General features: G+C 32.7%; 4 protein-coding genes across 4 annotated transcripts; 1 reads left to right on the top strand and 3 right to left on the bottom strand.

Moving 5' to 3' along the window:
• Positions 1-6,329: 6,329 nt before the first annotated feature.
• On the bottom strand, positions 6,330-15,036 carry LOC106714883 (phospholipase A1 member A). The gene is made up of 7 exons (XM_014508002.2): positions 14,917-15,036; positions 8,659-8,791; positions 8,233-8,458; positions 7,802-7,982; positions 7,436-7,627; positions 7,008-7,176; positions 6,330-6,644 (listed from the first exon to the last, which is right to left on the bottom strand). The coding sequence occupies exons 1-7, from the start codon at positions 14,972-14,974 to the stop codon at positions 6,542-6,544; spliced, it is 1,062 nt and encodes a 353-aa protein (XP_014363488.2). The 5' UTR covers positions 14,975-15,036; the 3' UTR covers positions 6,330-6,541.
• A 5,494-nt stretch (positions 15,037-20,530) lies between these two features.
• LOC106714917 (inactive pancreatic lipase-related protein 1) lies at positions 20,531-25,743 on the bottom strand. Its single transcript, XM_014508044.2, has 7 exons — positions 25,593-25,743; positions 23,680-23,767; positions 23,325-23,473; positions 22,167-22,418; positions 21,625-21,816; positions 21,157-21,328; positions 20,531-20,645 (listed from the first exon to the last, which is right to left on the bottom strand). The coding sequence occupies exons 1-7, from the start codon at positions 25,654-25,656 to the stop codon at positions 20,540-20,542; spliced, it is 1,023 nt and encodes a 340-aa protein (XP_014363530.2). The 5' UTR covers positions 25,657-25,743; the 3' UTR covers positions 20,531-20,539.
• Positions 25,744-27,269: 1,526 nt separating this feature from the next.
• On the bottom strand, positions 27,270-113,761 carry LOC106714965 (cadherin-related tumor suppressor). Its single transcript, XM_014508114.2, has 9 exons — positions 108,217-113,761; positions 42,839-43,147; positions 42,125-42,358; positions 37,480-37,681; positions 37,061-37,248; positions 36,264-36,686; positions 35,679-36,180; positions 30,214-35,572; positions 27,270-30,030 (listed from the first exon to the last, which is right to left on the bottom strand). The coding sequence occupies exons 1-9, from the start codon at positions 113,368-113,370 to the stop codon at positions 27,408-27,410; spliced, it is 14,994 nt and encodes a 4,997-aa protein (XP_014363600.2). The 5' UTR covers positions 113,371-113,761; the 3' UTR covers positions 27,270-27,407.
• A 7,113-nt stretch (positions 113,762-120,874) lies between these two features.
• LOC106714966 lies at positions 120,875-122,653 on the top strand. The gene is made up of 3 exons (XM_014508115.2): positions 120,875-120,942; positions 121,272-122,028; positions 122,320-122,653. The coding sequence occupies exons 1-3, from the start codon at positions 120,914-120,916 to the stop codon at positions 122,416-122,418; spliced, it is 885 nt and encodes a 294-aa protein (XP_014363601.2). The 5' UTR covers positions 120,875-120,913; the 3' UTR covers positions 122,419-122,653.
• The last annotated feature ends 1,009 nt before the right edge of the window (positions 122,654-123,662 follow it).

Here is a 123,662-nt window from a genome sequence, read left to right as displayed (position 1 = left end):
TTATCTGCATTTGAATGTACAAATATAAGTTATTTAGTTAAGTTATAATAGAGCATAAACTCATTTATTTTAAAGATTACAGATATTAGACATGCATGAAAAATGTAATAAACATTACTTTTAAGGCTTACATATAATCGACAGTAAAAATTAATTTGTAAAATAAGATAAGAGCTAGTTTTTAAATGCATTTATTCTATATGGTAAATTATAAAAAAAAAGTAAAAAAATTAAAAAATCATTATTTATATACTAGCTTTGATTGTGATTGAAACAAATGAATCATTAAAACAATTGAAAGTTCTTTTAAATTACTTTATGAACTTTTGTTATTTGGATTTATGATTATAATTTTAAATTAAATTAAAAAAAAAACTAGATATCTTTCCTGTATTAAAATAAAATATATTTTCCTTAAATTATTCAAACTTTCGTGAGACATTATCACTAACTTATATAGAAACGGCTAAAACACTCACGGATATAGTGAGCGACGGGCCGCGTCCGCGAAATAATACCAATCCCACTCACCCTGATGAAGAGCCCCCGTAGGGCTCGAAACTAGTCGGTGACGACACCGGATATATATACGTGAGTATATTTTCCTTGTTACAATTGGCTGTTGATTCGTAATCAACAACCATATTCTTAATTTAATTATGACATCTCTTAAAACATATATTTTTAATGCCGTGGGTTTTATTTCCAAAGCATAATTATTGTTATGCGACAAATTATCTACAAAAAAAAACTGAGACATCGATTATGTAATATGTTTTGGTAGAGAAACCCTACGTTAATAAATAAAAGCATTGGATATTAAAGAATATTAATATTTTTTTAGTAAATCGAATAAATTTAAATATTTTCTTTTTTATTTAAGGCAGTATAAAAATGGTATTAATTAAAGAATAAGGAGGAAAGGAAACAGACATTCTTAAATAATGATAATTTTGTTAGGGTGGATGAAATATGTGGTTAAATTTCTGACAGTAGAAATAAAAATGATAACCTTCAAGAAATACCTCTTGATAATTCACTCATTTCAAAAGTGCTCGACAAATAATAAGGCGTAATTAAATCTTTACGTTTTCCCCTTTAATTGATTTCAGACATATTTACATTTTGAAATAGCAACATTTATTATGACAATAAGTTTAGACTGAAAACATCTTAAGACCAATTTTTCTTAAAATTACTTGTCAGAAATTGCACTATGTCTAAACATTTGAAAAAAAAACATACATAAAGAAATTAAGAAACAACTTTTGACTGTCTGTAATACGAGAAAATAACTAGGGGAAATCGTTTTTTTTTTTTCATTTCGACATAAAAGATCGAAAATAAATTAAAAACGTAATACTATTCAGCCCTAGTTTTCTTCCATAACATCCACAAGATAAATTAGCTCATTTGAAAACCTAGATACATTGTTTATTACATGAAGACGATATAATTTTTTTCTTAATTACTTACCTTTCAGACGTCTCACTATTCTACAAATTAATACAGTTCTCTTTACCGACATATATGTAGATAAAAATAAATTAGTAAATTTACCAAACGCATATTACAAATTCTCCGCATATTGTAAGTAAATGAACTTATTAACTTATAATATATACATATAAAGTTGAATAGAATATAGGTAAAGAAAGTATTCGAATTAACAATCCATTTAATACCAGAGTGGATACAAATAACAGTATTAATAATTTAAAATAAAACAACGTAAAAATAAGACAATAAGTGGAATTCATTGGACATAGGTGAGAATTATCAAACTATTTTCAATCATCTTAACTTCATGCATAATTCTTTGTATACAATATTTCATTTATCTATATTTTAAATGACAAAACAAATTGTTGTTAGTTTAAAACTTAAATAATATTAAATTTAAAACATTAGTGATTTTTGTTCCGCATCCTTTAGTGGATAGGTTTAACTACTATTGTAAAACTAAAGTTTTTTTAACGATTCTCTACGCCGTCAATTCTGTTGTGTAAAAAGATTTTAAAAAATAAACTTTTTTAAAGATCGTAGCAATTTGTATTTGTCAGTTAATAATTTGATGTTGAAAAACATCATATTTAAACTATCGTTATAAATAGTTTTTGTAATATTATTGTCTTCCTTAAAGCAAGACAATATTGTCATCATACGATGATATTGTCTTATTGCCAAGTATTGTGTAAATTTGCAATCATTTTATTTTTATAATTTATGACTGTTTATTTTAATTTTTCAACATAACTAACAGATATCTCTCAAAAACAACTCTAATTCAAACTCAATATTAAAACTAACTATGGTACAATTTGAGTGTAATTTATTTCTTAAAATAAATCTATTGGAATTTAAACTAGTGGAATAAACTTTTCATTCCTTGTACAGAATCAGTTCTTTTATTCTTTTTGCTTTCAATTTTAAATTAACCTTAAAGAATAGCCGGGAGTTGTGCATATAATTTTACATTGAATAGATTAGTAATTTTCGTCTACAATATTCATGATCTGATAATTTTCACGATGTCCAAAGTTATGGTGCAAAGGGTTTAGGATCCCCCCTTCACTTGTTGAAATGCACTATTGAATTATGTATATAAATTAAAAATAATAGTGAATTTAAATTGAGATATTAGATTAAAGGTAAACTTTACATTCTATTTAAAAATATTTTGTACTATTACGTAATTTTTAGGCTCAACATTTTTATATTAGTTATGTTTACATGGTTTTAATTATTTTTTTTATTTACTGCGAAAAAATAATTTGCGTAAATTATAGGATCTTATTTTAAGGTAAATAATAATGATAATTTATTTTTAACAAAAATTTCATAAATCCATAATTTATTTATCTAACCAAATTTAAGTTACCGTTTCAGATTTAAACCTCCATGAAAATACTGAAAGTTAATTTCAGAAATAATTTAATTTATGATTAATAAATATTACTGCATATATTTTGAAATTTTGATATAAAATACCGAAAAAGAAAAAATATATGATATTGATATAAGTAATAATAAAATAAGTTAGAATAATTACAACCGAGTGAACTCACTCTGAAATGCTGTGTTGACAATAATGCTTTCGAAAGAAGCCTGTAGACTGTATTATAATATTGGTAGAAATTTAGTATTAAGAAATATATCTTAATCTTAAGTGTATATATTGTAATTAAAATTAATAAAAAAAAATGTGATATTATTAATTTACATAGTTATAAAACAATGTACGTGAAATTTATTTTAAATATAAACCTATGTTGATTTAGTTAACTTTTAAGTTATTTAAATTAATTAATTTTTAATTGTTATTTTAGTTTCGAAGATTATTTGCGAGAAATATGAAGAAATATTTAGCGATAAATAAGTCTATAAGTTAAATTACTTGGTAATTAACCTGCAACATTAAATTATTGAAAACAATAATAATGATTTTGAAAATATTTTAGTCAGATTTAAGTAAAAAATATTACTTTTACACAGCTTAAATGTAAAAAAATTAAATACAATTTCTAAACAGAATCACGAATTTTCAAAATGATAACTAAATAATTTATTATATATAATAGCGAACTTGTTGTTGTTTTTTTTCGAAAGACATAAAATAAATTTGAATTCAATATTTTTTTTACATATTAAGACATTAAATTCAGTTTGAATTCTATAGTAAAATTATTTATAAGTGGATAGTTGATACGTACGGATAGTTGTAATTACTCCGTAAGTATTCTTGCAAGGAGAACTGATTTGTCAATTACTGATTAGAGTCTTGCTTAAGGATTTTCTTTTGAAGTCCTCTTTCAATGCTGTAAATAATTTGTGTCGCTTAAAAGAGTTTCTGTTTATAAAACCTTAAAATATATTTTGAAAATAGTAAGTTATCAACATTTTAGTTCATAAAAGTTATTTTAATTGAATATTTTTACTCATAAAAACGAAAGTTGTGTTTCCTAAACTTCTTTTATGATTAATTTTATTTATTTATTACTTTTTTATTTGAAAAGTTTACTTTAAGAATAAATCTTAATAGGATGTAATTTAGTTTGCAATAAGTAGAATAGATAAACAATATTGTTTTCATTTGTTATAAAAGTTTCGACTTGGCCTATAAAATAGCTCAATTTAGAATGTCTAACATTATATGTGTATTTTCAAATATGTTGTAATGTTATTAAATGTAAAAATGACAATATATTTTATTATATGTAACAGTAAGATTATAATTTTATGTCATTTGTAAATAACCAAAATATATAGCAAATATTTTAATATTTTTTTTAATATTTTTTAAATTATTACATTTAATTTCGAACATATCGAATAAGTTGATTAATTTTGCATCTAGAGATGTACGATGTTTTGAATTTTATTAAACAATAATAAATATAATGTAGTAAAAAGAAAGATTTGAAAGATTTTTCCTGGTGATGATTTATTTATGACAATGACAATATTGAAAAATGAACAGCGACAAAAAAGTAAAAAAAAATATTTATAAAAAGATGTATCAATTGTTGCGCACTGGCCACGAAATACGGGTCCGGTATTGCCACAACAGAATGTTGATATTGAATTAATATTCTACAAAATGTTTAATTTAGTTTGCGTATATTATGATCTACTTTAAATATCTTCTAATTGTGTATATAACATGGTATTGTTGCGTCAGGTGATCAACAATTTTAAATTTCTTTCTATCAAATCTATTATTAAAAATAAAACCAACTGAAATCAATAATTATAATGATTAAATTATTCATTATTATAATTGTTATTTTTCATGTTTTATTTTTAATGATTTATGTAAATTATTATCAAATCATTAATAAATAATTCATGTAAACAAAATATAGTTACGTTATAGTGGTGTAAGTAGTTTTACAGTATTTAAGTTTGCACTCCATTAAACATATACTGGGTTATCGGTAAGCAAACATAATAATATTAAATGAAGGCTCATATTTCTTCAGATATACTTAATCAAGTACTAGTTAGTAGTTTGAAATGAAAAAAAAAAGATATTTAAATAAGAGGGTTTTGTTTTCTTCGCCATAAACTTGCCAGTGCTAAAAAAGTAAGGGGGGAATGTGCTAAATACATAGTATTTTAGGTAATTATTATTATTTTATAGATGAGGCAGTGCAAAATAACTTAGCGTTGTAATAATAGAGGAAAAATTATAGAAAATGCCATAAGTGTAATTATAATTTTTACATATATAAGTTATATCATATACTTTATGCAAAACTAGCGGTGTGTTTTAAATTAAGATTAATTTGGTTAAGTTTTTAAATGATATTACATCCTTCTGTACAGACTACATATATATTTTAATATAGACAGTGATTTAAATGAATTCTATTGGTTTTAAAGAATTATGTAAGCGTTAATAATGGTTGGTTATTTATCTTTTGGATGTGATAATATCAATGTTCGAATGAAAAAAGAAGTTTTAGTTTCATTTAGAATCTTGATTATAAAACGGGAAATTATTTAGGAAAATAAATTTTTATGTTTCCACTTTTTATATTTTTATGTATGATTTTTTGTATTTTTATGTATGATTTATTGAATTAAATGTAATGATAACCTTATATTCCCTAATATATATGTTAGAAAATTTTCAAGTGTTTTATTCTTAACCTTTACTAGCCAGAAACGTCTCATGCGTTTTATGTTACTACCAAGATACAAGTAAAATGTTTAGAACCTTTAACCTAAATCAACTTTAGCACCATTATTAAGGATTATTTGACGAGTAACACTTGGAACCATACTTAGCATTAAATAAAATCATAGAGTTTAGAAATAAATATTTTATTCTCCTTACACCAAAATTTACAAACACTTATTAAAATTGTAAACTTAAAATCCGGTTATGAAGACAAAAAGGCAAGAAGAACATTGAAATAGGCTTTTATATCTAAACCAAACAATAAAAAACAATCTTATAGAGTTTACTCGAGGTTAATTGTTATAGACGATCGTGTGGCTGAGTTAATCAAGGCATTAATATTTTGTTTGTATATAACTAGCAATGTTATCGGTACTTACGTACCTCAAAACGTGAAAGTATTTTAAATTTACGACTTTCACCGATTAATATGAAAAGGATCAGGACTCGTGACGGAATATTATTATGAGCATTATAATTCTGAGCAAAATCATTTTATATCGACTCCTATAAAATTTACCTAAGTTATAAAAAAAACATCGACATTTCATGGGAAAAATTAAAAAAAAATATCTCATCAATCAACATTGACCTCATCAGGATTTTATATTCTTCATTTATTAAAAAAAAAAATCTCTTATTAAAGTATTAACATCACCGAAAGCTTATTATTTAAAGAGTTCAAATGGATTTGCGATTTAATTTGCCACAACAGCCATACTGATTAACTAACTAAAATAATCTATATACAGTCAGACAAGAATATGACACTATCATTAATTCGTTACTATTATAGTCGTTGGCATCAATTTCTTTATCCTAATTTTTTTAAGCATTAACTTCGTTAAATTACAATCAGCTGTACGGTGTGACAGATCGCAGGCGTCTTGATTTACCAGGGAAGCCTCTTGCATATGGTGGTTTCGCGTTTGTGGTCACATAGTATACACCTCGAGCCCTGTAAAAACAAAACATTTTATAATTAATTTATTTTAATTTTTTTTTTATTTAATGTTTTATTTTTTAATATATTTTATAATACGCTTATGCATAAGCTTTAAAAGATTATCTAAATTAATGATAATATTACAAATTGGAATTTATGACTGATAAACTAAAACTTAAATCAGCGCCATCTTTAGTTCAATGTTATTACTACTAAAGCGTAGGTTTTTCTTAATCTCGGAAGAAATATCAAGATGTCGTGGATTATTTCTCTATAATTAATAGGAAAAATAATAAGGTGTATGATAATAATGTGAAAAGAATTGTTAACTAAATTATTTTGCAAAAAAAAACTTATGTTTTAAAAATGCCTTACCTGTGCGTAACGTGCTCCCCCATGAGTACATATTCGGTATCCTTCGGCTCACACCAGCCTATCAGGTATGAGAACAGATTGGGACAAGGTCCAGCCCAGAAACCCGTTGGGCTGTTAATAGATTCGATAAAATACGGAGTTACCTTCGTATGGTCGCAGGAAAGTGTTTCTAAAATGAAAAATCGAGATTATTTCTTGATCCTTGCTTTCAATCTTGTTTTAGACGATTGTTGCTTCCTCTATTGATACAGTTCATAAGAAAAAGCGCCATCTTTTTGTGGACTACCGTAACACATATCATTGTTTGATTTATTTATAGATGGCGCTAAGTCTAATTTTTTTCTTGAACGATTATAATGTAAAACTTATTCTGTTATTTTAACAATTTTATAAAATACCTATATAATGGTAACAAAAATCAAACTTACGAAAAATGGTATCATGCGCGCATCCTGGTTGACTGGAGCCGCCGTTGACATAAAAATCAGCATGCCCGTTGGGTCCCCACTGACCAAGGATTCCAGCGCCCGTGTGTAGAATGTCAACAAACAGAGCATCCGTGTGGTCCAAGTCTCGAGACCGATTGTTACCCATGTAAAAGAATATGGTGGGATCCAAGCCTGTAATTGTAATTGAAAACATTTATTACATTAATAAAATAATTTAAACATAAGTAACTGATAGAGCTTAGATTGTTTAACTCCTTACTGTGATACTATATTGTACTTCTGTGATACTATCTACAATAAAACGTATCTTATAACTTTTCCCATTACATTCTAATCGTTACTTACCAGTGATCCTCCCTAGTTTCCCGTCAGTGAGGTGATTAGCCACTAGACCTAGAATGTGAGCGCCGACGCTGTAACCGATTGTGTGTATTCTCTCTGGTGCCACAGCCTTCTTGGGATGATACTGCAGATAGTCCACCAGCTGTGCTATACACATACTAGCAAACCGAGGAGCCCACTCTATCTAGAAAAAAAACGTTAATGTAATAACATCCACCAAGTTTATTTTCATAATAGCAATCTCCTTAAAAAATTGCGCTTTTTTATTGTACTTATCAGCGAATTTCCTTACACTTCACTTCATCTTTCTTTAGACCTCCTCTATATACTGTTTAATAGATGGGCACTTAATATGAAATGAACATTTTGTTTGACCCTAAATTAAAATGTAACTTGAAATTGAAACAGAGATTGGTTTAAATTAGTATTTCAACCTGACTGAGACAAGGTTCCTTGACGAGGCTGCCGTAGTCGACTATGATGATATTATAGTGACCCCTTGCGAAATAAGCGTTTCTCATGTCAGTGCTAGGCGACAGATTTCTTCCTCCGCCAAAGCCGTGTACGACAATCTTCGTAGGGTACTTCGGATTAAACTTTGAATTCGTCAAGGAGTCGTTATCCAAGGTGTTAAGTAATTCTCCCTTTTCTTGAGTAGTCCTGAAACAAATAAACATTAGTCATTTCAACATATTGATATATAAAGAGGTCTTAACAATATTTTTGACAGAGCTTAGTTGGACTTACGACATAAAAGGTTGTTTAACAATTTGGGCCAAATGGCAAATAAATTATGGTGGCAAATTTCAAATTAGGGATAATCTCAAGAACTGGTTGCATTGTATTTTTTAAAACTATACCTGGTGTAAAGAAAAAACTGCATTTGTGGATGTGGACACCTAAACGGGCCGGGGATACATGACTTGGTATTGAAGAGATCTCGTACCGACTGCGGTTTCTTCTCACGTTCATCTTTCTCTTGCGTCTGCGAAACTGAAAACGTAAAATACAACAAGATTATCAAAAATGTAAAGAATGTTTTTTTGTTATAATGTGTCACCAAAATATTGAGCTAATAGATATAATAAAAGGACTTTTTTATTGATTCTTCCAATTACTAGTATACAATTTTCCAGATCAGTGATCCAATCCAGCGCCAAATCACTGGAAAAAAATAAAACCACACTGGAATACATTGTGTGGGTTCCAGTGTAGGTATTCATTATTCCAGTTGTGATCCAGCGTTGAATTTATCGCTAGACTGGAATAATGCAAACTACGCATAAACGGTAAGAAAGATAAGAGGACAAACCTATTCAAAACCTGTCAAGTAAAACAAAATGAATGACCAATTCCTAAAAGTTTTATTAAACATTTTGAAATCTAAATATTTAAGGCTCGTATTTCATCAGCAAATTGTAACATACCACGCTGTTATTACCTACCTATTATTATTTAGATCGTTAACTTAATGCACCACATTTTATGTCATGGTTATGTAATTAATGACCGGACTATTTCATAATATAATCCAATTAAAATTAGAGCAATAAATAAATGCTGATAAACTATATCGGGAGCGTAGATGGCTCAGGGGTTAAGCGCTTGACTTACAATCTGCAGGTCCTGGGTTCGAATCCCACCATATACTAATGGGATTTTCGGTTCTCAATTTACATATGTACATTCATCCGACATTCTTACGGTGAAGAAAAACATCGTGATGTAACTGAAACTTTATCATAAGCTTCATTAGCTAATATTTGAAGATGAAATTATTTCTTCTAAATAAAATTCTCATTGCGTTATCGTCAACAAAAACTAACTTAGTTTTTTCAACAAGAAATTTTTATTTGATCGACAAGTTGTCGCTATTCAAAAAGCTGTAAAAACAAGTATTCTCCGCCTTTCATATCTGTAATGATGATATTTATTAAGTTATAAGGCCTGTGTTAGTCCTCTTTATTTTCTTATAAGAAAAATATGGGAAGGGAAGTGGATTAGATGGAGAAGGGGACGTATAGGAAAGGGTAATATTTTCTACTCCATTAATTAAACGTAGTAAACGCATTTGCAATTGCGGATGTCTACGGGCAGCACTTCACTATTTGGACAAATTCAGCTGGACGCTGGTTTGTTTATACCTTGTAATATAAAAAATACATCGTTTCAAATTCACTATAAGCTTGATTTCTTAATAGTGAAGCTTGTTGCGGCAACATCGGCCCTGGAGTGGAGTGGCTAGTGACTTTTTTGTATATATTTTCTTTCTTTTCTGGTCATTATTCTTTTTTTCTGTTAATCAAAAAGTCTTGTTTCATCACCAAAAAACAGTTCTTTGATTTTAATATAAATCATTATATTTAACATCAAAAGCTATCAAGTACTTCAGCTTATCGATAAGCCTTGCATAAGATAAGATGTATGTAACTTTATTATATATTATTACTTTATATGTATCAATTAAATACTTGTTGTATAATTATTATGACAATGGCCTTCTTATAAACACAAAGCAAGGTGGCGGGTTCAGATGACGTTATGTATAAAGGACATTAAGGTAGGGCTCATAGGATATACGACTTAAATTCAATTGAACGATTGAACAAATCTTGACGTGACGAACCATCTATGACGTGATAGAAAAAAAATTATTTTAATTAACATGTCTAAAAACTTTTTTCATTGTAGATATTTGAATATTTAAAAAATATATTTGTGCTGTTTTGCTTACCTCAATACCTAAAGGTATTAGATTCAAGATAGACATAAAAACAATTTAAGTAAATAGTTATCTAAACAATGCAGTATGGAAGTGAAAATAGTTTATCGCGGTGGACAATGACGACAGCCCAATTTACTATAATTTATTCTACCGTCTTTGCAAAAGCTTAAGCATCGTTGCCATTGTCAAGAAATAACAATATAACACTTTGAAGATTGCAAATCGTTTTAAGTAACAACTTGAGTTGTTAATTGTAAAATTTAAAAATATTTAAAAAAGATTTTTAAAATTTTGTAGCATTATTACGAAAAATTAAAACAAAGCAATTACGATATATAAAAACAGTTTAAAAATGTAAAGTTTATCCATGATAAATCCATAGTCTGGGTGCTTGAAAGTTTAATTTAATTACTTTCATTTCTAGTTGATAAAAATTAACATACAATCGCCTCTTTTATATGGCAAAGGAACTAGATCGTCAATTAAAAACAAATAGAACATGTTTAGAACAATGTCGCAAGAAATGTAATACAGTTGTATAAGATTCTCACATAACGATTCTCGAAGGACCATTATAAAATTACCTTTTACCAATACTGAATTGGTATCACCAAAAGGATCTTAACTTGATGGTTAGCATTTAAACGACAGTGACAGGTCACACTTTCACTTATGATTCATGTTTATGGCAGGTCTAGAATCATTAATACATGATCGGAATATTATATTTATCAAATTATAATAAAGTTATAGAATACTAGCTATCGCCCGCGACTCTGTCCGCACGGAATTACAAAAAAAACTTATTAAGTAGCCTATATGTTCTTCCAGACTATGTTCTACATGTAAGCCAAATTTTATCGAGATCCGTTGAGCCGTTCTGGAGATACATTCAAACAAACATCCATCCATTTATCCATCCATCCAATCATTCGCATAGTATTTCTAGTTTCTATGTATGAAATATTCATATTTTATAATCGCCAGTAGTATTCAAGAATTGATATTACGAAAAGAGGTTACACGCGTGGGCGCATAATACTTAGACGTATCAATAAAATGCCATATTGTTGCAATCGACGATGCAGTATTTATGTCGTATTAGGTGGATGCTATTTCAACACGGAGGTCAAAAGTTTCATCATCAGTAGAGACCTTCTAATCAAACTATAATTTTGGAGGTTACGTTGAATGCTTCACTTGACTCTAAATAACTTAAAGTGACCTTTAGATGCGCATGTTAATGAATTCTATTCCAATTAAGTGCAGGTTAAAATCAAGGTTTACAAATTATGTTTCTTACCAAAATTATGCTACCGGACATACATCCCTCCGGTATATTTATAAAAATAAAAAACAAAACACAAATAGTTTTTTTTTCTATCAAAGTCATATTTTAGTAGATTGGTTAAAAGTAAAATTTAATGTTGTCCATCATCCTATCAAGAGTAGTTGAAACAAATTATTATTATTTATTTATTTATTTATTTACAATACAATGATAACCTAAAATGGAACTATGTCCCACAAAATTATATAAAATAATTTGACTGTGGGATCAAAAATTTAAATTTAAATTTAAATTAATATAAAATAAAATTGTTCAGATATATTTTTAAACTCTAGTAAAGACAATATTTATAAATTTAAACATACTTTTTTCTAATATATTACTGTATTACATAATATTTGTATTCGTAAAATAGTATCTTCAATTCATATCTGCCCTGCACATAATTATACTTTCCTCTCATATACCGGATGACTGGTAGAGAATGCCTTTAGGCATTAAGTCCTTCTTGTACTTATAAAAGTGCTAAAGAATAAATAAATAAATAAAATAAGAATATGAAAAACTATATGCAATTTGTCAAGGTCACTCCAAAGTATGTCATTACCAAATTCATCCATTAATATTCTTTATGCGCAACTACTTATCCAATAGTTATTTATATTCTTTTTTGAGTATGCAATTAATAAAGTTGCAACAATGATGAAGAAAATATAATTTACAAGTATATCTAAAAAGTATTTTTTTTTATCGTAGAATATTAAATTGTTCGTGTCCTGTTGTTGCTTGACAGAAGTGTATATATAAAATGTATAACCAGACATTTACCGTTGGTTTCTGAGACCAAGATCTCTGCATAAAACATATGGTAATCCTTACGACGATGTTTGAAAAAAAATTGTAATAAAAATATTTTTAAACGGGGGTTTTTGGTCTCAGAAACCCTCGATTAATCGTTTCTCTTATAATTTCAATAAAACATCATAAGATATGAAAAGCTGATCCTATTACTTGGTATATAACTTTAATAGATGAAAGATTAACAAAATATAAATGTAGTTTCGTATTAGTTATGGAAATTTATCGTCAATATTATTTATACAAGTAAACAAAAGTGTTAACGTATGCATACTCAGTTCAACAGCCTTCAAAATAAATTACACGATTTCTTTATTATTTCACAACAACTTTCAAGGTAAATTGTGTGATAGCAATTTTTATTGCTTTGCCAAATATTATACTTTTATAAGGGTTTTTAATATTAAAATTTAAAATTTGCATACTATTACTATTAGATATTTAATAGTTACTAACTGTTGGTTTCTGACATCAAAATCTCTGTATAAAACACTAGCTTTTACCCGCGACTCCGTCCGCGCGGAATAAAAAATAGATAACGGGGTTAAAATTATCCTATGTCCGTTTCCTGGTTCTAAGCTACCTGCCCACCAATTTTCAGTCAAATCGATTCAGCCGTTCTTGAGCTATAAATAGTGTAACTAACACGACTTTATTTTATATATATAGATATTGTCATCCCTGTCATAATTATTGACAAAACAGAGATAACAATATGTTTTAAACGGTGATTTTGGTTTCAAAAACTCGCGGTTAGGCAGTTCTGTAGTATAGAATTCTCTATTTAATATAATTTGAATAAGTCCTGAATAATCCTTCAGTGCATATATTTTTTAGAGGTATTAGAGAAAGCTATTGGGGAAGTAAATCAATTGTTGCTGTAAAAAAAGTTTTAATAAAAAACGTGGGAAAATGCTCTAACATTAATTAGTTCCGTTTACAACATGGTGAGTGTTTAAATGAACTATTTACGACTCCATGCGTTGGTTTTTTGTTTTTGATGATTGGAACCCCAAGACCAAGGTTTTCAAGATTTAAAAAAAATGGTCTACCTAAAAAATCTAAGTGTTATATGTCGTATAATGCCATACCTTAGCGAGGTATTTTTCAAAGACAAATCCGAAACTCTTTCCCTTTCAAAGACTAGAATTTCAAATCGCAATTTAATAATTGATCGCATATATAATTATATGATAAAAATTACGAATTCATGTGTTCTCTTGTTCGTTTGCAAATTTTTTATAGTAAAAAAAATATATACATCGCAACTGTTTGTTGTTAAAATAATTGTACAGAGTGAATTACTTTACTATTATTTATTTTAAGTTTAGGAAACAAGCAGAACCTTTTTGTGTTTACTAAATGAAAAAAAAAACTGCAGCTTAAAACAGACTGTTTTTTGTAATAGTAACGAATTACTCGTATTAACCTTAAAAAGGCGGAGTAACAAAAACTTTACTGTTGACCTTCAGCGCTGCACTCGGTATTTATATATGTTCTATATGTACAAATATAATAAACTTATTTATAACAGAAGTAACTGACTGACAACTCATTCGGTTAAATATGAAAACATAGATCAAACGACTTTGCCTAGAATCTTGAGGTTCGAATCGCTATGTTAAGTTCCAACCGCACCAAACGTATTGTAGTGAACTTATATCATATAATAATGTTCAAATTTTTGGAACGAATTCTAAGCAAAGGGGTCGCAACTGAACCGACAAATATCCAAATGATTTACATGGAAATTCACAAAATAGACAAAAACTATCACATTCTTTCAAATTTGTATACAATATTCGCGAGTGATAGTATTAAGTAAGTTGAAAGAGCGAGGCGCTGTTATGCAACTCGAATGTCGGCCGAACGATTAACGTAACGTTCGGAAGTAGCGCGCACGATCATTGTGCGCATGCCCGGTGTGACTCGGTACAAGTTTCGCGGTATTTTTGTATTAATTAAACGGTTATGTGTGAACAATACTTAATTGGTTTCATTGTAGTATGTTAATATGTAGATTAAAAGAGAACTCTATTTACTAAGTCAAGTTGTAAATTTATTTTAGCTAATAATCGCAGTTCTATTCTAAGTGACGGAGTAAAATTGGGTAAAAACCAATAAATTTATTTTGTCTCTTCTTCAATAAGTATAACAAATATTGTCAAAATAAAAAAAAAATATACGACAATTGAAAACATATATTTGTTAATTATATTTCATTTTAAAAATTGCAGCTCTTACCGGAAAATTGAACCGCAGTTATTCCCAATAAGAAGAGCCATTTAACATTTGCCACCATTTTTTAATTTACTATTAACACTGTCACGTTTAAAAAAAATACGATTACTAAAACTTTATTTTACCTTAAAAACGACTATATTATTAAAACATAAAAAATACATCACTCATAATATTTATTCAAAATCGCGCACTTATCGATAGTTACGATAACATCCCTTCACGACGTGTGTCTCGTGCGTTTACTTTGAAGGAACTAAAAGCGAAAGTCGCCGGCTCGTGTTGACCCTCGCCTTACGTAGGGTCCCCTCTTGCGGACGTCTCGGATTCCGACGATGTTACAAACGCATTAATGACTTCATTAATGTGACTCCACCAATGTGAATTACCGATTTTGACGTCACTTAAAGATACGCTTTATTTTAGAAGCATCATTAGCCGAATGGTTAAGAGTACGGACTCCCGATCTAGGACTCGTGAGTTCGAATCCCGCCATCTGACTATATTCGTGAATCATATAACACAAGCTTTTTCAAGCTTACCTGGAATCTTTATAAGAAATATTAGTTAACGGATCAAAAATCTACTACTTATTTAAAAAAAAAACTCAATGATTCCCAGATATTACCCTCAAGCTGTATATTACCATGATGTACTGCAGGTCGAGCGTTATATCCAATTTGAAGCTGGAAACTTAGATAAATAATTCGCCCATGAATCTATTTCTTTAGGCTAATATAATTTATTCGAAATTAATAGCCTATGTAGTCACCTGGTTTAACTGATCTGTCGTAGTCTTATAAACCAGAATCAAAATTCCTTAGTAAATATTCCAATAGCAATTAGTAATAGAGTCGCATTCCATTTTATTACTAAAAACTTAAATTTCCCACTTATAAATATACACCTTGCCAATTTAAAAAAAAAATTGACTTTCGAATTTCGAATAAAAAGTGTTTGGTTATAAAATTATATTCTATAGTTTGAAAAATAGGTTTTTTCAAAACTTCAAAAAGACATGATAGTTTATTTTATTAAACTGTTACTGTATTTTTTTACGTGTGACATGATTGACAGTAAATTCTTTTTCTTTCTTTCTAAACTGGCAATTTGATGTTCGTTATAATCAAAGTTATAGTTTACTAGCTGTCGCCCGCGACTCCGTCCGCGCGCAGTTAAAAAAAAAAAACAAAATGAAAAATAGATGTTGGCCGATTCTCAGACCTACTGAATATGCTCACAAAATTTCATGAGAATCGTTCAAGCCGTTTCGAAGGAGTACGGTGACGAACATTGTGACACGAGAATTTTATATATAAGATTTACATAAACTGGGAAATACCCAAGAGTCGGCTTAAAATAATATTTAAAATTCGAAAGTACCTAGAAGGAAAACAGGTATCATTATACTTAGCCAGATTTTACGTAACCTCAGTGCGGTCACTTTACCTAAAGCGAGACGTAAATTTAATACTTTATGTATCTTATGCCTACTTTACATTTTGCTGCTATTTGTCAAAATCTGAGGTAAACGTTCAGCACTTTGGATAACAATGACTAGCTCGGGCTAAAAAGAGTAAACATGAGAATTCAGAGTTACAAAAAATGGAACTAAAATGTAAACAAAATTGTTTGATGCAATTGAATAGATAATAAATATATGCAAGTAGGTCACTTTAGTTGTTGTGTAAATTATAGGATTGGAAATGAATAGTGAAAAACACACTATTGTGTGTAAAAAAGGAAAATAATCTTACTAATTAAAACTGTCTAAAAATAGTTGTTGCCTCATAAGAAAGTATAGCGTAATCTATTGCTTTTTTTTATTTTTTTTTATTAATAAATTTAACCAACTTAGTGATTCGACATTACAATATTTGCATACTGGAGATAACCTAAAAATACATTGAATATAATTACGTAACTGTTTTAATGAAAACAGCATATGGATACATTACAAAACATCGAAGGATAGCACAGTGTTGCAATAACGCCAACCGTCAACAACCTCTGGTTACCCAACTCACGGATGTCCGAAGATATAGCGTCTTGAAAATTAGTGGCTTGCTGTCAAATGCATGTTTCATGTACTGAAGTTTGTAATTTAGAATTATTGTATAAGGTGTTTAAAGTAAGTTTCACTATGTCTATTTTTGGTCGTACTATCAAACGAATTAAAAAGGAACTCAATTTCCATAATGATCCTTAATAATATTCTATTACTGTTTAGCGTTAAGTAACTTAACATTGTAAAAAGCTTGACTTACTTTAGACTTTAGAGCGATTACTTAAATACTGGTAATTTGTCTTAATGAATTTCATAAAAACTGTTGTACAATATTAGTTGTTAATAATAATAATACAATTGTGAATAATAATGTAGAAATGCTATCATTGACATGCAAATAACAAAATAAGGATAATCTATATCTATAGTTTGCTGATTTGATACATTCTTAAACATGACAATAAGTGTACTTCTCCCTATTCATATGTATTAAATCTTTTTAGAACTTTTTTGGTTACAAAATAATACGTAAATGGTGACTTCATTCTTACAACCAGATTTTAATATTACATAGTAATTATAGTTCATGTCAGCACATACGGAAACCACAAGGTCTACAGGTTTAATATATCCAATCGAAATGCGGAACAGGGTATCTAAATTAATTCAACTTATTTAACCAGTAGCTCTAATTTTTAGCCGACTTCAAAAAGAAGGAGGTTATCAATTCGACTGTATTTTTTTTTTATGTGTGTTACCGCGAAACTCCGCCCCTGGTGTTCCGATTTTGATGAAAAATATTTTAATCGAAAGGAAGTGCTTGCAGGTGGGTCCTATTTTTTTGTTTTTTTTTTTTTAAATAACTAGAAGACTAGTAGATTTTGAATATAGCTTCAAAATTTGTTGCGAAAATTAGGGACATTTTTAATTCGATAAAGTTTTGCGATTGTAAACAAAAAAAAATGGAAATTGTTCTTGACAAGTAAATAACAGAAAATACAATTAAATATTATATGTTAAGAGCCAGTGTCGTTTTTGAATAATCAGACCAACTGAAATAACCCGGTCATATTAAATATTGAAACTATAATATTTCTGTTGAAAGAAAAACATGTTTCTATAAAAAACATTTAACCCTTTCAGAAAAATCCTTTCTTAGTACTTGGCTACGAAGTTATAATAACATGTGTAAGATTGCACTCCTCTATTCTGGTCTATTAGTTTTTTAGTCTGTGCATTCACATATTAGATAATATTTATAATAATTAAAAGCAGCAGATAGATCTGTAAAGCTAAAACAAGATAGTCAGTTTTAGAGGTCATTCCTATAAAGTTCTGTTAATTAAAAACTGTTAAGTTACGATTTTAACAGTTTTTAATGAGAAGAGATAGGGACAGGCGAAAAAGGTTGGAGGAGGCCTATACTCAGAAAGGGGTCCAAATACTGGAAAAAAAAGGCAAAATAAAAATGAAAGTTAAAAACCAGTCAGGCAGTTAATGAAAATAACTATCTAAAAATTATTCTAGAACCTGAAGTTAATAATTTATATACACACGTTGCAATATAAAGAGCGAACTACTTTCTTTCAGGTTTTTTGAAAAATTATCTTTCACGTGGACGAAGTCGTCATTGCTGGCCAGTGAAAATTACGACTTTTACATCTGTGGCTTGTTAAATAAGTACTTAAAGGTTTTAATAGGTAACTCTACCATCTACAACTCAGTGTAAGATCCTTTTTGACACACCATTTCGACGAATATGGCGAAAAATCCATAGTTGCTAGCTTTAATTTTTTTTTTCAAATATGGAAACAATGAGGACTTTTCAGGCCTTACGTACTCGTATAATGGTGTTCCAAACATTCCTATCAATTTTCTGCACTATTCGAATTATTGTAGCTTCACCCCGTAAATTGCTAAAAATGAAATGGCAGAAAAAAAACTTCTAACATTTCAAGTGATATTTTCTACAAACATACGCTTAAAAGCTATGTCTGTTTAAAATTATTCAACGTTTATGTTTCCTGCAAAAAATATAATGTCAAGGCAAAAAGAACGTACTTGAGTAGCTTAATCCGTGAATAATAAAAAAATCGCAATAACTATTGATAGTAAACAGAAGCAAACTTATAATAATACTGTAACAGGGTAGGTTTTGTAAGTATGGTATACCTACGCGGCGCCTGTTTTTATTATCGAGCAATAAACGCGATGGTCAAAAAAGAGAAACGTTGCATAATAGGGGCATATCTTGCGAAATGAAATGAAAAATATGAAATAAATCGCTGGCAGAAGACACATTTCAACGCGATGAAAGTAGTGGATAAGGGACTTCCGGGAATAGACAACTGTTGCCAGCGTTGAACAACTTTTTCGCTTGGCACAGGTCAAAGAATAGTTCACTGAGGTGACGGCCAACCGTCAGTTATGGCAGAATGGCGAATGCCTCTGCATTAGAAGAAGAAAAATAATGAATTAATCTTGGACATTATCGAAATTGAGCAATAAAGTCGCTTTCGGTGAGAAACGATTGTGAAATATGGGAATTTGTAATTTCTTCTTATGTTTTATGTATGCACTATGATTACTTACAATATGGCTAATTATTTTAACATATCTACTTGGAAAAAAGTTATAAATCGAAATAAAATTTAGCATATACACGTTAATGACAATTTTTTACAAAATAAATGTCATAATTATGATGTGTTTACAAGAATAGAGGTTTTGCTCCCAACATCGATCGCTATTTTACATAAAAATAATAAATGAACAAATAATAAAAAGCAAAGATAATAAATAACAAATGTCATTTTGAGAAACGAGTAAAATTAACATAATTCATTAAAAAACTATATTCCATTCAGTACCCATTTCACTTAACGAACATTCATTTTCATTACTAACAGACTGACGAAAGCATCAAATAATTATATTATTAATATTGTTCGACCTTTACATAGTGTTGTTAAATTATATGAAGCTTGTAAAATATATTGCTTCATCATTTAACACTTGCGTAGTTTTGCAGACATGATAATAGAAGAAGACAAAAGCCAGTGATTTGACAGTTTTTTTTTTAAATGTTCGTAGCTTAATAATGCATATATTTTTCACAGATGTATCGTTATGTTGCCTCGAATAAAATTCCTATTATATGTGTATTCAATCTTCGTGTTAAGATTGACCCTCTTAAATCCTTTCAACTCACTTGAATGATTTAAAACTTGAAAGATTATTAAATGTTTTATTAGCCGACTTCAAAAAGAAGGAGGTTATCAATTCGACTGAATTTTTTTTTTATGTGTGTTATATTTAGATAATGATAATTAAATGTTTATGCAATTTTAGTAATACCCAGGAAATAAATTGTTTATTGTAATTTATTTTCATACGATATTTTCCCTTTCCCTTCAACTTATGCTGAACAATATTTAATATTTCGTTATTTCCGTAATAAAGTGCATAGAGGACTTTCCCTTACGATAGTTTCTGCAAACCATATCCGGATGCAATTTATAGATCGATCGATCACACATGTCCTTTACTTTGTAAGCTTTGGAATTTTCATATAATTTTATAAATAATAGTTTAAATGCCATTGTTAAAAAGTTTTTATTAAATCCACTTTTCATCATCGCCTTCGTAGCTCCTGTTATTCTTGATCGGACCCCGCGCAAAAGGAGGCGCGGAATTCGTGTTGAAGAAATATACACCAGTTATGCTGAAATCAACACATTGTTATAATATTTAATTACAAATATGTAAGTATCAAAAAGGTGACAAAATGCAATATATTGACTTCTTATATTCATAACTAAGATTATATATGTTTGTAGAGTAACATAATAATTTTTATTTAAGATTAACTCTTTGTATTTTACTTCAAACTATGTTAAGAATAATCTTAAAAATAAAAATATTAAGCCATAAAAATTACAATTATAACTGAAGAATTCCCTTTCATAACTGACATCGTTAAGGTCGAGTTCTAGTATTCAAATGTATTCATATCTTATCTATGACATTGAGTTATTACGCACAGAGAAATACATAGAGCAGTGTAGCGATTAATTTTTAAAATATTTTCTTTTGGTTTCATTTTGCCCATTTTCTTCAATTGATACTTTAAACCGAGATATTTAACATAAGGAAACCTTTACAAGAATGTTAGACCATTAGTTATCTTTAGTAATACAAAGTCATCGTTATTAAAAAAAATACATAAGACTAACTTTGGTGGCATGTGCTCGCCGTATAATACATCTTCGTCTGAACTGACTAGCTCGCACCATCCAATCATGTAGGCTATCCAGGAGTAGCATTTCTTTCCGTAGAACCCAACTTTACTGATAATAGACTCACCGAAGTATATTGCAGCTCTTTCATGCTCACATCCCGATACAGCTAAAGATACATGAACTCATAAATAAGTTTCTTAAGAATGTTAAGTATTTACTAGTACTATGAATGACAAAGTGATAGTTTTCTCCTTTAAGCAAATATTTATTGGTTATTATTTACTTAATTAGCTATATTTTTTCTATAATATCTTGGATAAAAATCAAATTTCGTGTAAGTAATTTTAATGACGTATATTCCTAATGTTTAAATATGAAAGTTAACCAAAAGATTAATATCTCAAAAAGGTGTTATTTTATGAATTAAATTAAATTTAAAAGAAAACCGTTTAAGTAGCTTACTGTGGTTTTCATCTGCTTTACAGCCAGGCTGCCGACTACCACCGTTAGCATAAAAATCAGAGTGCCCGCTTATTTCCAATTTCCCCTTCATCAAAGCGTTTGTATGGAGAACATCAACTGACTTCGCATCACTGGGGTCAATCTTTCTTGACACATCAGCCGTGGCAAATAACGGTAGCGCTGGGTCTAATGCTGTTTGTTAAATTTAACTTTTCATATAAAGTTAATAAACTTAGTTACATTATCTAGTTAAATACGGAAATGTAACAAACAATTTCGATTCATAAAACAACAATTAAAAAAAAAACTGAAAGGAATCGTGAAGTAGATCTAAATTAGTCCGAACCATCTTTCTTTAGCTTAGTAGTTAAAAAAAGTTGTTTTATTTTGTTCTAAATGTAAACTGTCGTAACATATATTTAAGAACGTTATTGTCATGTCTATTTTTTCAACTAGAATGAGTTAAATGGCAACATAAAGGTGTTGCTACAGTGGAGATTCGTCGAAAATGACATGCTATCATCCATTAAGATTTTACATACCACTAATCCGTTCCAATTTTCCTGATTTAATGTAACTACCAATGAATCCTGCCACGTGAGCACCTAAACTAAAACCTATAACGTGTATCTTGGACAGCTGTATATTATGGTTAAAGACCATCTCGTCAATAAGCTGTGCAGCGCATTTGCCCACTAGCTCGGTGTTAGTCGCCGCCTGCAGGTAACACGGCTCCAATACAACCGGGTGATAATCTATTGATATTAAGTTGTAGTCACAGCATTCTAAATACGCTGTAAAAACAAGAAATACACAAAACTTTAATGATTTTGACGGTGTATTTTACAAATTCGAATTAAAGAGAAATTGTTGTTTCGTTCTGAATAAATGTGGGAAAAGGAAAGAGCTTTCTACTTCTCCGGAATAATGCATAGGTTATTCCTTTATTATACCGTTTCTTTTAGACATTACGTGAATTTGGCTTAACATCTTATAGGAATATAAATGGTCCATCTCTTTCTTTCTGTCAAATTGAACCCTGTACTGGCACGAAAGAAGAGCTACGAAGTAGTCGCTTATTAAATTGTACAAACAAACAATTATAAATGTACCAAACATAATGATAAAAATAATGTCCGGAAGGAACTGTGTTTGTATCTTGAATACGTTTCAATGATATTACACAAGATCATTAAATACATCCTCTTATAATTTCCTTATCTTTTATTCAAAAAATATAACGTGCCGTATCAAAGTCGCCAATGTTAAAAAAGTTATTACAAGAACAAGTTATTACAAGTTATTAATGCAACAATAATCTATGGATTATTGTTGCATTTAGAATAACTCATTTTAAAGTTTGTTTATATAATATTCATGCTACATAGTATGTACATATCATGTACTCGTACATATGTACATACTATTTCTTTATTTTATATTTACACCTCAAATCAACGAGTGTGTGTGGCCCGCGTGCTATCCAATCAGTGTTTTTCGACTCTAAGTTAAGTAACTTAGATACACACACATTTATTTGGTATTTTATTTCAACTGCGTATAACTTATCTTGTAGGCGTCACTTTCTCCCCACCTAATGTTCAACTAATTTGAACTACGGGCCAAAATTAGTTTTTTATGTAAATAATGTCTACGGCCATGCGGGCCCCAAATAGAGCAATAGGCCACTTATTCTATACCTGGCCTAATTTGTGGGTTTGGAGCGAAATCTTTGTGACCCGTGTAGCCGTGGATAATAATCTTGATCTTCGCATTCGGGACCCACGGGGCCTTGTCAATAGATGTAGGATCAGCGAATCTTAATTGGTGTGGCTCGTCTTTATTTGCTCTGAAAAAATAAAATATTTAGTGCCTTCAAAAGTGGTCTGAAGAGGCATTTATGGAAATTATTGTGTACTCTCTTTTGACTCATACGCAAATCATGGTAAGAGTCCTTTAGTACAGGAAATTCTACTCTAATGAATACAATTGTGGGAATACTTTTCTAAGTTTTACAACCTAAGAATAGTAATTAAAAATAAAACTAACATTTACCTTGTGTACAACCAAAAAGTTACATTTTCGTTTGGACAATCTAATGGAGGAGTTATACAATTGTCTGCAGGTAAAGAATTGCAATAACCTAAAAATCCAAAACAATAATTTAATTAGTATTTTCTCTTCGTTTTTGATAAACTCAAAAACAACTAAAGTAATAAAATTGTTAAGCTAGTTGAAATGTTTTCAGCCGACGATTAATTTTTGAGATTAGATTAGAATTTGTAAGCATGTATATGTACGTATGTAAATATGTGGAGGCTCAGGAGCCTAACCAATTTAGGGGTGACTAGGCCATAGTCAACTGACCCAGAGCGGTTTGATTGACGGGTTCTTTACTTTTATTAAATAACTAGTTTTGATTTGTCGTAGCCCAACGAGCAATGTGTGGTGTATGTAGTTCAGATTGCTCTTAAAAGAAGAATACAAAGAGAAAAAAGAGACATCCAAACTGAAATAAGAACTTATAACTTTGATGAATTTTTTTAACAAATGTAATTTTTTTAAAATCGAAAAAATACTTTTATTTTTAAATTGGATTTAATCGACATTTCCAACATTTTTTTTAAACTGTGGTTAGGTTAGTATTTAAATTTTTACAAAAATATTCAAACTATCTGTCTTTTTATCTATTCACATTCAAATTAAAATATTAGCTCAGTTACATTCATTACCCTTGACTAATTTTTATAAAACTTTCTAATTTATTGTTCGTATGTACATATATTGGTGTTAATTATATTAATTACTATCTGTCGCCTGCTACTCCGTCCTCGCGGAATTAAAAAACAACGTAATAAGTATTTGCCTTATGTTCTTCCAAATTTTGTTCTACATCTGTGCCTAATTTCGTCAAGATCCCTCTAACCGTTCCGGAGATACCTTCAATCAAACATCCATCCATCTATCCAAACATTTATTTATAATATTAGTAAGATTTATATTTATAGATAGGACTCGCCGATATAATTTACTATGTAATTTGCATTGAATATAATACTTGCAATAAATAAATAATTCATTATTTTCAGGTGTCGAAGAGGCTTTTTGCTTATTATTACAATATTGTAAAGTGTTATTTTACATACTAGAGTAAATTATAAACTATTTTTACGAATTTAACAGAAGAAAATCGTTACTTTGATCAGTACAATAAATTATGGAAAAAAGGTACTGAAATAATATAAGTACTAATATATGAATTTAATTTGAAATACTTAATGTAAAAACAAAAGATGGTTATCCTCTAAATTTTGTTAATGAAAAAATGTCATTTGAAATATAAATAGCAATTTTAATACGAGTATATTGTCATAAGGTGATAGAGTTAGCGGCCACCTGAAACAGCCGAAAATAGCGAAGGGACCGCTGCCCATAGATATCCGTAATTGCAGATGCGTTGCCTACATGTAATCGACGGAAGAGGAGACGCACATAAAAAGGATATATCCCCTACCTATGCGCACCCTCCCCCGTCATATCAACTTTCCTTTCCCATCCTTCCCTTATAAGAAAAGGGTGGAAATATAAAGATTTAACCCATGAGAGAAAATTGAAAAATATTTTTACGGAAATATTATAACCATAACGTTTTACACTATAATAACTTTACAGTTTAATTTATTCAAACAATTATTTTATTTTAATTGAATTGCGAATCTAATGTATTTCAAGACTGGACTAAAAATTTATTTGAATTTTTCTTTTGTTAGCTAAAATAAATCAGTGTGAGTATAAATATATCGCAGTTATATTAGAAATAATTCGGTTTACTTTTAAAATTTGTTAGAGTTTATAAATTATATACTGTTCAAATAATTAAATATTAAATTAATATTATTTATGTTATTAAATTAATTTAATACTTACAAGATTATGCTATTTCATATGTAATAAAAGACAATACTTACTCAAAAGAAAATAAATATTCACGAATGACAATAGTAAATTGGAAAGCGATTTGAAAATTGTCATATTGTATAGGCAAAAAATTTGAAAACAAATACAAAAAAAAATGCGATGACTTTTTGTGTAATTCACAGGTTCGTTTGACTTAAGGGTACTGTTTAGACTGCGTTAGCACTTTAGTTGGTAATTATCAACAGCACTGGGCCATATTAGGTTTGTGTACAACGACCGCGACTCGTCAATACCATAAAATTACCTACGTATATGTAACATTGGCTTAATTTCATTTCCTGCATACCTTGAATAGCTTGGCTATAAAATGATGATAGATAAATAAACATGAAGAGTTATGACCTGGAGAAATAGATAGTGTCGACCTTTCTATTACGATTCTTCTGGAATTTTCGTTTCTTTTTAGTGCCAATAAATAAAAAACCTTATATAGTTAATAACTACAATGATATTTTTCACCTTTTCTTTCATTTTTTTTATTTAATATACTGCAAAAAAGATTAACAAAATTTAATGAAACTAAAATTTACTAAAGCAAACAGACTGGCACAACCGAGGCTTAAAAGAGATATTATTTTTTATACTAGGCTAATTTTTATACCAGGTATGTCTATAGGTCAAATATTTTTTTATATTTAACAAAAAACATATTCACTCTATGGTAACTTTGTGCCAAATTATGTATTATGTAAATGTGTAAAAAATAAAAATGCTTTTCTGCATTCTTATCATTGCTATTATTTTTTACGTTTTTTTTTTAAATAATTGCTGGCTCTAGATAATAAGAGATGTAACCATTACTGTGAACATCCATGTTAAGACCTTGACAAATATTACTGAGTACCAACTTAGTACAAAGGTAGACCTTTCTTACTTGCTATATGGAAGTGTTAGGAAGTTACCGGTGTAATGTCGAAAAGAAAAGTCATTTCTTCATTTAATTAATTTAATATTCACATATTGTAAAATCAGTCAGTTCTTTTGAACAGAATACACATTTGGCACTTTGTTCACTAATTAATATGGCTTATTACAATTATTATTTATAAAGAATGGACAATTTGAATAGTAATTTTACATAAAATTTCAGTCGGAGTATTTAAGAACATAAATAAACATGAAATTAAAAGAAGTTTTATCGCACATTTCCAGTGCCGAAATAAGTGTTATGCCCAGTTTACATTATTCCAATACAATTGCAAATTTAAGCCTACACTGGACTGGAATAATCTAAACTTAGTATTATTTTCTTTTTTTCAATGGGAATGTAATGTTTGTATATTTGTTTCGGCATCTGAAATCCTGAGTCAAAATATTACAGTTTTTTTTAAAGAATTGCAACCCTGTTTTGTTCGATTTATAAAATTTAGAGTGAAATTTATTTTATTATTTGTGTAAATAATAAAATCATGACTTAAGACAAATTTTGATACTGAATTGTACAAAATTCGTTAATTTTAAATTAGGCTCACATTTAAGTTTTAAATTTTACATTTAATACATTTTGCCTTTCAAATTGATTTATAGAACATATTTAAACATTTATGTACATTTTTTGTAAATGTGTAACGAAAATTGAGAGCAAATATCGTAACTTACTAAATTCTTAATCAAAGCTATCTACAAATTAACATAACATATATTTACAATTATATAATCTAGGTCGAACTATACTATATCCCAGTTACGTAAAATAGCAAAATATGGCAAGAAAATTGAATCTACCAAGACCTTGATACAAGATCTCAACAAAAAATTTACATCAGTATTATGTAAACATATTTACAATTTTATTTAACATTAATTTAGACATATTCTTCCGAAGGCTTTGGAGTACCATTCGGAAGTCTTAACGAGGAAGACATTCGACCATTGACGGCGTCTGGTAATTCGGCTATATCTTTAAAAACACCTATCATGCTTTCAAAATTTGGACCCCAATTTAGAAAGTAATCCCACCCTAAAGTTGCTGGTGCAGGAGATCCATTTGCTTGTCTATACAATGCGGCACTTACATGTGGATTCAGATCGTCGTCCGAAGCAACCAACGTACTCAGAGAACCTCGAAACGAAGAATCAAAGCTCTCATAAGGTGGAGGTAAAATGGGTTTCTTATTATTATTTCCACTATTAACATTCTGTCTTCTTACATCCTCAGGTTTATCCGCGCTTATACTATTATTATCATACTCTATTTCTGAACATGTAAAACTATCATTTCCACTTTCGTCATCTGATCCAGTGGAACTTCTGTTGTCGACCGGTGGTGAGTGATGTCTGTGCGACATGTGATGACTTACTCCACCCCCTCTTGGGGCCTCGCTGGAACTCGATACCGCATCTAATGTCGAAACTAGACTAGAGGTTCGTTGTCTGGCATTCATTCTTTCAATTTCCTCTGCGGTCAATCCCACTGCACCAGGCCCTACTGAAACTACTTGAGGAACCTGAGGCGCAGCGCTTGGGGTCTTTCTACCAGCAGAAGAACTTTGTCCACTTAATTGAGACATAACTGGACTATTGAGACTTCTTTCACTATTACTATGTAATGCATCTTTTCCTACGCCTCCCGAACTTGAAGTCGTTGCTAACAAAGCACTTTGTAAAGGTTTTCCAGAAATATCGTGTAAAGTTAGGATTCTTGGTTGTTGACTAAGCTCACTACTAGGTGATAATCGAGCTAATGGAGTGGTTTGATGTTGCCTTGGTTGTGGAGGTGGTTGAGATGCTTGAGGTAAAACTCTAGGAGGATACCCACTTGGGTGATGTGGAGAATGCCTGTGTTGTGGTGTTTGATGTTTGTGATGGTACCCTGCTATCGGCGGTGGTGTTGCTTTATATTTGCGAACACCGGGGGCTTCTCGGAATCCTTTGTAGTGGTAAACAATATCAATATCGGATGGTGCTATCGAACTTGCGTTTTCAAGATCGTAGTGCTCGGGTATTTCTGAATTAAGGTCCAAACCACTAGGATGATCATGAGTATGATGAGAAGTATTTGTCGAAGGCGGTGGAGGCGGGTGATGATCTTCTCTTAGAGCTGGACTTTTTCCTACCACCTCTCTTTCGATAATATCAGGTCTTTGAGGTCTCGGTGGATCTATGTTCATTATTTCACGATCTTTATATTTCTTAGATAATAATTCAGGGCCAACGATATGACCCACGTTTCTCATAATATCTGCATTTTCAGACATGTAACTATTCAAACTTGTTTCATTGTTATGCATATTTCGATTCATAATGCTGTCATTAGTCCCAGCAATCAAATTCGGTGCATTTAACATAGCGGGACCACCATTTTGCTTAGTATGGACTATGTTAGTTTTGCTTCCTGAAGTGTTACCCTTTTCTTTTTTCTGCTTCCGAAGTCGATATACAATAAACGATATCGAAATTGCTACAATTAATATAATGAAAAACACTATAACAAGCGTTATGCCAATATTCAATGGATTTGGATTTTGAGCTATGCCGGCACCGAAAGTGCTATGGCATCCAGGTATTATTTTCCCTTTACGAATAACTTCATTGAAAATACTTCCGTTGCCATTAAAAGGTTGAAGTTCATTATTGATACTAAAATTTGCCAAGCATCCTTCAAATTTATTATTGTTCGATATCCATTCCGCTTTGACACCCCCTAAAGATATTATTGTTAAATAGGGATCTAAGAAATCGTGCACTCCAGCTGCATCAAGCTCTTCACCCACGTTTTTGTCATCAACAATCAAACGAATACTTCTTCCGTGAGAATATATGGTAATATTGTGCCAATTACCGTCAGATACATCTTGCTGGTCGACTTGAGTCATGTTGACTACTACGTTTTGTTTTGACGTGTAACTAATTTTTCCTTCATTCAATTCAATTATAGTATAATACTTGTCAGTTGCTGCATAAAAAAGTACACCTTCTTTTCTATTAGTTTTGAAAAAGAAAGTCAAAATTTTAGCTGGATTATTTACTTTTGTTACAGGTTTTCCAATATTTTTTCCACTCTTTCTTTCCCAGCTTGTGCTTCCACCATAAAAGGACTCTAGTAATTGCATTCTTCGATGCTTTTCAGATATAAAATATGTAATGTAAGCATTTTCGCTTACAGAGATAGGCATTAGAGCAGAGTTACAGTTAGGTGAAATGAGATCTTTTTCACATTTGCACTTGTTTGTCTTCCATCTATCCAAGCACTCGCCGGAATCACAAATGTCCTTTTTATAACAAGTTCCTTTTTCTGTACGATCACAATTTGCTTCCACACCCCGTGCTTTGAGTGGATTGGTTAAATTTAGAAATCGTCCATTGATGGAAATGCTGTGCATGCATCCAACAAAATCATCAGAATGAATTTGTCCGGGACGTTCCAGGACAGGATCTGCTTTATGTAATCCGCCAATGAGTAGCGGCTCGTTGTTGAAGTTTAACGTTCTGCAAAAACAATGAAAAAAGTTATAAGCGTATATAGGCATCAATAACTCTGTCAAACGCAATTAGGAGGTAAAACCATTATTTATTAATATTTAGACACAGAATGCATTCTTGAATTATGCTTAAGGGTTTGTAATAAAAAAGTATCAACAATTTTAATAAGATTGAATAAAGTCAACATACCCTGCCTGTCCAGTATCATCGTCGTAACATGAACTATCGCCAGGTTCGCATTCCATACAAACATCGCCGTGGTCAGTACACGAGGTCACACTCAGAGATATCACACGGCCGTTTCTGGTAGCAGTTAATTTATGCCATTTGCCATCAGCGGTATTCACTTCGGAATCCATAATAGATACAGAAGTTATTGATGTTCTTGCACCTCCAAAGGAAAATATTGGTTTTCCGCCTAACAATTCAATCGCTATAAAATCTGACCTTCCTCCAGTTTGGGCACCATAATTATACAACAATAATGCATCAGGCTTTGTAGTCGCAAATATTATAGTTATATCATTGGTCGATGCGTCGAGAGCTGGGAATTGCATATATGATAATTCACCAAAACCATAAGTAGAGCTTTCACAATGTGTTCCATATCGGCCATTAGTACAACTGCATTTATACCCTGGCTTCAAGCTAATGCAAATACCTCCATGCATACACGGATTAGGTCTACATGAGTCCACAAGAGCCTCACACTGATCTCCACGATAACCAGGGCGACATAAACAAAAGAACGAATTTCTATCTGAACTTTCTTTACACGATCCTCCATTTTTACAAGGATTGCTGCTACAAACGTCATCTCGTTCAAATTGGCATGTTTTACCTTCTCGGCGCGGAGGACAAGAGCACACAAAGTCATGACCTTGCTTTCTACATTGACCTCCGTAATTACAAGGATTAGGCGAGCAAGGATCTTGTCTTTTTTCACAGTTGGTTCCCATAAATCTGTCAGTACAATGACATGTATACTCATGACGTACGAGAGGAGATGAAAGTATAAGAGTCGAACTTTCGATAATCCGTACCTCATCTAACACCCTAATTCCATCTGTACAAACACCATCATTAAGGCAGTGTTGTGTTGCACAAGGGTAATAGGATACAATAACTGACGTTTTCAAGACCTTGCTTAATTCAAATTCTTTTGATTTAACGTAATTCTCTGTATTTTCTCGTTTCCAAATTGTCTTATTACCCTTAACAGCTACTGTTAAATCTAGTCCGTCTTTTTCTTGATTTATACTGTATAAATAGGCACTTTCGTCTTTCTTTAGTCCATTTTTCAAAACTTCTAATAAATTGCGATAATAATGTGTAAGAAAATCAGCTGCAGTCATATTTATTATTCTCATTGTTATTGATTGTTCAACTGTTGCATTATCAAACGAAAAGTATTCAACGCTAACAGATGACGTAACATCTTTGTGAATTCCATCATTGCCCGAAACAGAAAATGAATACCCTTGTCCTGGTCTGACTGCGTTAGTGTAAAGATCGCAACCCTTACGAATATTAAATAATGTGAGAGTATTTTCAGTAGTAGAATCTTTTATGATTTTGCATTTATAATCTCCAACAATATCAGGATCATTCGGTTTAACGTCTGCAATCTTTCCGGTCGGAACCTTGTTATTAAATGCATAAACAAGAACATGGGCAGACCTAGATGATGGTGGATTATCGTTTCTATCCAAAACTTTTATAAATATTGTATAGCTTGATTTCATTACTGGAGTGCCGCTGTCTTCAATTTGTATGATTATTTCTAACTGTGGAGTTAATTCTCTGTCTATCTTTTTAGTAGTTAGTAGTACCCCTGAGTGCTTGTGGACTTTTACATAATTTTGATGTTGACCTCCAATTATAGAGTAAGAGAATGGAGCTCCATTTGGAGGAAGATCTGGATCTTTAGCAGTAAGTGTAGTAATACTGGTACTTGGAGGCTCATTTTCATATACAGCTCCATTGAAATTTGCCACATCAAACAATGGACCATTGTCATTTATATCAGTAATTGTTACTTTAACAGTCGTTGTGCCCGTTTGCGGTGGTATACCAGTATCAATCGCACCTACTATAAGTGAGTATGTTGGTATTGTCTCGCGATCTAGTTGCCGCGATACTTCTATTTCACCACTTTGTGGATCTATTCTAAAATCTTGATTTGTGTTACCGCCAATAAGAGAATAACTGAACTGATTATTTTGTGGACGTACATCTTTATCTACTGCTTTAACTTGGACTACCTTTTGACCAACACTCGCTGATTCAGATATTGTGGCTTCATAGTAATTTCTCAAAAATTCGGGAGGATCGTTTCCGTCTTGTATCGATATTATAACTTGAGCTTCATCTGTATCATTACCATGAATACCACCATAGTTTTTGGCGAGTACGGTCAAAACAACTCTGTTTTGTGTTTCTCTGTCTAAGTAACGTGCTACCCTTATTACTCCAGTTTGCGAATTTACATTGAATCCCTTATCGTTACTGGAGCCAACAAACAAATAATAAATTATGCCATCATCGCCGCTGTCCTGATCTGTAGCTTGAATTGTACCAACATTTGTGCCAACCTCAGCTGACTCAGAAACATCGAAATGAAATGCTGGCTGAATAAATTTCGGATAAAATTCATTTACACCTGTAATGTGTACTACTACTTCAGTCATGCTGCGCATTACCGAGTCCGGGTTTTCAGCAACAATCTCCAGTTTGTACGAGGTTTTTTCTTCATAATCAAAAATTGCTTTAGAAAATATTTTGCCAGTGTTTACATCGATGTGAAATAGAGATGACATTTCATTTTTGATACGGTATTTGATAATGGAATTTTTCGGTGAGTCAATATCAACGGCTATTACCTTGAAGATAAAACTATTTACTGGTGAATTTTCTGCTAAATATGCTTCATAATGTGATTGATTGAACTGTGGTGCATTATCATTTATATCTGTCAATATTATTGTAACAGTCGCAGTTGTCTCTTTTGGCTTAAAACCTAGATCAATGGCGGTTATGTTGAGACGATATTCTTGAATTTCATCATAATCCAAAGGTCGAAGTATACTAATGGTACCTAAAAATGGATCAACTTGAAATTCTTTTCCGATATTACCCGAAGAGATAGCGTATCTAATTATACCATTGGGCCCTTCATCTTCATCGTTAGCTTTTAATGTTAGTATGGAAGAACCAATGGGTTCGTTTTCAGGAACGATTACTTGATAACTGAGTGCTGTAAATTTAGGGCTGTGAATATTTTCTCCAGTTACCACAAATGTTATTATTGTTTCGTCGGATTGGGGTGGTATTCCTCTATCAACGGCTTTGATTTTCAATTCATAATATTGTCCAATAGAGTAAAATTGTTTGTTTACATAAATCCATCCATCTTTTTTATCAATTGTAAAGAAGGATGTGCCATTACCACCTGTCATAAAGTATTCTATTTCTGCATTTATTCCGAAGTCCATGGTATCTTCTGCTGTTAACTGTATTATTTTTTCTCCTAGAGTGGCATCTAGTGGTACGGGTACAAATTTTTCATGTTCAACAAATTTCGGTTTATTATTGTTAGCATCTACAACATTGATTGTAACTAAACATTCTGATGACATAGGCGGTTTGCCGTTATCAGTTGCTACAACAATAACTGAATAAGTATTTTCAGGTGATAAGTTTATTAAAGTTCTTTTGTAGTTCATCATAAACTTGCTCAAAATTTCACCTGTGGCTGGATCAATTGTAAACAAATCAGAAGTTTGTTGTAAGGAATATGAGATGATTGAGTTAGGTCCTTGCTTATCTTTATCGGTAGCAATAACTTGTCCCACAAAGCTGTTTTTATTTTGTAACTCAGGGAAGTTAAAACTATAGTAGGAATATTCAAACTCTGGAGCGTTATCATTCTGATCTTGTATTGTAATGGTCAGCGGTGTCTCGGATCTCCAAGCTCCATCAATCGCAGCAACTTTAAGAATGTATTCATCTTGCAATTCTCTATCTAACGGTCTTGCGACTGTTACATTACCACTTATTGGATCAATAAGAAATTTTTCCCCAGGATTTTCTACAAAACTATAAGTAGCATTAGCATTTGGTCCTGTATCTAGATCGGAACTTGTTACTCTTATCACAAAAGAACCTATTTCTGCGTTTTCAGTCACGTTAACACTAAATAATCGCGTGAATCTCGGTGGATTATCATTTTTGTCCATAACAGTTACTAGCACAGTAGAGGTACCAATTAATTGAGGCACTCCATGGTCAACAGCTTCTACTAGAATTTCATAAAAAGGTATAGATTCTCTATCCAAACCTATATTGGTAGAAATTTCTCCACTTTCTGAGTCAATTTTAAATGTTTCTTCGTAATCGTTGACAAGTCTGTAAGATATTCTTCCATTTTCGTTAGAGTCATCATCGTGTGCTTCTATTTTGACCACTAACTGAGGTGGTGATTCTTCTTCAGGAACTGTTGCATTATACAATATATTTTCAATAACAGGTACGTTGTCATTTGCGTCTGTAACTTTTATTTCTATTTCAATAAAAGATTTTAAAGGTGGATTATCAGAGTCTTTAACCTCAAACCAAACTTCATAAAGTGGCATTGTCTCATAGTCGAGTCCTTTACCAGTTATAAACACTTCACCGCTTATTGGTTCTACTTTCAAAGCATCCCCAATGTTACCTCCAGCGACGGCGTACTGTAATAAACTAGTGGGGCCTGTTTTAGGAGACGTAGCAGATAATCGAGTAACTAAAACCCCTTCAGGGGTATTTTCAGAAAAAGTAAATGTAAGCTTATTTGTGACAGAAAATTTCGGAAAATTTTTAACCGATTTTGGTATGAGTACCAAATCAGCTGTACTCTGTCTTGGTGTCATACCACAATCAGCAGCTATTATTATTAAATTTAAAGACGATTTATTAGTTTGTTTAAACTTAGCAAGACTCTCCTTGGCTTTTATCACGCCTGTTTCTTTATTGATGGTAAAAAACTCTTGATGTTCGCCTTTTAAGTCATACAAGATTTTCTTATTGAGACCAATGTCACTGTCTCTCGCCTTGACACCAAATATAAAATCTCCTGGAAGCGTGCGATCAGAAATATATGCTTCATATTCAGACTGTGGGAATATTGGTGTGTTGTCATTTTCATCTTCAACTATAATTGTGACATTAGCTGTAGCTGTCCTGGGATCGGTTGTAGATGAGTCCTGTGCCATAATAATTAAGTAATATATATTCCAATCTTCCCGATCCAAGCTTACATTAGTCGAAATTATCCCTGTTGTCGGATTAATAACAAATCTTTCAGATTTTTCACCTAATAGACTATATCGAATTTTAGCATTATTTCCGATATCCTTATCTATAGCTTTTGGCTCTAGAATTACTGTACCAGCGGGCATATTTTCCTTGACAGTTGTTTTGTAACTTTGTCTTTCGAAATCTGGACTATTATCGTTTACGTCCTGTACAATAATTTTGACTGTCCCAGAACCAGTTAAAGGTGGTGACCCTGAAGTGAAACATTTACATTTATTACTTTTGGTAAATCAATAATAATTCATATTAATTTTGTTCGTACATAAACTTTAGATATAATACACATTCGTTTTACTAACCTGTATCCATGGCAACAAGTGACAATGTATATTCATCCTGAGCTTCCCGGTCTAGAGTTCGCAATAAAGATATTTGTCCGGAGGAGGCATTTATTTTGAATAGATCGGCGTCTCCTTCCTTTATGAAGTAGCGTACTTGGTTATTAAATGGTGGCGAATCTGCATCATAAGCTCGAACTGTAATTATGTACCCTCTGTTCGGAGGTATTATATTTTCCATCACATATGCTAAATATGGAGAATCTAGGAACGTAGGAGGATTGTCATTTATATCCTGAATAGATATGGATAGTTCAGCAGTATCGAATCTAACATCATCTTTAGCACAGTCTTCTGTCCTAATTGTTAGTAAATAACGAGATTTCCTTTCGTAGTTGAGATTTTTCGCCACTCTCACGATACCGGTATCTTCACTTATAGTAAAGTCACGATTTTCGTCACCAGATGCAATCGAATATCTTACTCTTCCATTTAATCCCTCATCAACGTCTGTAGCTGAAACCTGTAACAAGAAAATAAATATTTACTTCATATATTCAAAGCAGTATATAGCGTAATTTGAGGTTTTTATCCTTTCATACTTACTTGCAAAACACTTGCTCCTATACTAGCGTTTTCTGGAACTGATGCACTGTATTGTTTCGGATCGAAAACAGGACTGTTGTCATTTTCATCCATTATTTTGATTAAAATTTTAGTTTTTGTAACGTTAGGCGGATCCCCTCTATCTTTAGCTGTGACTGATAGTGTGTAACTCGACTTTAGTTCCCGATCAAGTTTCCCCGTAGCACGTAAAATGCCATCAACATTTCCTAGAGAGAAGTAACCGTTGATTTCGGAATCTGGTTCCATAAAGTATTCAATGTATCCATTTCTTCCTTCGTCTTTATCGAGAGCTTTTACTGTCATTATCACAGTGTTAAGAGGTATATTTTCGGATACTGTTGTCATGTTAGGACTGACAAATTCCGGAGCCATATCATTCACGTCCTTTAACTGTATTGTAACCTGAAAAAAAATTACACTAGTATGATTAGAAATGTTATGTGGACAAAACTTAGGTCTTCCTTCTTGAACTAGGAACTACCTTTTTGAAGTTCTACACAAAGTATTTGTTTCTTAAAAATGTCGATTTTTATATTAAATTTAAATCAAGTTACTATATCTATACGTATTAATAATCTAAACTAGAAAAGATAAAACAAAAAATAACACCTAACATTTTTTTATACCACTTTAACAATTCTTCGTATTATTCAGTATTAACGATTTTTAGTAAGGTTGCATGAAATGTAACACCAACTTGTAAAAGTAAATATTAAATCAATGCATCGGAATATTACGGACTTGAAAGTTCTCGGAAAGCTCCGATATATATTTACCTGAACTGTGGAAGACAACTGTGGCTCTGGTGGTTTGGCTAAATCTTTCGCCGTAACAATTAAATTGTAAATTGGAATTTTCTCCCTGTCTAACAGTTTACTCGTACGTATTGTCCCGTTGGATGATATTGTAAAGTCTGAGCCGTCATCGCCTGATGTTATGCTATAAATTATTTTTCCATTTAATCCTGAAAATCGAAACACATTTACAATTAAAAATACGATTTGTGTACAAATTGAAAATGACAAAAATCATATGCATATAAAATATCTACATTTAAAAAAATATCTTCTGGTATATATAAATTAGGTACTTACGATATGCAGTCCAATGAGAGCAAAATTAGAATTATACTTTATATTATTTTTTTTTATCATTCTTTAAAAAAAATCTAAGCAAGAAACAATATTTTATTTACCTGAGTCCATATCTGTAGCACTTATTGTCACGACCGACGTTCCCACAGAAACATCCTCTAGAATTTCGTTGGAAAAGCTCATTGGATCAAATATGGGAGCATTGTCGTTCAGATCTATGACATTAATGTATATGGTGACAGTGCCCGATAGAGAAGGATGACCACCGTCTTGTGCTTGGGCTACTAAAATGTAATGCTGTGTCTGGAAATTAATAAAATTAAGCAATTAAACAAGTGATATTTACTATCAAAATTTTATATTGGTCTATAGAGAAATCAAAATAGTGACATAAGTACTATCTAATGGTATTATGAAAATATATACTCGAATCTACTGTACCATATTAAAATAATACATGACCACGAAATGTAGTATAATTTAAATTCAAAATATGAAACTTCACAATAGCAAAATTAAAAAATACGTTCCATCATATCACAATTATTTTAAGCATCAGTAATGTGAAAAATGTCTGTGTACCGACGAATTCTAAAAAAAAATGTGCACGGCATTCAGATTTTCCATATAATAGGTCACCAAAACGTTCCAGCTATGACAAGCTCCCTCATTCGCGGATCGTGGAGCGAGATGGCAATTAAAAAAAACACGCAGTGGTCGTGGAATCCGGCCCATGGATGTTTTGCAGACGGCCGCTTTGTCTGACATTGTTCGGGCCTTAATTTCGATGGCGGATCGAGTGGGCAAATGCCGAATATGATGCGCGACGCGAAAAAACTGTACCGGGATGAAATTAGCAGGTCTCTAGCGACGTACGCGGAATTGGCGGGCGGTCGGGCAACGAGTGTACAGCGAATTGTTTTTACTAATTAACGGAGTCGACTGATTTGATGAGGCGGGCGAGACGATATTCGTTTACACTCCTACCAGTATACCGCTCTTGTGTTTAATTAATTTTTACAAGAGGTTACATTTGTTGACTTTTAAAAGCTCTTATTAATTCTATCAAATTATGGCCAGAACCAATTCAATCTCTATATCTTCATATAGTACTTTTGTAGTCAAAAGTTCAACAAAATTTAATTTTTTCTCGCAAAGCCTCTTCAACCAATAACAGTTTCAAGATCGTCTCCAATTTCATCGTTTTCCAATCTGCGCTACAATTTATTTATCTGTTTTTTATTTCGTACATTCAATAAGTAATTTATAAAACACTTCTAAGCTATTCAATTGATAATGCTATAAAATTTTCGTAATACTTGCTAAAGTCAACGATACAGTAATTCAATCGCGATGTAAATAAGTCTATATCGCTTTAAATTGCATAGACTTTCGCAATTTCTTAGCATAAACTACATAAATAGTATGATGATTCACGACGATGAGGAAATTTTACGACTTGTTATTTTATAGATACATTGATGAGTATTACAATAAGCTAGTTACGGTACCAGCTACAGCAATAACTCGTTAACCGACCTCGAAGGCGTATGTGAAATTTTAATAATGTCCATTCGGTGCGAAAAGGCGAAAAACTCGTAAAACATTTTTTTGCTGCGCGAAATATTAACATTACAACTATGAAACTATTTTAAGATAAAATATGAAGACGTTGTTTACTTACATCTTTTGTAAAGTATTCAAGTTAAAAGGGAAAAAAATATGGGACGAGATGGATATCAGAATTTACAAAAAAAATGCCTTACACGCACACTAACTACATATATTTATCATAGGTGAAAGTATTATTTTGTACTATAAACATTGCTTTCTATTTAAGCTAACGCATGAAATGTTTGAATATGCACTTATTAAACATACACGCAAAAAGGATTGTAATTTGATAAAACGTTCATTATATATAAATTAACCACACTCGTTTGTCTCCTTGAAAGCCGCGGCGACTCGAATAAAAGGTCGTAAAAAGGGTTCGATTATCTCTAATGAATATGATAGACGCCGCAAATCAAAACTCGTTTTATTTCCCATTCTTTAGATGTTCAGACAATTTCTCTTCCCCGCAGAATGAGGCGACCTTCAATATGTGAATATAGGCATTCGTGTATCGGCGTGAGTTCATCCCGCTTACATTAAAAACCCGCTCAAGGGCAACATCGACCCTCGTTTCAGAATTGCGCATCTTACCTACAACATGCAATATTTTACACGGCTCGTAATAAATTCAACATATCCTTATCTTATTTTTTACGCCCAAAAGGCATTCCTGTAAGTGACTCGAATTATATTTTTTTAAAAGTACGGTAATTGTGCTTGTCCTTGGCTCTTTCACTTGAATTAACATAATCTTAAAGATCTTAAGTATAGTGCGTGGCTCTATGGTATACTCAAAATATGTGAGCATACAACACTTGTAATTTTTAATTTTAAATATAAACATCAGGTCCCGAATTATACTTTTCCTTTATCTGGATAATTTTAAATTCAGAAAAAAATATCGTATTGTTTTTATATCCATATATTTTTTCTTAAATTTAGAATTACAGATATCTATATAGAAATGTCGCCACTATTTCTACATATTTGAGTGTAGCGGTTCGTGCATTGTTAATCCTTTCATTTGACCACCTGTGGGGTACTACCTAGTTACTATGTTCCGGGTTTGCAAATGAAAGTGCAAGAAAGTTGCCTTGTAGTCATTCACTAATTATTCAGACTCCTATTCCGCATCCAATTTGAATCGAAATAACTGCATTATATTTCTAGATAAAACAAATGAAACATTTTCCATTAGCAAAACGAATTTAAAATAAAATAAATATACAGTTGAAGAATCGTCTACAGATCTTACTCGTAGATTATTTTTTTAATTTAAAGAAATTAATAGTTTAATAAAGAATTTGGAATGGTATTACGCGTTGCTTGAACGGCTCAGCGGTCAATGATCCCTTTAGATCTATGTTAAGATAATTGTATCAACCGCAATGTACACAGCACACGGTGGAAACAAGAAGTGGACGAAAGCTGTCTGAAAGTACCTACCGCCTCGCTCTATTCATTATACATACGCGTCTGTTCCTACATTGGACATTTAAATAGGTGATGATATTGAAATGACGTCGTATCGTTTATTCAAAACAGGAACATCGTTGAGGAATCTTTCATTCTCTTTAACTAAATCCTATAATAATAAAATAAGAATAATTTTTTTTTTATTTAAATGAATTAGTTGGAACCACAGTACCATCACTTTAGTCTAAATCATGGTTTAACTTAACTTTTATAAAGTAAATTAATAAAATTTATTCGTCAATCAATTAATGGTTGGTTAACTACCAGTCAATTAAAAAATGTGAATTTAGAACAACAAAGTGCTTTTAAACAATTAGGTAAATACCTACATTATTTTCACAGATCATAATAATCTTTAGTTAACATCGGAAACGATGTGCGCGTTGTTCCCATAAATATTTTATTTGTAAATTCGCCGAGCCACATATAGCGTTCAACGTCCCGATCCAATATGCCAAGGTCTAGATAATAAATATATATGAGCTGTTTCAATGAAATATCTTGTTATTGTAATTTTTGTGCAGCCAGAACTGAACTATAAAAAACTATTGTTTTACGGAGATGAAGAAATAATAACTCTATGATCGTTGAATTATTAATATTAAATAATAACTTCGTATCAATGTTACTAAGAAGTTGTTATGTTATTGTTTACCCACTGTACACTTCAGATACAAATTAAGACACGTCAATTTAAATTCTGCTTCGTTTTAATGTTAAATCAATGTTAACCATCAAATTAGTAACATAAATAAACTTACTAATATTACAAATGCCAAAGTTAGATTTAGATGTATGGATAGATAGATATTTGTAAAAAAGTATCTCGGGAATAGGATCTGGATGAAATTTGGCACAGATGTAGAACATAGTCTATAAGAACACATAGGCTACCTATTAGTTTTTTTTAATTCCGCGCGGACAGAATCTCGGCCGAGAGCTAGTATAAAATAAACTTGCAGAGTAAATAAGCCTGGTCTTTAACAGTTATTAAAACTAGTTTCCAGTTCAGATGTCAGTTTTCTTTAGGCTGTTATCGTGATCTCGACATTATAATCTCTAGTAGCTAAGTTAAGTGCAAGACGCAATTTATTACAATAAATAAATGGATACAGTTCTCAATATAAGTTAAATTTAATTTACGGTAATGATAGGGAGTTTAATAATTAGCCCTTAAATTTTCGTGATTTTGATTTCATTTTCAGAGGGTCTTGTACGAATATTTGCGACACGTGTCTTAATAACGTCATCGATAAAATATGTCAAGATTTATTGGTGTATTTTACGCCCGCTGCAAAAATTTTTAATATAATTTTAGTCGATGACGCTACGAGAACATTCTCGCGAATATTCACGAATATTCGGGCTAGGCGCCCTGATAATAAGAAAATATTATGTAGACGTAGGCAAGAGTTGTAAGATGAAAAACATTTTTTATTGTTCACAAACTAAGCTGTCGGCATCAGCCAGCTTAAGATTATCTAAGACGGAATGGTTCAAGAAATCGGTACCGACAGCTTCAAACAGTCGGCGTCGGATCAGCAGTTGAATTCACCGTACACGGACCGCAGCAGAAGCTTCTAAGACTTCAGTCTTAGAAGCTTCAGTCTGTGTAACCTTAAATGTCTTTAAAATGTTTGACTAATGTAATCTTACCTCTTCATAGTCGAGTCTTGCTGTCAATGTGAAGACTCCAGTCTGTGGATTCAATGAGAAGACATCATTGGCCCAGTCCGAGACCACAGTATAAGTGAGTTGTGCGTTCGGTCCAGAGTCCAGATCGATAGCGGCGACCGTGCCCACCACGGAGCCGCGCGCCGCATTCTCCGGTATATCGAATGAGTAAGCATTTTCTTTGAACGCCGGAGGATTGTCGTTAGTATCAGTTACCTGAAATTTAAACCCTTATAATTCAATGATAAAAAATTAAATCATGGAATACAATGAATTCTTACATTAAATATGCAGTTAAATAGAACGTAATATCAACGTTTCGGCCAATACTGTGATTCTCTTCGTACTTCAAAAACTAATCATTTAAGTATACAAAAGTAATAAATATGATCTACAAGCTTGTTTTAGCTTTGAAAGCTTTTAATAGCACCTTAAGTAATAACAAAAAATAATATCGTCCAATTAAAAACGAATTCTAGTCTTAATGATAAACATAGAGGTAGCGCCAGAATGAGTCGCTGCGATTCTGCCAGCGGCGGCGTATTAACGACCGTATACATATTGTAAAATATTTTAAAGTCCACTCACGGACCGAGATAAAGCAAACGCATTTCGAATTAATTGTACTATTCGTTATCACGGTTAAATAAATACTTTAGCATGTAGATGGAGCTATAAAAATAAGTATATTCGTACCTGAACAACGATTGTTAAATCCGTGTATTGCATACCATCATCTGCCCTCACTAGCACTTGGTATTCAGATATCGTCTCTCTATCCAGAGGCTCCTTAAGGGTTAATTCGCCTGTGTTCGAGTCTAAAGCAAAAGGCGTGGGTTCTTCTGATTGTATGCTGTACGTGATTGTACCGATGGTGTCTGGGTCTTCGGCGAGTATTGTCGCAATCTTCTGTCCAGGTGCGAGGTCCTCGGACGCTGGGTATGAAGCTGGGATGTTCTTGAATTCAGGCGGACTGTCGTTCTTGTCCAGAATTGTCACCTCGACCTGTGAACAAATGCAATTATTACTATTGGTTGGTTACAATTTGTTACAACGACAGTAATCGTAAAATTGTAAAGTCAGGCGATGTTTACAAATTCATGACAAGTTAATTTTTTAACTTGAAACTCTTTCAAAGTTTTAAAGTGTTTTAATTATCACATTTTATAATAATTACGTACGAAATTTGACGTTTTTGACCAAAACTGAATGCACCTTTTTGTCTGTTTTGCAATAAAATTTGGACAGCATTGTTTTTTTTTTTCTGAAAGCTAAATAATTCCGTAATTAAAACTTTAGTTAGTAGCATCGACCACAACAAATGGCCGTCGAAAAACGTTTAAATGTTTAATTTATGACGTGGTCACAGAATGGACCGCTTTAACACACGGCCGAAATTAATAATTCTAAAAATGCAGTTCGCGAGAGCGCCCTCCGACAAATGTGTGACTGGTCCGACTGAGCCAATCACAAAACGAGCCTTTAGGCGCTTGGTTTGTAATGATGGTACCACGTTTGATGTATTTAAAATGATTTTATTTAAAAAAATGATCGAATTCATTTAATTTTAAACTTCCAATATCCGCATTTTATCAATAAATAATATTTATTAAGATATGTTCAGTTAAAGATAGTTTAAATCAAGTTCTATAATATTCATTTCAATCTCCTTAAGTGTTAGAAAGTCGTATACTTTGTCGTGTTGACTCAATTCTCCTTGGCCTAATATGACAACAGGCTTTAAATCATTCGCTGTTTAAGCGATCAAAATAAAAAAAAAATCTTGTGATATGTAACTTCTGATAGAAGTATCTGTCGTCGTATGAAGCTTTTGAGATCTTAGAAACTTTGTAGGTAGTATTATAATTGATATATGAAAAATTAATCTAATAGTAGTATGGAACATCATAAAATGTTTATTTGAGGAAAGAAAACGAAGTAAGATTTCTTTTATGAGCCTCACTTATGATGTTCACATGTCACAAAACTACTACTAATATTAACATTGTTATCATCAGCCTTTATCTGCCCACTGCTGGCAATAGGTCTTTCCCAATTACCGAACGGTTCACGTTAGTATACTTAACAAAATCATATTTATCCTCCAAATTATAATAAACCGATAGCTCGAACAACACTAGACCTTAGTCAGTATACAGTTTAATTCTCGCTTGATGAGATCTGTTAGATAAGATTTATGAAGGTTGGGGTACAACGCGGCGGTGGACGTTTACAAAAAGCCGCTCGAACGCTCGACGACTTAACAAAGGCGCAAGTAAAAGAGTAAAACCAGCAACGTTTCGTCATCCACACAGTACGATAGACGTGTGTAACTCTGAACCGGTTCAAAAGTTCAGGTCACATAGACTTGAACCGTTGAGCTGCGACTCAACAACTAAATTGGCTGCTCACGGCACACCGCAATGTTCTAAGAATAAATATGTGAGACGAAGATCCGCGAGCTGCCTCGTAACTCGCAGTTCACAGCTCGAAATGCAAGTTAAAACTCTATGCAGGTGCAAATTGAGTTGAACTGCGAGCCGGTTCACTTATCTGCTTCACACATATGAATCGTGAGCTGATCTGCGGGTCATCAATTTTAGTTGAGTTACCCATTACTACCGCACGAGGAATTCGGGACACATCGATCGCCAAGTCACAGATAAACCAACGATTGTAGACTTCTCTGAGTACGATGAGCATTTGTTATGATAACTCAATCTTTCTTTGTGCCGAAGTTGCTGTCGATACGTACATATTCAGGTAAAAGTAGCTCAAATTAAAATCGATTGTATCTCTTTACAATTTAATAAAGAAGGATTCAAATTTTAGTTTATAGTAACAGATCCATGCAAGAATAATTAATTTATAGTTATTTGCAAATATTTAGTTGCATATTATTATACTTGTTATACTCCTTAAAAAAAACTTATATTTATCTTTGTACGGGTTTCCACAATTACAACTGATGCTTACATGAGCAGCATATTACTAATACACTACTAGGCTAAGAAAATAATACAGTAGCCAGAATTTATGTAAACTTGATATACATGTTTAATTTTAACAAATATTATCAACAGTGTAAAGATGCAAAACTATAAAAGTGGAACATTGCTATGTTCTAATTTGAACTAGCTGCCTTATGACGCGATGAAGCGACTGTAAACAGTGCGCACGATTTTGTATTTCAAAATCTTGATTAGTGCCATAATCAAGTTAGTTTAATCAGACGTATATCTTATTCGTATCGTCGCTATATGCTAATGGTGTATAACTTAAGTTTTACGACATAAAAAAAACAACTCTTGACTGACCGAACAATAAATCTAAAACTATCTTGTACATTTTTTAATTGTTAAAGATCTCGCCGAAATAGTAACTTATTAAAATGTAATAAAAAAAAAACAAATAATTATTTACGTTTTATATCAACTCTGATATTGTTGTATTATACTATATAGCGAAGCAGAAGTGTTCATATTTATGATTTCTGACCAAACCCATAACCGGCCATGTTATAAATGTTCAAAAAAGCAAAGATTTATTGATAAAACCCTTTCACATAGTTCGTCTCGCCCGCAACGGACCCCCTAGAGATCATATTTGAAGTAATCGATTAAGGGAAGAGAAATGACAGAGCGTCGATTTAGTAGGATAGACAATTCATCAAGTTTCGATAATTGATTATAGTCTGCTACTAGATTAATACCAACCACTCAAAGGTTTGTTGTTCAGAATAAAGAATCATTTATTTAATACCTACTTAATATAAATAACTCTAAGTTTACATATAAAATTATGTCTGATAGTCGCACTCTCTGTCACATAAAATACACACCGCGAATATTGAACCTATAACAAGCCAAAGAAGAATAAAACAAAGTTATGAACCAATCAATTACTAAACATAAAATACAAACAACAAATTATGGTACAGAAAATAAGAAAAAATTAAAATTCACTTACAACGTACAGTATCGAAGTGCGAATGCAGATAACTACGATATGAGAATAGCAACACGTTCGACGTTAATTAAAATGGAAACAGAATTATTTAGCCCATTAAAATAAAAATATGATGCAAGTTTTTAGCGTCTATTTTGTTTTTAACATTTTTTATCTGTTGTTATATAGATTAAATATATCAGATGAGATACAATTTAAGTATTAAACCATTACTACTATATGTGTGTTCTATTTTTATCAAATGTATTCTTATGAAGTCGTCTGTACAATCGGTACATTCAGTCATCACTAGGTAAAAATAAAACAAACGAAACAATTACATCACTTGTTGACACGAATTTTAAACTCAAATATAAGTCGAGTGATTGTACGCAATGGAGTGTCACTCAACTAAACTTGCATGATTTATGTCAGCTATAACTTACGCAGATTGCTTTAATGCATATCTATTTGTAGATAGCGATAAATGGTGCCTATATGTCTCTTTCAACACTGATAATGATTGGTGAAATTTTAAAATAACTTTAACACTTTAATAATTTTAACAGCGGTAGATCTCGCAACAACAATATTTGTTAGGTGCACAAACGGGCCGGGTCGATCGGTGCAATACCACGACCTCACAGAAGACAGACGAAAGGTGGAAGCAAGCTGCGTTTCGTCTGATGATTGTGGTACGGAGGTCCTTTCCCTTCCCACCCTTTTCTTCCAAGGCCGTAGATATGATGGGACGCATAGGAAGGGGAAATATTCTCTTTCTGTCTGTCCGTCGTCCTCCGTCCATTAAAGGTAGGCAACGCATCTGCATTTGCGATGTCTATGCGCAGCGGTCGCTTCATTATTTCGGCGAATCTGGTGACCTCTTGCACATTTGCCACCTTATTAAAAAATTTACTCTATGTTTATTTCTCTTGAACTAATATCAGCTTATGTCTTTACTTGCAGAATATAGTGGAGCCTAATACGAGCGTTGGAGCCTCAAAAATTGTCAGATTTGTCTTTTTGGCCACAGTGCGATGTAGATTTACGGACATCAATCATGCCAGTCATTTACTTCGAAAATTTTTGACGTCCCTCCTTTTATTGCCTCCCTTTCATTTTTATGTAATTTCACCTTGCACCTCGAAATACAATGGTGTATCCTTTTATTTAGTCCATAAAGTGATCAATCATTTTTCAATATTAGAAAATTACCTCAAAAATGTATTAACATCGTGTTATTATCGGCGTAATAAGGAACAGGCGTGCCAATCTCAGGAATATTGCGGACGGCGACAAAAAGAAAGTCCCAACTTATTTCTTAAAAAATATAGCATGTCTTTAAAAAGATTCGACATCTTTGGAAATAAAATTCAAATTATAAACAACAAAATCTAATAAAGATCATAAAGAATTTTTTGTAATTTATTTTTTAACTACCTCAAAAAGAAGTTAAAATTAAGTTATCTAATTGTCTGTACTAATGTGTTATTTCAGTAACTTTGTTAAAATTGTGATATAAAGTGAAGTTATGTATGAAATGGTTAGCTTGTGATAATAGTTAAGTAAGAAAATTAGGTTTACCTTAAATATTTTGAAAATGCGGGTTAGCGTAAAATGTGCGACTCTGCATTTTGTCTACGGTTAAAATTAATAGGCTTTGGATTTGAACAAGATGAAAAAACAGAACAAACAAGATTGGAACGGATTGTATTATTTAAAAATGTTAAACATTTTTACCGTATAAATATTATAGTTACATAGTTTGAGGTCAATGGTAATGATGAAGGTACCGAGAAGTAGGCGAGGCTGTTGTTTTGTGCGGCGTAAGAAGCATGGGTGGTTGTTGCCTGCCGACGGATATGGTGGCATCGTTTAGGGCTGCCTCTATGTTTAGAGCGATTCGTGACCGACGCTCCGCTGCGCCGCTATTCCCGCGAGGCTCTTCACAATTATGTTAGGGTGTCAAAAATACAATGTACACTTTAAGTTGATGTATGTTTTGTGCCAACCCTATTATGTCTACTTTTTAATCTGGAATTTACAATACAACTTTGAATTTAACTGCTTGCTTGCTATATTTGGGTGTTGTAAAAATTAATAAAGCCTGTTACTTTTTTGTATTCTTATGACGACAATAGTACTTGGTATTTAGAAACATGAAATATATGAGCAAAATTTAACCAAAAATTTATAATAAGATCACAACAAAGAGTACATACGTAAAACAAGCAGTTTAGAAAAAAAGAGTTCATCTTTCATTACATATAATTCACGTGATCAGTTAGTTGCAAAGGGGGCTATTGGAAGTACAGTAATTTGATTACAAAATGCCTATGCGCGTGAGTACATGGAGCGTAGTACATTAGCATGCGGAGTGGTCGCCCACGCCCGGTTGGGTCCCGCAAATGTATGTAAAATGAGCGCAAAAGTATCCCGGATAAAGTGCACCGATAACCGGGGACGCAATTTGCATCGCCCCGGGCCCATCCGCCCGATATCTTTGACCCTATGTTTACCGAAACCATAACAATGAGGTAAACATGTATTGAATTTTAACAAACACAACTCCGACATAATAAGATGTAATAAATGTTGACGACAATTAAAAATATAAATACTTGCAAAATAACAACTGACTAAAAACAGTTAACCTAAACTTGAAATCTTAGTTGCTTTTACAACTAATAATGTATAAACTTTATTTTGTTCAAATAGTAAGTAGTGTATTGACGCTAAAGATAAAATATCCGATAAACCTTTATTAGCAAAATATTAAAAGTAATAAATTAGCTCAATAACAATTCCGATTAAGTTGTCGAATTAAATAAAACAAACTGAATAAAAAAATCATTATTTTATCTCTTAGCTTTTATCTTACTTGACGTTCAAAATTGTATTTTATTACATTAATATAGTTAAAAAAACATCCCTCCGTGCCATATGATGTCCATAATGATATTTATTATCAGTGAGCATGCGAGGACTACGCCGTAGGGCAACACGCCAACATTCCTGATTTCTCCTAAATTTGTACCCTCAGGGCACTATCTTCGCATTATTAACTGATCGATAGTGTACATCGAAGTTATTACGAATACCTCACATAGTTTCAAAGAATTTAATTAATATAATGTTGCATCAAATGTTGTTTGTTTCTTTTTTCAGAGGAATTTTTAAATTAATTGGAGTTATTATAAATACTTGAGAGTTGTAAAGACGAAATCTTTAAATCTCAACGTTGAGTATAGTGCCTTCTAAAACACATATGAGCGGTCCAACTTTGTTTATCATCTTCTCCTTGCCGTCTTCAATAAGCCGTGTAACACGACACTCATTGCTTGTCATGACATACCCAGACCACATCAAAGTGTACGTAATCATGAATGAGAAAGCAGCAATGGAATTTCATCTTAAAACTAAGATTGATGCCTACAACAACAAAAAAAACAATAGAATTTTTTTTCTTGTACTGTGGGGTTTAACATTTCCAAGTTCTTCCTAATATTGTACTGTCATAGATAGGAATCTTTATACCATCTGATAAACATTGTGTTCATATATAAATGCCTTGATTTCGGAAGGCACTCGGCATAAATTTGCAGTATAATTAATTGCTGTCTGTCAGTGTTTAATTCTTAACATACGAATTTAGGTAAGTTCCAAACGAAATCCCTGTAAACAATATTTACTGTCCCGCAGTTAATAAATGGAGTACACGAACCGAAATCACGAGTCGAGAATTTTTCAACGTCGCTCCACCAGCGCAGCGCCATCGGGATCAGCACATTTGTAGCGGCGAATACAAAGCGCTTTACGATTAACGAACTAAAACTAAATGAAACCGCATCGTTCTCGTTTAAACATTGCATGTTATTTAATGTGTCGAGTCAATCCATTGTGTTTGAGTTCCCATAATCAAAATATCATGTAATTTAAGAAACTTTGTTAATATACACGTCGTATTAAAGGCATTAACACAGAACAAATTACAACTTTAATAAATCATTAATAAACAAAAAAATAAATCGCAAAACATTTCGTGATTCAAAGCAACGGAACAAAATATTGATCGCAACATCTTTTATTACATTAAGATATCACTGTTTACTAGATTTATCTAGCCATTAAAGTTAAAAACATCCAGTCATCACCACGAAGACAATAGATCGGGGCACAAAAGAATTATAGAGCGCAGTGCCAAAACGTCGGTACGCGCAGGTGGTTCTAGCGATTTATCGGTGGGAGATTGAACCGTTGCGATAATGGCGGCTAAAGGCCCGATGGCGAGGAGGGGCGATGTCGCAACCGGCTCGCCGATTTCGGAGCGCCCGATGCTCGATGCCCGTCGGTCATCTCTAACGATGAAGCGATAATTAAGATCGGACGTCGGCATTATTTACGCCCGCAGCGTCCCGCCGACCCGACCGACATTCGGTCACGACTTTTTCCTTGGCGAGCGCGACTATTGTTGCCAGTACCTGTGTTCGCTTTACCTAAGCCGACGAAAACGCCGATTTGCTCCTCTATATTCTTTTTTTTTTCTTCGAAGATAGTAAATGAACAAGCATTACACCTGCCACCCAGTTCTAACGTACTGTCACAATGAACTTTATATGTAACTAAATTAGTGCGTATCATAACACCATCGAAAAAGAAAACAAAAACTTAACATTTGGCAGTGGTAGACCCCGTAGGTAACAACAGTAGCTTGTAGATTGATTACAAAGATCACTTGACTTAAATATTCATAAAGTATTAAAAAAACATTTAGAAATTGGTATTCATCTTGGTACGAGTAAATTGATGGAAATTATAGAGAATTAATTACTATAGATTAAACATTTGACATTTCGATTGTAACATTGATTAATTAAAACTTTGACTACTAGTTTACGATATTCGTGGCGTCGCGTATGGACTTATAAGCATCTCGACAGATTATATTAACAATGTTTAATTGACCACTTAAAATCATCAATGAGTAATAAATATTGTTCACTATTTTTGTAGCACAGATTTTTTAAATACAAAAAAAAGAATTCATTTGCTAATATTTTATTTGGAGCTCTATGATATTTTTGTTTGACCTTTAAAGTTCTTGATAAATGAGAACCCATCTTTTCGATAAGGATATTTTGACAATCGTCATTAGCCCAATTAAAATACAATACAGATTAAAAAAAACAACGAATCTACATTTAAACACACCGGTACTTCTACGCCAACTTCATTGCAATGCCATTAATTATATTAATAGATCTTCAAATATCTTACATTTTATCTGTGCGTCTTTATGTAGTCTGTGGTTAACTGGATAAATTAACATAATAAATATAGCGGCGGATTCTTCAAGCCGTGTTCATTTAATGCGGCAATCGATAAACAAATTTGGCCACTTTCCGGTTTCATTAAAATTCTCTTAGCGAAGTAGAACGTTATCAATGTTGGTCTAAAGAACACAATGGGAGCGAGATCGTTGTGCTGACAAGCGGAGCGGCTGTGGCGCGGGGTTCGATTCCCGTTCGACGAAATACAGGCTAACGAACGGCCCTTGTTTGTTACGTAAACACGATTTAACACTACTCTTTTGTTTAACACTGAATCATCGGACCTTTTTGGTGAACAATGCAATTATTACAAAGGATTTAGTTGAAACATGTATTCATTGGATAATTTTAATTGAGATGCTTCTAGAATAGATTGTACAAACACTTATAGACGAATACCTTATTTTTTTTTATTCTTATTTTTTAAATTGCATATGCACACTGCATGTATTGTGGAACGCCTATCCAGCAGTGGGCAGACAAAGGCTAATCATGATTATGATATGCTAGTTTCTTAAAAATTAAACTATACTATTTTTTAATGTCTAACTTCAATAAAATATATTCGTAACGAATGTACAATTTTCAATGGTGTATGTTAAACATGTCCATCAACCCACGCGTTATTATTCAACTGCGTAGATTTATATTCAAGTATTTTTATTCCATTGAACGATTTAATGATGTGTAAAAACACAGTACACACCGATTGATAAATTTATTGTATGTCATATTCGAAGTTCATTAACCAAAAATAAAGTGTAATCGAAAAACTAATAAAATGAAATGCCGCAATTTCACGAGTAGTTCTTTTAGTACATAAAGACCCATACACACTAATGAATAATTAAAATAATTGTATATGCGTATATTAAAAATCACTTTAAAAACAAAATTTAATTAACACGCGTATCAACTCAAATTTCTCGATACATTTTTAAGGCTTCATTAAAGTCAGTTGGACTTTTTTAAATTGTACGATTGTGAATTGCCATACAGCTGCAGAAACAAGTGATCCAATTATCCTGAGTGCTGCTATAATTGAAAGGTTACGGTGTCGTTTGCTGCGCGAAGTCTGCGTAGGGCTTAATGCTTCGTATTACATTACCTAAGGGCTTAAGCCAGTTCATTAAGGATCATTCAATCATCGCTTAAGGGGCAGTTCGTTCTGACACGTCATAAAGAAAATATGCATGCATATTTTTCATGTAGGTTTCAAATTATTTTTAAATTGACCACAGGTTCCTATGGTATTTCGTATTTTATTGCAGAGTTTAATGAGAATGAGAGAAAAAAATATTCAATTACAATAACATCAAGAAAATCATGGAAAAATTGTCTAATAATGTAGACGATAAGGTATTTCTGTGTTTAGTTTAATGAATCATAAATGCCGGTCACAAAACCTTTTCCTTTTCAAATCTCCCGCCTACTTTACCTTCTTTCTCCATTCTATACAATGGTTGACAATGTATTTTTCAATTATAATATAATTATAACGCATCTATAAATATCACTTGTCAATTAACATCAGATAAACAATTGACAGTTTATTTCTTTCGCCTATAAAAAATGAATACATTATGTTATTAATATTGTCGAAAATCCTTTAAGACTTGGCCTTAAGTTCGAGATCCATTTTTATGTTGATTTTTGCGTGTTACATACCGAGGAATACTCAGGTATAACGTGTTAGCCGCTAAAAATACCGCAGCTCGAAATGGTTTCACATTATTTGTGGTATTTAATGATATTTGACTTCGATGTTGCCTTTTTTCTTTGTAAATAAAGACATAAGAAGGTGTCGTTTACTTTACCTCTGGATACATAATTATTAACACAGGTAATAACAATAAAATGGGTTAAGGGCATATCGGAATTCGCATGATAAGACAGTGTTGATAATTATTTTATTCAACACTGTTCGTTTACAGATATTTTGTTTTTTTTTAATTCCTTCGCTACATTTGTAATTAAAAATAGTTACCAATTGTACCCATGAGTACCTTAATTTCTTGTGTATATCAAAACCAAATTAAAAATAAATAATTGATATAAAAGGTGTTATATTTGTTGAGGTTAGTTTACATTGAATGTTTTCCGTTAGCGAATAGTTCTCATGCATACATACTGTATATTGTATAACCAGTTTAGTGATGCTGAATTATACTGCGTCTGAAACATGGAAGTAATTAAGAGTGAGCCGTGCGCTCCACTTTAAACACGGTCTACACCTGGATTAATTAGCGCTAAGCAACTTAACAATCGCCTAATAAACTAACAGGATATTAGAAAAACGCTTAAACTGTTAAATGTTATATAACCATTAACTTATATAATAAAAGTTGTATTAATTAACGAACTGATAGCGAAGATCTGAGGCATTTTTTTTGTTCTGTTCCATACATGCTGATTAAATATTTAAATATAATCTATGATTTCAGCCGAAATCCATAGACCTTCATAACTTCAACACATTCAATTATCTATTTTTTTCTTTAAAAAAATGATAAACACATTCACAATCAACTAAGTTATGATAAATTTTTCTAATACAAAAGTAACCTTTAAATAAAAGTTGCTTTAAATTGAATTATAAATTGCCAATAGCATTTTCCATTGGTAGAGCGAATGCATTAAATAAAACAGTTGAAGAATTCAATTAAGTCGACCAGATACGGCGTAACTATTTTTAGCTAGCTGATAGTTCTGTCAGGTTGAAGCATCCACAAATCAAGGGTGAAATCTACGAACTAAAAGCGTCCACTGATAATGTTTGGAGTAAAGTACGAAGTGATAGGGCTAATGAAGCAATGTTCACGTCACAAATGTGGCGCAGTGACACCAAGAACTAAGGCCCAAGGACAGCTCCGGTTAATCAAGCTAACACTAAATCGCGGTTGCGGCGTTGAACTGAGCTAAGACATAAATGTAGTTTATCTAGTTTTATAACAGTATGAAATGTGCTATCGTTACATCTTTCTCATTTGATAAGACTTTTTTCTTTTCATTAGAAGTTAATTTTTAAATTCAGAATTTTTTTTGTTAAATAACTTGCAAATTATGATCACAAGAATCTTAACTTGGTCGATTCGATCGGTGCGTTTTTTTATATGTTAAATAATAAAAGAAACTAAAAATCTTAGTCACTAAAATTCATCCAAATCTTTTTAGCATCTTATTGAAAGCATTCCTTAATAAAATCACCAAATAAAAGTGGTAAATACACTGATGGTGGAAATACACTGATGATAAAAGTAGAAATTATCTTGTTACTGTTACTGTAGACTAAAAAGTCACTTAACATTCCGATTTAAAGCACCGAGCTTACAGTAATCGGCAAAAAAATCAACAACTAATTACAAAGCTATTTTTACGCCGATTAAAAAAGAACTTTAAAACTTTTTCTGGAGAAATAGAATATAAAAAGGAGCTACAGTCGAACAACAAAGCGATGGAGCGTCGGTGGTATGTTTTTTCCAACATCAATGAATCTAGTTACTACATACAATAAATAATTTAAAGCGATGAAATTAAAGGGAGATATTGACGCGCTGGGATCGGTTTTGGAAGGCGATAGTTTCAGCGATAATTCTTCTGCTATGGTACGAGTCGCTAGTAATCCTTATGATGCATAAATGTCTACAATTATCTTGTGTTATCCATACTAAATAATAACCAATGATTATAAACAATATCTTCATCTAAGCGAACATATCAAAGTTGCATGTTCATAATATATTTTTGTAGCCATGTTAATTTGTTTTAACTTCAAGAAATGACAAGAACAAAATGGTTTAGTGTATGTAGCGGGTGCATCGCGAAGGGAATCGCGACACGACGCGTAAAACTGTCAGATAAAGATCGATAGCCGAGATAAAGATCGGGGATGCCGAAGCCTCCGGTCTCCCGTCTTCGGTCGTTCGTGGTCTCGACCGGCCGATCGTGGCAGCTTGCGCTCTGCGACTATTTGTCGCAACGCTCACGAATTTGACGGCCGGACCTCTGACAGGGGTCGCGTTGACGTCTTCTCAATGTGTCATTGCGTACGTTTATCTCAATACAGAGCTAAGACGGGTGAGTCAGAAGATATTTATCTACCTAGTCGTTTTGAAGAAATAGCATGATAGCAGTTTCAATCTAACTTAATCTAAAATCTATGTTAATTAAGTAACCAAAACTCAATTAGTCTATTAACTATGCAAGCATTTAGAAGCAAATGTCTTTATTACTGAGTGTAAAGCAAACAATATAAGTCAAACAAGGAATGCTGTCAGAATTCTCCCACAGGCAGGTCATATAACGACACGCCGACACCTCAGCGTGATAATTAAATCCCACGTTCGGTGTGATCAACTCCTTAGCAGAAGTGTGTCACAACGATCCACATTCCGGCGTGTATTAGGTCACATCGAGAATAAAACACCTAGCTGAGAGCTGGTAGTCATTGATTAATGATAAACAGTTTTATTGAAATTACAAAATGTGATAGTTCAGATAGGTGGTCCGGTTTTATCATAAGAAACTATTTTGCAACGAGTCTTTATCGAAAGTTGAAAAACATCATCAATAACAATTTAATGAACAAAATGAGTTATAGTGTCAATTAGACAATAAATTATATATTTGTCTAATTTTTTCTACATCTAAACATAAACACAACACTAAGACATTTTTTTTATTTTTTCCACTATTTCTTCATTTTCCCTTTTAATAATACGTTCAGATCACTAAACCATAGCTATTTCAATTCTGTCCGTAAGTCCTCATTCAAGAGACACTGTTCCTTTATAGCGTAATTTATAATCATGTCTGGTATCTTGTTCTAGACTAATAATATAAATATCTACTAAATGACCGTGGGTTACATAAATGCCAACCACAGTCTGCTATGACGGGTACACGAACAGATTGTTATTGAGCCCTAAAATAATCATAAAATACGATATACCTCGCTTTAGATAAATATTCCGTAAAGGGTTGTCTGTGGCGGGAGCTCGGTCGTTCACTCGGACATGTCCAATTTATTTACTTTTTTCTCGGGTGTAGTGTTACGGCTATAAAATTGAGTTTTTGTTGGGCGGGCGCATGCTCGGCTAGATCTCCCGTCGCGAGATATGTTGATTTACGTTTAACGCGCGTGACCCCTCGTCGAAGCCGATCATAGACTCGATAGACGATTCCGACTCGCGCGCCCGAAGATATCGGCGCATCGCACTCGTGCCGATGTATCTTGGGAAATATTTCGCGGTGTACTGCCGCCGCCTCCGCTGCGGCCGTTACCTCCGAGATTCGAAGATCTCAAAGTGTTTCACAGGATTCACTTCGTTTACCTCATATAAGAACATTCAAATAACTATCGTCATCAATCTTTAAGAAAAGTAAAACTGATCTATTTTTTGTGACTGAGCCACTGTTTGATCTGTCTCGAGTTCCCTTAAATACTTTAGCAATGGCGTTAAAGTGATTGGTAAATCACCAGACCAAAAAACTAGACGCAACAGAAACTTGAAACGTTAGTATATTGCTTAGGTCAATTAATAATATAGTTTTCAATGATGTTAATTTTAATGCCAATTTAAATGGATGTTACAATAAAATTTTCATGGCCGCCTATTTAGTAGTTAAATCATGAACCGGAACTGAGAATCTAACTAGATTCGGTACAATAGAAAAACGATATTGATTTACCGTTTCTGTAAACTAGTAGACTCCCTACATGATCGACAAAAGCTTAATATTTCTACTTCATTCGTGTTTCTTCACGCTGGCAATATTTTAGCATCGTTTATGGTGACAACATGATAGTCCCGGCTAGACCTTTAACCGCAGCCCTAATTCAATTACCATTAGACGTTACAATAAATGATTGTATGGAAATATTGGACTCGATGCATTAAAATTGCAACTTCTTAGTTGAAGAGCGAAGAGAGCACTTGACCTTTCAATATGCTTACGATTTCGCTAGATACATAAATTACTTACTTATATAAAATTAGCAAAAAGGTTAGAGATAAAATATGGAAACTGTACTCTTTAAACCAATTCGTTACGTTTTACAGTCTGGATTTTTTTTGTCATCTCTTAAAAATGTTTCTTTTATATATGTGATAATAAGTACACACATCAAACTGTGCGTGTATATTGTACGTTGAGATTTATTCAATCACAGAAAACTGTAAAACTTGCGACCATACGCGACTCGTCAGGTATTTCCCATTGGACAATCTCAATAAAGTACAATAAAGTTGAACGTCTTCCGGCATTCGTCAAATCGCCCGAGCCCCTACCAGTTGCACAACTCGCCACCCAACTAGTTGGAACTCGAAGTCGTACGGCGCTGAGACAATTGAGCGATTTGTCAACCGTTGCAATAGGTAACCGGTCACCGCCGCAGTCTCGAAACTATGACTGCGGCAATAATCATTACGCGTTCATTCCTGGCAATGTAACAGAACTTCGAGTATACTTTTGTACAAATACAGTAATGTATATCTAGAGATAGCGATAGACCAAGATCACCAAACGTGGGTAGACGCAAAAGCTAGAATAGCAGACCTTACGTAAGATAAATCGGCAAGGAACACAATGGACGAGGAATGCTTGCAGAACAAGCATTTTGGGTATTTATTGGATAGATTTTGTGTGGGTTGGATTCGCTTCGGCACATAGCTTGTACCCGACGCCTTCGCCTGAAGTCTATTAACTCTTAACATTGGCCTTCGTTAAAACTTTAGTATGTGTTAAAAGCTTGTACAGGAAAAGGAAATGGTTATTTAATAGACAATTATATATGAAATTGAATTCTGATAAGAATGTACAAGAATGCAAAGTCTAAATTACCAAGCTTTATAAATTCGCCACACGCAAACTTTTATTGCGGTAAGCGAAAAAATGAACCCTTAATAAATTTACACTAACTTATTAAACGAGTAAATTTGTGAGTTTGCGTGCGGTAAACCTTGATTTTATGTATATTTTATTTTAAGGAAATAATCATTACGTTTTATCGGATCACGACTTTGATCGAAAATTTTTGAATGGAAGTAATTTTTTCCATTGTAAGAAATAAAATTGTTTTGTTCGTGTTTTCAATTAAAGTTACTTTAAACATTTCTCATTAGGTACGATCACTAACATGCATAATGTTAGATAGTAAGTTAAACGGTCATCCACTAAACTAATATTTAACCTAACTTTAATAATAAATAATAATAATAATAATAAAATTTTATTGCCATTGAAATTTACAAAGTTTTAAATACAATCATTTGCAATATACGAGTACAGTGATGGCAAAAGGGGGTGGCTCAGCTTCGCCAACACCGGTAAGGATACAGTGTCGAGCTGGTTTTCAGCCATCCCCTCTTCCCAAGATGATAAAGGGAGAATAGATAGTCGATGGTCGCTGTACACTAGTTTTTTAAAAAAAATTAAGAAAAAAAAACAAACTTAAGAAAAATAACAAATTACTACTCAATTATGTGTATAAAATCACAATTCAATCAATAACTGAAGGTATGTTTCATATCCTATTACTATTTCCGACCCCAAAGACCCAATTATATTTATTATTTAACTTTAAACAAGCTACACGTTTTTTGAAACAAAAACGTTTTGAAATTCACACACAAGTTAACTAAGAAAGACACTCGTGTCTCTGTCGAATTATAAAGATGGATCCAAAGCAATCCAATATAAGTGTTGGTCGTTTGTATCAGAAAATTAATTTAGTATATTGACACAGTCGGCGACCCCGTTGAACTACGTCGGCTACCCGACACCGTTCGTTACTGGGTCGACATCGAAGCTCGCCTCACGCCGACGACCATTTGTACCGTTCAGACCACTGGCTGGGGTCAACTCAGCCGTGAAGCGTTATTTGCTATCTCTACGCTGAATTACTTCGACCCAATATATCTTGTTTCGATACGTCAAAGCAAATTGGTCTAAGTTATAGCTTGTTTAGCGAAGCGTTGAACAAGTTTCCGGATTTATCCATAAAATAACGTGTATTCATTAAAAATTGTATGATTATTTTTTAAAATATCAACGTGTATGTCATAATCTGTCATAAAAATATATTGTTATAAAAATTAGTGACCACAGTAATAACCACGTCGAAGTATAAATTGTAAAATTCATAACAATTTAAGCTTTTGATTTGCAAATATTAGTTTAGCTCAGGTTATTATCTGCGTTAAAATATATTATTATACCATATTCATTTATTAACTTATTAGGTATATCATAAAAAAGTAACAAAATATATTATATAAAAAATAGTATACCACCGGCTGTGGAATCCCATGACTCAAGCATCCAGTGGTGAGGGCTACAGAGACAGGAACCTCCTCACTATACGCGCTGTTTCTAAAATAACTGCCTTTTATATCAGGCCCTTAATCCAACTGTTTAGCGAGAGCTTCATAAGATGTTGGCCGAAGCTTTTCGCTAACAGTCCATTCACCGATACGACTATCGGAATAATGGTAGTAGATTTCATAATAATAATAATTATTATTATTAAATGGTTAACCTTTCAATAACTCATATAAATTAAAATTGCAAATATATTATGTTATACGGATTATGTTGAGTTCGTGCAAGACTATTTATAGTTTGTGAGATCTCTACATAGTAACTATTTGTCGGCGATATTTTAAAGTGACGTGGCTCGGAACATTCTCCGAACTAACCTTACATTTTGAAGCACGTGTACCGTTCCGATCTCAAGTAAAATATGGTTCGTGTCATATCCACAGATGGCGCTTGGTGAGGGAATACAAAGTAATGTTCATATTATCTAAAATAATTATGCTATTAATATGAAAAATAAAAAGGAACTGACGCTCTATTATTTATCTTGTGTAGGTAAAAAAAGATAAATAGAAAACTACTAACACTTCACCGAAACGCAAAACTATAATACTAAGAAAAGCCTAGACAATAACTAACAAAACAACTATCTTCACAGATTTCTCTAGTTATAAATAAACACGAATTTGAAAAATAATATCATGTACACGAATATGGATAACATTGTTTTTTTATTACAAAGGCATAAGGTTGAAAGTGTCTAAACAGGCTTATTGCGAAGCCCTATAAGCGGTTGTGCCCTAGGCCTAACATGTAACGGTTGATGCGCCCACTCGCTAGGTGTCGCTGCGACCGCGGCCATCCGTCCCCTTGTACACACGATTTACGAGACGTTCCTTACTTTATTGGATAAAGCGATTCACATAAATCCACTAAGTACATCTCGGATTATTTTTACAGTCCCCCGTAACATTTTCAAGGATTACCTCGTCTAGATTTATTTAGTTTTATTGCTGTGACAATTATCGCATACGTTTATTTATGGCTACATGAAATGCATCCAAAAAAATCAACAAAAGCTTATAATTGACAAAGAAGAAATAATTATTCAATTGAGTTTACGTTTCGCAAGGAAAAAATCATTATAATTTTTATTATAAGCAGGTATTATTTCCTTGGGGGTAATAACCCTAACAGTGTCTGCACTTTCAAGTCGGGACGTACTGTGATTGGTGAAGAGATGATATCAAGTCAGATTCCAGGCAATCTGTGCATGGCTGAATGCCTAACGGGCATGTCTCGGTCTAGGCAACGTCGCTCTGAGACAGCCTCCCTGCCCTGTCACTCAACCTTTACGCCATTATAGCAAAGATAGCCAAGGCTACATCGTCACCTAACAAATTTTGCGACATATGGCAAAGATAAATTGTGGCTAGTTCGATAGAATTCACAAGATTATTTATAATTTTGCTACTTAAGTTACTGCAAATGTAACTACTAATAATATAAAAAAGGTTATGCAATTACTTGCAATGTTGTTCGTAATTTTTTTGGTTTACGAACATTTCAATACTTAATAACAACACCTGCTTACGGATTGCTCTTATAAACCAGGTGAAACTTGCATTTAACGTCTTGTGAAATTGCGAACAAGCATTATGTGAAGTCATAAAAAAGCCTTTCAAATAAAATGACAATGAAGTCTTCACAACAAAAAAAAAATGTATTAATTAAATGAATTACACAATTATTAGTTAAACAATAGTATCTCAAAATAGACTGAAAATGTTCGACATTAGTTGTCATGTACCCTTTACTGTTCCGTCGTGTATCTTTAACCAATATGCATAGTGATGTGAAGGTACAAACCGCTTGTCTACCCTACAGGATCAGTACGCGGTACCAGTACCGGTACGTAAGCAAACTGGTTTTGTACCGAAACGGGTGGCTAATCAAGGGTGTTGCGGCATTAGTCATCTTAACAGAATATTGTTTAATTAACAAACTACTACAATTATTTTACAGTGCAGGAAATTAATTGTGTGTATTTTACAACTTGATCACAATGAAAAAACTCGTTAACTGAATAATGCTGATAATATGATAATCATACTGTATTATTGTTTGTAATATTTATCTACCGTACTAATGACTAGTTTCATTTAAACCCATTATAATCTATACAAAAATATTAGAAAAATTAATGATTTGATTGTTTGTTTATATGTTTGCATTGAATTTGTTCCAAAACCACGATACCGATTAGAAAAATCCTTTTACTGTAGGGAATCTACACTATTCCCGGGTGATATAGGCTATTATATTCATTGGTAGATTTTTTTAACTCAGCGTGGACAAAGTCGCGGGCAACTGCAAGTATTTTATAAAACGACGTAGCACATCATACAAATTTTAAACTGGTTATGAGGTAAAAAATAGTTTGAAATCTACACATACTAATAAAATTTCAGTGTCTGGATGTAATATCGAAAAACAAAAACATATTTTGTAAGCGTGATGTATTAGCGTTGCTGATGACGAAAAACCTATTTTATAATTTTTGTTTGTCTGTATGTCTGTCCGCAAGGCCGCGTTTGTCCTCCGGATCGGCTACACCGATTCTAACGGGATTTTAAAAAGAAAGTAGATGATACATACGCACAATAGGTTATTTTTTAATTCCGTATTTGACGAAGTCGCGGGCTTCCGCTAGTCAAAAATAACTTCATATGTCTTATCTACATTATAAAGAAAAACCGCAAAATAATATCAATTAAAGTTGTTTATGGAACGCGTCTGCTAATGGCTTAATGAACATTTTATGGCGTCGAAGGTATACCTAGATTCACACATTATACGAGTATACATATTTTATTCGCAAGGATAGTAAGAGAATAACGAATTAATTATAAAAACCGGCTGTCATTAATTTCCGCTCTAAATGTAAGACATTTTCGTCTAAATAATATTAACATTTATGTTTTGCTATAAATCGATATTGTCGAAATTAATTAAATTTCTTTGATAATTTAACTAAATTATTAATGTTAATTATTATCTAATACGTTACTTAGTCTAGATATAAACAAATAATTATAAAAAATTATTTTTGTTATTGGTAAAAAAAAACATGATTTTTACTTCAAGAAGTTGTTAAGTTCTTAACCCAATAATAAAAATATAGCAAGGACAACAAACTACGCATTTTTATTTACTTACTAGCTTTTACCCGCGACTCCGTCCGCGCGGAATAAAAGATAGAAAACGGGGAAAAAATTATCCTATGTCCGTTTCCTGGTTCTAAGCTACCTGCCCACCAATTTTCAGACAAATCGTTTCAACCGTTCTTGAGTTATAAATAGTGTAACTAACACGACTTTCTTTTATATATATAAGATTTTAAATTAATACAATATTATATTTATAATTATTTTATATTAGTAAAAAAGTATTACACATTTAAGGATGAAAGTCAATTCCAACTACTGCTTATTTGGATAAACGTAACAGGATGTTGGTGCATCACCATCTTAATGTTAAAGGCAATGAGACTTCGCTGTAGAGCCGACGAAAAAAGCCTTTATAACGTACCATTAGGGACTTGGCTCCTGCGACTCCAAGTTTGGAAAGATCCACCCGACCATAACGTTATATAGTGTTAAATTAAAAATAAATAAATACACGACAAATCTGATGAACGACAACTTATCCAAACATTTAAGCTTCGTGAAAATTTGTATAAATAAATAACTCAAGATATTTTGGTTAAGACACTTTGTAATTTATAAATATAATTTAATTAAAAAAATAACTAGTAAACAATAATTTATGAAAAAATAATCTAAATTATTTAATCTTAATTCATAAAAGAAAATAACACGTATTTATAAACTGCCAAGAGTAATGCTCACAGAAATCGGCATAATTTATTTTTTAAGTAACAGAGGTGCGTTGAAGTTGGAATCGATTCCAAAATCTACTAAGCAAAGGTTTGTGGCTCTGCGCCTGATACCATCGGACACCCCGCAGCTTTATTGATAAGCCTAACATCCCGAATGAACCAGAGTATATTTAATATAATTTGTACACACAAATAACAACTTTTAGAGGAAACGTTTTATGTTATAACTACATCATAACTTATTTAACTTAACGATGAGTAATAAATTTTGTTAGATAATGATTAATACAATTTAATTATTCGTAACACGGAACAATTATAATTACTTAATCTTTCACCTTAATATTTATTACTAGTAGTATTTCGTAAATCATTTTGTTACATACATACCCAAAACTTTTTTTAATTATATCTGGATATTAAACATGAGACTACTTTCATAATTGCAGTGTACTACTACGATATGCCTTTTAATTTTATACAAAAATGTGACACGTTTTAAGATATTTTTAAAGGAAAAAAACAGAAATAGAATTCATTGGTTCTTTACAGGCAACTGTCATCTTTGTTCATCTTTTAAATGAAAACAACCGCTCCAGTTTTTTTAAAATATGAATGTAGTTATAAATTAGCATATTTATGCATATTTACAATTATATCTCAATTAACTACAAATTAAAACTGCACAATGTGTCAAATTTCAAAATGGCCGCCGTAAATTGAATGCTATTATGATGGGCAGGATAGATTGGGCCGAGGTCTAGGCGACATCACGAAGCGCGGCGGCCGGGGTTAGAGAGCAATCTTTCACCGCTTCGAGTTATGAGCTCGATACAATGGACAATTTCTACAAACTGAGCTTAGAATTGCAACTATACTTAGTTTGAGATTGACCTTGATAGTTTTAATTAATGATACTAATTTAAATTGCCTTCTGTAAAATGTTCCAATCTATAAAAGACAATATTCATTTAAGATTCAATAATTAGTTGCCAAGAAGTTACTGGATTAGTATTAGAGTAACTGTAAATCTTCTTCACAATAGTGCAGTGATATTTAAATGATTTTAATCTAACTTATATTATAAATGCGAATGTTTTAATGGATGGACGTATGCATGTTTGTTAGAAGGTATTTCCAGAACGACTGAACAGATCTCAATGAAAAATTTGGCGTAGATCTAGAACATAGTCTGGGAGAACACATAGGCTAATAAATATGCTTTTTTAATTAATCCCATGAATACGAAGTCGCGGTCGACAGCTAGTCTGATTATCCATAATTAACTCCAATCATGATCAAAAGAAATCTTCATTTGTATGAGAGAACTTCATTTAATTAGATTTATTTATTATATTTCATTTTTAATTGTAGTATAATATCACACTTACAAAGGAGACTTGCATTATTATAAGTGTTTCCTTTGTCAAAAAATAATTATCAGAATCTACAGTTAAAAGGAAAGCGATATATTATCCAAAGCAATGTAAATAGATCTCAGTAATCATACAAAAACTTATGTATGAATTAAGTTCGTGTCTTAGTGGAACAGTGATCTTTTTGTGGAGCGACAAGACGATGATGAAACAAGTCGGGGGACATTTGTCAGTTGGATTCGATACGGGACGCGGTGGAACGTCACGACGGAACTGTGGACCGGCAAACGGGCCTTTCTTATGAATTAGAATCATGCACCATGCGACCATTGTGATCGCTCGACATCGTTAAAATAAACTCATGAACCATTCGCTCAATGACGCTTTTTAAACCCTTTTGTACGATCTAAGCTATTGGTAAAATGGCTGAAATTTGAAAATCGAAGTATGAATTCAAGTAGACTTACTACGGACTCTCTGAATTTACTTAAGTTTTGTGTCATTATAATGCATTAATTTTATCTTCTGAATACTGATCAGTAATATCCTGAATTCCCCGGATTTAGTCAACTGTCATGACAAATATCATTCTGTCACATAAATAATCACCTGTCACTTAATTTAATTCCTTATTTTATAAAACTTTAAATACATCCTTATGTATTTATACTGTCAGCGTTTGACAAATATGCATCTTCCTTTAGGCTATCAATAAAAACGTATTTTTTGATTGGCTCTCCAACTATACGGCAGATATTAATACGTTCAATTATGCAACAGATCGGCTGTGTCGTTACGAAACTCGGTGGACTGGTCTAGATATAAAATATTGCTGCCGGCCATAACAACACCCGCGTCAAAGGTATTTTTGTTCACATTAAATTCCTTACGATAATCAACTAAAAATATAATTGCACGCTTTAATGGATATAATAGCGTCTGTATTTTTATAATAATATACATAATTTTAATCTCGCTGTAAGAGACCTTAAACCAAAGTTTAACAATATGATGTAACACAACATATGGTTGTACAGAATTGTATACAAGTGTAAGCCAAAATTTTAGTCATATCTCGTGACTGTCAACAAAAGGTAAAAATAAAGTACTTCTAGATCAACGCTCAACGAAATATATCTGTAGTATATCTGCCAATCAAAACTATTATTTTTTAAAGCGCTTTAAAAAGCATAAGAGAAATTCGCAGAATGTGTCTATAGGTCAATGATCGAAACGAAACCATCCATCCATCATAACAATACTCTTAACACTAACTTTAACAATAAAATTTTACAGCCATGAAAATCTCTTATATTTATACAACTTTCTTTTAAAATTAAAATAGGATTTCGCTTTCAAGCGATGGAAATTCGCAATTGATAAAAATACCTACGTTTCAATTGTATCTAAAAGGATTTCAATGAAACTAATAAAAACGCGTTAAGCATTACGATGCTGAGTCTTGCATTGCAATCCTTTGGTAAAAAAATACATAAAAAAAATAAGGTCCAGAGCAACAATTCGACACACAGCCGACTGCGTCAACGTTCACAAAGCTTTCTCATTAAACCGTCACCGGTCGAAGCCGTGACACTAAAAGTCATTTCGACCGAAAAAAAAAACCAAAAATATCCCGACCCGTTTTGTTACATTTCTTGACGCTCGGAAAAAGAGCACAAAAGATTTTTCTTAGTCGAAGCGTGACCGTCGTAATTAAGTGGCGAGAAAGCGGCGGGCAGTTGACGCGGTTGACGCAGCGTACGTACTCAATCTAATACGTCATCGTTGAGCACTGAGCATCCACGAACACTCAGTACTCAGTGCTCAATGCCCGACGCCCGAAGGTGTTTTTATGAACTTTTATAATAAGCTCTCTATTTGAAGTGCTGCGTACGTTTCAACGGTCTGTTAGCTGGTTACACAACTATTTAAAGAACGCACCACGAACTAACGCATGACAAACGATCGTGATACAACATAACTATCGACTATCAATTAACGATTTTTTTTAATTTATTATATAATATTGAATGTCACTGAAAATAATTGGATATATCATTTAATCCTTCAGATTCCATCGTATTAAATTTTTAAGTCAGTAATCTTGAAAACAGCATTTGGTATAATTCCCAATTTTCGTTTCTCTATTGTTTCCCTTCTTTCTAACACAAATCTGTTTTTTTGTTTGCGAGAAAGTATTCGTAACATCATCGAAAAAATTTGAATGAGATTTATTGGTGTACTTTACGCCTGATACAAATCTAATATAAATTTTTGTCTTTGGAAATACTTTCTCGCAAATATTCGTGCTAGGCACTCTGATTTTTGATGTAATCGTACGCAATATGAAACATTTGACATTAAAATTTTTTCACTTTTAAACATGAATTTTATGACTTAACAAAAAAGTAACAACGGATCCCTTGTTATGTTTTTCACAATTGAACATAAATTTATAAAATTGTAATTGATGGAGTATCAAAAATAATGTTGAATATTAAATCCCTAGTTGCCATCGGATTTAAATATGCAAAAAACAAGAAGATTTTGGGTTGTAAAATTTATGTTTCAAAACACGAAACTGCAGCATTCAAAACCGAACCACGGGCCATTTACCATGGGCCATCATACAAAGGATGGGTCTTAATAAGTTGCTTCCAATTTAAAATCAAAATTATTTCCGAAGCCGCTGTCTCTCAGAAGAGGGAGACCCGTCGGGGTGCCGGATTATAAATCATAAACGCCACGTTATTCCGGAGGACGGTCGGCTATCGAAATTATCGGTTGAGGTCCGCGCGTTTAATATACAAAACAGTTTCAGATTACTGCGTCAAATATTTCATTTGGACCGCCTTAAATTAAACCGCTTGACTCATTAGTGAATACAGCTTTACATGAAATTCTTTAAACATTGCATGGGAAGCTTAATTAAAGCTCGTCTTTGTACTTTATTGAGGAAGTTTCAATGTGAAGTTTATTCTTTAGCTTTCAACTAATCAATCTTTGGTAACTTTGATAAGATTGATTTGATAATTTTCATTAGAAAAGTACATAATTACATTAAATGTATAATACATAACGCGAGAGTTTTTTTTTTGAACGCGTTATTCTCACGATCTATTTAAATACTAACTTCGATAATAATTAATAAGGGTATTAAGCAATAAATTAACTTAACGCAATATCTCACAATTAAAAAAAAATACTGCGGCACAGATCCTGTATCTCTACCGCTAATCGAACACATTGTAGATATACTTATAAGAAATCTTAATTCACCAATGATCTACAAAATTAGTCGTGACTTATATTAATCTTAAAACACCATTAATCATGTGCTAATGTAATGACGAAATTACGTTAAGTAATACTTTATGTACAATTTGTTAATTTAATCTGTCTTATCGACGTGATTAATGAATTATTTACAATTTAAAAATCAAGCAAAAGACTTATTAAGAAAACAATTATGTTTAAGAACAAAGTTTAGTGATTTGTTTAAGTTGTTAAAATGTATTAGAGAACATAAACATTATTTTTCTTTCTTTAAAATTCTGTAAAACAACAAAAATGCCCTGTCATCGTATAACAATTTATTGCAACCAATATGCTAGGTTATGGTTTACGGAAGTAGATAAATGAACTGAAGTCTATGGCTTTATTCATAAGATTAAAAGTTACATTAAGGCCATTGTTATAGTTTTTTTTAAATCATTAGCACAGACACGTGCCATTTTTTGTCATTGTCAAGCGCTGGTGCATTCATTGTAAATAAATACCAAAAATCATAAAGTATGTTTTTGTAATATATGAAAAAAAAACCTTTTGTTAATAATGCTTCTAACAAGACTAAACCTGATCTTAAATTGTGTTTTACAAGCGGACCAAATATAAAAGGTATTCGTGATCCACGTTACATGTCGTGTGGGCTACAATAGAGCCGTATAAATTATCTATTGTCATTGTTTGGAATGTTACATGATAAATGTTTTACTTATTTAGTTATTGGGAAAAGTAGATCATACCGGTTCACGTTCGGCGAAAGATATGTTGCCATATTAGGATAATCTAATGTATCAGTTATTTATGAAATATGAGCCATGCACTTTCGTAATGCATAAGTTGCATTATAAATTTAATTTACTATCCAATTTAGAATTTTTACCGTGTGTTTCTGAGGCCAAAGTCTCTATATAAAATATATCGTCATCCCTGTCATTATCTTTGACAAAACAGAGATAGCAATTTAGTTTACTAATCAGTTAATTTTCTTTATTAGTATAAGTTACACCTTTTTATGAAAACTATAAATTACAATAGCACTGGTGTAATTAATATTTTCAAATTTTACAAAAGATTTTGGTTCAAAACAAAAGTATTGGCGGGTGACAGCGTATTATTGAACAAATTGATGAATAAAGATGCACACAACATATTTCTATCCGACATATAAATTTATCTTTGACTGCCTTTTAATAAGCAATGACCAACTTGTTAACCTAAATATTCGTTTATATGTTTTATACAAGCTAGGAAAATCTTGGTGTAAAATAAAGTGTTCATTAACCCCACAATATATCACTCGGTAGTAGCAGAAAAACTTCGACTGAATGAGATAGTAATAATAGTGGCAAAAACTTCACAACTGGTACCTCCAATTACAGGCCATCTATGGGACAGACGGTCGATGTGTTAGCAAATATCTAATGCACTCCTGTGGAAATATTTCACCAATATAAAAAGTAAACGAGTATAATTACATCGACTCCAATTCTTCAGTCCTTTAATTGGTCCAGATTGGATATATTTTATTATTTTCTCAGAAAAAAAAAAACAAGTAAATTCAAAACGGTATGTTGTTTTGAGTACAAGTTTGTAGAAGTATTTATAATATTTATGTATTGAAATATTCATTTACCCGTAATTGTTTATTTTTAACCATGTAAAAGTCAAACATTTTTGCGTGAAATGTAATGTGTTTTTAATTTTAAAACACATATACAATTTATGCATAAATTTTTACGAAAAGTGTTTAATTGAAGTAATTAAAAACGGCAATATCATTGTTTTATTTTTTTTCTGTTGTTCTACTGGTATAGAAAAAAAAAGCCGGCGGCGAATTGCAATTGCAAGTCGTGTAGCCAGCACATCCAAATCCAAAATGGCGGACGCATGCCGAGACCGAAGATTGACTGGTAGCTGAATGGATTGCCGGCGGCGATCTAGGGTGAGATCGTAGACCATCCCGCCGTGTAGGAATGAAGCTGTGTTGCCCGGGGTAAATACTTTTTATTTGTTTTGCGCGATTATCCCTGGGTAAGTATACTTACGCTGACTTGTTTATACAAAGGCTAATTCTAAACTTACCGACCGATGATTTAATGCAGTCAATTGCGTACCTAAAAACGAAAATTGCGGTTAATGACATGCCATTAGCTTAGCAAGTTGTAATGTTGATATTGTATTTAAATATTTAAAGGTCTTTGGTAACTAACGATGTATGCGAATTTAGTGTTAGATGTGTAGAGTATAAATTACAGTAGGATATCTTAATTTTTTGTTGTTGTTTTTACTATAATTTCGTGTGTAAGTGGTTAGCGTCTTACCACAAAGATTTCCAGAAATCGTTAGTAATATATGCTGTATCTTGTATACTAGACAACAAGAATGATGTCTTGCCCACGCGCAAAATACGTGGTAAGTAAATATACGGATTATAATCGCAAACCCGCATTGCTAAAATAGTATTAAGTTATATTATAACATCTTAAAATGGAATAAAATCATGTAAAAAACTCCAATTTTAAAAAGCACAACACCAATGTATCTATGAATACTTTTATTGGTTTAAAAAATTTTGTACGGCAAATCTTTATTGAATATTAAAATAATTATTAGCCTCCAAACTGCGGTATCGGAGAGAAAAAAAGCTACACTAATAACAGCGTTCACACATTAAACGATGCCCCGCCCAAACTGCACAAAGGCCGTCATTACACAAACGTTTTCGCCGCTAACTCAAAAGCGCATAAGTCACATTTATCGCCACATCAAAAAGTAATCAAGCGACAAAAGTTCGTGCGGAGTCATCGGGACGCCGCGCCATCGACTTTGAGACTTAATCGATTCCACAGACAAGACCTGCCTTAACATAATTCACGCAGTTCCTGTCTATAAAAAGCAATGGAGGCATAGAATAATCATACAAAACCAACAACAATTCAAAACATACTTTAATGACTAATGTTTTTTACCGACCAGATTAACCATTTTGTCGTTAAATATTTTCTGAAATATCGTAACCATGTGTAAGTTACATTAAGTTACTACATCCTTAAAATAGTCGGATCGGACAAAAATTGATCATATTTTATTATAACCTGTTAAATGAAGTAATTCAACGAATTTGTTTAATGAAGTCCTTTAACGTAAGTCAAGAATGTTTAATATTTTCTTGTCATATCGTTTATTTATCTAAAATGCATATTAAACAGTGATTTCATTTAATACTGTAAGACAAATTATCTCTACATCTATAGTAAAATACATATTACACAGTACTTATTATCGATGTAGCTTCTGCAAACAAAATTATTGAACCAATAACCCAAATGTTTTAAAAAGAAAGTGATTATTAATTTAGATTTAAACAAGTCGTTGATCAACGATCTGTAATTAGAGTACCAGTTTGGAAACATCCGGCCTTTCTCGTGCGCAGTTAATAAGTTCTTCCTGTAAGCAATTGATAGACAATCTTTTAAAAGTCGCCATTTGCTTTTATTAGGAAGCCAATCAAGTTGTAACTTAACAGATAAACGGAATTTCATAAAAGTTTACTGCAAAGGTATTTAAATGTTGTAATTTTTCCAACAGGCTCAGAAAGTTATTAGAGAATCAGAAAGCTTTAGTTAATTGAAAAAAATATATATTAGATTATGATGTTGAAAATTATAGTCAATCATAGGTTCACTAGTTTTTATATTTTAACCGCATATTTATTAATATGTTTATGATATCCCCCCTATATTTAAGTACATTCGTTCCTACGATATTTACCGTGGCATGATTCTGATCACGCACGAATTTTGATAATATTTTATTAGTGAGTTTGTACAAGTTACGGTGAAAATATTTTAGCTAATGGTTCAAATTAGAATGTGTCGTAACTTTTCACACTGAAACCAAAATTTATGAAAGATATTTGTTGAGTAAAAGACTTAAATAAAGATAAATTTTAACTTTTCATAACAGGAAGTAAAACTAAGCATATTGCAGTAAAATAAAAATTACTAAAAATTCCTTTAAATTTTACCCGACGTTTTCTTACAAATCTCGATGTATTATTTCGTTGATGTAATTTAATTGATAATTATCAACCATTATATAAATTACATTAACTCGTAACATAAAAAACAAATCTTAAAACTCAGCCTACAATGGACAAACCAAATGGGTTTTTTAATCAGAACGCGCGGTCATTTCTGAAATTTATAGCCTCGTCAATGGTTTAGTGTTTGTTTCTTCTATAGGCCGTCAGGTAACATATTTCTGACCGCGGGGGGTGTCTGAGTAAGGCAAAGGATGCGCGGGAGTGCGTCTACGTAATAGGCAACCCTATGACTACGGTAACATTTAAATTTAATAACAAATTTGTATATATTGTTATCGTGAGTATCTTATTAAATACTATTATAAGTTTATATACAATATTTAATTTAGTATAAAAAATTAACTAAGTCAATATTAAACTAGTCTGTTAAACAGATTCAAATTTTTGGAGAACTGATGTAGGTACAGTAATGTCATTTTTAGTAATTATTGGTTAAAAATATTTTTACATATCTAAACAAGTCAGTGCGAGCTAAGTTAGCTCAGTTATGGGTAATTCAAGCTTTGGGAAGCTAGAAACTCTCATGGTATTACGTTAAACAATTTCTTCGAAGCCGTCCCGGTTGCGAGCACTTAGTGCGGATAACATCTAGGAATTTCACGGTATTTTGTAATTTGGACTTTATTCCACTTAAGTTGCGATGTCGAATGGTTAGCTAGTTGACCCCGCCCTGCCCATTGTGTCTGATATATTTATAGGACCACACCGATCCCTATCGCTCAATAGTAAGGACTTTCTTCCCTTAAAAGAACATCGCCTTGTTTAGTATTATTGAGTTAGTCTTCAGTAAGACGGAAATTATTAGATTTATTATCTTTACTTAGTTAGCCTTAAGCTTAGCTTAGCCAAAGTATCAAGACATACATTTTTTTATAAATTTTTTACCACGTTTGCTTAAAAATTATATAAAATGCTGAGCTGGTTGGAATTGTAATAAAATTGAACGACACTTTATGCAAAAATAAAGGAAAAGTTGTCAACGTAAAAACATTATAGGTTTTCTTCGACATAAGACAAGGTCATAAGCCTCGTATATTATGCTCAGAATTTACAATACGCATCAATATGTGCATATGATTAACATTAATAAAGTTAATCAATAAATATTCCACTTCATTTTCTATACTAGCCATTTAACGCGATTTCGTTATATTAACAACATTTAAGTATTATTTCCATAGTAGAAGTTCCAAGTCTTAAACATATCGAGAAGATATGGTTTGAAAACAAAAAAAAACATCGGGTAATTATCCTTTTTTAACAAAACCTGTGTTCAACGCTACTATTACTACAAAAATTACATAATAAGCATTTTTATAAAAAAAACAGTGCATTTTTTCAGAAAATGTGACAAATTCTCTTTATACAATTTGATAATTATTATGTACATAGATTATACAGACAGACAGATTTCACTGGCTGTTTATTTATTAATAAATATTTAAGACCTTGTACGATATGTATAATTTAAATAGGATACTCTTTTAAAGGCTTATTGCAATAAAATAAATCAATCCAAATGATAAAAGCTTGGATAATTTAAAAAGGAAAGAGGCGTTACTTATCTTGCCTAATTCGACGTGCATAGTCATTTTCTTACAAATTATGTATTTATAATTTAATTTGCAGCTTTTTTCACAGTCGCAGGGTCTTATTTTTTAACACTATCTATATTTAATGACATCAATTTAAATTTAAATGGCTTGATGACGGTCGTTATTTTAAAATATTTTCATTTAAAAGTATTTTTTAACACTTTAAAATGTATTAGATAAAGAAGAACATGTTGAGGTCATGATCTTCAAGTATGAGATCGATACGTAATTTTATTAATATACGGTTTACTAATTCGATTTTTTTTTCTTTTTTTTAATTAATGAAGTTATAGAAATAGCATTGTCTTTGACTATTAACGATGATAAAAAGTAACCCTAAAGAAATTTAGGTAAAAAGTTAATTATTCTTTACTTAGCTAACGAAAAAAATTAGAAATGCTTACTTTACTGTGTTAAAACATAAAATTTATACATAACATGGTAAAAGTTTCACAAGTATTTTCAAAAGTATTTTATAACATTCGATACTCATTTACATGGATAATCAAATTTTATAATCCCTGGGAATATTTTTAGAATGATAAATGACCGTGTCAAAATTAATGATCGAATATAATTGAATTTTCACAAATTGCCAGACGTGGAGAATTTATAGCAGAGGAGAGAAAATTGCAGTTCAATGTCGAAATCTGACATTGAATCAGAGCTTGCATGAGTCACAGCAGAAAACACATAAGTTTTTAAATTGCACATCTCTAAACAAGCTACCGTTCGGATATTTTATTTGAAAATAGCGCACATCCGTTCCTCGATCGACGTATTAATTAAAACCAAAGTTTCTAGTGCCAGCTTACGCTCAATATGAGAAGGTGTACCCGCTACCTTATACAATGCGTAAATGCACACAAAACAATACAAATTAAGCATTAAGGGTGATGATGATAAAGGTTATTTTAGCATAGCACGCGAAATAAGCTGTGTAAATAATATTCAATCCTATAACGAGAAGCTTAAAGCTTTAGTTTGTTCGGCGAAGTACGAAAAAAGAATGTGAAATCAAACAAGGAGCGTAGTTAATAATTTATTGATATAAGACATGCAAAGCCCATAAAGTTTGCTTTGGCACACGTCTCAGTCTGTTTTAATTTGTAAGTCGTTAGTATTAAGCAAGCGGCCAAAGGGCCGTGTTCAGATTAAGATTTCAGCTCATTTCGGTTAGTTATTTCTATATGGGAGCGTTCTTATTAGGTTTTGCTGATCTGACGGCAGATTTATGTTCACCGAATTAAATCCTACAATCGTTACTTGCTTACGCGACTATAAATTCACTTTTTATCTCGCATTCTACAATTATTCAATTAGCTATGAATTATTTTAATAGCGATCGAATCAATAAATGTCTTCGAGTCACGCAACATAAAACATGCGGAATGCCGAAGTGAAAACAATTTATTTGAGTACGCACCAAAAATAATAGTACTGTAACATGGAGGTAAATAAATGAAGTTTGACCGCGGGACGAGTTAATACGGCATTATTAAATTTTGGTAAATAAAACCTGCTCAACCATAACCGAGCGTAACAACATAAGTGTCTCAAACAATAGTCATAACTGTTGAGCAAACAAAAGTTATCGCTAGGGACTGAGGCGTTAGGTCGAAACCGAGGGGGCGGCGGCGCGCGCCAGCAATGTTAGAAAAACTTATAGAAAATGACAAGAGGGCGAGTGGGACAGCCGTCGGCCGCCTTACTCTCGAGAGAGGGACAGACAGAGAACTCGTTCGCCGGCATTCCGCCGCATGGTGGATTTAGGAACGGGGGCAACACGCCACGATTAGGTGGTTATGCCTTGTTATTTTTAAAGTTCTGTGATGTGATTCTGTTTTGAGAGATTATTATTGTAATAGGGGATGGAACCTTCTAAATTTATTTCCTTACGAATCATCAAGTAGTACTCTCACGTAGTCTGAAACCTGAATGATACAACAAAAAAGAAAGTTGATAATTTGTGCTTCCGATTAAAGCGATTTTAAAATTTGCATTATCCGCTCATTTATTCAACATCCTTAAATTATAATTTATTACAATAAAGAAATACCATTCAAAGTTACTTATTTAAAAATATTTTCCGGTATAACGTGAACTGGACAGGTGTAAAAAACATTTATAAGTTACATGTTGGGACATAAAAGGTTACATCGTTAGAAACATTTTGTTAATTACGGGTTCAATTTCCGCTTTTGAACAACTCTTTTATAAACAAATATTGGTTAAATGTATTATCAAATTTTTAATATAAACGAAACGCTATATGCTTAACTTCTAAAGTATGAAATGTTCGACTAATAAATAATAGAGCAATAACATTATGTATTGGCCGGAAGTTGTGCGGATGTACTGAAACGTTTAATTCAGTATTAGCAATTATATTTTTTCTACTTTATTTTATTTGATCAACTGGTGAATAATACATATTAACATATATCAATCAACTGGCCACAATGGACTGAACAATATCTTGCTTAAATGTTTCTGAGTATGCATTCTGAGTATTTTTGTGAAAAGTAATAGATGAAATTGGCTTTATTAGTGTCATATATTAAAATGTACAATGCTCATATTTAAAGAATCGGGATACTTTATGAAGTACTGCCACAAAGTACATTAGAGAGTTTTAAATGAAAAATAATAAATCGTATTTCTGTTGGCTTTCCAAACTTGGTAACTTTTACTGCACATAGAAATGCAAAAGACTATCATTCGGTTTGTATAATATTAAAATTTCTAGCTGTCCCGCTGAGCTGATTAGCTTTGACCGTTACTATTGCGCAAGTCACCGCGATGTTTACTCTTTATAGCGGCCGAATAGCGTTTATTTAACTCGTATTTATATATATAGTGGGTATACCTATGCCGAAAGACATACCAAAGACTGGTTCTACTACGAATTGCTCGAAAGATCATCAAACAGTAAAATAGAATACCAGATTTAAAGCATGGTTTGGAAAATCATCTCCTATGAATCCAATTAGCATTTCAGCGATTGAAAGACGGTTTGTTAGAGTAGAAGGCAGACAAGGCTATATTGGGACAAATAATATTTTACTATATTGCTTTTATTTTATGTTACTGGCAGCGTAGAGCGATATAATCTAGGATATCATCTGCATCTCCTGCATCATCAGCCGCGGTATTTGGCCATGTTTGCAAACGTATTGGCGTATCGGGCCAGGGAGACGGCGCGGTGGGATCTTGCACGCAACACGCAACGGTGTCCGATTCCTTGTCGTGTCGCAACACTGACGTGTAACAAACCTCGCTGCGACAACTTATGACACGACAAACGCCGACCCAAACCACCTCGCTGATAAAGATTTCATTTTTATTTTTGATACCCAACAAGCCTCCTGTTGATTCCATTTTTTAGCACTATAGATTGCGATTACAAATGCGAACCTTGTCCGGCAATATGTCACATTTCTTTTGTTTGACGCTCATATTTATGCTGTTTGGATCGATTTATTTTGAACTTTTATGGCAATAAATATCAGATATTTGAACATTAAGTTTTAACGATATCTTCGAGTCTACATTGTATTTTTAAAATCTTGTACTGAATTTTTTGTTGCTCTACAAAATTAATGTGTCGCTTTCACAGCAAAACGTATTTAAATAGAAAAACTGGATTCAAAAGTTGATTAAATCAACTTTATTTTTAATATTAGTTCATTTGAAAGTACTGGTAACTTTTACGAAAGCTGTGAAAGAGGTTTTATTGCATTGCATGCAACCTGCCGTGTAGTTGCATATTTAGGCCATTACTGTACGTAATAAAAGCATTGTAAGTGAACCGATCACAACCCTCAAGCAAAATACGTAGCATTTTATATTTAAATAGTTTTAATTTTGTTAAACGGGTCGACTATCGCCAAACTGAAAAGTGTCGTAGGCATAAGGCAATAAGTTATACAATCAGTTGAAATTTTCTGATATCCTGTTACTTATTATAAATAATTCGTTCGAGAAACATTTTTTGAAACTGTACACAACGCGAATTTTTAAACAGTATTAACATTTTTTACATTATCTGAATGGTTTGGTAATGATCGGAAGGTTAGTTTAATTTGAGTTTTCGTACAGCATTCTTCGATGCTATTTAAAACACAAATGAAAAATAAACGAATTATACACGCACTTAATATTAGTGGTTTTTGAAAGATACTGCACGAATTTTACATAGATTAAGTAAAATACGGAACTCAGGTCTAACCGCTCAACTATGAGGCCATTTCCACTTTACACATACGGTGCGTTAAAATAGCTTTTATTGGCCGACACTCAGGATGAGTGAAAAAAGTCGTATATCCTCTTCGTCTCCGCGTGACTTAACGCACCGAGTGATAAAATGCAGCTCTGAATACGGTAAGAAAGTTTCGAAACAATGCGAATGTTTTTGTGCGCGGTGGCAACTCCTAGATCATTACAATAGCATAAACCGGCCAGTTATAAAGTCGCTGTGCGTTTTGAGAACTCGATTTTAAACCGGTTCATAGGCGAGCGTTTGTTAAAAAAATATATACAGCCATTTCGACGAAACAAACATACGGGCAGGACCGTAAACTTCTTCAAATGTGCTTTTATGAAATAAAAGACGACCTGCGAGTCGTAACCTAGCGGTTATGTTGCAAACCTCGGATTTAATAAAATTTTATTACATTTCATAAATGTCATACGTTTTGTTATTATTTAGGTCTAATCGAGCGATGGTAAAAGCCGACCTTTATTTCGATTAAATTCAAGTATATTTTACATTTATTGGAGCTATCCGTTGGTTCGTAGGTAGTTCGAAGCGTAACATAAAAGAGCGATCTCGAATTATCGACACGCCGCGAACGAACGATCCATAAAAGTCAGAAAAAGAAAAATCGAATATCGTATAAAATCGTACGGGCAGAGATAAGGACGGCGGTCTCGTGCGACGTAGCCCACGGCTGCGACTCGATATTTCATGAAACATCCGATTTATATGCGTGCACTCTGGCAAAACTTTAATTTCCAGATCGTAATTGTTAAAAAAAGAATAGAAACATACATATATCTATATCCCTCTGGCTTGTATCAATGGCTCGCTATAACTGACCAGAGGGCCTAGTACGAATTAATGCGACACGCGCCATTGTAAAATCATCGACCAAATATGTCAAAAATTTTATGAGATTTGTTTTAGACTTTAAGCCGGTAGGGGCGCTGCACAAATTTTAATACTTTGGTCGATGACGTTACGAAAAACGTTCTCGCTAATATTCGTGCTAGGCCCTCAGACGAAACCGAAATACATTTATAATATTTATAAAATTACTTGTAGACTATTTGTAGGTTTTATTTTTATTCTTAGAGAGTACACATTTTTTACGAAACCATAAAAAGTAGAAGAATTCAGTTTATGTAGAAATACTAGAACTATAATTTGAGATTTTTTTTAAAATTTACATAAAGTAATTCATATGGAACGAGAGATTCGATTTCAGTCGTAAATGTTGGCACCATATTTTTTAAATCAAAAATTGATACCTTTAAATAAAAATATTACAAGAACATATTTACTCGTACATTCTTGAACAACGTTAAAGAAAATTTTAAACTTGTAAAAAATAAATAAATCAAATCAATTCATAAATCGCAAAAGAGAAATACGAAATGGGACGTCAAAGTTTAAATTTGGCTTATCTAATAATTAAACTGTTTGATTTATTCGGCGTGAAATTCAAGGCTTCGTTTCTTGTGTTTATTTGCTTCCGTTTCTGATGTCGAACACGCACCGAGTAACGAACCTTTTGTAACGAAGTCATTTCAAGATGCCTACAATAAAAAATACAAATACTACATAAGTTATGTTGAATTAGGTCAATGAACTTTGAAATATTAAAACGACAATTTATTTACAAAAATACCTATAATTACAATTGCTTTATTATATATTGCTTTATTATATTTAAGATTCAATAAATATCTTCAAATTGTATCTTAAAATCTCTTTAGAACCTTTAATATTTTAAAGTTAAATATTTAAGAGCTTTAATTAACCTTGAGTCTTGCAATAGTTATATTAAACAGTACGGGTAACCACGAAACAATAGCCTGAGTTATACAAGAGCGAGAAAAGTTATCAGTTTTAGATCGTGGAGTACAATTCGTGACCATCTTTGAAGTTCTGGTTACTTTTTTGTGATTTCAGAATACACTATTGTGCCAATCTATTATTTTAGTAGCCCCTACTATTTATCTAATTGTTATAAAGTCATACTAATTATTGACATTTTAATGTAGTACCTTTTCCCTCATTTCCTACTAAGAAATTATGATTTTCTGTTCCGGTGCGTTCCTCGGATATTCCGGAACCTTCTTCGATTGCATTCGAAGCTGGCCACCGAGAGGGTTTTAGTGGGTCAAATCCCACATAACCCTGTCTTCCCCCCAGAAGGCAGGGTCAAAAAGAAAAAAAAGGGATCTATGATTTTCAGTTTAAATGTAAACAAGTTTTTATTATGTCTAGATTTTAATCCTTCCAGTAAATAAAACGTGCTCGTTGAAAAGTGCCGGTTGACCGCTAATTATATGAATAAATATGCACTCTGTGGTTCAATAACTTGTAAACCTCTCTCGAGTTGCTCCAACTTGTCACCTTTTATCTGATAACATGCTTTAGTAATACACATTAGTCGCCGCAGCGTGCTTTTACACAACATTCTTAGACGATAACGCTTTGGCGAAGGATAATTTTGCGCCGACATTCAATAACAAAACATCATTAAGGATGTTACTACAATCTGCTTGTTTTTGCTAAAGTAACATGTGCTTTTTCGTGCCAATATTTCTTTTAAATTATTTACTGATTATACTAAAAAAAAAAAAAAACTCGCATGATCAATACGAAATTGATTTTAAACATTTAAAAGAAGAAATTTTGGGATCGGCTATAATAATGAATTAATGAAAGTACAAGTCCCGGGCAACTGCTAGTAATTAATAAAAGACTCTCTATTTGAACATTCGATACTAAAAAAAGCAGAAGTGACATTCAAAAAATATAAGGACATTTTATAGGTATAGAGAACAAAATAAATCTCGTAATCTATACAGATACAAATTATTATTTAAAGCATTCATTTTAATGTTTGCATAAGTTTTATTGTCTGTGACAGTTTTAATTATCAGTCCTTATAATCTTTATAATAGGTATTTTGTTAATAGTCTGTGTAAGTTGTGTGACAAGTACCGAATTTATATATCCCAATTATAATAAATTAAAGCGTATGATAAATTTTCGAGAAAAGACATTGAATTTTTAAATTAACATGTACAATGCCACCGACTCAATGCTGTGGTACAGTACGTAGAAATGTAGTGGTATTGAACGTGTTAATTATTAATTTAATAGACAAATCTACTTCTATGAAATAATCACTTCATTAAGATTTACTTAACCAATTTAATAAAACTTAATCGAAGGACAGCAAATGTAACTTCAAATATCGTTCATTATTTTAAGGCTTAGTGCATACTCAATAAGAGTTGTCATATATTATGACTGGCGTCCACCGGCGTCCATTGGCGTCTTATTACTTATCACTGTGACAGGCATACGCCCTTATCTGCGTCCAGTGCCTGATGGATCGATGTTTAAAAAGCTCTTATTGCCCGCACGTCTGTCTAATCGATTAGCCTTTAATGGCAGCCGCGGTCTTTTTTAGAATTTGTATTAAATATGTCAACGTTTTTAACAGTTAATTTAGTATGCGTGTTTATTAAATGCTTTTTTATAAGCGTACATTTTTTTTAATTTGTAATTTGTTTTCGATAATGGAGATTAATAGCGTGTAGAGGGTTTAGTGAATCGTGATTTGGATTACTGCCAATATCTTTAAGTACTGTGATCATTTGTTTTAAGAACTTAGATGTATGCACGTATCCATAGCAAAAACACACAACACTCCAAGGGATGCAAACAAACAACGTTTGAATTTTCGATGTAAATTCGGGTAAGAGATTGTAAACAATAGCTCTAACAATCGTAAACCTTTAATAGGTTTATGATAAGATTAAACACTGTCAGGACTCATATTAGAACAACGTTTTTTCACGAATTTTTGACACTTAAAAGCAACGCGGTGCAACTAAGTCGCCATCTAGTGCTTTCATCTAGAAATTAACGTGGGTAATTTTAGCATTAATTAAGTCACTATATTTTTTATAGTCCCTCTTTATCTAGAATAGTAACCATTCAATTATTTTTCATAAGAATTTTGAAGCATCCTAAAAGCACATTTTGTAAGTCTCTATTTTTTTGCTCTAACCTATACAAAATAGTCGAGTACAATAGAACATGTCAGATTATAAGATGAATGATATTTTCGGCCGCGCAGTATCCGACCCAACCTACCTGGGATAAAAATATGTTATTTAAAACACCGTTTATGCTATAAATAATTTAAATGTACGGTAAAGGTCCAAGTGGCAAGACTATGCTTCGTCGAACACAATTTTTAATGAAGTTGTGTTCGTGAATTTGCGTTGCATCATGAATTCATCAGTGCCATAGCTAATTATGGTGGATGGCGTTTATTTAGGATTGAATTGTGCAACGCACGGCCGGCCTGCATTTTAAAGCTGCGAGTATCGGATATCCGACGTCATACTAGAAGTACAGTCATACGAAAAATACTCTACTAAAATATGTTGTATTTTTTTTTTCAAAGCATTTTTTAACGATAACGTAGAGGTTATTGTGTGAAAATATTACATACATAAATTGAGATTAGATCAACATTAAAAGTAAAGAATTTTTTAAAGTCGTTAAAGTTAATGTTAACAATAAAAGCCATCGTGAACTATTAGTTACATTATCTGCCATATAAATCGGTACCTGTGTGCACACTAGCCGGAATAGATATTTGTACGATATACAATCTCCAGCTTGGAGTCGAGATGTATTTCTTGATTCCAAACTAATTAAAGAAAGGAAAACATCATTTAGATTAAAACTTAAGCGATGTGATACAAACATTAATCACCACAAAGATTTTGTTTCTGAACCTGTGTTACATCACAAACCAATTTTTATAGTTAAGTAAGAATAATCTAAGTTATGTGAATAATGCAATCATCCAAGGTACTCCCGTTAGTGTATTTGCATTAACATGCGATTATAATAAACATGCGTCATTTGTCACCAAATCTCTATATTTTTGTTGGTGACTGTACCGATGCAATCCCGTACAATGGTTGCTAATAATAAGGGACGCTGTATTTACGAGCATACGTGCCCTCCGAGCTGAGACGAGTAAGACCTATTGTACTCAGACCTCCTATGATTATTTCAAACCCTTGCACTTTTCACAAATCCCCTTTTTTAAGCTTTAAGGTTTATGGTTGGCATAGGCCAATGAATCAAACATTCGTCACACAAATCTTTGGCTACTGAAAAAAAAATCCTTTAACACAAATGACTTGCACAGCTTTAATGAACTTTATTAATAACTAAATGCCTGTCTACATTTATATTCTGAATTTAACATTGGATAATTTTATTTTATTATTTAGTCTATTTGAATTGTACCTTGAAATAACAAAATACTTGTGTATTTTCCAGCAAAATTAGTATTAATTGAAATTTCTAAATCCAAGAATGCTTTTAGTTACGAAAATCTGAATTTATCAGCATAATTTGACTTATTGGTGCCAATTAACAATAACAATATCCGAATGGTGCGTTGGCAAATTCTTTAGTCAGTTGAAACGGCCCACACTTTGACCTACATATTTACTGCGCCTGCGCACACGGCGCCCGCCGACATTCAAATTAAGAACCGGCGCCACGCTAGAATCTATAAATCTATGGTAAGATAGTTTTGACATCATAGTTAACACACCGATTTAAACCTTTTACATTTCAACCCCAGACTACAATCGCCGATAATTTATTGTTTAGCTAAATAACAATTAATACTTATGCATGATTCATTGTTACTAATACAAAATTGCATAAGTATCCAACATATAATTAACTGACATTTTGCTTGAATTGTATTACTTGTGAAAATATACTTATAGTACCCGCGGCTCCGTCCGCGCGGAGAAAAATAAACTTAATAAGTAGCCTATGTGTTTTTCCAGTCTATGATCTACATCTGTTTCATCTAAATTTCATCGAGATTTGTTGACCCATCCAAACATTCGCATTTATATAAATTTTCATAAGCAATTCCAAACAATAGAAAAACAATACTCAGGCACAATTTTAACCAATTTAGATAATCTCTGCTGAAACGTTTATTAATTTTTTTAATGTGCCAATATAAATCTAAACGATACGAAACTTTAAGATCCCATTACATTATTGAGCAAGATACACTACGTCCATTCCTGTGAATTAGCCGACAAAGCCCATCAAAGGGAATTGTTACGTCTCGCTCCCACGCTGTACGAGGTAACGTAAAGTGTGCAAAAAGTGCCGATAGATCCGTAGGCTTCGTTTAACACCTTTCCTTTAAAGTTAAAAAAAAAATAACTTCAGTACAGGAAATGAATGACCATTGAAAACATTTTTTTTGTATTTTCAAGAATTTCGGTCAATTGTTTACGCCAAAACTTCCAACTTTAGGTCAGGTTTTATAACTTGCACGGAAATCACCCTAGTTAGTTTAGTTAGTTATATTAAAATGCGTAAATACATAGCTGTTAGATGGATTTTTTGCGGGTCTAAAGGCCTAGAGCTCAAAAGGCCGAACAAAATAACTAACTAATAAACATTTCCATTAAGATAAAGTATTTATACTTTATAAATACAACAGTTCTGGTAAATATTGTCAGATAGTAACTCAAAGCTTTTAAATAAACGACATGAAAAACAAAGAAAAACAATTTAACGAACATGTGTTACTGTTTATAAATGTAAAAAGAAATCAACGAACAAAACTGCGATACGTTGGCGATTATGTCTAGTCGATTTTATTTCGGTTATAGAGCAGGCTGGCAGGTTATACTATCTGATGCGACTGTTCAAGGACATGGCAGCCGGAGTCATCGCTCTTTTTATAAATATCGCAGATTCCTAAAGACGTGACCAATATAACCAACATAAAGTTCACAGCTTCGCATTTTAATAAATCATTTTATTTCATGTATTTAATAACTTTAACTAAAATTTTTGTACAAGCTTTGTATTTCCCAGTCATTTAATTAAAAAATCATTCTTAATTTTACAATTTCGAAATTGATTTTTAAAAGAAATAAGATATCGTTTTTTTTATTGTTACAATATAAGTATTTAAATTTTCAACATGTTCTTTTTAAAAAGCAAAAAGCAACATTATCACTAAGTAAAATTAGCACTAAAAAAGTCGATAAATATTGCTTTTGCCTTAAGCTTGAAGTGAAGAATGAAATTCTTGAGGCCAGTAATTTGACTGATTGCTGATCGAAATAGTGAAGAGAATAGCGATCATCGATACAATTTAATAGATATTAAAAGTGTAAAACAATAATATAGCAAGCAAATGCTACAAATATAAATAAAAAATAAACGATACAACATAATATAATGGAAACAAAGAAATAAACAACGATTGCACAAACTCTAACGACTATTGAACATGTCCTATTTGTTAAATTGACTGAAGCTAGTATCTGCGGCCGCCTTGGAGTGCACGCTCAATAGGAGCATTAATATTTTTAGTAAAATTGTAACTAAAATAAAATTAAACTAAGCGTAAAAGCTCCAACAATATGCTTGCGTTGCTCGAGGTATGAGACTCTTAAAAGCTTTTTCCAAAGCTGTACGGAGCATTAAGCCAGAGTGGAGATAAAAGTCGTAAGAAACTTGGATGTGTTGCCGCGCCATAAATAAAATTATCTACTTTGCTTTTGTTTCCGAGATAAATCGGCCACTTTGACTAGTTCAAGGTTTCTCAAAACTTACAAATCAAGATAGATAATATTCATTCCACTGAGTGTGTGCCTAATTGAGTTTTTAGTGGCGACCCGTCCTTACTCCGATGAGACTTTAATGTCCTTTTTCTATGGAGTTGTAACTAACTAATGCATGTATACGAACATGTTTTTAAGTTTAAATATTTAACATATATAAATTTTACAATTGACACTAACACAGTTTTGTGGATACTGTATAATTCATTTTGACATCATTGTGTCCGGCTAGCGTACATTTATTTTATTTTTTTTGCTTAAAACTTCAAAACTTGAAGTCTAGTTACCTCAAAAACTTCGCATTCACGTGCAATAAACATTACCTTATTTTGAAATTGAATACAAAAAAACATTTGGATTTCAAGTCGTGAGAATAGTTACTGTACGGAGTATGTAAGTAGGTACACACGTAAGTAATGCTCTACATAAAAATAAAATACAAAAATAAATTGTACGTGTGAGCTAGTGATAAACCTCCCTCGATCCGGAAAAACATTCTTAGTTCTCATAAAATATGGCCGTCGCTTAAGCAAAAGTAACTTCGATATTTCAAGTTGCTGTTAAGTTATTGGATGTTATTAATAACGAGTCTTTCTTAACTTAATCTGACTTGAAAGGCATTGAGTCGTTCGTCGTACAGTGTTGTATTGTTCGCAGTATGAATAGAATCGACGCGAATCGTGCAGTTGATATTAAGTAAGTACAAAGCAAAGTTTGTTTTAAAAACGAATTTTACGAATCACGCCAATGTCTATTTCAAACCTTTTTATTTTAATTGTCCCCAAATAATAAACTTTGTCAATAATTAAATTTATGGAGTTAACAAATATGACAAACTTTGTAATTACAAATTTTGCAAAGTTAATTTCTCTGAATACACTAATTAATACATACATTTTCAAATTTATTTTTATAAAAAAAATGGTGTAAGGAAATTAAAGCGCGTAAGAACTAATACATATTTTTAGTACATTTAACATCATTCAAATTTTTGTTGTCGAATACAAAGCTCAGTCCATTCCCCTTGGCCTTATTTGAATTGAATGAAAAGTAAAACACTTAGTTACAGCCCGTGTGGGCGTCTCCTACCGCATGTTTCAAATTCGAACGATTAAACTTTACAAACAGTGACCGATTCGAGATAAATGGTAGGACTTTTGTAGCATTCAATACTTCAGTTCTGTCACGTAACCGATAAACTACGGCGATTGATTGCGGCCAAATCAAATCGTATGTTATCAATAAATATTGTAAGTAGAATGTAAATTTATTTTAGTGGAACATAATTGTGAGCGAGTAAACTTCATCGCTAGGCTGGAACAAATGTCGCTTGTGTAATACATAGCTGATAACGCAAGTGGTTCGCTGAAGCGGGAAACCGGTTTTGTACCTTTTAAGGAAATTGCCCTAACGCTCGACAAACTAGCGGTGTCTCCCTAGTAAAAATAACAAACATTGTACTAGCAACTTTTCTTTTTCTAGTTAACTAAATGCTTGGGTGGTCTGCCTTATTGTCTAGATACATAATTTTTCATTCATTTGTCGTTTGTTTTTGAACTTTTTGCGGACGAAATATTAACAGAATCCTAAACGACCATTAGCTGGTAACCTCGATGGACCAAAATATTTAATTTGGTTGACATAAGATAACATTTTTAGAAATATTTATAAACAAAATATATTTCCCAACATTACTGCACAAAAGAGAGATCATTTTATTATGGTGTGGACCCTAATGATTCATAGAATATCTTTTTGTTACACTACGACTTAACCACTTTGATATGAGCAACAAAAAATATTGATTTATGTTTCGAAACTTATTATTCTTTTATAAAATCATCATCGCTTCGGTATTTGATGTAATAATATTTGTGCTCTTTAAAACATTCGAATCAATCGTCACTCGTTAAGAGAGGCTTGGCACAAAGTTAACATGTAAAGAATTGAAGTATCCGTAGCCGAGGCTCAGGTTAAATAATGCTACGTCATCGCACGGCCGCAGTCAGCGTCCGCCGTAGTCAGTGCCCGCCGTAGTCAGCGTCAACCGCAGTGAGCGCCGCCCCGACTGCGCTCACCCGCCAACTTAATTGCTGACTCTACAAAATTTAAACGTCATTCTTTTGTTTGTTTTTATCTTTACTGTATAATTAAAAATACATGCAGTTGACACGTTTTAAAATGTTTTATTATCTCGTATTTACGTTTAGTTTTGTGTAGTAGTTATTTATCGTTGTTTTAATAAAACTGAGAAGTCTAGAGAATCTAAAAAAGCGTAAATGGCTTTAAAAAGTCAAATAGCAAACTGTCTTAATAAGACCAGTATAACTAGAAAACAGAAGTGGATGTTAACTTCTATCACAAGACATTAACGAAAAATTTTAAAAAAATATACATTTTAAATTTGGAATTAAAGATTTTTATTTTTAATATGTTTCGTCTGCGCTTTTTCATTGTGCTGTACTAGGGGTACGGGAATACAGACGATTGAGTGGCCAAAGGTTGGCGTGTGGGCAGTCGAGGACTATTGAGGTTTTACTCTTTTTTGTGCGTACGCGCCTCGTGGCCGGCGAGACGCGTCACGTTGCACCGTTCGTAATCAGGGATGTCACATTAACCAAACAATACAATTTTTGCAGCAATTAAATAATGTACAAAATTATAAATTTTATTACTAGTTCCTAGAATTAATATCAGAAAAATATAAAATGTAGTAATTAATTTTAAATCCAATAAACTTAACTTCTACTAAAACCTCTCGGTAACACGTCGATTGACACTGTACACATCAAGATTAGTCAATTCGTTTAGTCTCAATGGAAAGGACATAAGCAATACGTAATAGTACAAAATATGATATTAACGTATTTTTTTAAGATTATCACTGCCTTGTCTCATTTCAGACAAAACAAAATAAGTTAAAAGCAACGCACCTAAATGATTACGTCATATTTTTTAAATTTCGAGAAGCACTTTATAGTGGTACTAAAAGTTTGATCTAATCTGGTTTAAGTGGGTTGTTCATCCCTGTTCCGCCGGCATTGTCCACCACAAACTAAAACGGCCCGCATTTTAGTGTTCCAGTAAAACGCTCACTCAAAATGAGGTTTAAGTTATTACGCTCGAACCGCACAATAGTTAAATGATTTATTTAACACCATTCATTCCCGTTTCCCTATCATTTACACGGCGTTCTTAACTTAAGTAATCTTGTTTAATTGCATATGTCTTAACATTTTTCCATTTACCTTCACTAATATGTCTGTCTATTTATACACCTTGCTAACTGAACATACAATTCATATTCTTAAGATTTTCTCAGTAAATCCTCTTTATAGTGTAAGAAATTCTTAAGTTTATATTACTTAAGTCTTTGCAATCATTTTAAGTAATGGTCAGAGAAAAATGTTAATTTCTGCATTTTTTTATTTTAGGATAAATCGATATCTTAATGATAAGCCAACGATATCATAATTTATTAATAAATACATAAAAGCTTAAACCCTTAGAAATAAAAAAATTAAACCTTTTATATTACAAAACAGTCTTTGTCCCTTTATTACTCAAAAATAAAATAAAACATTTTGTTTAATGTACAGGAAAAAACATCAGAAAACTTTTGTGTTAAGACATTTAACAAAGAAAACAAGTATTAATATGCTTTTATCAACATATTCAAGGAAGTGCCGACATTGAAATTTAACAATATGGTATTTGCCGTTAGTCATTTAGCAACTTAATGCCCTCTGCGGCCGTAAGAATGACTTCGACGACTGCGGCGATATGCCGTATCTCGACGATTACTCAAAAGGCCCAGAGACGGTCGAGCCCGTCTTTATCAGGCCCCATACACGTTGAGAACCCAAGAAGAACTCATTCCGAACACATTACCGAACAAGATATTTTATGTTAACAAACAAAGCAAAATGTATTCTCAATGGAGGTATATTTGTATTATTCAATACAGACACAATATCGTTCTCAGGTTTTCTTTCTTATTGTATATATCACATTTTGTCAAATGTTTTCCATTTTAATATGTAATTACAAAGATGTGTGCAATATGTTGGTAGGTTTGTTGAAATTTTATTCACAGAATTAAATAAACAGGATTTGACTGTTTTTATGATTATTGAATTGACATTCCGTACTCCATCCACTTTCGAAATTCCTCTGATTTGTTCACGATAACTGCTCAACACATTAAGTAATCGGATTTAGGATTTTGTAGATTCTCCTATTTCTATATTACTTTTATAGGATCTTTTATGTTCCTATTTTTTAAAAGCTCATCGAACTGGTCGAATGACGACTTTACATAAATAATAAAAGTATTTTCAAATATCTTGGTGGTTGACCTTTAGCTGTGCGCTGCACAGAGCCCTCCCCCGCATCCCTTTACACCCCACTACACCTGAAATTGTGTTCTGCGCAGCGACTCGTACGATGTTCCGAGTATGCCAAGATGCTAAATTAAATCATTCAGATTCATACTGAATTAGTTTAAAATGTAATAAAAGTTTATGTAAATAGCAAAAATGTAAGAAATCCGTTGTAGAGGGACAGTTGTCTAATTCAGACTAATGAGATTGACGTAATCACAAACAACACGCGGTAACTGACGGAGAAATGTTAGCTATGTCCACTGCTAGGCTTGGATAAAATCAATTATGTACTTTACTGTCGGATCTCGTAATAAATACGGTTATATAGCTTTTCATTTTTAAGTTAACTGCCGAATTGAAGTACAAGCGAAAAGCAATTTTATTTTAATACAAATAAATTTGACAATAGCTCAAGTGTCGCACGGCAACGACTTTACCTTTCTCATGTTTCGTAGACAGTATTTATTTTTGTGTGAGTCAAAATTCTTGTTAGAGTCGAGCGGTGAGATGAAACTGGTTTTAGAATTTTTATCTCATATAAATATGTAGATAGTAACGCCCCCGAGGTGATCACCACTTGTTATGAAGCATTTTTAAATATTACATCGTATTCCCAATTATATTACATTTTGTATCTCTATCGAAGCGAGGAATGTTTGTATTTACTGACGTAGTGAATTATTGCATAGCTATGTTTTACGATTCAATTGTAGACTACAATGTATATAAAATATATATGAAGCTAAAATTTTTCTTCGCTATTCATGTTTTATTTTCAGCAATGCCGTGTTTCTAATGTTACAAGGGGTATCATACCATCTCCTAGACTGGTTTAATATCTATTGTCAAAAATATCGCGGCACAACGAAACAGATTTTTTTCCATTTAAATGTAGGCCCAGATACAGGATATAAATATAAGTTATAAGCATTCCTAAAAAGATTTGACTTCAAGAATTATCATCTAGGGACTTTTTGTGAATTCGTTAATATTATGATTAACATGAGAGATGTTCGCGTAGGAAGGTAGCCAGTACCTCTGATAGCGATCAGTATTCTGAGCTCATACGGCGGTGAGAACGAATTAAGGGCAACATGTTGTGATACGACAGAGAACAATAGAAAGGATACGACACAAAAACAAGCACGCAAGCACAAACACAGGCCGAAACCCGAGACATACCTCTGCTCTGCCGCAGCCGACCGACCGAGTATTAATTAGTATCGCTAGGGTGACAATCGTCAAACAAAAATATAACAACGATAATTCGCTTATTGACATATCGCAACTCATACGTTTTTCCATAACACAACTTTGTCAAGCTTGAACATCGAGGAAGAAAAGCAAAACATAAATTATTTATTTTTAAAATTGCATCAAAAAGTTTGCGCGTTATGTATCCTCTACGGGTGACTCGTTCTTTTGATTAATTTCTTCTCGTGAACGTGATTGTCCGCACATTGACGTTAATGATGGTCGTCCTAATTAACGAAAAAGTGTCGCCAAGATGACGGACACCAGAAAAGGATGGCCGAATGTATTCGGGCATTGGCCGGCGTCGTACTCAAAAAACCGTTTAAAAATCACTCGCCCCGCCTCCAGTACGCCCAGCGAGTCTTGCGCACATATGATTTATCGTTACAAGCAGCAGCGACAACCCGCCCCTCACCTCGCACTAACTACCCGCCCCGGCCCGGCCCGGCCGCGGCTACCGGCTGCGGGCTACAGGCTACCGGCGACCAGGCTTCCGTCCCGCTAATTATACACCGACCTTTGTATCGCCATCCAAAAATCTTAAATCGCGCCCTCGATTTTGTCACCGCTTATCAAGATGTTTAATCGAAGCTGTACTTAATATTAATGCAAACATATATATCTACTTCGATAGGAGTTTAAATTGTGTATGGCTATTAAAGTTACGTCCGAGGTTAGACCCTTCACAGACAGATTGAAGACTTCAAGTATGTGATGGAGTTATAATGTGTTCACATTTGCTACGGATTCTTGTGCAACTTTATTTATGAAACTTTGTTTTAAATATCGCACATATGATAAAACGAAAAGGTCTTAGGTCACAAGAAAAAGTTTAATATGTTTTAATATAAAAATAATCACATTTTATTTCTTTAAAATGATTCAATCTATAGGAATGTTTGTGTTCAGACATTAAAGAAACCCTCTATATTTTATTTAATTTTTCTTATATGTTTCTTTCACACAGACTGACTAGAAAAGTTTAAGAGAATTAGTTTTCTTATCTGCTTAAATGAATTACGTCATCAATTCTTTGTACTCAATATTCTGAGCACGGCGAATTGACTAAAGCTTTTTACTCCGTTGTGATGCTTATTTAATTGGATAGAATAAAAATATGCATTATCCACTAACTAAGTCAAAACTACAGCAGTTTTAGGTACTTTGTAAATAACAAATAAAATTTAATATACACTTCTTTGCCTATTATTATAACCAACGTACTAAAAAAATTAAGAATGGTGTTTTTGATACTAACATTTACGTGGAATCTCTGTCGTAGATAGCCATCTAACGCTACGGTAAAAGTCATTAAGAAATATCACACTTAAGTTACTATTACTGAAGAAATACTTTCCATAGAGACAGTTATTCTGTCATATTAATCATTATTCCGCTGCGATATCGTAAGGACATTTTTATATGTGTGCGCGATAACGTGCGAAGTGAGGCGATTCCATGTATCGTCTCATTGTTTCAGTCGCCGGTCACGCACCAAGGACGGCCCCAAGACGTATTTAGAATAATTTCCAACTGGACACAGCCTGTTCTCACGCTATTGGCATTCTTAGTTATCATGCCACGTGTATTATGTATTCATACTAGTAATTTAAGAGCAAATTTGTATATAAATGCGTTATAATTGATTGACCGAACCACGACCGAAACGCCGCGATAACGATGAATCAACCTCTTTAGATTTATAATAACGTTATATTGTGTATCAAGTTACATTGGTCGACGTATAAATTTGACATTTTATTACGACAGTTTTAAATAGATACTTTTTTATAGAGCGTGAAATAGGGATTAAATGTCCTTGATGTTTTTATGTAAACTAGGGTGACCAACTGTGTAAAATTAAATTTTTTCATTATTTTTTGCTTAAAAAGACACTTGTTTTAAGAATCTGCTTTACCTAATGTTTCAGATACGTTTTGGAAACCTTATTAAGTATAACACTACTCGTAGGATTTCATTATTAACTGACTAGAAAATAAAATCTTTGGAAATTAATTAAAGTCTGAGATTTAAAGCATTTAGCAAAGCTTAAACATTCTGTTACGGTAGTTAAAGTATAAATTATATAGAAAAAATCAGAGTAAATAATAATAACGGTTTACAAACCTACAGATTACACACAAGTCAATAGAGAACGTCCATAACAAATTGGTCGCTAAACCGGTATGTGATGCACTTAATAAATTACTTACAAGCTTCTTTGGGAGAAAAAAAAACCAGCTCGTCTGTTTGTTGTGACAAAACGTAAAGATTAAACCGTACGTCGCAATGAAATGAACCGTGTAATTGACGTCAAATCACGGTACCAATTTATAATGTAATAAAGACAAAAAGACTTCGAATCAACGCTGCCTAAGAGCTAAAACAGGGTCAATAACATGCACCCAATAACGTGTTGGCCTAATATATTTTCTTTGACAGTAAAATTGGTCGACTTAATTTGACGTTGACGTAAAAATTAAACGTTGATAGGGAACGCGTTTTAATAATAATATAAAATTTAAATACTAGAATAATTTTACTAATAATTAAATTAATATAATTACTACTATAAATGTTTAAAGATTTTCACTCTACCAAAATCAAAATTTACATATATTAATTTATACATTGTAGTAAAAAAATTCTATGGCATGAAATATAGTGGAATATAAATTAAAAATATATCTTAACGCATCAGTTGATTACGAAAAACATTGCCTCAGTAAAGCAGACAACAAGGGAAGGGTTGTTATGCCTTTTAAGGACTGGAAGACGGGAAGATATAACGGGAAACCAATTGTATGAATGCTTCTTAACTTTATATTTATATGTATGTGTGATATTTATATTTGCCATAGATAATAAAACGATTTTTACAAAAACTAATAATTACAGAAAAATAAAAAAATAAAACTTTTTATCGATTTTTTTATTAAATATTACATTTTTGGGAAGCATGCATAAAAACAAATATAAATTTAATATTGTTGTAGTTTACTTTTTTTTGTATGGCTAACAAAGATATGTATCAACAGATGTTCGCATTTTTTTAACTGAGTTACCACTGTTCGCTTTTACGAGGCATTTACAGCTACACCGGGCTTGAGGTGGCAGAGTGCAGATGGTGCTTAGCCTCAACATCGTAAAATTACGAGTCATTAAGCTGGAGGGCTCCTTCTAGAAGCTGCCTGTCGTTAGTATAGAGTGTGAAGAGTACTGGTCTGAGCACTGACCCTTGGAGCTCCCCGGCTTGAACAGCGTGCGCTTGAGAGCACACTTCCTCGACAGGGTAGTGGCTCGTGTGTTCGTTGCAACCTTACCGTAGTTTTAAAGTGAATTACTTTTTTCAACAACATCATTTTGAAAGCGTTCAAAGACCCCGTTGGGTTTATTACCGGTTCTTCCCAGTTCCGAAGAATTTATCTGGACCAGTGCGAATTAAAAAAAAGATAGATTTAACACCAGTCTTTTGCATATTCTATGTTATGGAAAAAATGTTTCCATCGCTGTAATGGACTAACTGGACGTAATTTAAAAAATGAAGATGTCTGTTCTGTGGACTTTAATCGTAATTCGATTTATATTTCAAGAATTCAGGACAAATGTACAACATAGATTTTTTTAAATATAAGAGGTGATAATTTTAAAAAAAAAACAATAACTTCAATTTGCTATAATACTAGCTATCGCCCGCGACTCCGTTCGCGCGGAATTAAAAAAAACCTTAATAAGTAATCTATGTGTTATTCCAAACTATGTTCTACATCTGTGCCAAATTTCATCAATATCCGTTGGGCCGGTCCGGAGATACCTTCAAACAAACATCCATCCATCCATCTAAACATTCGCATTTATAATATTAGTAAAATCCAATAAAATTTTTATCATTATACATAATATAAAAAGCGCTAAAAAGAAAATTCATAGATTGATAAAGAAAGTCATTACGATTGTGTTATCAATGCTAAAGTGTGACGTGTTTTATTTCTTTATACCATCATTAAAGGTTTTAGTGCGAGTACATAAAATAGTCAAGCGCTGTCTGATAGATAGGAAATGGTATGGGAATCAATATAAATAAATTGGCCAATAGAATTGCCCGAGGTACACGCTTGCCCCGGGGATCAGATACAATAATTCAGCACGCAACATATCAATTAAAAGCCGTATTAAACATGCACGTACTGAGTGTTACATTATAAATGAAACTCGACGTTTTTGTTTTGTTTTTTGTTTTGCAGCCCTCAGCTGGTATTATCGCGTAATTGTTTTATATTTTTGTTTATTATCTGTGATCATTACGTTATCTGTAGCAATACTTTTTATTAATTTGCTTATTTCCTCTGAATATACGAATGTGAAGAATATTAATTGTGCTTCTTTTACAAATTAATCAGTATGTTATTATTATATTTTTTAAATTAAACAGTTAAGTTTCTTTGTTTGGTGTTTAGTTATTTTTCGTTTTGTAATGGTAAAAATAAGGAGTGTTTGACTCCAAGTTACACAACGCAGATTTTAATTATCTATGATTATATTTCAGAAAATAAACACTTTGAATGAGATAAAGAATTTTTATGTGTCAGTGTTTATTAAACCCTGTTCCCGGTGTCCACCTGCCTTCCGTACTAATATTATCTTTTGTCATAAATCGCTATTTTATTTACGATCAGCTTCTTACTGTGATTTACAGCGACAGCGTTATTAAGCATCTTTTAGTACCCGCGACCAGATAACGCGACCGACTAATGTACTATAACACTTAACACGTAGCTATATAGACAATATTAAACAAGTGTATCAGGAGTAACACGAACCATAGTGTAATACCAAACTTGTTATCACTAGGAACTAATTGACATACCCGCATATCATTTACATTTGTTTCCTGAAAACATTGTCTCTACTTAACTATTGAAAATATCTTTTTAAGATAATCTTTCTAGTGTTCGCTCTATAACTGATTTGTTTTAATAACTTTATGCCACTGCAATTTCTATTATTTGTATTACAGTACTTAAGTTATTTTGCTTTATCCAGTCTTTTCTTTAATATAAAATTGTGTAATATTGAGTAAACAGGTTCACATACCGCGACTTAATTGTACTGGAAAGTACTTGAGAGCCGGATGAGTTAAAGGTTACATTACCCTTCCATAAAGTTTTATATCCAACTGTACGGGTATAAACAGCTTGTACAGCCATACTCTGACGTAAGGATTAGATTACCTGTGACCATAATCACGAGGGGTAGACAAAGGTTAAAGATTTACATTTTCCAGCAACTAATGGGGTAAGACTTAGCCTGAGTTTGCACTGTCGAAATACATGTATAAAAACATGTGTTTTTTTAAATAATATGGTGGGGATGAAATGTTTCTCTACGTGTATTTCGGTAGATCATCAGCTTAATTGGAGTCTACCCAGATCAGGGATGACTAGGCCATAGTTAACCTCGCTAGCCCATCATTGCAAATCATGAAAAACGATTCATTTCATCAAGGTAAAAAGAAATATTAAAGTAATATATTTTGTTTGTTTTAAAAGTGTCCGTACAATTCGGCCTAATTACATCGTCTTCAAAATTCAAGACATAAACAAGACAAGGTGGTTCAGTATCCATAATAGCAGCACTAAATATTACCATCATGACAAAGATACCGGTATTTACAGCAACAATATCATTATGAGTCGCCGTGAGGTCGTGAGGTTATCTCTTTGTTACTGCCGCGATCCTTGTCACTGACCTCATAAGTGCTTTGGCCAAAATGGCGGCCAGTAAGAACGCTTCGCAAATTTCTGAAGCGCTGAATAATTGCAAGGACTCACCATTAGCGGACCGCAATCTGCAGCGAATGCACTTAAACGTCTATCACCATCTCAATGTTCGAAGATAGCCGTTTTTGTCTTTAATGAAACTACTTGTACTTCAATAGAATACGCTTAGAAATTTATTACGTAATTTATTTATGCGTAATATGAAGTATAGGCTTAAGAACTTGAATAGTGTTTTATGTTCTAAACAAATTATGGAGTCTTACGTTTACGTTTACAAGCTTAAATTTTCCTCAATCAGTTTTATTACAAATCTCTATTTTAATATACAAATATTGCAATTATGTTTTACTTCCAATTTGGATTTTTCTATTTAAAACTCCAGCTTTATTGAATTTAATATGTAAAAGAGGAAATGTGTAGTTGAGAGTCTGAAGTCATTTGATTTGCAATTTACTGGAATTTATATGTCGTTAAAATTAAACTTTAAAAATATTCGTCCTGTCTATTGTTTTATTATTCTTAGTGGTAAAAGTAAAATTGCTCAAATAATAAGTTATGATCACACGATTGTATATTTGTAAACCAATAAATGTTCTAATATGTAAGTTAGTATTTCGTAAACAGTGTCCCATGTTTACATCATTATCGTGACTGTCCGTATGTTGCGTGGTCATTTAGATCATAAAACAATAGAACAGTTGCAACTGGGGGAATGCAATGCGCAGTTATGCAAATAGCGCAGGTCGTGACCCCAAGCATGAATATTGATACAGCATTGTCGAGATTACAGATTTTCTTCGCGATACCCCGAACCTCTACTTTCTACGCGCACGATTCGAAAACGAATTATCTTAAATCGATTATCTGACATTCATATTACTTCTATTCAAATACAGCCATTATTCCAAAGTTCGATTTTCAAATGGAAAAAAAAGTTGCGATATATGACAGCGTCAAGAAAAACGGTTGAAAAAATTCCGTATGTTGCGCAATAGTTTTAGTGCTACATGAATAGCTCGGACTCGGCTCGGACTGGTCACGCAGCCACAATGGTCGGTGGAGCTGAGAAATGGCTTCAAAAACGTATATAACTTCGTCAAATGGTCATAAAATGAGAGCCGTTTTATGGCGCACCTTTATAGCCGCGGGCTGCGTAAGGATGGACGCGGATGCCACGACGGCCGGACGATACGAGCCGACAGTTCATCGCACACGTAACTATCTGTAATGTTCGATTACTTTCTCAGTGTAAAATACTTAAATTTTTAGTTACGTTGCCAAAACTCCGTAATGGTTAACTCCTATAAAAAAGGGAAACAGAGAAACATACTTTACGTAATTTGATGTAAACAGTGTCTAAATATATGTCAATTATAACTATGTCTAATATCGTCTTCCATTTTATACTTAACTTTTGGATTTTTTGACTCTTTTTTCCAAAAAACAAATCTAAGGATAAGAAAACAATGTGCCGCGTATTGTGCACACATTTTCATAGTACAATCAGACTTGTTATATTTAAACCTGTTAAACCAGCATTATCTTCTCGCTCTTAAATACCCAAAATAAATTTTACTTAAACAAAATCTAACAGCATTACGTAAATACTTTCGTCTAGGAAGACGCCATGTGTATTTACCTGCATCGAAGTATGCGTTTTTTTGATTTCGTATTTTAATTAACTATTAACAAAATCTTTAACGATTTCTTTGTGTGATTTTATCAGTTACCCTCTAGAGACCGCAATAACGTAAGAAGTATAAAGATTCGGGTTCTCGGACTTTCTACCTGCGACAGGTAACATTTGTAAATGGAATCCGTATAGAAGCTGCAAGTGGAACATATTTCAAAGAACTGTGTAGTTTTTTTTGATAACGGCAATGGCTATGTGATCTTAATGCATACTTGTACGAAGCTCAGTTTTTACCTGTTCTATTTAATCTTGGCCAGTGACGTCACAAATCCAATTTTCTAATGTATCTTTGCTATATTATGTTACATTTATTTTCGTAAATTGATATCTTACTTCTAAAACAGAATCAATTGAAAATGCTTTAAAAAAGAAGAATAGAACAAGCACAATATGAATAGTTACTTATGAATACTTTTATACTAACCCTTTGATTATAAGATGCACCGAATTTATGTCCCAAATTACTACCCGTGAAATTATAGCCACTTATATCGAACCGATGCTATGGTCCTAAATCAAAACTGAATTAATATGCAAACTTGCTACAATACATTTAGTTAAATGTATCTAAAAATCATGTTCCTCTATCTAAAGATATTAGGCAGACAGCCTTTTTTAGAATTATTTATTATTCTAATTATTCTTTTCCAACTAAATCTATGTATTATATCATATTTAAATTTTAATATAGCTACGATTATTTGCCAATAGTGAATACCTACTAATAATAAAAAAATATTTTAGTTGCCAGTTTTTTCATTCATAACATGTTAAATTAAATTAAAAGGGATTGTAACAACACGACTATAGTCGAGTATTTTGAAAGGATGAATGAAGAAAGAGCGACAAGGCGAAATGTTGCGAAAGTGAGTGGCAGAACTGTAAGCTTAGCACGAATATTTGTGACAATCGTATCGTAATCTATAAAACTTGTATAAAAATGTCCCCTATCGGGCGTAAAGTACACCAAAAATCTCATACTAATTTTGACATAATTGACGATGCCAATGCGAAGAAGATTGTTACAAATATTCGTGATAGGCCCACTGATTAGTTAAGATGCGTTCCTTGGAGATCCCGGAACCCTCTTCTTGAGTTTTGCCACCGAGGGGGATTTAGAGTGTCAAATTCCACATAACCCGTTTTCGCCCCTAAAGTCATCAGTCAGGGTATCATTGGAAGATTTGAGAGACGACACAAGACACAAAAAAGGCCCACTGATTAGAGAGATGCAATATGAACTGATATCGATCATAGGCGACATATTAAAGAGGTGAACTGAATCTTATATATAAAATTCTCGTGTCACGGGGTTCCAACTTGAACTCCTCCGAAACGGCTTGACTGATTCTCATGAAATTTTGTGAGCATATTCAGTAGGTCTGAGAATCGGCCAACATCTATTTTTATTAACTATTTTTTTTAACTGCGCGCGGACGGAGTCGCGGGCGACAGCTGGTAGAAATATGTAATTATTTTCTATTTGGAACAAAAATCGTAAGTACTCATTTATTTCGTTACATTTCTGGCTATAATTCAAACAGCAATTTATTTTGCCAGTCGTCTTGACACTGAGCTCGGCCAAATTTTTTTAAGTATAATGTAGTTTAAAGAAATTCAAACAGGTTTAACAAGTCCTTAGCGAGAAGATATAAAGACGATATTAGGTGTTTTATGGGTTCACAGTTAAATGAATACTTGTACAAGGAAACGCTGTCAACATACCGTTTAAACTCAGCGCCCAAAGCTGGACGAAAGAACGTAAATTATTTTTTATATACCTGCTCCGAATAAGGTAACGGTGCGAAAGATTGTGGGCGTGAGATTCTCAACATTTCACTAGCCAGCGGAGCTATTTGCATATAACAAGTTTTATCAATGCAGTGAGCTCGATGCCAACCCGGTAGGCGTGACATGACATTTGACATCCGACATGACCCATGGTGAGGACAACTTTAATTACTAACAACACTATGGAGTTAAGCAATTCGGACATTTAGAAGTAATGGATCTTAAGAATTTATGGTGTGAATTTATCATTTAATTTGTTTGAAAATACACATACATAACTAGCCATTATTTTATTATTTTTAGTGCCACATTTCTCTTTATGATTAAAAATACTAAACGTGATATTGAAAATAGACGGGAATACGTTTTTACTAGATACCTGCATAAATACATTGTTTCGTTAATGTGAAGTATAAAATTTAATTCATTTTTAATATTATTAAAAGTACTCGAGCCTAAGAATAAGTTACAAGGAAGTAATTCGCTTCATACTAAAACATTGCATTATCCGAACATCATCTTCAAAGAGCATCGTATCTGTCGAACGTAAGCACTTGTAGAGTAATAACGATAAACATGGCTTAATTATTAGTCCAGTACTTGATATTTAGTGCGGACCTCGGGGTTAGAGTCTTCCTTAACACGGCTATAGCTCGGCTATAACATACGGAACGCTGTTAGACTTGTAGCTCATTTCTTAAAGCACCACACTAGTGTAAATTTAAACGCATCCACGCACTTCCTCACTAATAGGGCGCGTTTACACTGGAGTCCACCAGACCTGTAATACAGGTGGGCGTTTCTAATTATTTCAGAGACAAATTGACTGGCTTCTTCATAAAATTCTTGTTTCCTAACTTTTATTGCTCGTTATTAAGAATCTTTTAAATTAGATTAGACGTTATCCGCTTATTTAAATAAGTTGATTTGTTTTTTTACACATTTACTATCAAGGAAAACCTTTTTTTGCAATGCAATATTTACCTTTTTTACCTAAATTGAAAGCATTTTAAAAAAATAAATTATATTAAAAAAATATTTTATTAAAATTTATTTACAAAGCAATTAAACATTAATCAACAGAAACATTTAGCTCATTACCGAAATAAAACGAATCTAAAAATAAAGAAGATAGAACTTTTTTCGCATCATAATTCAACGTCAAACCTTATCTTATAATTGTAATTTAATATTTGGATTTTGTACGCGCGAGATCGGTATCAGACCACGCCACGCTCATTTGGCCCTCTCCGAAATACACCGCGAGATGGCACTGCGTACAATGAGGCATTAAATCAAATCAAACGCATTGCGACGGAGGAGTGTCGGGCGCAGAATTAAAATGCAATAATATCTCCGGCGCGCTGTAATTCCGGCCTGTCTCAGATCTCAGACGATTATCGTAAAGTATTTATTTATCCACCGTTCCCTCGGGAGGTGCGATAGCATCGGGGAATCAATTTTACAGCGAAACGTCGCGGAGGCGTAAGTTTTGCGACCCCTTAGTTACAGGTGGCTGTTATATCACTGTAATAGTTACGTATTAGCTCCCTTCTTTGAAACATTTCAATAGGTACATATTTGATATGTAATTATTATCAGAAGTTAATTGGTTAACAACAATTGCATGTGCCAATAGAAAATTTTGATAAAGTTTTAGTTGGTTAAGGAATTAGTTGTTTAACCTGATAAAATTCTTAACTACTTCAACTTAGTAAGAAAGATTAATTGATTTCTATTAATTGTTTACTTTGATTGCATTTAAAAAAATATTAAGTCCAATAGTCATTATCAAACAATTTACGTCATAAGGTTTGTGAAAACGACAACTGTTAATAAAAAAGGTGCAAAATAATTAATAATAAAATCAATAAAAGTTTAATAAAAATTTATTTACTTCTTTACCATTTATTATTGCATTTTATTAGCTTTCTTTAGAGGCAAATGTGTCATCGAAATGTAGTAAAAATTGGTAAAAACCATTTTAGAACATAAATCAAACATTCATTTATAAGAAGTATTATAGTATTGAAGAACAATTATAAATATTTGGATGATGGTCTTTGTGTGTTATCTAAGTGGATACTTTATAATAAACAGATAAAAGCAGCAAATGAGAAGACGTAATTCAAAATAGTTTATAGCACATTTGGAACTAATAACATTATTTCAAATTCCATATAACAACATCGTAAAATACACAAGTGCATAGAACTAACAACTAAACACCAATCACGCTTGCACCAATAGTACACAAATCATAATAAACTTAAGTTAAATATAAACTTATGAACTACAAGCGAGCATCGATAACTTAGCTTACAGGAATACCGTGTGACGTAGAAAGCAACAGAGACCAAACCGGTCTCACTCCACATGAATGCACACATACAAGCTGTCCAATTAAACATGATCCCCGACAGCCTTTGATATTCGTCCCTGCTAAGGTCTTCGCGGGAAATATGCGGAGGCAATGCGGATCACGCCCGAGTGGTCAGTAGAGTCAACAATGATAAGAAAGCTGGCACAGTAGACTTGGAAGGTACAATCTATTATGTTATGATCGGTATTGAAATACTTACTAGAAATAGAAACTATTAATTCAACTTTATTTATATAATGCACAACTTAGACAATATTTATTTTAAAAAAGAATACTGTTATTAACAACATAAATTTTGAACCAAATAAATATTTAATTACGTTACATATTATTTTTAGAAAAAAAATTAGTTTAATTTTAAATATCTACCAAACACATTTATGAAAAAAGTATAGGTTTTATTTTAATTTGTTTGAGTGATAAAGATGTTGAAAATGTTCATTACATTGTTCTATAGTTTTATACGATAACAAAAGACGTGTAAATAGGTAATTTAATACCATCAATGACATATGACATCTAATTTAAGAAAGGCAATAGATAATGTTATAAATCGAAGTTTTTATGGCCACTATTTTTTCGATCGCACGTCGTGACTTTAACATTAACCGTATTATTATACCTCTAATAAAGATTAGCTTAATTTCTTTCGATTTCACTATTAAAGTCGATTATAAACTGCCAATAAAACTGACTAAACTAAATTAGTACAAACCAGTCAGTGTCGCGATATCTTGAAGGCAACTCTCTCCGTCGCTGTAAACGATATAGTTTTACATCTAGTTCTCACGCCTAGTTTTACACGCTTTAAGATTGAATAGATAAGAAAAAATATGTTAATTTAAAGTATTTGTTAGAAACGATTACAAGAAATTAACTCTCACGCATTCAGGGTACATTGATATCCCTTTTTCGCGGAGACTGCTTTCGTTAAGGGAAATTATAAACATGAGCATATGTTTGCTTAATCTTTGAGGAATTTCACATCGGGGAGGGGGGGAGGAACAAAATATTTCTCTTAGGATTAAAAACTTCTTAGAAAGACGGAAATTCATAATTTTTAATCGTCATGTAAAAATCGATCGTATTAATATACTGGCCTGCTATAATTTGTCTAATCAATTAAAAACCTATTAACATAATAGAATTTAAATTGATTTTACGTAAAAATTGACTTAGAAGAACCTCAAGCTATCGAGTCACGACGCGTTTCGACAGCGTGTCAGTCAATTTCGCCAGCCTTACAGTAATTACTGACAAAGTGATGTGAACTTTTTGTTTCGCGTTAATTGCTTTAATCTATATTTAGATACCCCAAAAAATAGCGCCGCTATTCGACGTATGGTAATAAGTTATTTTTATAAGACGTCGAATAATTTATTGGAGAAAAAAAATATGGCGCATCTACTTTAATGGACTTTTTTTCACGATAACGCCTGTAAAGGGACGTGCCACCCGTAATCGTTATCAAATGTGCTTCAAAATACATTTAGGCGAGTCGCTTTTAAAAGTAACTTTGATTTAACATTTAAAGTTTTTCTTGAGTCAAACGTCCGCCGCGGACGCCAATAAATTTATTGATAAAAACGCTTATAGCTTAAAATTTAATTCAACAATTCTTATTTATATGCTCTTTACTGATAGCCTTAAAAAGGCTTAAATATACATTTACGTAATTTTTCCTAATAACACAAAAATATTATAATAATATATATTCTATTTGTCTTAAGCAATAAAGGAAAGGAACATAAAAAACGTCTTAAATGTCTTACAACTTTTGGAAGGTAAAAGAAATCAAAATAAAAAACAAACCAAACCAACAGAAATAGAACAAAGAAATTAGTTGGCACACTAAACGAGGGTTCCACCACATATGCAAGACTATTAGCAGCAGCGTGAAATAATGGATGCTATTCTGCGGTATAACGTAACTTGTACGTTCATTAAGGCGGGTGTCGACCGGCCGGGTGCGCATTGCATAAATCAGCTCTGGGAATGCAGCCGCCCTAATGCGCTTTCCTTGTCCGCTGATAGCTAGCCCACTACACACTCAACCAAATTCACCCAAAATTTCATATCCATCGATTTTTTTACGTTCGTTCAATAAATTAAGTCTTGCAACTGTAGTTTGACTGTCAACTAGAGTTGAATGCGATTTGTCAATAGTTTAAGGCACTTCGCACAAAAGGCAAGGCAGTCGCTCGCTACCTGTTTGCCAAGATCGTTGTGAGAAAAGTTGCTGCAATTTTCAAAATGATGGATCAAATCTGCAGTTGACATGGAATCGCTATCCCTGTACTCACCGAATAGACGACTCGCGTCGACGATTCAACGTTGCGTGTAACGCGTATCTCACGACGCAAAGGTACAATATTAGTTTCGAATACTTAGTTACCTTTACTTGCCTTGTGTACGAAGGGGCTAATATGAAATCCAAAATTAATACAATTTTTACGTTGAGTTTTTAGCTTTTTTTTTTAATTCTCATTCTTCTAAGTATCAACATTATTATTTAAATTTTTTATTAATTACTAATATTACTTGATATATCCCGTAATTATATTATTATAAACAAATTAACAATAAAAATGTATTTCACTCACCACTAAACATTTCAATGTTTTTTTTAAAGTTACTTGGTTTTGTATACTCTGTTGTACAAAGAATATTACCGTTTGTTGCAATTTTAAGTTGTTCTCATAATTTAAATGTTAATGCAGTTTATTTTATTTGGTATCTTATTTTGGGTGGTCCAAATATCGACAAACCGGGTGGAATAACAAACAGTGCATTACACTATAAGCGAAGAGAGCCAAAAAAAGTCCAGCAGTTAAACTCAAAATCTACTAGTCTTCCAGTTATTTTAAAAATACTACCTTTCGAATAAAAAAATATCAAAATCGAAGCACCAGGGGCGGAGTTACGCGGTAACACACATAAAAAATATAGTCAAATTGATAACCTCCTTCTTTTTGAAGTCTGCTAAAAAGGTACGAAAATCGTAAAATATTTCAACTGTTATAGCCATATAAGTGTGACTATAATGGAGGACAATCTTATAAGTCCTCGTAACCTGTGACCTTGTCTCATTACTTATTACTTATAATAATTCGAAAAGCACGAACTCCATATCGGTTTTACACGAAATTGAAATTCACAACGTATACAAACCTCTTTCTATAATGAATCTTCAATAACTTTTTGTTTGAATAAAAAAGTTTATATTTTAATTTCTTAAATATAAGTACATTATCCTGTAAAGTTGCTTTTTAAATAAAAAATATGTGAAACCTGTTTAGTGTCACAATTTTTATTGAAATTATCATAATGAAAACGAAAAGCACTATCTTCTTGTTAGGAGTGCATTTTGTAAAGTAACTTTCGGCGTAAAATTTGCTTAGTCGTAAAATATCTGTCGATACGATAAAAAGAGACATGGGAAACCATAATGCTCATGCGAACGCGTCACATGATCATAATCAAAGCACATAATTGCATTGCATCCTCAGTTTTCTGATTAGTTTGCAAATCTTCATTTAAATATATTTTTTATCCCAATATTTATCAAGAGATAAAAAATATAACTTATCAGTTACTTGTTAACGAACCGATAATGTATATTATGTAAAATATATTATATTTAAAGGATAATTTAAGATTTCTGTTTAACCTTCAAACTTGTTTGGAATTTTTAGCATTAAATACCTATAAAATGAACTGAAGTATCATTCACACAATAATGGACTGTCAGAATGTGATAATGAGGAATAATACATTTGTCTTTTTTTCAAAACTTCCTATAAATAAGCACTAACTGTACTAAATCAATAATAAAATAATTGAAAAAACGTACTATAATCAAAGTATCTCAAATATAGTATAGGATTGCAAATTATTCAATCAAAATCACTCACAAGCTTTAAAATTTTACACAAATTGATAATATCGTTTTATTTCGTTTTTTTTTTTTTAATTAACCTACCTGTTTTATTGAGCTGTAATCGTTTTGTTTCTTTGCTAATTGAAAATACAAGAAATCAAGTATTTTATGTTCCATTATTAAATAACTAATAAACGGATTGTCGTTAAAGACTGCCATTTACTGGCGATTTTCGATTTATTTAGAGAGTAATTGATAACTTACAAATATCAATCTTTAAAAAATAAATACGATTTAAACACTTGGTCCAAAAAAAAGATTTATTCGTATAATATAAATTCGGTGGGATTCAAATAATTTAAAATTTTATTTTTAATTTTTTAATTTTCTTACTATTTGTTTACCCAAAGAATACTGTTGTTTGCTAATGTTTTATGTTATAAATATTCCTAAGAGAGTTGACCTTTTTCAGTTGGTAAAATTTTACTGTAAAGTTTTAACAAATATGACCAGTACCATATATTTAAATTCTTAAGGTCCCAAATATTTAGATTTGATTATAGATTAGTTTTTAATATTAATGATTTGTATTTTATGATGATTCATAAAATCTAAAAATGTTCAGAGATCTTAATTTATGCACATAACCATATGCTTTACATCTGTTCTAATCTAATTATAATTAAATAATGAGCCTAATACCTAATTACTATTTAATTTAAGCATGTCTTACGAATTACAATAAATGTACGTTTCATGTAATCTTCGTAAGGTTTAAGGATGAATGTATGAGATATCGTTACGAGCCACAACTTATCGTTAATTTAGAGTCCCCGATTAGACTCACCGGCCGACATACGCTAACGAGCTTTCGTTTAACTTATTTTTATTTCAACAGCAGTACAGTGCCGATGTTTTGTCTTCTGCCGACGATTGTGCAAATTTAATTGGATTATCTTTTTTTGAAAAATACACGAATAAACACTCCTCTTATAAGTAGCCGAAGCTTATATTTAAATCATTTATTTAGTCCAATGATGACACAAATATTAACATAATCAAAAAGATACTTATAGAAATTACACCATAGTAGTTATTCTTACCTTTGTAGTAGTAGATTGAAGTGGCGTACTCGATGACACGGCGCATACTTCCACTTCATACCGATCGATGCCAGCTTCTCTGTCCAATGAAACAGCTGTGGATAGGATTCCTAACGAGGAATCTATGTCGAATAGTCTGTCCACTTGTCTGCCATCACCAGTCACATTCACAATATAGTACTCTAACGCCGATTTAAAGTTATTAGTCATGTTTAAAATAGCCGTGCCCGCAGGTTCATTTTCAGCTACGGAAACGGAGCCCACATTAGTCCATGTTATACCTTCCAATTCAGTACCTCCCATTATCACTGTTAAGTAAGTCTCTGTGCTTCTTTGTTCACTTAGTACAGCCTCATCAGTCGCTTTAATTACAAGATTCCATCTGGCTTCAGGGATTGCCGGAGGATACCGTAAAACCAGTGCACCATTGCTTCTATGAAGATCAAAAATATCTGTTCCGCCATGCATTAATTTGTACGTCACTAACCCATTTGTCCCTGAATCTAAATCTCTTGCCAATACGTTCATTATGAATATGCCTCGACCCAAGCTCCTTCCTAATCTGTCTGAATTGATTACAGCTGCATTCATTGAAACGAAGACAGGTGCATTGTCATTTATATCTTCAACAATAACAGTTACTAACTTTTCCGCAGAAAGCCTTGCAGAAGGTGGTTCGGCTCTGTCATATGCCACAACTGTTATTCGAAATGTATCTACACTTTCTCTGTCAATGGGCAATAATGTATGTATCACCCCAGTTATATTATTAATGGCAAAATGCCGTTGACCATCATTAGGATCTTGATGTGTTATAGAGTAATACACTTTGCCATTTAGTCCCGAATCTGGATCCTCAGCAGTAACTGTGACAATAGGTGTATGTATGGGAATACCTTCTCTTATTTGTCGTACAATAGCTGTATTTGTAAATACAGGTGCATTATCATTGGCATCAATTACATTGACTGTGAATGGAATACTTGATGATAAACTTGGACTTCCATTATCCGTAGCAGTTATATTCAAAACATATGAAGTTAAATCTTCGTAGTCCAGGTGTTTGTGTAAGAAAAGTTCACCCGAATAACTGTCTATGAAAAATGCTTCTTTCCTGTTACCTGATGTAATTGAAAATTGTATTTCATTGTTTATTCCTAAGTCAGCGTCATTAGCATGGAATTGTATAATTTTCTTATTTATCGGTTCAGTTTCTAATACTGAAACTTTCATTTGTGTTTGCGAAAATATTGGAGCGTTATCATTTTCATCTAGGACATCCACGTGGATAGTAGTTGTAGATGATAGACGAATTGCCTGACCGGAATCATGTGCTAACACTGTTAGTTGATATTTGTCAACGCTTTCTCTGTCTAGTGGTTTATTAATAAAGAGTTGTCCTGTTGCTTCGTCCAATGAAAATTTTTCCATTTCATCTCCGCCTATGAGTTTATAATAAATGTCCCCATTTAGACCTTCATCAACATCTGAAGAATACACTCTCATGATAGACGCACCTACTGTTGCACCTTCAGAGACTTCTACTTTATAAGGAATTCGTGTGAACACTGGAGCATTATCATTTACATCTGTGATATAAATTGTGACTCTAACTGAATCTGTTAGTTTAACTTTACCATTATCACTTACTGTAACAGTCAAGGTTATATAATTTTGACCTGTACTATGCGCCAAACTTTCACGATCAAAAGATTTAAGGGTTCTAATAAAACCATTTCTTGAATCAATTCTAAAATCATTCTGAGCGATAGGTAAACTGAATGTCAACTCAGCATTTCTTCCAATGTCTTTATCGATTGCGGTTAATTTTCCAACAAATGTATCAGGTGGCTCATTTTCTTTTATTTTAAAAATAAATGTAGTATTCGTGAATTGGGGACTGTTATCATTCTCGTCTAGTACATGTATAACTACAGGAACTTGTGAAGATCTTGGAGGCTTTCCATTATCTGTTGCTACTATAGTCAAAGAATAGTAATCTCTCTCTTCTCTATCTAAATTACTTTTGACATAGATGTAACCGTCAGGAAAAACGCCAAACTTGCCATCTGAATTGCCTTCTGCAATATAATAAGATATTCTTCCATTTGCTCCTAAATCAGCATCAGATGCTGATATGGCAAAGAATCGTGTATTGACTAAAGTCGATTCTAATAAAGAAGTTTCATAGGAAGTGTGATCAAAAACAGGGGTATGGTCGTTTACGTCTTTGATTATTGTTACTATAGTATGTTTGGTAGCAAGAGCTGGCTTGCCATTGTCAGTTGCCGTTACTTCAAGCGAAATAGTACTACCAGGCTCGCTTGTTATAGCCTTATTTAAATAAATTACCCCAGTCGTTTCGGAAATCCGAAAGCTATTATCTGGATTATAGCTTAATGTATATGTAATTGTTCTATTCGATCCAGAATCACGATCAGTAGCTCGAGCGAAATACACCTCCTGTCCTACTGCCATATTTTCCGGAATATTTATTTCATCTTTATCTTCAATAAATATTGGGTAGTTGTCATTCATATCTAATACGGAAATGTTGACCGTAGTAAACCCAAATGCTAAACCACTCCGAGCCATGACTTTTAATCGATACGTCATTTTATCTTCTCTGTCTATATTAGAATTTGAAGATATTACGCCGCTTTTTTCGTCAATTTTGAAAATATGTTTATAATCACCTTCTGTAATGAAGTAGGAAACTGAATCGCTTGTCATCCTGGTGCTTACTTTACCAATATAGCGACCAACCTGTGCTTTTGTCAAACCATCATCTTCGAGAATTTTAAAACTATAACCATCATAACTTTCAAAATCCAAACTTTTACGGTGAGAGGTTTTAATTATATCTACAACGGCATCTTCAACTGCACGTTTATTACCAATATCTTTACACGAAACCTTTAGCGAATACACTGACTTTGGCGCTTTATGGAAGTCTTTTTGCAAAATAATATTGCCAGTTAATGGCTCCACATCAAAATATCCATCACCTCCACTTTCTAATTTAAATTTTATTTTTCCATTATCACCTTCGTCCATATCCATTGCTTTTACTTGTAATAATTTCGAGCCAGGCGGTAAATTATCACTTATAGTCTCTATGTATCTTTGAGGATAAAAAAAGGGTTCGTTGTCGTTTACATCAAGAACCTTTAAAAATATCTTAGCCGTTGATGATTGCGGTGGAAATCCTTGGTCCTTAGCAAGGACCTGTATTTCATACAACGGTATTCTTTCCCTATCTAACTCTATAACAGTACTAAGTTGTCCAGTGATAGGATCTAACGTAAATGTATTGGGATATTTTCTTTCAATACTCGGAGGTAAATAATATGATACAGATCCATTCGTTCCCTGGTCATAATCCGATGCTGTTAAAATCAGTATATCTTTTATAGGTTTTAAATTTTCGTGAAGAGATGCATTAATTACCGTCTGTGGAAATGATGGTGCCTCGTCATTTTCATCCAAAATAGTTATTTTTAATCTGGTGTAGGCCCATTTAGGATTAGGACCTCCATCTCTCGCTGATACATTGAGTTCTACAGTTCCTTGAATTTCTCGATCCAAAATAGACTTTGTTGTTACTAGCCCTGTATAATGGTCAATGGAAAACCATTGCTGTTGATTTCCATCGTAAAAGTCATAATATATTTCAGCATTTACTCCAGTATCTTCATCAGTGGCAGTAATACCAGCGATATATGTACCAGGTGGGGCAAGTTCACTCAGAACAGCGGAATACTCAGATTTTTCAAAAACAGGTTCGTGATCATTTACATCATTTACGTGTATTACTAAAAAAGAGGTAGCTGTACGTGGCGGAACTCCTCTGTCAGTCGCAACTACTGTTAAATTATATTTACTTATTTCTTCTCTGTCCAAAACACCGTTGACATGTACAATGTATACACTGGATGAATTTTCCAAACGAAAATGATTTAATTCGTTTCCAGCAACAATACTGATACTCGTTATTCCATTCAAACCAGCATCTAAATCTGTAACGGTGATTGCAGCAACAAGTGATCCATTTTTGGCATTTTCATCTACAGTTGCAAAATTTGCGGTCGATGGCACATAAGTAAATGTTATTACAGGATCATGGTCATTGGCATCTATCAAATTGACAGTGACATATGTACGAGCATCTTGTCGCGGCACTCCGTGATCTTTAGCAATAACAGTTAGCACGCAAGTCATATTACAGGTTCCATTACTGCAATATTTGGGGCAAGTTAGCTTCTTTAGGGTCGTTATTACTCCAGATTCTGGATCCACAGCAAATTGTTTTTCAGTATCGGTCACTTCGTATGTTATCTTACTGTTATCACCTAAATCACTATCAGTTGCAGTCACTTTTAATACTACTGTCCCTGGCGGCACACTTTCATTTAAAGACACCGAAAAGTCACTTTGATCGAATATAGGCGGATTGTCATTTACATCTAAAATAGTAACATTAACTTGAAGGTACCCGTATTTAGGAGGACTTCCCCCATCTCGTGCAGAAATATTCAATATGTAGAAATCGTTCGTCTCACGGTCTAACTTTCCGGTCGTTTCTAAATGCAAGTATGATGTTTGGCCACTTGGATTTACAGTGACATTCAACCGGAACTTTCCCTCGTTGTCACCATCCACTATCCTATAATCATTAGTGATTCCATTTTCTCCTAAATCTTTATCAGTCGCAGCATCTAGGAGTAATTTTGTGCCAGCGGCTGCACTCTCTGAAAACGCCACGGCAATACTAGGCTCCGGAAACTCTGGATAGTTATCATTCACATCCGTTACTCTAATTCGTACTTCTATCGGGTATGTTGGTTGACTGGATAACACAACAAAAGCATACCGGTCGACGCTTTCCCGATCTAAAACTATGTTACTTTTTAATTCACCTGAAATCGGATCAAGGACGAATTCTTTGGGAGGCTCATTGAATCGGTATGTAAATCCAGGTTTGATCGGTATCCTTCCGACCGTAGTACCCACAGGCTGGGCTTCGGCTATTCGAAGATCTACCCCGGTGTCGACAGCACGGGACTGCATCTGTTCGGCGGCGGCGCCAGCGCCCGCGCCGGTGAGCAGCGCCACCGCGACCAGCACCACGTGCCACCGCCCCATGCTGGTCATGATACGGACAAAAACATCGCAGAGTTTGTTTTTCCTCGGTAAAAGATAACGTCCTCCGGAAAGAGTCGCTGTGTCCCGTTCGCGCAGAGTCGCGCGCTCGCTCTCCTCAGGTATGCAACATGGCCGCAGCGACCTGCGCGAGCACGAATATCTCACGGGAGAGCGACCCGCCGTTGCGCCTACGCTGTCACATTCATTCGTATACACACGTGACACTCACTATCTACACAGGTCCAAAACAATTCCGCTTTTTAGTCACAGTACCGGCACTTTTGGAAACCCTTTACCGCACTAAACAACGTTTTCGTACATCACTATTTCAAAACACTGCTTAGTCAAGCTTGCGTTACGTTATCGCACGAAATATAGTTCGTATGCGGCATGCGGGCAGCGTCACAGTTGGCGCGGCACTGGCGGGCGGAGGCTTTCACGCCGCCCCGCAACTTCCCCGCGTCACAGTCACCCCTCCCCCGCAGCTTTGAAAGCTTCGCCTATAGCTGCGTGATCACGATGCCAAGATAATGGCCGCCTAAGGATTCCACTATTTATTGTTCAATACTAGTCACTCGCTGTTCTAAGAAAAAACTGCTTTAGGCACGAATACTTGGTGGAATCTTTTTTAATCAAATCTTTAATTTTATGTTTCAAAGATTAATAATACATACATAAACGTAAATTTATTTTTAACATAAGATAGTTGATATAAACAACGAAAATATTGTTCTGAGTATTTACAATAAATGTTAAAACGCGTTGATGTCTTTTGCTAGCTTAACACAATGTGTTTCATAAAACGACAATTTTAAGCTTAGGATGTGACAAAAATTATTGATGTTTCAAACTTTAGCTTACAATACCCTAAAGCTTTTAAAATTTATTTATGTTATATGAATTTATAGAGTTAAAACGCTTAATATACAATTATCTTTAACGTTCGTTAAATTTATGTGTCGAAAAGCTAATAAAAAAGCGTTCCATTACTTAATCTATTTAGTACTAGTTTTTCGTTCTGTACTAGCTACAATTATTTTTTTTAATATAACTAGAAAATTTAAAAGCTCGCTAAAACAGAATGGTTGTTCAAGCGCCATCTATCGTGGTTTTACGTATTCTAAAACTTGAACTGAACTTCTTACCTCAGACAACTTACGTGTCGAGCTTACTTAATTTAAGCTCAGAGTTAAACACTATACTGATAGATGGCGCTAAATCATAGTTTTTTTCTAGAAATTAATAAGTAGGTTTCAGATTCAAAAATGTACTGTTTACCATATACCTCACATAACAAAAAAAATTGTCTGAGGCTGATCTATCAGCAGATATATTTATAACTGTATATTTTTATCATACCTTATCTTAACTTTTTTTGGTAATGTATGTAAAATAATTATGTTTTAGACAGTTTTATTTTTCTCATGTAATTAATTTTTCTTTTGTTTAAAAAAGCTCATCATTGAATAATTCGAATTCTAATTTTAATATTAAAATTTAAAATTACTAGTATTCATTTATTCGGAACAAAGGTGCTACAGCTTTACTAATCCAAAATGTACGTGAGCTTTTTTCGGTCAGTTAAAAATAGAATTGTATTCATACTTGCTAACACTTTTGTAGGAACACTTGTTGCATGGAAGCATTGACGTCACTCGCCCCTCCAGTATCTGCGCAATAGTCGCCCGCGAGGGGGGACCGCGCCCCCACACGGGGTGACTACTGACGTAAGGACTTACTTTCATGAATGAAACGAATGCCTAGACCTGCTTGATTCTGTGTCTGAATTGACATAGTACATGTACATGTTACGTAATCCCATATATCTCACATTTACTTTAGATATATTTTGAATTCATTCAATCATTCATGATTAATCAATCTTTTATGATGTATATAAAAGAATTTACCTTGAAGTAAACATAGAAACTAGGAAATGTTGGAGGTAATTTTTTTATGAAACTATCTTATGGATCTAACTAATAATTAAAATTATAATATAATGTATTAGTTTAGAAACTTCAATAATATCTTCAACAATGAAGAAATAAATTGGAAAAATATTATATTTTCTATCATTCCATATAACGTCCACTCCTTATAACGTCGGAGAATGTTTAATCGTTATATAGAGTTTACAGTGTATTTGGATTCATAAAAATAATAGAGCACGAGTACGATTAATTTAAATGTGAACTTTGACATATGTTCACAGGAATCTATTGATTTTTGAGGAGGAGTAAAGTAGGAGGGAGAGAACAAGTAAATATACGAAAGCTTAGACGTCTTATATGTTTATACATCACGTCTAGTGGTATTGACGTAAACAGTATTTGATAAATGATACTTAAGCGTATCACATATACGAATACTATCTTTTTTCAACTAAAAGTAAATAACATTTACTTAGTCCCTACGTATAGAATTCTCATATTAAATATTTACTAAGTGACCGCTTAATTAGTTATTAAATGTAAGTGTGGAAGATGGATTGCGAATTGATAACAAAATAGAAAAATAAACCAATTATATTCAGTATTCATTTTCTATAAAAAAATGGTTCTAACAAAACTCAGGTTCTGTAAAATTTTGATTATTATTTTCAATTGTCGTTGGACTAAGCATATCAATTTAATTTAAATTATTATTTTTTTTTTGCTGAAAGTCGTCGTAATTTGTTGGAATAAAAATAAACAAAATACTTAAAACTATCTCTCTTTATAGTTAAAAGATTTTTAGTTTTATAAAACTACTATACTTCTAATAATAAACTTTAATAGATTGTGCGAGTAAAAATAATTATTTTCTTCGATTAATATTTAATAGTAAATACGACAAAAATATTGATAAATGTGCAAATTATTTTAGAAACGACTGGAATACAAGCTCCGGCTAAAAATAGATTCAGCTACCTCCTACGCTTTCAGAGACAGGAATACTGAATCAGAAAGAGACGTAACGATGGCGTGACCTAAAATATCCCCTAATCTCTAAGATCTAGGTTTCAAATCTAAATTTTATACCTATTTGTAGTTTTTTATGTACGTAAAGCATGTTTCAAACGTAAAAATATGTTGAATTTTGCTGATTATTTAAGTTTGACATTTTTCACAAATATGTAAAGTAAATATATATATATATATTTGTGAATGTAATAAGATACCCAATTATTGATAACAAGACGTTTTATTCAAAGTTACTTCTTGAAGAAGATATAGTCTTTGCGTCGTCAATTTACTGTAAAGAAAACTGTTTCCATCTCGAACGTTTACATTCGTTATAGTTTCAGATTTCTTTAGAGGAAATTCAACCTCTTAATAAAATCACTTGACTTATTTGTTGCCCTAAACCTAAGTGGTTACAAAGTTTTTACTTACTTACTTATTAAAAAAATTAAGTTAAGTTATATGTATTTATAAGTAAGATATATAGGTATATATGTACGAGTATTAAGCAGGAACAAACTATGTAGCATAGGGATAATATTAATAAACCAAAAAAAGATAACTAAAACCTGTCCAAAAAAGAGTACGGACCAAGCGTCTGTAGATGTAATTTTATTAAAAAAAAAATTAAAAAGTTTTTACTTGTCTTATATATTTGTTCTTTAAGTGTCGTTTTTACTTTTATTATCAAATACAGGTTAATATTTATACTAGCATGTCATCTTTTTATTTTATTAAATGACTCCTTTACTTCTGCGAAAAATTTCGCTGAGTATAATTATTGTAATATAAGCTTGTAGAAGCTAATCACAAAAGTCATATTTTTTATTTTCTTTATTATGATATTTCTATACTTAGATACTTATTCTAGACGAATTTAAAAGTTTTCAAAGTATTTTTCTAAAAAGATCGTCATTAATCGTGACTAAAACTTTTCCTGTACCTTTCTAATTAGGTACTTATGTTTCGCTTTATATACTTCACAGTGGCGCGTGTAGAGAATCTAAGGAATGAAAATATCATAAAAATACGAGTTCCTTTACTCGGAAAATAGAATTTGTTACAGCCAGTTTTAAGCGAAGAATTTTTCAAGAAGAAATTATATAAATATTTCTAACTCAGGCTAAAATTATAATAATAAATGAATCATTTATAATTATAGTTAGTCAATTTCATATTAAAAATAATAATAAAATATGTTATTTTATTATTATTTTTAATATATACTTCTATGTAAAGAGAAATGCTTGGGATGAACTAAGATGAGCGCGATCAGTTTCTGTACAAATGTTTCGGCAGTGTAAACGTTAGAATTGCAATAACTAGTCAGATAATTCTTCGGAAGTGTCGGCTACATCAGTAGCCAATATCAATACAAACGTTTCAATACATTGTTATTACCACAGGTGGGCACAGTTAATCGAAAAGTTAACTTCGTTAATCGTAATTCGTTAATTAAAAAATTAACTTCGTTAATCGTTAAAGCGTTAAATTCTCGAAAATTTAACGCAAGTTAAAGTTAATCGTTAACAGTTAACCATAACAAAATTATACATACTAATTTCACACTTATGTGGCGACACATGTTTAAAATAGTAATTTGACTATACATTTATAGAATGTTCACATTAGTATAAGAGACAAATATGAATGCATTATAGTATATTTCATTACGAGTGCGAAAAGCCTGACATTGCAAAGAGTTCCAACAAATGTCTACCCGAGCCGAGGCTCAGCCGAAGATGAGGGTTGACAGTTGGAACAAGTTGTAATGACAGTTTCGCACGTGTACTAAACAACTATTTTTGATACAGTTGTGAAAAAATGAAGCAATTTAACAGAATAATAAAAACACAATAAACTCAACTAACTAAAATGTTTGGAAGATGGCGCCAACCGTAAAAGAATACAAACAGAGATTTTTTTTCTTCACCCATTCTGGGTAGGCAAAGGGACTTATGCCCAAACAACCAAGTCTTCAGTAGATTATTTTTATTGATATGAAATGAAAATGAAATTTAATGAGATGAAATAAAATGAAAACTAACCTAATTCATTGAAGCAAATCATTAAATTTGATATTGTAACAAATTAGGAGATTCTTTTTAGAAATATTTGCATGAATCATAAAAACTTCAATGATTTTTTTTGTAAAAACTTCGTGGTTGGTTATTCTTTTTAACAGACATTATTTTGACAGTTGGGAAAGAGAACGTACGAGTTTGGAAAAGCTTAAGAAAAAGCACGAGTAAAAAAGTTTTTTAATACAGTTGCTCAAAAAGTGGCGTATTGCAGGGACGAAGAGCGTTCGGAATGTGGGCTATTACATACTCGTGCTTTTATATACTATTTCGAACCTTCTTTTGATTTTGTCATGTTGGTCACGTCTTTCCCGGACGCTCTGATGCATCACAGTTGCACGCGAACTTCACATATATCAATTATCAACTCGTTCGTTCACCATTCGAGTTGCCGACAGTCGCCCAACATAGCTGAACTTACGAGCGTGGCGTGGCGCGTAATTTAAACAAAATGACAACACGTCTCCAAGTTTGTAATTTAACGATTAACGGACTTTTATTAACGGAAGTTGAGTTTAACGGAAGTTAACAAAAGCGTTAACACTTTTTGAAGTTAACTTAAAAGTTAATCCGTTAAGCAAAATGTTAACTTCTTTAATTAACGATTAACGGATTAACGAGTTAATGCCCAGCTCTGGTTATTACCTTTATCTAAAACGAACATAGAGTAACAATTATCACTCATCGCACTAGCTATTTATTAATTTTATATTGCATAACTGCTCTACAATATGAAATATAATACTTTGCGTTATTGACTTGCGATGGCGTCGCAGGGACGGCAGAAGGCCATCGACCCCGTGTTTGTGACTACGTTTGCCGAAATCGAACCTAACAATGCACCGCGACTCCGCCGAAACGCATCCGCTACCTACCCCTCCTCAGCTTAACCCACCCATGACCTACCCTATCGAACAGAGATGCCATGTAACCGCAAAACTTGCGCAAACTTGCGAAAAGTTAATTTGAACACAAAGAAAGTAATTACAAACTTTGCAATTGGAGGTAGTTGAAAGGATTTCAAAGCTTAGGAAATTTCAAGAAATTTCAAATTTCATTTTCAATAGGTATAATGTAAAAATTAAAAAGAATATAGAAACTCGAAAACATCGTATTACTGAGGGATAACTTACAATGTTAGGAAAGAAAATTGAAAGAATAGATTTTGATGTGGACGTGAAACCTTTTACAATATTCGTTGCAAAAGTTCTTTCAGGTTTTTTCAATACAAATTCAGTTAAATTCCATTTTGATTCACATTATATGCTTTTCAAGAATTCTTTCAAGATATAATATTGTACATACATTAAAGAAACGAGCTCCCGCAATGTTATAAGTATTAGAGTGATGTCAGATGTAGAAAAATAAACAAATAAAAAGTCCGAGTTAGCAGTGCTTTTATTCCTATGGCGACTTCGTAGTTCGTAAAACAACGTTATCTTATTTGAATTGATTATAAACGTCCGGAATTATGAGAAAACTTTCTAGGAATAACCCTGAGTTTCCAGTTATTTTAAAGGATTATTGTCGTTATCCGAAGCGAGTAAATTAAATAAGCAAACTCGCTTACTAAAGTATGTGCAGATTGCCACAGAAAGCAACCCTTTTACATCAATTTTGTCGACAGCAACTTATAAATTTCGCAATATCTCGTCACCAATTTATTGAATTAGAATGTATAAAAATTTACGCCGAATTTAATTTCTCATATTAATGAAAGTGTCATTTTACGTGAAAAACACTGTAATATAAATTCCAGTGAATAATTCAAGGCTCCTCTACCCACAAGCTTTTAAAACATGAACGACGGGAGGTACAATTAAGAAACCCACGCTGTGCTCGTCACCCTGCAATACTATGTCAACCCACAAACGTCAGTAATGACTAAACTTAGTTGTAATGTTAGTTTTTAAAACTAATATGTACTATACATACTGTTTATTTAGACTTTTAAATTGACAATTTACAAAAATCCAATAAAAATAACATAAACAAGAAAGAGAAGATACGTGTACAAGATATCTTAAGCCGCTTCAACAATAGTTGAGCAAAGAATGGCATATGATGAGATGAGATTCTGATGGAAATGTGTTGATATACACAGGACTAAAGCTGTATAAAAACTGTACGAAATCTTGATCAAGATGGAAGACTACTGAGACAAGGGATATTAGAAAGACGTCCAAGGAAAAACTAAATATTAGTAAAGTATGATAACATCTATCAGTTATGAATCTCGTCTTTGTTTCTGTATTAAGAAAATGTTGGTACGTCAGCGAGATGAATAATCTGTGGACGCGATCGATACCTGTGTGGCGCGCGGCTGAAGCTCTAAGGGGTAGGGGAGGTGAAAGGAGTATGGTGGGGTGAGTAGGGGTAGGTAAAGGCCGGGGGTGAACGCAGAGGGAGACGTTCATTGAGAACGAGTGGGCGGCGCGCGTGGGCGAACAGCTTATAAAGCCCTCCAGCCCGGCCTGCGCCGTAGTTGTGTCCCGAACGCGTCCCTATTCACATACTAAGTGCAAAATGTGCAACATACTGCAGTCCGGTTGGAGGTGAGTATTGAGAAATTTAATATATAAATAGATAATTTTTAAAGAAATTGGTTTTTTAAACTGATGTTATTTAGCTAGTATTAAATTACAAATATTTTAAAACCGTACAAAATATTCAGTGATAATATAAGTTTATTGCATTAATATGGACTTAATTTTCACGAAAAGTTACATTTAGTAAAATTCTTTTGCCATCTTTATTATTTCATTCATGCTAACCATTTTCATTTTTACAAGCTTATCTAAAAGTCACGAGTGATTTTAATTACCATAGAAATTCTAGAGCTAAGTATTGGATATATTAATAATATTGTGTAAATCGTTTATAGATCATGGGTGGCATTACTTGGCTATCTAATAATACAAGCGACAGCATATCCTATGCAATCGTGGCCGATGTACCCACAAACGCCTCGAGAATATCACGACGATGACTATTACTATGCACCCAAAGAACAATATTATTACGATGCTCCTGTAATGAACACTCCCGAAGTTTATGGCCAAATTCCTTATTCTTACTACTACGACCCATACGCTAACTTTGCTAATGAAGCTCCGGAGAGACAAGACGAACGATTAGCATCACTTCCCATAGGACAAGAGACTTGGTTCGAAAGCGATAGCAACCCACGCTGGCGATCGAGTGATATAGATGACGTCAACGCAGCTTTCTTGGACAATTTGATTCTGACACAAATGGCTCAAGACGCTCAAAGACGCCGTGAAAATGCTCGAGCCGCTTTCTCAAATGTCGACTACGAAGATAAGGATAACGAAGACGAAGATGTGAGAGAACTTAAAGCTCTAGCTGGCAAACCACTTTATCATGTCCCTAAAACAGCTCCGAAATACGAAGATGATGACTACCAAGCTGACGACGGATTTATCAACTGGAATGGAAACAAAAGAAGCGCTACAACGAGTCGACCCACTCCTATGGAAGAATCGAATGTTGGCCAAAAGGAAGTAGCAGTTCCCCGACCAGCGAAAACAAATAACAACAGAGTCCACCAGTCTTTTCACGAGAAGAGAACTTCACCGTACTACCAAACTATAACGCAATTGCTGGAAAATAAATCACATGTAAGTATTAATCGCTTTATAAAGAAATAAACGTTTAATAGCGATACTACGTAAAGTATAGATTTTATATATACAGAATGTGAAGCCCGAAGTCTAAAAATAGCTTGTCCGGGCCGAGGGTAGGGGGAAAAGGGAGGCAGGTGACACGGTCGCCGCGGAGGCCGGGTCATTCGGGGATGGGGGTGCAAGGAACCAATATAACCTAAAAGCTTATATGCTTCGACGTTATGTAACTATACGTGTATGAATGAAAACCATTCACTATTTGAAAATTTCTCTTTTTGTACACAGAAAGCGACTAAAGGACGAAGGATCGAAAAACGTTTCGTAGCTGGAGATACGGACTTGGTGATGGAGCTTCGAGGCCTAAAACATCGCATCGCAACTTAAATTCATCCATCTGCTAACCGCCAACAACCATGAGACTGAATATTAACGTAGACTTATAGATATTTATAGCAACGGCGACCTGATACAATCGCAACTCGTGAAATCAAAACCCAAAAAAATTAGATAACAATTATATTCGCCAAACAATACGACGAAGTACGGTCTATCTTCCTTGATTTGTATAATCTTATCGTCCGATTCTGAATTGTTTACAATTTCGTAATTAAGATATCTATTTTCTATTGACTCCATTCAATCATTATATTATAGTAGGGTGGTAATATCTACAAAACATTCTGTACCTATATCAATTCTTTTCGATTCTTTACTAGATTTCATAATGTGCGTATGTTGGTATAGAGTGTGTAAATGATCGTACAAAACGTGACTATAAATTCCATTAAATGGATGGATTTTTAGGTAATATGAAATTATAACTGTTACTTTTCAAATTTAAGGAGTTCCCTTCAAACGGCAGCTTTTGTATCGCACATATGTGCGATTGTAAATATTACATACTCTTAAGGTTTAGATAGAAAAAATACTCTCTCGAGTTGTATTAATATACTCTGTGTAACATTTCAGTGATAAAACTTACATTATTACAATCGGTTTTTGTTATACGAATTCAATAGAAAAATTTATTTTAAAATGAAGAAAAAACAGTGATTAGGCTTTTTGCTTACAATCCACTTTGTATATAAATGAATGTAAAATTATATTTTAAACTGTGATTAAGAAATAGTGTAACTACATATTTATTTTCTTAGTCTAGAAAGACAATACTAACAACATTTTGCATAGCAAAGCCATAAAAAGGTATACTAACAAACCACTTTTACTATAAGAGTGTTATTCTCTCGGAGAGCAGAGGATTGAGTGATATTTTAGCTTTACCGCTTCTTGACTAATATATTTTGTAATAAAACAGTAGGTCTTAAAGACCATTGTTGAATTTAAATAAATTACTTCCTATATTTCCACTTCACTTTTGCATAAAAATATTTTCTACGCATAAATTGAGATACGTCTACATGTTCTCAAATCGTTAAGTCGAATGTTTCACCAACAGCACTTCTGATTTAAAATGAAATATTTAAAAGAAGTTATTGTAAAGTTAGTCAATTGGCGTTTAGATAACAATATTAATTAAAATAAGATGCCTAATGATTTCCAACTTCAATTCATAATTTATATTTTGAATGCTGTTGGTAAAATGTAAATTGTAACTTTCCGACGTAATT

Source organism: Papilio machaon, chromosome 7, assembly GCF_912999745.1.
Source record: "Papilio machaon chromosome 7, ilPapMach1.1, whole genome shotgun sequence".
NCBI classification, from domain to species: Eukaryota; Metazoa; Arthropoda; class Insecta; order Lepidoptera; family Papilionidae; genus Papilio; species Papilio machaon.
Note: the sequence above shows the minus strand (reverse complement) of the source record. Positions and strands in the feature narration are given on the sequence as shown.

Coding starts and splice junctions, on each gene's coding strand:
- LOC106714883 (XM_014508002.2), bottom strand. CDS start 14,974: ATGGTGGCAAATGTTAAATGGCTCTTCTTATTGGGAATAACTGCGGTT. Junction 8,459..8,658: donor CAGTTTTTTCTTTACACCAG/GTATAGTTTTAA, acceptor TATTTGTTTCAG/GACTACTCAAGAAAAGGGAG. Junction 7,983..8,232: donor AGGAACCTTGTCTCAGTCAG/GTTGAAATACTA, acceptor TTTTTTTTCTAG/ATAGAGTGGGCTCCTCGGTT.
- LOC106714965 (XM_014508114.2), bottom strand. CDS start 113,370: ATGACCAGCATGGGGCGGTGGCACGTGGTGCTGGTCGCGGTGGCGCTG. Junction 36,181..36,263: donor TAGGAGCAAGTGTTTTGCAA/GTAAGTATGAAA, acceptor TTCTTGTTACAG/GTTTCAGCTACAGACGTTGA. Junction 35,573..35,678: donor ACTTGTTGCCATGGATACAG/GTTAGTAAAACG, acceptor GTTTCACTTCAG/GGTCACCACCTTTAACTGGT.
- LOC106714917 (XM_014508044.2), bottom strand. CDS start 25,656: ATGACAATTTTCAAATCGCTTTCCAATTTACTATTGTCATTCGTGAAT. Junction 23,768..25,592: donor GAATATTTATTTTCTTTTGA/GTAAGTATTGTC, acceptor TTGGATTTTTAG/GTTATTGCAATTCTTTACCT. Junction 21,817..22,166: donor AAAATTGGAACGGATTAGTG/GTATGTAAAATC, acceptor TTTAACAAACAG/CATTAGACCCAGCGCTACCG.
- LOC106714966 (XM_014508115.2), top strand. CDS start 120,914: ATGTGCAACATACTGCAGTCCGGTTGGAG. Junction 120,943..121,271: donor ATACTGCAGTCCGGTTGGAG/GTGAGTATTGAG, acceptor AATCGTTTATAG/ATCATGGGTGGCATTACTTG. Junction 122,029..122,319: donor TGCTGGAAAATAAATCACAT/GTAAGTATTAAT, acceptor TTTTGTACACAG/AAAGCGACTAAAGGACGAAG.